The 126,011-nt window shown below is 51.1% G+C and overlaps 20 protein-coding genes and 1 pseudogene across 21 annotated transcripts; 14 read left to right on the top strand and 7 right to left on the bottom strand.

Annotated features, from left to right (window-relative positions):
- The first annotated feature begins 19,577 nt into the window (after positions 1-19,577).
- Positions 19,578-20,337, top strand: LOC128279117 (ensconsin-like). The gene is made up of 2 exons (XM_053017838.1): positions 19,578-19,592; positions 19,657-20,337. The coding sequence occupies exons 1-2, from the start codon at positions 19,578-19,580 to the stop codon at positions 20,335-20,337; spliced, it is 696 nt and encodes a 231-aa protein (XP_052873798.1).
- Positions 20,338-21,626: 1,289 nt separating this feature from the next.
- Positions 21,627-22,166, top strand: LOC128279116 (uncharacterized). Its single transcript, XM_053017837.1, has 2 exons — positions 21,627-21,632; positions 21,693-22,166. Exons 1-2 carry the CDS (start codon positions 21,627-21,629, stop codon positions 22,164-22,166), a joined length of 480 nt encoding a protein of 159 aa, XP_052873797.1.
- Positions 22,167-22,525: 359 nt separating this feature from the next.
- LOC128277561 (pro-resilin-like) lies at positions 22,526-23,389 on the bottom strand. Its single transcript, XM_053016036.1, has 2 exons — positions 23,334-23,389; positions 22,526-23,254 (listed from the first exon to the last, which is right to left on the bottom strand). The coding sequence occupies exons 1-2, from the start codon at positions 23,340-23,342 to the stop codon at positions 22,526-22,528; spliced, it is 738 nt and encodes a 245-aa protein (XP_052871996.1). The 5' UTR covers positions 23,343-23,389.
- A 403-nt stretch (positions 23,390-23,792) lies between these two features.
- On the bottom strand, positions 23,793-25,655 carry LOC128279115 (uncharacterized). The gene is made up of 2 exons (XM_053017835.1): positions 25,647-25,655; positions 23,793-25,571 (listed from the first exon to the last, which is right to left on the bottom strand). The coding sequence occupies exons 1-2, from the start codon at positions 25,653-25,655 to the stop codon at positions 23,793-23,795; spliced, it is 1,788 nt and encodes a 595-aa protein (XP_052873795.1).
- Positions 25,656-28,737: 3,082 nt separating this feature from the next.
- LOC128277560 (bromodomain-containing protein 4A) lies at positions 28,738-42,931 on the top strand. 2 transcript variants are annotated; one of them, XM_053016034.1, is made up of 5 exons: positions 28,738-28,922; positions 32,516-32,626; positions 39,766-39,953; positions 40,022-40,493; positions 42,799-42,931. In XM_053016034.1, exons 2-5 carry the CDS (start codon positions 32,600-32,602, stop codon positions 42,868-42,870), a joined length of 759 nt encoding a protein of 252 aa, XP_052871994.1. In that variant the 5' UTR covers positions 28,738-28,922; positions 32,516-32,599; the 3' UTR covers positions 42,871-42,931. The 2 variants fall into 2 exon arrangements, with proteins under 2 accessions (XP_052871994.1, XP_052871995.1); XM_053016035.1 differs by having other exon boundaries at positions 28,774-28,827.
- A 9,398-nt stretch (positions 42,932-52,329) lies between these two features.
- LOC128279114 (cuticle protein 7-like) lies at positions 52,330-52,883 on the top strand. The gene is made up of 2 exons (XM_053017834.1): positions 52,330-52,615; positions 52,684-52,883. The coding sequence occupies exons 1-2, from the start codon at positions 52,330-52,332 to the stop codon at positions 52,881-52,883; spliced, it is 486 nt and encodes a 161-aa protein (XP_052873794.1).
- Positions 52,884-54,015: 1,132 nt separating this feature from the next.
- LOC128277563 (cuticle protein 7) lies at positions 54,016-62,704 on the top strand. Its single transcript, XM_053016039.1, has 4 exons — positions 54,016-54,415; positions 61,360-61,467; positions 62,125-62,317; positions 62,391-62,704. The coding sequence occupies exons 2-4, from the start codon at positions 61,360-61,362 to the stop codon at positions 62,498-62,500; spliced, it is 411 nt and encodes a 136-aa protein (XP_052871999.1). The 5' UTR covers positions 54,016-54,415; the 3' UTR covers positions 62,501-62,704.
- Positions 62,705-67,950: 5,246 nt separating this feature from the next.
- On the top strand, positions 67,951-68,936 carry LOC128277562 (uncharacterized). The gene is made up of 3 exons (XM_053016037.1): positions 67,951-67,959; positions 68,133-68,631; positions 68,707-68,936. Exons 1-3 carry the CDS (start codon positions 67,951-67,953, stop codon positions 68,934-68,936), a joined length of 738 nt encoding a protein of 245 aa, XP_052871997.1.
- Positions 68,937-70,777: 1,841 nt separating this feature from the next.
- Positions 70,778-71,257, top strand: LOC128277564 (cuticle protein 19-like). Its single transcript, XM_053016040.1, has 3 exons — positions 70,778-70,801; positions 70,865-71,157; positions 71,221-71,257. Exons 1-3 carry the CDS (start codon positions 70,793-70,795, stop codon positions 71,255-71,257), a joined length of 339 nt encoding a protein of 112 aa, XP_052872000.1. The 5' UTR covers positions 70,778-70,792.
- A 1,212-nt stretch (positions 71,258-72,469) lies between these two features.
- Positions 72,470-73,952, bottom strand: LOC128279113 (cuticle protein 8-like). The gene is made up of 2 exons (XM_053017833.1): positions 73,824-73,952; positions 72,470-72,877 (listed from the first exon to the last, which is right to left on the bottom strand). Exons 1-2 carry the CDS (start codon positions 73,950-73,952, stop codon positions 72,470-72,472), a joined length of 537 nt encoding a protein of 178 aa, XP_052873793.1.
- Positions 73,953-74,101: 149 nt separating this feature from the next.
- Positions 74,102-74,547, top strand: LOC128269423 (cuticle protein 19-like). The gene is made up of 2 exons (XM_053006881.1): positions 74,102-74,110; positions 74,194-74,547. Exons 1-2 carry the CDS (start codon positions 74,102-74,104, stop codon positions 74,545-74,547), a joined length of 363 nt encoding a protein of 120 aa, XP_052862841.1.
- Positions 74,548-76,107: 1,560 nt separating this feature from the next.
- LOC128269420 (cuticle protein 19-like) lies at positions 76,108-76,497 on the top strand. The gene has a single exon (XM_053006877.1). It carries the CDS (start codon positions 76,108-76,110, stop codon positions 76,495-76,497), a length of 390 nt encoding a protein of 129 aa, XP_052862837.1.
- A 1,650-nt stretch (positions 76,498-78,147) lies between these two features.
- On the top strand, positions 78,148-78,531 carry LOC128269422 (cuticle protein 19-like). The gene has a single exon (XM_053006880.1). It carries the CDS (start codon positions 78,148-78,150, stop codon positions 78,529-78,531), a length of 384 nt encoding a protein of 127 aa, XP_052862840.1.
- A 1,253-nt stretch (positions 78,532-79,784) lies between these two features.
- On the bottom strand, positions 79,785-80,168 carry LOC128269421 (cuticle protein 19-like). Its single transcript, XM_053006878.1, has one exon. The coding sequence runs from the start codon at positions 80,166-80,168 to the stop codon at positions 79,785-79,787; it is 384 nt and encodes a 127-aa protein (XP_052862838.1).
- Positions 80,169-81,566: 1,398 nt separating this feature from the next.
- LOC128279111 (cuticle protein 19-like) lies at positions 81,567-82,013 on the bottom strand (annotated as a pseudogene).
- A 708-nt stretch (positions 82,014-82,721) lies between these two features.
- LOC128279110 (histidine-rich glycoprotein-like) lies at positions 82,722-85,018 on the top strand. Its single transcript, XM_053017832.1, has 2 exons — positions 82,722-83,087; positions 84,653-85,018. Exons 1-2 carry the CDS (start codon positions 82,722-82,724, stop codon positions 85,016-85,018), a joined length of 732 nt encoding a protein of 243 aa, XP_052873792.1.
- Positions 85,019-85,742: 724 nt separating this feature from the next.
- LOC128269424 (cuticle protein 19-like) lies at positions 85,743-86,170 on the bottom strand. Its single transcript, XM_053006882.1, has 2 exons — positions 86,162-86,170; positions 85,743-86,096 (listed from the first exon to the last, which is right to left on the bottom strand). The coding sequence occupies exons 1-2, from the start codon at positions 86,168-86,170 to the stop codon at positions 85,743-85,745; spliced, it is 363 nt and encodes a 120-aa protein (XP_052862842.1).
- Positions 86,171-87,431: 1,261 nt separating this feature from the next.
- Positions 87,432-87,866, top strand: LOC128279109 (cuticle protein 19-like). Its single transcript, XM_053017831.1, has one exon. The coding sequence runs from the start codon at positions 87,432-87,434 to the stop codon at positions 87,864-87,866; it is 435 nt and encodes a 144-aa protein (XP_052873791.1).
- Positions 87,867-88,137: 271 nt separating this feature from the next.
- Positions 88,138-88,766, bottom strand: LOC128279108 (cuticle protein 19-like). Its single transcript, XM_053017830.1, has 2 exons — positions 88,758-88,766; positions 88,138-88,689 (listed from the first exon to the last, which is right to left on the bottom strand). Exons 1-2 carry the CDS (start codon positions 88,764-88,766, stop codon positions 88,138-88,140), a joined length of 561 nt encoding a protein of 186 aa, XP_052873790.1.
- A 2,366-nt stretch (positions 88,767-91,132) lies between these two features.
- Positions 91,133-91,747, top strand: LOC128279107 (adult-specific cuticular protein ACP-20-like). Its single transcript, XM_053017829.1, has 2 exons — positions 91,133-91,141; positions 91,208-91,747. Exons 1-2 carry the CDS (start codon positions 91,133-91,135, stop codon positions 91,745-91,747), a joined length of 549 nt encoding a protein of 182 aa, XP_052873789.1.
- A 2,133-nt stretch (positions 91,748-93,880) lies between these two features.
- LOC128279106 (uncharacterized) lies at positions 93,881-99,865 on the top strand. Its single transcript, XM_053017828.1, has 3 exons — positions 93,881-93,975; positions 97,469-97,555; positions 98,783-99,865. The coding sequence occupies exons 1-3, from the start codon at positions 93,961-93,963 to the stop codon at positions 99,863-99,865; spliced, it is 1,185 nt and encodes a 394-aa protein (XP_052873788.1). The 5' UTR covers positions 93,881-93,960.
- Positions 99,866-126,011: the final 26,146 nt, after the last annotated feature.

The raw sequence follows: 126,011 nt of genomic DNA, 5'->3' as shown, positions 1-126,011 counted from the left end.
TCGTCGCGCCCATGGAGGGCCCAATGTCAACTCCGATCGGAGCAGGCGTTTTACTTGCTGCGCTTGCGCTTGAGCCTCGCTGGGAGAAGCAATGATAAACTGACTGCCAAAAAGTTCTTGCTCTCTTTGATGATGATGAAGGTAATAAAACCGATCTCAAACCATCCCTCGTAAAGCTTCTATGGTTTCATGCTTATGGCTCGACGGCAACACGGTCATCGGTCGGATAAGCAATAGACATTAAACAACTCGTTTGTCGGCAGCCTTCCGGCCTGTGGCAGGGGACCTAATGTTTGTCGAGAGCTGCTATATAAATTACACTGACCAATGACCTGTTCCGCAATAAATCTTCAACGACTTTAATCCTAGACTTAGTGCCCGTTGAGCACTTCTTGCACTGCTTCCGAGGGGCACACCGTGGTCGCCAATTATGTTGCAACAATACACCCTGGGTCCCTTCGGGATGATCTGCGGAGCACGGAAAGGTCATTTCTGGCCCTGAAGCTGTGGGTCGAATAATTGCGCCCGGAGCAATATCAGGTGTCAGGTTGATAATTTGTTGTCAGTTAGCATGCACCACTGAACGAGGAAGGAGAATTGCATTAGAAATGCACAGGTAGAGTGCCATCTTCTAATCTGAGATGGATCAATTCCGTGGCGCTGTGATGTGACGAATCGGGCGAAGGACAAGCATCGTGTTTGTGGCAAGCAAGATCTGTCCGTTGCATGAAAGAAGAATTCATAATTCATGGCATCGGTTTGAATTGGGGTAAAGACGCTACACATTGCCTTAAATGATTGAGGAACACCAATAACTTCCGACCGAGTCGATCAGCATTTACCATATTTGTGTAGCCTTGATTAGCTCTCGACAAGGATTCAACGCTGCAAGCCGGAAGCTCCCACGACACACGCGATCGTCGATCGGGCCAAGGACACTTCCGACAGGTCAGGATCTGTGTCAATACAATCTCGTTGCATAAACTTTCGAGTATGCCCCCCGGGTGTTGGCTCATACAGTAACACACATCAGCCGGGCTCAACCGATAATCGATAATTATTGGCACTGTCCATCAGCCAACGGGCCACTAGCGTGTCTGTTGGCAGCAAGAAGGCCGATTGGCGTGCAGACCACTACCTACGGGTGTCGGAGATTGTAGAGGTCAACGATGGCCGGTAAATGACAACGAAAGTACTCAACGATCAAGTAGGTCACACGCTAGTACTCACGATGAGACACGATAGTTGCGCCTCCTACTAGAATGTACTTTCGCGATCCACGACGGGGTACTTGTTTCGTTTTTATTAAATCAAGATTACCAGCAGCAGGAAGGCCCAAAAGCAACCGCAACCGCGTCACGGTCCAAACGGCAAATTAAGTCTTTGTGTTTGTGTGCCCAAACTATGTGTGTGAATTTGCCAACATTCAGCAATTGGCCAAACGGGGGGGGGGGGGGGGCTTTGCCAAAAAAACCTGTGCCCGGTGGCCACCGTGAAGGTCGCTACGATCCCGCGGAATCACTATGTTCGGGCCGTGCACACGGGTACGTGTGCACGCCTCCGCAAGGGATGAGAGTGTTGACCAGCCCAAAATTGTCCATCCCAAGCAAAGCACCCATTATTGGCCTATCGGTTCCATCAGGTGGACGCACTTAACGCAAGCAGATCTTTATCCGGACCTTCAGCGACTGTGTCCGCAGGTTCGGCTGCGTAGAGAGAGAGAGAGAGAGAGAGGGAGATAGATAACCACAAAAACATGAAGCGATAAAAAATCGGCCACCTCGAGCCAACACAATCCCGACCGGCCGAGTCACTGATCAGCGAAAAAACGCCTTAACTAGTGACATCTCATTAGCGCCGAACGTGGCTTCGGAGCCTCGATGCAAATTTTGAGGCAGACCACTAGGAGGTTCTCTGTGGCCGTTATGTTGCTAGTACTCGTACAGCTCACAGCAACTTTCGGAGGTTCTTTGTGGGAAAAACCTAGAACTGCAACGAAGCTGCCAATGGCGGATAATGAGAAACACAAACAGTTTCGTTAAGATTAACAGCAATTAAAGCGCAGTATCACCTATTATAGGTTTCCTAGACGGTGAGGGATTACAGAATACTAATCCTTCGGAATAATAGAATAAGGTTATTTTGTTTCTATGGCTACTTAGGTTACTGGAGTTTTCAGGAGCTGACGCTGGTTCATTTTTGCTCTCCATCGCGCGTTGCTCAACACGGCTTTGAAATAAGGTCGTAGTAGGCCCTTCAGGTGCATTTATCGATTGGAGTTTACGGCGGCTCAACGAACTAAAAAAGAGCTGCCAGAAGGTCAACCTATCAACCGAACACGGCACGGTTCAGTCCTTCGTATCGATCCGTCCCAGTTTCGTTAATGGATTTCGATGAAATTAAGCAACATTTTACCGGCGTTTTGCCAGCAGTACCTGCCGTGCCATCTCGAACAATGTTATCACCGCAACGTAACGCAACATACACTTTGTCGGTAAGAAGCGCACCGAAGACTAATCTTTGCTGCGTTGTGCGTTTTCAGCTTTGGCTTCCGATTAGCGCTAAACCGACAGCCATTACCGCGCGATGATGATGACCACGTGTCCACCGATGACACGGAAAGCCGTGCCGCGTGTGAGCTAACCTTCTTATCGTCCGTTTCTCACGCTGAACAACCGAAAAAAAAAACGCCGACGTCTTGCGTCGATGTTGAAGAACCGCCACGGTACTTAATGAGTGCACGGGTGCGTAGGTTTAATGGGCTCCACTTTATGGAACCCCGAAACGACGATCATAAGCAGCGGTTGGACGACGAAAAAAAAACACACACAAGCTCCGGTGCCAGTTCCCTAAAACAAAACCTTTGGCGCCCTTCGCTGGTGACCTTCAGCAGGTGAGCAGGAGGTTAACGTTTTTCATGCTTCATTTTCAGCCGGCTGAACATTGCTCGAGTCCGGCGCATCAAACTCGCCGCCAAAAGTCGAGATACCGATCGTCCGGTAGCGCTGCGTTTATGCTCGCACCGCGTTTGGGAACCGTACAGAATGGCCCTTCTGGCAGAGTGGCCTCTTTTCCATTGTCGATTTATGTGGCATGCGGGTTGGTCCAAATTTCGCCACAAAAGTCGGGTGCGATCGGGCAGCTCATCCCATTTGAATGGCGTTTGGCGTTTTACCCTCCCGTCCGGTCGGTCCGAGCATAATTATTGCAGCACTAAGACCGGCAGCAAGAAGCGCACCAGAAGACGCATGGGTTGGCCGGCGCATATGAAGTGTGAAACCGGGCGCCATTGTTTGTAAATGCTCTCGCTTTGATTGTTCTGCAAAACCGGACCGGTGCGTGGCGTAAAGTGGTTTCGGGGGCGTTATGATTTAGCATATCGGGAGGAATTTGAAACACGTTGGCGCGAGATAATCGAAATTAGTGAATCCGGTCTCGGGTTGCAGGTTGCCAGTTGCTATTTCAGGTCCAAAATTCTCCTCTCAGACCCGTTGGTTCAGGGGCGTGTGCATGTTTGGCATTTTAAATTGTGCGCAGTAGACAACTCGCTCGCTGCTCCAGTTCTCGACCTCGCTCGGCACTGTTGGAGCATCAATTAAGATCCGTGTAGCCCAACACGGCTTCGCCGGTCGCTACAAAAGATCTCCGTTAAAACTCGCGAAAGCATCATAAAACACGCCTTCCATTGGCGTTGAACGCAAATGAATGAAACCCCCCGAACTGGGCGCCTGTATTAGGTTTATCACTATGCAAATGCCCTCGGAAGCCTGCGTCACACGGCCAGCGCAAAAAAGGCACCGGCACATGTTGGGCGACCTTCAAGGCGCATGGCGAATCTTCTGCAGCGGACCCAATTCGGTCCGCCTACCGTAAAAGAAGATGCAAATCACCGACTGAACCTGATCCGGAGATTGGGCGACAGAAGCAAACCAGTTCGATCGGGATCGATCTTAACCTTGGCGAAACCCCGTTCGGCTGGCGAATCGAGTCCCGTTGGCGAAGGCGTCGATCAACACCGATGTGATCCACCGTGATTTTGTTCATTCCCAGATAGGGTGCCCCAATTCTCCTCCCAATTCTGCCTCAGATTGGAATGTTGCCTCAGGATCCACAAAATCAATCAACACCGGCGGCGTTGATCACCTGACGACAGATGCCCGTTCGGGCTATAATCCCTCTAAATAATTATTCGATTATCCAAAGCGGCATTCCGTGATGAAATTTGATTGATGAATGTACCAACCCCGAAGACCGCTTCCGAACGGTCTGGGGGATGGCCCCACTGACGTCCTGTAAGCGAACTCCTTGAAATTAATTTTCCATCTCGTTAGCGTTCGCGGGTTAGTAGCGCCATGCACAAAAGGTGCAGCATCGAACGCAGCGGGGCTGTAATTGATTTAGCATAACGCTTCCAGGCAGCAGTGAAATAAACTCATCAGTTCCGGAACGGCCGCGGCCGAAGAGAACAACAATGTGGCCGGCCAGTAGGTCACGGTTAGTTCTATTAGAGAGGCTGGATGGGTAAAATGGAGAGGTAAAACCCTACGCTGGGGTGGAGAGTAAGCAAAGAAAAAGCTTGATAAAGTAACGCTAACTTGCTACCCGACGGAACCGCTAACTGGTTCACCGTTTCACGGTCCAATGCCATCGATCGTGTAATCGTGCGGACCTGTGGCCAGATGCTGCTGCCTCTGCTGCGAGGACTGAGGACCGCTGGTCAAGTCAGCCAAGTGCAGCTGCAGTTCTTTATGCCCGGTCCGGCTCCCCAGACCGCAGTGGCTCGTAAAGTTCACGACAATGTTGCGCCCGGTGTGACGCTGGTTATGCAAATTTGCGCTAATAAGACGACGCTTGCGCGGAAAAGTGATGGCGCTGAGCGAAGATTCACCGGGTGCACCCATGTACAGAACCGTGACGATGCAGGACTCCCCACGAGAGCCCTAAGGGCGGCGGGCGGGTAAATATTTGCGGTCTCGATGACCGCCTTCAAGTGGATTCTCCCTTTCGAGTGGATGGTAGGCCTCCGCGCGGTCGGTCGTAACTGGACGATGAAGTATCGTGACTCTCGGAGGGCATCGGCTGGTGTTTGATCAGCGACTCCTGTGGCTGGTGATCGATCGGCGTCGATCTTGCTTGGGTGGGTTTGACGCCCAAGATGATGGATCGACGTGCGGGCTTGCTCCTGAGCACCCGACCCCGCCTGTAATGACTTCATTAACTGGTGAACGGTAATTTGGATGTTATGATTCGGTATTCAGTGATGAGGGGACAGCCGACTGAGTCATCGGTCAGTTGTCGAGGCTTAAAAGTCAAGTACGTCACGCTCACTGTCACGCCCAAGTAAGGAGTCGTGGTTATTTTTGGCATTTTGGTATTTTCGCCCGGGCGAGTCAGCTCCCAAAACGGGGGAGAGACCCTCAATCGCCCGGTCGCCCGGTCGCCCGGTTGAAGTGCCGATCGAACCTTGGCATCGGCAGATGCATGCCAATTTATGGGAAAGCCACAACGAAGGATCGTTTTCGGGGTTGAAATAAAAACACACACAACCGCCGTAAAACTGCTGAGCGAATTCGGCAAAGGCAATTAGGATCTCGTTACGAGTAAACGTTCAATTTTTGCTTGCATAAAAGGACTGCGAAGGTCCGAACGGTCGTGATGTATCCGTGCGCTGGGAGGCACCATTTCATTTTCGCTCAGCTCATTTTCAAACGCAACGCCGCAACGGTAAAATGTATTAAAACAAATGTTTCGGTTCCCCCCCCAAAACAAGCCGCACTGGTTCCGTCTTCTTACGCAATGCCTTCTCCCAAAGGGGGTCCCACAGGTTCCTAACGCTCGGCGCCGTGAAGTGGTCTTTGCTTTCGACACGCACGTGCCGTTTGCGGTCATGCTGGCCGCCGGACAGATCGTGCATCGAACTGTAAATAAAAATAAACACAAAGCGTACACAATACACACAGGTTGCAAAGTCTGCGCAATACCGCGTTCCACACCTCTTCGGGGTGGTACTCCAACTTGTGCAAGCGAGACGGGATGCGGTGCATACATTATGCTCCTTCATCTTGCGCTTCATTCGATGCACTATTTGGTGCATCGTTTGACCCTCGGTCGCTGACCGCAACCGAGTGTCTTGTACCGCTAATGTCTTCGAGGGGAGCTCACGCTCCGAGCTTCGTGCGTCAATTCGTCACACGCCGCCGTAGGCAATAAAAACGAATCTTGCACCCACAGGTCATACGGTAGGTCGCCGTCGTCGTCTTACGGAGCGAGCATAAGACGCCGGCTGACACAATTAGCGCTCGGTGCTCGGCGAGGGCTGATGATGGCCCGCGGCGTGTCCCGATCCGCGAATCTGTGGCTTGCATAAAGATTGAGTGCCCCCTCCAAACGGGATGTTCGCTAGGCACGTTCCAGGGGCCTGGCCCCAGGACAGATGTCACCGGTTTAGTTTGGCAAAAAAAAAAACCGACACGGATCAGGCGGACCGCACGTGCGATGGTTAGGGTGCAATTGCCAAACCAAGCAACGATCGCGCGATGAATGCCAAAACATTGCATCTGGCAGCATAATGGACCATACGTGGGAATATTATTCAACTAAGTGTCACAGCAAGCAGCGAAAAGCCTTCTTCGGGGGTTCCGCGAATTCTAACGCTCAGCTTAGTAGGCTACGGAGCAAATTTTATGTGATCTTCATTGCTTCATTATTGTTAAACTGAACATCTATGATCGTCTGGATGGCCATCACACGTCGATCCAAGATTAAGTTGGCAATCAAACTATTACATTTATGAATTAATTTGCATCGCAGAAAGAGATTACAGGTCATAAAATTAACCGCACCCGAGTTCAGGAGTTACCCGCAGCATCGCCGCAGATCCTGCGCCACGAGGTCTGGCTGCCAGCGCGGTTACATCACATATGCAAACGGTGCAGCACGCGCTAGGACGCGCTCCCGCCTCGCGTGTGACATAATCTGCGTTTGTCACCGGCACCGTGCTTTTGCTGCGTTACTTTGCCTTACGGTTGCGGTGACGGTGATATGTGTGTCGTTGGGAAGATGTGTCGGTCGGCCCCATGCCCGTGCGGTAATGCCGGTGGATTCCTGGGCACTGTTTGCCCAGTTTGAGCCCGATGGCTCGGAACTAGGCAACGCCGGTAAGCAGCAGCGGAAGGTGCTAAAAATAATGTTTGCCGTCCGTTGTCCGTTCCGCCGTGTTTATGCTGGCCGGCGTAATCACTGCGTGCCGGCTGAGCAGGGGGCAGCCTTTTTGTAGGTTAATACTCTGCCGCCGCGCGGGCAGCCTAATGGACGTGTTTGGTGTGTGTGCGTGTTTGCGTACCACCCGGCAAGTTGAAGATCACTTCCGGAACACACGCGTCTGGGCACCCGGCGGAGGGCAATTTGTGAAGACGGCGCGTTTGTGACGGCTTGAGATTGACGATTTTCTTGAGCGTTCTCACGTTCGAAGGTCACGATTAATGAGTTGTACACTGCACGGTGGCTGGCGTTTGGAGCACACACTTCAACCCGACCACCAGCACCCCCGATATGCCACCGGCTTTCGAGCTCACGGTCTTGAGCTGATGGCCCATCAGCGAGTGTTGTCACGCGGCGAGTAGTTTACCCTTGTAAAAGTATTAATAAAGAAGCAGATTGGAAACCCGATTTCGTTAATTCGATTGTGGAATTGGAAATAAATCATACCACACCAATCGGCTCGGATCGGATCATCATTCGAGGCAGTTCTGACGGTGTTTCACCTCGGAAAGCTGTCCTCCTTCTGGCCGGGGGTCAAACCCCGGTCGGTCTGATGTTATCGGAGCGGTCGGAACGGAGTTGAGGATTGAGCCTTCGGAAAACAAGTTCCCACCATCGCAACGGAGTTGCCTGATTGACCTCCTGGGTAGAACCGTCTTCCCAGTGGGCCTCACATCATTAGTCAGTGCCGTTCGTCTCGATCGACCATCGACCGATCGACTACGTTCTAGGAACCACCCACATCCGTGCGTACGCGTGGATGTCATTCTCGCGAAACTGCACTATAAAATAGACACCAGGGTGGCCCGGGGCCATCGATTCAATTATATTTATGATGGTGCCATCTGTCCGGACCGGATCTTGGAAGGTTTTGCCAGCGGATTGCTCGTTTCTATTGCGTTATTCGCTCTAAATTGTGAGCGTTTGAAGCCCGAAAAGCCAGTTTTTAATCTAATAAAGGCAGAAAACTTAGTAAAAGCCATAACCATGTCCATGAAATGGTACCTAAATTAAATAAATAAACCTGATATTCCAATTCATTTCATTATCATTATTATCCAATAAACCAATTCATTATGCAGGACTAATTAAAATCTATTGGAAATACTCTATTGAATAGCAATTCCTCTGTTTAAATGAATCAATTTTTTTGCTCAAAACTATTAATGAACGGTTTCCCATACCCATGCCGAGGCTAACGAGCCCCACACACCACACCACACCGCAAATGTCCTTCGCAGGTGATCGTCTTCCATTAAACGTGGCCACCATCACCCGCCGGCGGTAACTTCATTTTTGATTTGCGTGAAATAAAAATCGCTGTTCTGAACTCATTCGTTCGAACTCATCGAACGACCGCAGGCCATTAATGGGCCCGTGGAGGAGGACAGGATGCTCACCCGATTCGACCGACTTTCCGGCGACAGACTATCGATTAGCCGAACGCGAAGCCGCCGCCGACATGCTGCTAGCGTGTCACGCACCGTGACTCGTGACATTACGCGAATTCACTCTGCTTCTTACCAGCCCAGACCGCTCAGACAGTCAGTGAGCTGGCGGTCGATTCTTGAGCCCAATGCCTTTTTTGCACAGCACCACTAAAGTTCAAGAGCAGTCGACGCGTGGTGACCGGGCTTCTACGGGGGCTCCCGATACAGATCTGCCCCCGCTGCGCGTCCAAAATGATGATGATGGAACCCGGCCAGCCCAGGTGGGTGGAAAATTAATCAATCTTCCCGAAGCAGCGACGTGGTGAAAGGGCGACAGACGAACGCAAATCATTAGCAGTCTGCGGATCATTTAATGCTGCAGGCTGCATTTAATAGCCGGCACGGCCTGCTGCATGCGGGATCAGCAGTTTGGGGGCCCGCTTGACGGTTGTTCCGGTCCGGACCGGAAACACGATGCACTGTTCGGGTATCAAGATGCCACAGAGCAGCCAAAGGTTGGTGCCGTGGCCCTCACCGGCCGGAAATGCCAATCGATTAGTCGAAACTGCGGGCCCTCGTCTTGGCGAGTGTTGGTGCCCATCACCCGGCGCACACTACACACGAAACTCATTCGCACAATTGCCGCACCAAATGTCATGGAGCATGATTAATCTTGGCGATCGAATAGATCAGATAGCGAGTGCTGTACGCTCCTCTTAGGGTCGGCTGCTAAGCTTAGCGAAGCAGCTTTTTTTCTGTTCAAACTTCACTTGATCTTCCATTATTCGCACATTCGGTGGACGGGTGGCGGTTTACGGCATCTTGAGGCATGAGTGCGGAATCTTGATGCCTTTTGTGTCAAACAAGGAACGGATGATGTAAAGTGCAGTCGTTTAGGCAAAGATCACCAACGGATTAACTGTAAATGGGGTTTGTAGTCCGCGGATACGGATACGCGGAATGGATGCTTAGCATTTACATTAAGAGCTGTGGGCTTAGCTGAGGCTATTAATCGTGCAAAATTACTGCGCATCTCCAGAACCGCTGATTTGCAAACCAAACTATCGAGCGACAGTGACCTTCGGGCGTAGTGGTACAGAAAATAGGACCTGAGGGTGATCAAAAGCCAAACAAAACTCCAGTACGCCCGCTAATCAGCTGCACAAACGCCAATACGTAACCTTGGGGCTAAAAATTGTGTGTACTTTTTGGGGTGGTACATGATTGAATTTATAATATTGACGGACCGGGTGGAGATGCTAAAGAACCTCATCAATAAATGGCAATTTTTGATTGATTTAGTTCAATGGTACTGAAACCTGTAGCGCCGGTAGCTGAAGGATACGGTTGACTGCGAAACTGTCTTGCCGTCGTCGAACTGCGATGACACGGTCACCGAACGGAACGCCAAAAACCTCGTTTCTGCGTTATCAAACATCAGCGCGTTTGATTTGCATAACCCCTATAGCTTCATCTGGCGTGGCGTTGTTGTGTTAGATAATTTATATTTGTTTTCCAATAGCGCGCGCCAACTGAAAACAGTGGGTTAGTTTCTGGTCGCCAGCTTCTTCAGTTGGCAATCCACCGAGGAGGCGTCACCGAGTGGCTTCGCGTGGCTTGGAAGCAAGCCCTAACCCGGTTTGACCGATCGCACCAAGTTCAGCGCCGTCTTCTAAGAGGCTATAGGGGCGCTAGGCGAACCTACAGCGAGGGCATCTAGCTCCGGCGCTGGAACCGGTCCCCGGCTGGCAAAGGTCTTCTTCCGTCGTGGCCGGGGTCCTGAGCCGCCTGAGCTATTGAAAGGGAATTTATAATTATTCGTGTGTTGGTGGACTTACTCTCCTTGCTTCGGGGGTCGGATTGGTGTCAATGGTGTTTGGCCTCACCGCTGGCTGCCCGCTACCCGGTGGCCTCGCAGTAAGGGAAGGGTTTTAGAAAACCTGCCAAACCAAAAACAACACGAATATCCAATGTCCGAAATACCAAAGCGACGCCCGTCGCATCCCTAGAAAATAAATATTTATTATGGACCGTCGCTGGTTCGAAGCGCTCAAGTCTGCGTGCTGTGGGTAAAACTGTAAAGTTTTATTAATGTAAATGTCATGCCAATGTAAATGTTGGATGAATTTTAACTATATTTACGTTCAACGGAATCCTGGTTCGGTGAATGGCAGTGTCAAGGTTGCGGCATCCTCCAGGAATGCTGCTCGCCACGGGCCGAGCGCCTCGTACAACGAACCGTCATCGCTCGCTCGCTCGCTAATCTATTCCTAGCATTTAATCCTATCGTCCAATTACCGGCCCATCGTTCATCAAACCAATTTGATCGGCTGGCCGTTCATCAATCGATCGGTTGTTAGTTCGATCGTGCCCGAATGAAATATGGCCGACAGATTGCCTACGAAATGGCTTAGCCGGTCTGTAAACGTGTAAAGCCATCACTGCAATGGGAAACAATGTAGCCGAGGATCGTAAAGCTTAATTGTGTTCAATGCTAGGCGCCTCCCTCATCTGCGATAATGACAATCTATTTGTCTTCGAGATTCAGGCACGGTTGTAATCTGCGTCAGATCACCGTTTGGGGCTCCTGTAGTCCGCGAAAATGATTGACTTTCCGGCGATCGGCAGCAGCTGTCATTAAGCTTTTTATCTCTTCCTCCCGGTCGTTATGGTAGGTTGAATTCGCCGTTTATAGGTACTCCTGGTTGGGTTTTCTGCATTTATTTTGAGACTAGAGTGAGTCTCCCTCGGCCACTGTGATGACTTTGGTCTCCCCAAGGGTCAACGGTAGCAGCAACGGTAGACAGCGTTTGATGAGAAGTTTGCCGCGAAGGACGTCCTTTTCTCGAAGTTCGGCTCATCGGTCGCCAGCAGGGAATTTTCCACCATGGACAGATGTCGCCGCAGCGCAGCGCCTCGATTGATGAAATCTTTGTTGGTAGCCCAAACACACAACAGATGTAGACATCGATCAACGCCAAGGGAGCCAACGGAGAAGACGAAAAAAAGTGGACAAAACCAAATTTCGAGCCTCCATGAAAACCGCCATCGTGGCAAGGTGGCCTAGTGGCCAAAAGGCCAACGGGTCAGCCGGTCGACACCGGTCTATCGCGCGGGATACCCAAGCCCAGGAATCTGTTGTCATCAACTCGTTCAACCTTACGGACGTGACGCTAGCACTTAATAACTAACTGCTTCTCGTCCAACGCCAACCAACCCGCTGCCAGATCGCCGCTGTCGCTTCTGGGAGAGTTTCGGGGCCCGCAGCGCACGTGGTTTATCGAGCAAAATCAAATTAAACGTTGCCTCACCTTCGCCAGCGCAGGATCGTAGGTCGATATTTGGTGGAAGGGTTTCGTTTTCTGTCCTCCGGCACCTCGGGGCGCCCGGCAGTCTACGCCAATGCCGGCACAATGATAGGTTTTTGTTGTTTTCCCCACATCTTTGATGGATGAGCTGCAATGGCTGTTGCAGCTACATCATTTCTGTCGCCACGGACATGTCAATTGCAACTGACCTTTCGTTAGAACGTTATGCAGTGTTAGTAGGACCGAATTGCCAAAGACACCAGGATGAGAACGGCCAGGCTTTGTTCGTTTCTCCTCAACAATCCGCACAACTCGGATTAGGCAGCTCTAATCGCCTATCCGCCTCCAGGGGAAGTTAATTAATACGCAATCCCCCTAGGCTACGTGTAGGACTACGGTCATCAGAATTAGTGGCAATCGACGAGTCCAATCCGATGCAACAAAGTGTGGTGATTGTTCGCAGTTTCATTAAATCAGGCGTAACGTATTCTCACCAATTAGTATGAGTGATTCGATCATTCCCACCAAGAAGTCTCCTCTATTGCGGATGTAGTGATCATTCTTGAAATATGTTTTTTCTGTTTTTTCCAAGAAGTTCGGCAAGTTCTTCTCATGTGACTTATGTTTCTCAGCAAAAAAAACGTTCAAAAATAGCAACTAGAGGCTCAGAACGCTGATCAAAAGCCCGGAATAGACGGGCTGGGTTTAAGCAAGGTGAGCTGGCATGGGGACGTTTCTAGCCATCCGAAAATACCCATCTCCTGCCGTTTGACAAAAGCGACCTACCGGCACGGGGAGGTCAAGCCCGTCAAGCCAGCTGACCCTCTTGAACTTGGCCTCATTCATTGTCCATTAGGACTACGGATCGGATCCTTGCCGCGTGCGCCGTGTCCGCATCACATCCGCAACACGCCACTCCGCACGTCAAAGATCAGTCGGTCGATCAATCAGGCCCGTTGGTTGAAGCTACACAACGGGCTAGGAACACCCGTGGAGATGATCACACCGTGCCGTTGCAGGAACCTGAGCAGTTCTCGATCGTACGTGCCTGCGTGCTGGCAAGAATTGATCGGGCCCAGCATCATCAGCATGATCGTCGTCGTCGTCGTGGGGTTAGGTTGATTAATTAAACAAATTACATCATACGTCTCGCGGTATGGCCCACCACGCGAGAAGGTGGTAATGTTTGTCCAGCATCAGCAGCCGCCGTCGCGTCGTACGCGACACGAGAGGACGCGGCTGGCGTGAGCCACTGGTGATCTTTCGCGGAACTTACCGTTGCCGGTCGTATTGGAGTGCCGCCCATTGGAGGATAACGAGGCACGCAAACATTGGTCCGGAATCAAATTACATTGTTTGCCGTGACCGTTCAGAAGCGTTCACGACATCCGGCCCGGGTCGGTCGGGGAAATCCCCAAAAAGGCTGCGGACGAGAATAGAATTCATAGAATATTTCACAAATGGATGTTCAAGCGCACACTCGAGGCTGAAGGTCCGCGAGAATCAATCAGCTGAGCGGATCGGGTATAGCCTTCTGTGAAACGATCGTGACCCGGGATAAGGATGCTTCGAGTCAAAGCTGTTCAGCACCCATTCTGGCTGGACGGCTACACAAGTGAGGGTTAACAATGAATAATGCTCTACTGAATGACGGCTCATCCAAAAACATGCGAACACCTCACACAAAAAACGGTAATAGGTTAGTAAAAATAAACGCGATCCTCGACATCCGACATTCTCGACGTAAAAATAAATGCGAGTCTCTCAAAATAACACGTCTAAAACAATCAACAGCCAGCCAGCCGTGGCCAAGGCGAGCGCCTTGGAGTACGGAGGTCGAAGGTTAGCGAAGCGTCTTTGAACGTTGCACTCGAACACAAAACGCACACGGAACCGGGTTGTCCATAGATTTGTACGAATCAACTCTCGCTCCCGGAAGTGATGCGCTAGAGTTTGTGGGTGCCATTAGCGGTGTTTTCGTGATTGGGTTTGGGATTGTTGGCGGAAACTCTTGACCGTGTCGCGGATGGGTTTGGCTTGTTTGACTATTTTCGGTCACGTTCCTTCCTGCCCGACGATCGGAGGTTGGGGCCTGAAGATGAGTAAAAGAAAACAAAACGATGATATGGAATGCATTTAGAAAACAAAACAAAACAATCAGAATAAAATGAGCACAAAGTGAAAAGTGCGCCACGCGAGCTTTTGCTCAGTTTCGTTGGGAGCTTTGGTGTGCCTCAAATTGCATACCTTCGGGCGTTTAACTGCCGCCTCGAAAAGCGTTGCGCTTCAGCTAATTCATTTCTTCTCGTTTTGGTTTTCATTTGAAATTTTTTAAACCAGTCACGTTCTTTTGAAACGCGTCTTGAATTGAAGAATTTATTTGTAAAAAATGAAGTCTGAAGCCTGGCCGTTTTTGGGTCAGCAGCAGCATGGTAGCTAATTTGACCAGACTTGTAATCAAGACATCCGGTGGTAAACCAGGTGAATAAAGTACACAATCTTGGCAAGAGACTAGAGGACTTGTCCATTTATTAGATCAAAATGGCGTTTTGATAATCAATAAACTGATGTTGCCCAACCACCGGCCAAAACTTTATCCGTTGCATTATGGTTAATATCAACGCTTGCCCGAGGGCAGTTTATCGCTTCAAACTCCTTTTCTATAAACTTACGATCCCGTGTCTCTATAAAGTTACGAATGTGATGCATTTTAATTGAGCTTACCAGCTGCAGCACTACGGGGTGCGGAGTTCTTCATTCGGCAAGTGGCAAGTTGACATTGCGCCATCGGTGGCCGCGTACCCACGAGACCATCCTCGCCCGGTGGCAGGTTGCACGTACGGGGCGACCATAAGTGACACCAATCGATGTTGCCGAAAGTGGCAGCCCGCTCTCTGTCTCCCTCTCTCGGGGTCAGCACTTCCATAAGAGCGCACGGCAGCTGACTGTGCGAAAGTTTGCGGCGTCGGATCGACCCGCCGGATCTCACAGCCTCACAGCGTGGCCGCGGTGAGTAATCGCCGTGTCGCCGTGTTAACGGTGATTTCGGCATCGATTCCGATTCGACCGAGCCATACCGAGTCGTGGGATGGATTCACGTGAAGTTCATCGATAATGTTGACCAAGCAGGGCTGGTCTCCCCGCACGCCCAGCGGAGTGTACATTTCTTTCACCGTTCTTGTGGAGCGTTTGACTTAAAAAGGCCCTAACCAATTTGCTGGGCACCGCACCGGCATGTCCAATTGGTGGATTGAGCCAAGATTGAGCGATCGGACGTGCGTTCGACAACATGGTTGAAGACGGCAGGAAAAAAAACGGTGGACAGAAAAAACCTACAAATACCGCCGCTTGCAACGCTCGGAGTTAAATACCGTTTTATTTCAACTAAACGCTGACGTTCTGAGGCCCCCTGGCCCTAGGGCCAGGGGGTTTAAAGGACAAACGGCCCCGCTCTCCCTTCCGGCAGTTCCGTTCGACTGCGACGTTCGGGTGGCACGTCGTGGGCTCGGGCTGGGTGATTTAGAAACTATCAACACCGGAATGACCTCTCACAATCGGGACCGCAGGGCACCGGGCTTGCTGGCTGGTTGGCTGGCCGCCCGCCGGCCAGTTGTGATTGGACATGATTCATGGTCCGCGCCGACGATCATTACTGTTATTACCGTATTTTTCAATGTATAACGCGCACCCGTGTATAACGCGCACCCATATTTTAAGAGAAAAAAAGTGGAAAAAAAGTTTTTTATTATACATTTTTCAAATATGTGATACCCAACAATTACTCAATGATAATAATGTATTATTCTAAATATTCTAATAATATTCTATATTATTCTACATGTATATTATTCTATATTATTCTATAAATATTCTAAAGTAGACTAAAGATAAAATGCGTATACATTGCAAAAGACATACTAGTATTTTATATTTAGTAATAATCTTCAAACTCAGATTCACTGCTGTCTGACAAATTGATATTCTCTAATTGCTCTTCAATGTACTCCTCATTGTCACTCTCTGAAGAGTCCTCATAAATTGCGACATCTTCAGATCCATCTATAGCGTTGCTGATGCCACATTTATTTAATGAAATGGTAGTAACCGAATGGTACTACCCCAAATTTAGGTAGATATTATATGTAACGATATTGTTTGGATAATTATACTTCTAACAAATGTTTCATTTACTAATTTTTTCAATAATACCATAAAATATGTACCTAGAAGGGCACATTTGTAAGTTTAGAGGAGACAAAATTCTTACTCCGCTTGTATAACGCGCACCCAGATTTTAGAGCTAAAAAAATTGGGAAAATGGTGCGCGTTATACATTGAAAAATACGGTACTCTCTCATAAAGAACGCACGCACGAGCCACGCGACGGCTAGCGATCCGCGGCGGTATGTCACCGTGGTCGGCCGCAGGACACGGCGACGGCACCGCCGCCCCATAGCGCTGGAGCTGGCCGCATCCGGAGGAGTTGCAAGAAAGGTTGCCGGTGGGAAAAAAGGGGTCTACGCCCAGCTACCGAAACCAACAACAACTGCTTCGTTAGCCGGAGGTTAGGGGTTTCGATAGGTCTTCGAATCTCCGCAAAAACCGATTGATTGACGAGCGATCGATCGGTGCCGGACTCGGAGTTGGAGCTAGTTCCCAGCATCGGCCCAGCGGCAGCGGTTTTGTGCAATGGGGGGCCCCATTTCACAAGGGCCTTCCATATGGCTCCCGCTCGGCGATCGGTCCGCCAAGTCCAGCAGCAGTTAAGGAGTGTGCGTGGTGGGCAGCATCGCCGCGAAGATATTCTCACAGGGGCAACGGCGGTTTGGGGAATGCGTGTCGCACCGGGGGACACCCGCTCCGCTCGACTTGTGACGTGTTGAAATGTTTATTTGAAACTAATTGTTCCCTCAACGCGTGGGCCACACATTGGGTGGACATTTGTCAGCTGGTGTGGTGTGACGTGGCGAGCCCGTTCCCATGACGTTCGCCGTGTTGGTGGCGGTCGGTGCACTTTTTGGCCATCAGCTGAGGTGGTCTGAGGTCAACAGGGGCCATTACAACACACGGCATTACAATCGGAAATTATGTGCGAAAAATGGATCGCCTAATTTCATAGCGGTCACTTCGTGCCGGATTTTTGAGCCGATGGACAACTCCCAAAAAGGGGCCCAAAGCACACTGGCCACGCCATGGAAACAATGGGACCTGCCGAATTTGAATTACAACAATCGTTGCTTCCACCGGGGGCTCGTAAAGTATGAAACTGATGCTGTCGTGCTGACTCGAGTGATGGTAATGTCTTCAACTAAATGAAATTCCACCGATGAATGTCCCAGTGGCACCTCATTCCTCGTTGCCGAGATGGCTTTCGGGAGAATTCTAGCACCCAATCAGGGCGCCGAAGGACACGACCGACCGACCGATCAAATAATGTAACGGAACCGCTCGTACCGCAGGTCTAGTCAGCGGCCGGTTTGATTAAGCGCCTGACACTAACGAATGCACCGCACCGAGTCTAATCCTAGAACACACCTCTTCGCAAAGGGTGCACGCAAAGTGCCCTCCGAGGCGCGCGCGCCGGCGAAGCTGAGCCATTTACATATGATTTACCGCTGACCGCTTCCTTAATTATTGGCGTCCGGGCTCCGAACGGTACGCGGACCGCTCCGATACGTTGCCTATAAACGACGCGAGCTTCCCCCGCGGCGTCAGTCAATTGGTTCTGTGGATCCGGCACCGACCATGCTGACCCGCTTTCAGCACCGTGTCCTGCAGCGGTTGGTGCCGATGATGGTGGTTCTGTCGATTGTCGCGTCCACGTCGACGATCTGGACAGGGCTGCGTCCGGGGCAGCAGCAGCCATACGGCACTACGACGAACCCGACTGCAACCGACGTCCGTCACGGTGGCGACCGAAGACTAACGAGGCTTCCGGGCGATCGATGCGAATGTCGATTCACGGACAGCCCAATCACACGGTCGGTGCGCCACGATCCGATCGGTACGCTCTTGAACGCCCCGGGAGTCCAAGCCTTCGTCCGCGATTGATCTTCCTGAGTCCGCCATCCAACATCCGGAGCAACCACGGGCACCGGCAGGTGCATCGAATCGGGATGAAGTGATTGGCCTTCGGAGCGACTTCAATTAATCTCGCGGTGCGTGCGGTACACGCTCACAGCGCCTCACAGCGGTGAATTAGAGAAGTGGGAACCGACGTGAAATGGTTACTTGAATAAAGTTGCGGGGATGACGAGCACCAGCATTCGAGTGTGGCTGGGTGGTCATTAGTGGAAAGGCGAATCCGTGCGGTTGTCTCCTCTTTAATATCAAAGTGTTCAATTTCAATTCTGGGCGCGTTGTCGCAATCGGTCAGACCTCATTAGGGTGCCAGGCAGAGATGCCTCTCACACCGTCGAACCCGCAAATGGCAAAGGTTCGAACTCGCACCCGGTCGGTCCGAAGTCTGTTTTGGAAACGGTCGGCGGAGTCTGTGGCGTTCGGTTAATTGCCTTCTGGATTGCTGCTACTACGGGCAAGAAAGTGGTCCGCTTCAATCGATCGAGCGCTCGGGGTTCGAAAGAGGGACTCCCTATAGATGGCAAGGGGCCACATTACAGCCTACGCGGTCGGTCGCACCGGGTGGTGCTTTTTTTAGATGCTGTTTGCCCTACGACAACGCAAGTGACGCGATAAATTGCACAGCGTCCCGGTTGGAACGGGTATTGATGATGATGACTAAATAAAATGTGAAACATTTAGAACTGCTGATTGAGGCGTAATGAGTGCATCGGATGGCGGTGCTTTACAATGTTGGGATAGCCGGGTTGGTTGGGTTTTACCGTGGCACCGAAAAGCCCTGGCTCTAGATCAACTCATGACCTGTCCCCATTCGGGTGTTTTGGCACCTTCGAAGACCTTGACCGCCGCAACCTCTAGCGATCGTTCAACTCAGTCTGCCAGTGTCAAAGTATGAAACGTAAGAAATTCCCTTCCGACAGCACTCGGAATGGAAGAGCGTAAACCACCGGCGCCACGTTCGGCTCGATTTACCACGAGTCCGTTCACCGGCGGGGGCAAATTGATTGACCCGGATTCGGGCTATCGTCGGGCCCGTAAAAATTAGAAAACTTCTGAACCCACCGAAGCGGTGCGAACCGATGCGAACATAACCGACCGGCCGGTCGATCAGCCGTGTCGGCGAGCGAACAAGCCAATCCTTTCCGGCCGCCGGCCAGTGGATAGAATCTCCACGTAGTGAGCAAGAAATTTGTTTATTAAAAAGCGCCCAACAAAGCGCACCTCGGCGCTGAGACACTGCGCCGGAAGTGGATCTAGGCCGAAAAGGTGCACGGAGTGGCGCGCTACAGACGGTGCGCGTCCGGCATCGGTGCACGCGGATTCAGCGTCCAGTTCAGCGTATAATTCAAGCCTCTATAAAAGTTTGCGCAATTCGCGGCCAGTGCATCAGTTCTTCGAGGAAGCTCGCGCTGTCTGAATCACCTGTGCGCCTGGTTCGCTTTGGGCCCCTGCTGCGGAAGCATCTTGCATTAGTCGCCGCTAGGAAGCCACAGTCATCATGATCGGTGGAAAGGTGAGCAGAGTCGCGGCTCTACAAGCGGCGCTACCTAGTGTACTAATCTGTCCTTGTCGCCTAGTCGTTGTTCTTTGTGGGGCTGCTGATGATCGTCAGCCTCCGCAGCACGATCGCCCAGACGGTGAACTCTACACGGGTAGCCGCCCCGAACGTGACCGATGTGACGACGACACAGATACCACCCCAGGTCGCCACCTCGACGGAGCAATCACTGGCCCGGCGAGTTCTGAGCGCTCTGTGGCTCGAGATTACGAGACGCCGGACCGAGCGGACCCAGCGCCAGCAGGAACGTCGCGAGGAGATACTGCGCGACCTGGACGATCTGGGTGACCGGAAGCGAGAGTTTGAGTTGCGCCGCCAGGAATCGCAACGGGATGCGCAGACCGAACAGGACGCCCGGCGGCAGGAGATGCTATCACGGCGGGCCGGGCGGTTACCTCAGCGCGAACGTGAGCGCTACAATCGGCTGCGCTTGGAGAAGCTGAGCCGGCAGGCGCCGCCACCGGTCGAGGAGAACGAAATCGACGACTCAGTTCCGCTGCTGGATGAGGTGGTCGAACAGCAGGAACTGGGTGGCGGTGGTGGGCAGCGTGTACGGAACTTGCTGCTGATCGAAGAGGGGACCGGTAACGTGAGACTAATCGACTTGGACACCGAAGAAGGCCGAAAGCTGGTGGCCGAGAAGCGGGCTGGCGAAGCGGAGGTCAGCGCGGACACGGCCAGCAAAGCCGCCCAGAACTAGGCGACCATCATTTCTTCTAGCGTAGAGTTTTTGGGCCAAAATTTTTCCGACCTTTTTTATTGTATCCTGTTGTTTGCCATTTCTTAATTTACAAAACGGAAAACATTGAAAAAGTAAACTCCCAACGAGGAGTCCAACTACGTAAACTGCCTTGCTTTGGTTGCGTGCGTTTTTTTATAGTCTAGATGGCTCTTGGTCTTACCTTGACTTTACAGGGTGATCCATCAAGTTTTCAACTATCGATTACTTGGCTTTACAACGTCAGGCTTTATTCTGGAAATTGTAAACATTCAGTAAAAACATTGACGACATTTGGTTTCAACGGCGGACGGCGCTACGTGCCATAAGGAGACAGCCACAATCGATGTTATGTGCGCCATCTTCGCAATCCAAACATTTGACGGATCGCCTTATAATTTCTTGTCAATTGAAAGAGCGTGTTCGAAGGGACGGATCAAGGCTGCCACAGGTCTGGACGACGAGATCGAGATTCGTAGCTCGCCCGAAAAAAAACCGAAAATGAAGCAAGGCCCCAACCTTGCATTGTGGCACCCGAAAGCTTCTTTTGAGGTGCAAATTTCGACACTGACCCACAAACTGGCCACCGCAACCGCCACACCTAGCATGATTGTATTGCGCCCCGATATGCCGGCACGCCATGGGGTCGTTATGCTTCACACGTTGCCCTCCGCGTCCATGTAAATTATGCTGCGTGTACGAATAAATTTCCCTTTCTGTTAGCCGTTTGGTCTGCGCGCTTCCGGTCCGAAGCGGCGGCGGCGGTTACGTTAGGCTACGCGGAGCACGACCAAAGCAGAGCACTTCCTTCGAGTCGCTGGTCGATCGATTGGTTGCCATTTGTTTTGCGTTTTTGGACGGAACACGCGCCGGGCTCATCGGAAGCACCGCCGGTAGTCAAACATCGACACTAAAAGCCCTATTCGACATGCGTAAGTCGGACCGGCGCTCGTGACCGGTTAAGCGGTGATCGGCTGGGAAAAAAACAAACATTACACTCGCCCCGGTGCCGCACGATCGGCGAAGAAATGTAAAGTTGTACATAGCCTTGGCCAGGGTGCTTGGCGTGCGCGATAGAAAGTAGGGCGTCTGCGTGTGCGTTGCGTGTGCTTTCGTTGGATGCTGAGTGCTGTGTGAAGATCCACCTCTCCTGTGTGTGTGGCACAGGTTCTAAGTATAAAAGGTTGGCTAGAATGAACATCATGCTATCAGTATCTACCGACTCTAGCTTCTTATCACAGGGTGCAGACACCAAGCACAGAAATCCCGAAATGAAGGTACTCCAAGTCGTTCGAATCGTAAGACCCAGGCTTACAGTTTACAACTCAAATTTGCAGGACCAAGTGTTTCTGGTGGCGTTGATCTCCCTCTCAGCCGTGCTCTGCTTCTGTTCGGCGAAGGATGCCGATGTGAAAGAGCTGCGGCAGACCGTTTCGTACGATACGAAAATCCTCCACAAAATCCCCGAGAAAACCATTGTCGAGGAGAAGAAGGAAGTGGACCACAAGGCGCTCGTCAAACAGCCCGTCGGAGATCTGCTGCTTCCGAGCTACGAGTTTGCGTACGGTGTGAAGGATCCCGTCAGCGGGGACTACAAGGATCAGTGGGAAACGCGACTCGGCGACCACGTCAAGGGTGGTTATCGGTTCGACGAGCCGGACGGTACGCAACGCGTGGTGGAATACGAGGCGGACGGCAAGCGGGGATTCGAAGCCACGGTTAAGAACGTTGACCGTAAAGACCAGGCGGACGAGCTCAAGCTAGACAAAGTTGCGCACAGCTACAGCTATCTCAAGAGAACTAGGCCGTGAAGTAGAAGAGTTGGTCAGCCCAAGGAAGAGGCCGACGTTGAGTCCGGTGATTGCGAAAGGTGTTTCTGTGCTGAAATATCTCGCGGGCCAATAAAATATGCAAAAGATCGCTAATTTCAGTGTTTTCGGCTAACGTTCGTGAGATAATAACAGCCCACTGGGGCCTATCATTACCCGCCTTGTTAAACTGATGCTCCACTCGATCAAAGTAGGTCCAGCGTGGGCCTTGTTGTTGTTATGACAGTGCACCTTTGATTGGATTTAGATCGGCCTTGAAGTGGTCTAAAAATTGTGCAACGACGAACCAGAGTTAGATCCGTTTCAGTTCTCACCCACCATGGGCCAGTTTTCTTTATTTCCTAGTCGTACTTGTTGAGGCGGGAGTAGCTTTGGGCCACATCCGCATCCGTGTGGCCCCACTTGACCGGCCCACCCCCGTTCCGATCGTCGATACGATCGATCTCTTGCACGATAGCCTCGAACCCATTCTTATCGTCCGCCTCGTACTCCACGATGCGCCGGGTACCGTCCGGCTGATCCAGCGTGTACTTGCCCTTAACGTAATCCCCGACCCGCTTCTCCCACTGTTCCTTTTTGTCGCCCGTCACCGGATCGTACACCCCGTAGGCGAAGTCGTACAGCGGGAAACCGTTGTCGCCCTCACCAATGATTTGATCGGCCAGCTGCGCTTTCTTGCTACCTCGGGACAGTTTGCCCTTCCTGGCCTGGCCCATCTTTCCGCCGCGCCGAAGTGCTTCACGCTCCGGCACGCGACCTTCAGCTCGCCCGATCGCCTCACGAGCTCGTGTCTCACGATCCTCGAGCCAACCGGCTCCGGAGCGATCGCCCTGACGATCGACATAGTCGCCCATCCGTTCGGACCGAGACTCGGCCCCGGTCGGCTGCTGCTCCTGGCCACTGGCGACGGATGTGGTGGCGGCCGGGGACTTTCTCAACACTTCCGCGATCATGTTGGCTCCGTTTTCCCAGCTCATCACCGTTTTTCTGTCCTGCAGCTTTCGGGCGGTCTCCTTAGGCAACGGGGCGGCGGCCCCGATCGACACCAGCGCAATCAAAACAATAAGCACCTTAAAGGGAATTCGGGAATAGAAACGTAATTTTTTAACGTCCGTAAATTGCTTAAGAGGTATCAGGTTAGTGGAGTACTTTGGCCATCTTTTGCTTTTAGCTCGCCGTTGCGGCGATGGATGCGACGATGCCTGGGACTGAGTGATGGCGAACGGAGTGCATTCTTGGTCTTTTATACCACGCAACGCGTAGCGTGACCTGGTTGTAGCTTCCTAGACCAGACGCCGGCCGACCTTTAATACGGTGACTCCGTTGAGCACGCAACCTAACATTCAGTTCAAGAATAACGCACCTGACCCACCGACAAGTACTGGTCTGTCTAGGTCTTGAGTATAGGCGTTACCACTCTTCGGTTCGGAATTGTTCTGAATCGGAAACCGCAAGTAACACACACGGTTCGATTGGGTGTTTCCATAGGTCAACAACGACGATTTATTCGCTCTCATTTTAGGCGCTATTCTTAAACAGAGGTAACAATTGGTGTTTCTAGGACTCCGACATCATACCACCGACACTAGCGATCGTCTGGCGTCTGGCTTAGCTAATCTTTTGGAACTTGACGTAGCTTTGGCCACCGTGAACGCCGTTGGCAGCTTGGTGGATTGGCTTCAGGTCCATCGTTCCTCGCATCGGGCCCATCCGTGGCCGTGCTCCCGCAAACCCGAACACCGGATTATCGACGTACGCCATCGGGCCGATCTCGCGCACCGGTAGCTGTTGCCGAAAGTGGACCCCACTCCAGGCGCCTTCGCTCAGAAGCGGAGCGCGTTCGGCTTTCAGCTTTTCGAGGAACTTTTGAGACTTGTACACGCCCTGGTACGACTTGGATCCACCGTACCCGATCTTGACGACTTTATCCTTACGGCCGGCCTTTCCACCGGCCGGCCCCTTGTTCACCTGCACCTTCGGTTGCTGCTCAGACGGTTTCGCCGGAGTACCCGCGGAGGTGGCCACGCTCTTCCCATTCTCCGCCCGAATGTCGAACGATTTGGTCGCGTCCGGCTCGGCCGTCGGTGCGTCCTGGGACTCGTCCGTGCCCTCCTGCTCTCCGTTGTACTTGACAAAGTCCTCCAGATCGTCCACGGTGATGTCCTTCTTCAGATAGTCCCGGAACAGCAGGTTAAACTCCGGTATCGTCAGGCCACCCTGTCGGCCGGCCAGAATGCGCGTCATCTGTGCAATGTCCAGATTGGCGTCAATCTCTTCGCGTTTTCGCTCGTCAGATCCACGGTCGCCGCTCGAATCCTGGGAGTTTTCCGTGATCGGTCGGATGGAGTTCACGAAGTCACTGAGATCCCCGTTCAGGTGTTCACCGTAGCTGTTGCGCAGTTTACCGCGACCACGCGGCACTTCTGGCGATGCTTCCGACGAAGCCACGGTCGAAGTACCAGGCATCGGACCAACCGTGCTCGTTTCTTCGCCACTCACAAAGTAACCGACGGTGGTGAAGCTACCGCCGCCGGTTCGGATACGTCCATCCTGCAGACGCAGCTCACCGTTGCTCGATTCGAGTTCCACTTGCGGTCCAGCGCTCGGGACACTCTGCTGGCGATCACCCGATGCACCACCTGCCGCAGGCTTCTTGCGAGGAGCTTCGTACTTCAGCAGCAGATAGATCTCTTCACTTTCCTGCACCGCACTGGAGTTGGCGATCGGCTTGAGGAGCTTGCCGGCTGAATTGGCCGACGTCGTCGTCGCTGTTGGGTTCGTTGTCGTTGGTTCGTTCGGAAACAGCACAGGACCCCGTTCGGTGTTCGGTGTGCGTAGCTGCGGCGTTTTGTAGAAGTCCTCGGCACTGATCGGTCGCACGATTGCGATCCGCTCATCGGAGTCGTCGTCGTCGTCGACGTCGGCGTCTCCGTAATGTTCCACCGACTGGTAGGATGTGCTGGGTCCCTGAGCCCTCACCTGACCGTAACCCTGGCTGCTGGTGAAGACACTGTTCTGTAGCGGCACCTCTTCCAGCCCCGGGGTCACGGCCTCAAAGTCGATGCTCTTCGGGCTGGGCTTCGAAGTGGACACTTTGGCACCGAAACTGGGGCGCGTCGGTTGCGCCAGGGTGCTGGAGATCTTTTCACCCTCCCCCTCCACGGTCGCACTTTCACCCGGATAGAACTGTTCCTTGCGCTGGACACTGTCTCTGTTCGGCCCCTCCACCACTTTCGGGCCGGGCGGCTCGCCCTTCCGCAGACCGTTCACATGCCGCTGGTGTACGGCGAACGAACCGTGCTTGATACTAATCTCGTACTCGTCCTTCGTCAGTGCACTTCCGGTCGACACCAGCAGCGTGGCGAAGCACAGTATGACCACCACCAGCTGGAACCAAATGCAGAAAAGGGATTTCTTGAGGTCACTGACGACGTCGCGTTCCCGCAGGCCACTGAAACTCACCTTAAACATTGCGACCGAGTCTCGGATAAGAACGAAAGGACGCGCGCGCGCTTAGCGAACTGTCACACCACACACGGTCTCGCGGCCTCGTACACTCGTGGTTCTACCGTTCGCGGTACCCGCGCCTATCCAACGACTGAGGCCTGCTACTGCTACGGGCACTAAAGGCTATCAGTGGCTGACTGACCACTTTCTTCGCGCCCGCCAACGCTTTTTATAAGCTGCACCTGGCCCGGCCCGGCACGGCCCATTATGTGTGTGCATTACGAGTGTGGATCGCTGTTGAAAGTGGCTCGATCGGACGCCCCTGGTGACGCCGACATCGAACCGACGGTGCGTAATCGAGTAGTACAGAGTAGCCTGGTAGTAGGTACATCCAACCAGGAAGCTCCGGTCGCAACCGAACACACTTGCGGCGCGCCTTGCTCATGGGCGGGAGCCCCGGGGGGGAAAGTAAGGCCCTCGCCCCCAATACCTGCGCCGATTATTGATCGATCGTCGAAACGCAGAGGGTTTGCTGGCTCCACCTCTGGCGATATCCGTTTTGGGCCGTAAGGTGCTTTCGGGCTTCTAGGGATGGCCCAAGCTGGGTAACCCGGGGCTGACTTGCGAATGGCGTGTAGCTGACTCTAATCTGCCTGGCAGTGTGTAAGCTGTCCATCAAGCGGTGTGCGTGTGCGGCCATCGCAAGGCGGCCAACCGTGGCGTCTAGACGAATTAAGCCACAGAAGCCCACCACCCCATTTGGGGGCCCAAAACTGGACTCGCACTGGCGCTGGCGGTTATGTTGCCTTTGGAAGATGTTTTATGCTAAGTTCGTTAACTGACAGGTTTGAGGTTATTTCAAACACTTCACAACTTCAAGCGCAATTCGTCGGATCCTCTCGGCGCACTGTAACAACAACAAACACGGATCACATTATATTGACGAGTCATGTCCCTTGTCGGCGATCATTAGGATCGGCGGATCGGCGAGTGGAATCAATCATCTGCCGCAAGCCCCGCAATCCAAGCGAAGCCCTTGGCCTGGGCCTACTACTCGTGAAGCGGCCGACCTCATTCTGGGCGGCCCTGAAACCGGCCACCGGAGATCTTCCTTATTCACCACCATCGCGGTGACCCGCGGCGTTCCGAACGATGGCCACGGTGTAAATGGAATGATTGTTTTCCAACTTCCAGCATCGAAACGGTGTGAGCGGCGGCGGTAGAGGACTTATGGCGGTGCAAAACTTGTCGCCAATCGATCCTCATCGATCGTACCGCACAAATCGAACTGACGGTGCGCCGGCAGCAGCGTGCCTTTGGCCACGAACTTGACGTTGCTAACGATGGCAACGACAGCCACATATGCACCGCAGCATGCAATTAGCACCGTGGCCATTATGAAGCCTCCATTTTCAGCCACTCGCAGACCGCGCGCGAAGAGTTCGCAGCCGCATATCCTTGGGTTCCCTTAGGCCGCGCGCCACGTTCGGTACAGAACGAATTGAGTCGCCGATGAAGCCTCGAGGCTTCTGACAAAGCACAGGCAGCGACAGCTCAGAACCCTTTCCAAGGTAGCCCACAATTAGTCTGATTAATGAAACCGGACCGACAGGTCGGCCAGGGCTTCGGGATGGTTGCCAGGGAAGAAAGAAATACGGCCTACAGGCCTTCGGTGGCCTTCGGATTGCGGATCAAATCTTCCCGTTGGCCGTTGGTTCCCTGGCCGTCGCATCGATTTGCCAACCGACACTCAACCCGCGTTCAAACAGTCGCCCCCCGGTCGCCTCCGAGAGGTTGACCCAGAAATCCGGCATCTCGGCCGTAGCTCGACCGTAACTCCCTCGGCACGAGACGCCCGGTACCGGTTTGCTTTTCGCTTTTCGCCGCCGGCCCACAAGGTACTCGATTTCATCTTCAAACCAGGGATCCCTTGTAGGCCTCTGCCTCCGGTGAGGAACAGGGTACGAGTAGCGTCGGATCGTGTTCGGTATCAGGGGCCGGAGGGGCGTCTGACGAAAAGTGAATCAAAAATGCCAAACGCTCACCGGCGTGGATCGCACGCCAAGGGACGTTCGTTCACACACATTTCTCGTTTTGGTCGTGAGTGGACGATACCCGGGGCTTTGAAGTTAATGATGATGCTTAACCAACCGACACAGCGACGCCGCGATCGGCTGTGAACAGCTGATTTTACAACCTCCCCGACCGATCGGTCTGGTCGGTCACATATCGAAGTCGTTGCATTTCTCACCCAAACGAAGCAAACATGGCGGTTGGCACTTGGGATTGTCGCGCTGATGATGCTGGTTTCATGCATTAGGGTGACACAATCTATCTACGTTCAGAACGTTCGCCTTGCTCCAATTAATAGGCAAATAAAGGTGGAACACGATCGGAGCGTTGCATAATTGAATTAGAAGATAAGGTGGGTTGAATTTGAATTATACTGGTCGGGAGATAAAATGGAAAACAATTTTAAATCGACCGGTACGCCCTCATCGTCTGATGAGATGGGATCAATCATTAAAACACCGCATCGGCGTGCAGAGTCCTTGAGCTAATTTCGAATGGTTTCTAATACTTGTTCATGAAATGCAAATTTCCAAATTAATTTTCCTTGAATTTATTCAAATTGATCCCTTTGAGCGTTTTCTTTGTGAAAATATTTTCAGCACAGAAGCCCGACAAGCCGTTGCATGCAAGCCACACGTCCGATCGGCACCAGCCGATCCCCACCCACCGTGAGGTCGCGATCGGGTCGCTCATGACCGCAGATCACTAATTCTTCTCACGGTGCGATCTGCTGAGTGCCGTCCGTTCGTCCACAAGAGCGCGCGGCAAATAAACATAAACAAATATGACATAATGCTCCTCGACGTCCCCAGCGATCGCGGTAGTAACCGCGAGTCGATCGCGTACAAACCGATCCCCAGCTGAGCTGATCTCCGGCGTTCTGGCTGAGTGAGTGTAACTTCGTGAGCTGAGCGATCTCACTAGTGTCGCGAGTGTCTCACGCTCGATCGCGATCTCGCCGCTCTCATCTCACCGCGCGGCGAGTTGTCGTCTGTGCCGTCGTCGTCGTCGTGAGTTTCCCGGTGGCCGCGCAGTGGGGATGGCTCTCAGGCGAACCAGAAGCAAAACAGACGGACGCGACAACTAAAGTTTAATACGTTTTAGCTGGCTTTTGAAACTTTTAGTACGATTTTCGTCGTCACCGGGGTTATCACGCGCTTTCGGACACATTCCGGCGTCCTCTCGCGCGCTCGTGTCGGCCGGTTGATAGTGAACGCTGTAAGTTTAGTAGGGTTCGTCGCTGAGCCGCCCGTTGATGTCACTTGTTTCGTTTGTGGTTTTTGGTGCGTTTCGGGCCCAATTTTTATCCTCTTTTGAGCGGTGCGGTTGAAGCATTTTCAACCCAAAAGTGACGTACCTTTTTACCTGTCTACGGTGACGGATAAGTGTGACCAAAGTGTGTCCGACGTGACCATGTGCCTAATGATTGTCGCAAACTAGCGGCGCTAATTTGCAAAGTGCGACAGCGACAGTAGAGAAGAAGGCTAGGAACACTGCCGATGTTTCTGGCGGCGGCGTGCTGCGTGCGTGCTGCCCGCTTCCGCCCGGGGTCGGTATCTACGACGGTGAATCGTAATCACCGAGATTCTCATTAATCATCGGGCTGTACGCAGGCCAAAACAATGGAACATGTTGAATGATGTGTGTGTTCTTGTGCCGTGTGTTCGTTTTGCGGTTTGTGCTTTGCGATAAAGTGGATAAGGCAACGAGACGACTGTCTTCACGAGCCAGCCAGACGATGACAATTGGTTCTACGAGGGGTACGCAGAATGCGCCAGTGCCAGTTCGTGTCGTCGTGCCTCTTACGTGCGGTGCTCCAATATTCGAGGTCGGCCACTAAGAACCAGGAAGATGTGTGCTGCGGCGCAATGCGATAAATTATACATTCCCTCGCCCTCGCGGTCCCGGTGATCCGCGACGACGTCCTCCTGATCCCTGCAAACCGGTTGCTAGGTTGGTGAAGCGACGCGGTCAGCAGGAATCCTACGGCGACATACGACTTTGCAAAACTCCTCCTCGGCAATGCGATGCGCGGAGAAGCTTCAGACACGGACTCTGTGTCTACTGCGGTTACCGCTGTCGGCTAGACCGGTTCACAATCACCGTGGACAGAGGATGTGCAGCCTTGAAACGAAATAATGACCGCCAGCAAGCGTAACGACCAACCAACCCGAAACGAACTGTGCGGCCCCCGGGGAAGACCAGCTCGCCAGAAGATCATGTCGATAGCAAAAAAACGAGAATCTAGAACACTCTCCGAGGCCGTATCTGTTGTAGAGCTGTTCTAAGTGATGGCTCGGAGCCGAGCCGATGTTGGCTATCATCTTGAGTTGTTGTAGTGCCTCGGGTTAAGCGCTCTGCTAAGGGGTTACGTAAACTGTGACGCAAAGCGTGACTCGCGAGATAGAATGATCGCAATTATACAGCGAGACGATCAAGTTCTGATGAGGCTTTCTCAGTTCCGTAGATTTATGCACCTACACGAGCTCGATACTACGTTTTGTCCTACGTTCTGCCACAGATTGATTACTCAACAGACTGTTGAGGGCAAATTTTATGACTTATTTTAATATTTCCTATTTTACCATGCTTAATTTACATATCGAGCACACTAATCGCACGCTGCATTGAACGACTAAACGGGTACATTATCCAATCTATCCGATCAAATTTCGATCATCCTTGGGCGCATCGAAATGCCCGGGCCGGCAACCGGCCCCGGCGCGTGGCGAAAGGCGACGATGGGATCCATTTCAGGCGTACCCGAAGCGACTCGCGTTTCCCCGTTTCCCCGTTTCTGTAATATGAGCCACCTTATCTAATGGCGTATCCAAACTCAATATTGCCCTACTTCCGCCAGCGACCGTTAGATAAACGCTCGAAAAGAATATTAAAATGGATATGCCGACTCCGGCCCATTACGAGCCGCGTTGGCGTACCGAATCCGTTTCCATAATTGACCGCCAATCGCCGATTAGCGCCCCGGGAGTCCTGTTTTGTCACCGATGGGCACGTGGCCCTACTGCCCAACTGACCCGCCTCCCGCGAATTACCCTCGCTCTTATCGTCGCCGACCGATGACATGGGCGCCTCGTGCGTTGGATTGCGGCGCCGGCTGCCCACAAAGTGTTGCGCGCTTCTGCTCCGGAGGCTCCGGAGCTCTTTCCAGGCCTGCAGAGTGGCGGCGCCCTAGGCGTCACTCGAAGACGGTTGCGTTTCGGCCGAACGTTCCGAGCGGGCCCGCCAGCCCGCGTGTGTGTAGGCTTACGTTTGGTTTCCCTTTCAGACCCGGGCCGCTGACGCTGACGCAAGTGTCGTGCCGGGGACGTTGCAGTCGAGTTTTTCCCCCGCCGTATTCCCTGCCGTCCGGGGCCTGCCGTTTATGCAAATCGGTCGCTCCGGAGCGCGGTCGGATCGAATTAAAATTCACGCGCGGTGCCGCACTATCGATAGCGAAAACCCGCCCGGCAGTGGACCCGACAACTCACCCGAATTCGGTGTCAATAATTTACGAGTGTACCGATTTTTCCCTATTTATTGCGTTAACTTGCCCGTTTCGGGCCGACAACGACACACCGAGGCCCGGCCCGAGGATCGGCAGGGTAATTTTGCCGTCAAACAAACCATCAGCGGGGTGTACTCAGCCTGAATGAGAAGTAAACATTCGCGGGTCAACTGCGAGCGCGCGCGCGCGCGCCATTGCCATCCGTCCAATGCCGCCCCGGGTGGCGTGGCCTGTGGGGCCGATGATTGCACAAGTGGTACCGAGCAGAAGGTCCCCCTGGTACTCCCTCCAGCGTGCAGTTGCGACAACAATCGGCAAAGTTCGGTTTTACCAAGCTTCAAACATTTGGAGCTCGGTTTGGTTATTCAAGAAAATAATAAATTAAAATACGCAGATCGCATCCTTACTCACGCCACGAACTTATCAATCCTTGGGCAGCGCCCCGTGGGATGCAATTGATAACACCAGGTCCACCCCCCGGGACCGACCCATGGCGTCTTCGATGGCGGCAACTTTCAGTTTCAATGAAAAACGGTACCTCTTTCACGCGCCGGGTTTCACTCACTATCATGTCGAGAGAGAGAGAGAGAGAGAGAGAGAGAGAGAGAGAGAGATGTCGCGGCACAACCGGCAAAGTTATGGGCGCACCGAGCGTGACCGAGGTTATGGATCGGGCGACCAACACGCATGGGCCACCGGACGGGGAGCATATGCAAAGAACGTGAAAGAAAGCATTGACGACTGGCACACTTTCAACGGCTCCGTTTCCATGCATAATTTATTTCGTGCCGTGCGGGAGAGAAAAATGGGTTTAACCTCGTTCCTCGTCACTTTGGTGACTTCTCGAGCGGATTGTTAAAATTATTACACCTTCCATATCGCGCTCGGGCTGTGGTTGCACGAAACGCTCCTTTCGGGCTGCGTCCGATCCGTCACGTCGTTTATGCCTTGGGGGAGAAAATTAATTTTTGGCAATTGGCAGCTGGCAGCTCCAAAAGGAAGATTAATTTCGTGAGCGAACGGCCGCTTCTAGGAAAAGAAGTCCTTCTGGGAAGAGTTGGCGCGTGATGGCCGTGGTTTCGTGAGGGTATTATGCAAAATGTTGCCTATCGCCATTTATAGGGGGCCCGCCGGTAACAAAGCAGCCCACTGACAATGGCTCGAAATAAATCATAGCAACCATCGGCAGCGCGGTGCACGATTTTGAAAATTGATTGAAGTGACATCAGCCCACAGCATGCAGATGTGTGTGCTTTGAGGTTATGGGTTGAGAGGCAAGCAAATAATAATTTACGATCATTTTCAGGAAGAGAACCAAACCGAGTGAAAATCGAAATTTTTTAGGTGTAACAGTTCAGCACGTCATCCAATCGATATCTTATCTACACAAATGCGGCGGAACAATCAGCTCTGGGTGGTAAGTTTTATTTAAATGGTATTCCCCAACCTTTCAGGTAACAAAGCAGAAAACAAATCTCAATTCAAAATGCAAATCCGCTTACCGTTCTGTGCTGGTGCCATTCATTCGATTCGGTACTCGGTATAAGGTCCTCAATTATAGCAGCCGAGCATGCAAATTGTCAGTTATTGCCCCGTGGCGTGCAGGGCTCACGTCCCAACAACGAGCAGCACGCACGTAATCGTTCGTAATGTAGTTCTATATCGATGAGCTGAGTCAATTGCGTCGAATGCATCGTCGGCGCACGCAAGCCTCATCGATCGCTGGCTGACGCAACGCCAGCCAGGGCATCGACAACGCACCGACCGCGCAAATCTCACGCCGACACACAACATTCCGGAACCGTTTGTTTGGTTTGGTCCCTGGCACCGTCGAGCCCAGCGCTATTATGCTCCAACCCATGTCGGACGGGGGAACTTCCCCAGGCCGATTGCCGATGGGAACTCCCACCGGCGGTAAGCCCTATGATTGCTTCATTAGTCGCATATTTTACCCGCGTCTTGCGTAAAGAGGTTTGTCCTGTTGACGCCTGCCAGCGCTAGGAAGTAGTGACCGCCGGTGGCTAAGCCTTCACCTTCGGCAAGAACTCTTCGGTTTCGCAGGCGCAGACTCTGCAACGTTTGACTACTCTGCGAGAACTTTATTACCCTGACACCAAGAGATGCCCCCCGGCAGTGGGCAGTGTCCGGTCGTCATCGATTTCGTCCTCCAAAACGATGCGCGGCACGTTCTTCCGCATCCGAGCGATCTTCATCTTCAAGGTGATCGAACGGAACGGAACATCTCGCGCGAGTGGAAGCTGCAGGCGCAGGTCTTCGCGAGTTGGATTGGCCGGACGTGGATTGCGATTAATGGATTGCTCATCGAGCAGCGTTTATGGGCCGTTTAAATGGTGCCGCCACGGTGTGTGACCTTGAGCTTGAACTCGTGGTTGTGAACCTCTGGCTGTGACCAGCGACGTGATCGAATCGTGATCGAACGAACCGGCACTCGTGCACGTTTCGTACGGGGCCGCTAATGTCGTGGTGTGCATTCGGTTAATTAACTCGACTCGTTTCGCCCCGTAACACCCCCGGTGGAAGCGGATTACGGTTCTTGTTTAAGAAGCCAGAATCCCGATTTATGGGAAGTCTACTTAAAATACCAAACCGTATAAGGAACGGTGGAAAACTTGCCGGTAGGTTGCCATTTCATTACGCAAATCCGCTCGAAAGTGTAGCCGGTCGATCCGGCTACCCTTAGTCAGTGGTTCAAGCTTGTAACAAAGTTGCTAATTTCATCTCAAACTATTTTATAGCGCTCGGCAACCGCCAAGGTTCGACTTAAAATCCGCCAACACTGCGGACTTTAAATGGTGCCCGAAAGAACTGGGCGACGAAAAGTGTAATCCTTAAGCGAAGGCTAATGCATTCGGTGCGAGGTGTGAACCTTGTTTTGCTGCAGCGCTATGATAATCATTGGGGCAGGTTGGGACGATTCACTCTGACACTTGATTGATAGACTTGATCGTCATCCAGCGCGGGAATGTGCGTTCGTTTAGAAATGTTAGGCGTTTCAACCAACGATCGCTTCGACGTCGTGTGCCTGAGTCGTTTAAAAAGGTCACCCGCACGCCATATTGGGATAAATTATGCGTTCATGATGGCGTAATGGAGTGATTTGCAACTAAAGTGCATTACCTCCGCCTAACGATCCGCAAGTTCGATCAAACATTCGATCCGCACGCAAAAACTCGTGTTCGGGGTTTGATAACTAAATTCGAATGATTTCGGATCGGAATATATAAAAAAATCGCACAATTTAAGCAACGGTGCGGGGTGGCCATTATCGTCCGCGGGCGAGGACGGTCAAAGCTAGCCTGGTGTTAAGAAACATTGATCCCAATTAACACAAAGTGTCACGATCGTCGGCTCGTTAATGGCGGGGTCCATTTGTTGCTAGGATCGCGTGCCAGTACCGGCTACCGAAATCCAATAGACACCGCGAGCAGCGATCGGTAGCTTTGGGCAAGTTTGCGCGACCCTTAGTGAAGCCATTGCCGGTATCCTGAGGCAGTACAACGCCCTGCGAGATTTATGTTGCAATAATTGCCGTCGTTCGGGCGACAGAAACAGTAGCCAAAGGGCGTGTGCTCTGGCGGGCTTGCCGATCCGGCCGGTCTCAGGGGAGGATTTTATGATCTTTTCAGCCGGTGACGGGGCTTCTGTTCTCTGATCGCTGACCGGAAAATGACACTCACGGCCGGGCCCGTTTTGGAACTGATCTCATGGTGTGATGTCAGTTCCTTAACATTTACCGTGATCATAAAAATTATTAATACCGGTGATTAAGATGCTGCGGTGAGTACCTTTAGTTTCGTAGACGGAGAAGTTCATCGAAATGAGTTTAAATAAGCGGGTAATAAACCTTGGAGGGTTTATTCAAGTGCTGTAAATATTTGCTCAACTGTCTCACAGTACGTAAAAAAGTTGTTTTTAAAAGCTTTAACCTATGAGAGCAATTCATTTAATTACTTCCCACAAATAAAGAAGCCGTGCTGCGGCTCCACGTCCGGTGTCTTTCGCCTTGGCAAATTCCGATGTGGAAAATTTAATTAATCAACCTGCACCCAGCATGTACGCAAGCAGTGTCATGCTTCCAGAGGTCTCTTCTCGAGCCTTGAGAGCATGACACATGACTCGTGGCCGCTCTCCAAGCGTCTCACTCGACACCAAACTGAATAAGGTCTCCCCAATGGCACGTGTGCGCAGGGAAACCTAATTCTCGAGCACAGATTCTCGAACGCTTACCATTACGGGACAGTGACTTGTCGGTGGAGTTTGATTGGTTTGATTGGCAACAGCAGCCACGAGACAGCAGCTCCGAGACCCACAAAGGAGTGGATTCATGGTGGCATCGGGCTGCGGTGGCTTGGAGCTACGATAATTTATCGCACATTACAGACCACAGAATGCACAACAATGTCGCTGGGTAAACAATTCATTATACAAGCCCGTGGGCTGAATGGTTAGCAAATCAAGGGATTAATAAAAAGAATGGCTCTAACACAATCGCTGAAGTGGTAATTGAAAGTTGATTGGTTTCTCTATCGATTGCGGTGGCGGTGATGATGATGACGGTGACAGTTTGTGGAACGATGATTTCAAAATTCTTCACTAATGCAAATTTTGTCATCATAGACCTACATTCCTACCGGTGGTGGTGGTGGACAATAAAATGTGTTTATTAGCTACTTGCCATAGACATAAATTGTGGGCTGCAACGTGCATCAGATAACGAGTCACATCATTAGACCCAAACACGTCGATTCCGCGGCAGTGATTCCCGCGGCAGGGTCCCAAAACCCAATCAAACACATGTCGAATCGATTGGCCATTAAATCGTAAAACACTTTCACTAAATGTTTCCCCTCGTTTGGTAGACAAATGCCGGCGGCCGGGAGCACCTTCACCGGTGTTCTATTTTTCTGACGAGGCAACCGAATATAGGGCCGATCATCCTTGTGACGGCGGGCCATACGTTTCTAGGCTGTCACGAGAAAACTGGAGCACCAAACCAATTTCCTAGCCCACATTGGTTTTCAAAAACTAATTGACCGTTACATAATGGCGGGTCTACCTGCCGCCTGCCGGACGTTTCCATCCATGCCATCGGTCCCACGGTGCCACACTTTGCAACGAATATCGCATTACGATCGGGATGGCTGATAAAAATCTGCTTTCCTTTTCATCTATCCCTATCGATACATAAATCGATCCCTTCGTGCGTACATAAATCCCTTTTGCTTCGCGGGCACGCGTACATTCCGAACAAACTACTCCTCTGCGACTATCTGCGAGGCTTGGCCCGGGCGGGCGAGTTATTACCGCGAGAATAAGAAACTTCGGCCAACTCCAAAGGAGCCAGCATAATCAGAGATCCATTAATCAGCCGCACGGGTCCAATGTCCATTTCTCGCCCCCCCCCCGGTTCGGTACACTTATGCTCCCATCGACAGCATTGTGTGTGCGGTTCCCTTTTCACGAACACACAACGGGCGCTCCATAAAAGGAGCATCCCGGTTATGTTATGCGTATGGCTCCCCAAAAGACTCGACCGAAGACCGAAGACTTACTTTTCGTGTCATCCGTTCGCCCGACGAGGCTCGGGAAATCAATCATTGTTGCTCGGACGCCAGGACGTGTTTCGATTACATAAAACCTCTCGCAAGTCATGCAAATCGGAGATCGGTAAACGATACACTCCCCGTACACGGCGGGGCGCGACATCTAATGCCCGTGGGATCGTGTCTTTTCACTCCCCTTTCTGGCTGAGCTGAGGCTGATGTTTCAATTCCTGCCAGCTCCAGGTCTATGGTTGAGGCGTGACCATGCTCTGGCGGACGATTAGCATCGGCGTTTTTTGAACACGCCTACCGGTGGAACATAATAATAAACTACTGTGGCTCTAAATTAGCAGCCCGGTCGGAGTGCGCTCATCTGGCCAATTGATCGATCGACAGGCCTCGATGGAACAATAAAACTGCGTAACCGCGTGTTCGTGAGGGAAACATTTATTGGGCTTTTCATCGGGCATTGGGGATTATTGTTTTTTTTTTTGGTTCTTCTCATCTGCTGTTGCTGCTGCTACTGAGATCGAAGCGACGGCCACTCAGATGGCTCTGAAATCATCACCTTTGCGGGCGCTAGTCAAGATGCTGATGGCTGTAGCTGTAACCATGGCCACCGATGTGCTGATCGACCGACTGGTACCCGGCATGTTCGTACAGCTGCGGATGGGCCACCGGATGGGCAATGTGCTTGACGTGCGCCTCGAACCCTCTGTGAGCGTCGGCCCGGTAGACTACCACCCGCTCGGTACCGTCCGGTTCGTACAGCGAGTAGACACCTTTGACGACGTCCCCATCGCGTTCCTCCCAGTGGCTCTTGTGGTCCCCGGTGTGCGGGTCCTTTACGCCGTACTCGAACTTGTACTTCGGATAGCCGTGGTAATCGTGCTCAAGCCCCACATCATGCTCGAGCCCCTCAAGCTCGACACCAACATCGTGGGACACCTCGTGGGAGCTTGGCCCTTCCTGTTCGGCGGACGCCACCTTGGTCGCCTCCTGTGGCTCTTCACTTTGTTCTGCCGCGGCCAGAACGAGACATAGACACGAGAGCACTATAAACTATTGGGAGATAAGAAAAAGGAGCATCACAGGGCATTAATCATGTCGGGGTCCACAGCACTTATCACTCACTTTGTCCATTGCGATCGCGTTCGCCTACACAACTGCACTCGGATGGAACTGCTGCACTACTGCTTTCTTCGGGGAGGACCCGTTCCGTTTTTATACACTGCACCAGTGGGCCAATAGGAAACATTTCGTGCGTTTCTTCGCTGTGCCATTCCGTTTGTCGGCAATCGTAATATTGATAATGAAATTTGACGTTCCTCAAAGCAACGGTGCAACGTTGCAACCGTGGCCGGCCGCGCGCTGCCGCATGCCAAACCCTTGGGCCAGTAGGTATTCGACTCAAATCCGCTCCAATTTACGTACCGCACAGTCCAGACCAATGGGCAGCCAGGAAGTGCGCCGAGCGCCTGACTGTGATTGGCAATGGCAACATTGTTAAGCCGCAGACTGCGAGCCTCAGTTGGTTGATGTTTCCTAACCTTTTTTAATCATAAAACCAACGGTTAACGGCCACGAGGTCTTAAAGGCACTGAATATCAAAATCTTGTGGAATTTATTCTCGCTTCTGCCGGAGGTGCCGAAGTCTCATCAGCTTCAGAAATGAGGTATAGAAGTTATACCAAAATATTATTGGTCCTTGCCGAAAGGGAGAAAAATCTTCCAGTGTTCATTAAGTTTAATAGGACAACCGTTAAGCTTTCGTTTTATGTGCGAAATACATATCGATAACGAAATGATTACAACTTCCACTCAAAGCACCGATTCATGACAAGATTAAAAGCTAACCACCTCGCATTAGTCGTTAGTTACCCGACCGGTCAGATCCTGGTACTGATTGGAAGCATTATGTCTAGGATTTAAATGCGTCACTCGCGGTATCTCATTAGGGACCCCATCATGTAATAATCCTGCAACCGCACACGCGCCACGCAGCACGCACTTTTCCGTTGCAACTCTACGCGGCTTGCGCAATTGGCTGGCGCAGGTTGGCGCGCGCCGCAAATACGGGCGGTGCACTGTAATTGATAAAACTCGCTCTGCTAGGGCCGGGCCGGGCGATTACCGGGCGATCTTGCTCCTTCCCCTCCATTCCCGCCGCTCGACTTGAGACAATTCGTTAGCAGTGCCATCGGGTGATCCGGTTAGAAAAATATCACTTTCTCCATCAACACCTCGCCGGGCCCGCAGAGGGGACGCAAGCGGGAAATGAATTATTATAGGGTTTTAATAACAACACTTCGGAGCCTTCGGCCCTTAATTGATTGATGACTTATCAGTGGGGCGTATCGCGTTGTCAGTGGGTCAATGGGGCTCCGTTGACATGCTGGGTGTCGTCTAGCTGGCCGCCGGCCGGCTTTATGTAAGTGGCTTCCCGCTCCGGGAGAAAGATAGGGATGCCTGTGATGCCCGATAATCATCATTAAGATATTATCGTATAATTTCTTCATCGATCGACGTCTGCACCGCAGGCCCTTTTTGTGAATGAAACTCTTACCCTTCCCGACGGGTCCGCAAAAATTGAGATGCTTCCAGCCACCGTTGGGGACCGTCCGTTAAGATCCGTGGGATTTCGTCGTCGTTGTTTTTCCTACACCATTTATCTTCGACGTCGCTCGCTTATCCCACTCGCCCCAGAGAACCGTTTGACCGTTGTTTCGCGAAAAGGTTAAAGATAAAAATAGCCCACCGCACCGGCACCGTTGCATCATTTATCATCCGTAGCGGGGGCCCATCCGGGGGTTTTGCGATGCTGCGATCTTGCGGGAAAGCAACCCCCTCACTGTACCGTGGGCAACTTAATTAATATATCGCCCTGATCGGCGGGGACTGACCTCGCAGTGAATAATGCTAAATCGTGCAAAACGGCGTCTGAACGGATCCCAAATTTAATTTCTCCATTTTCTGTGCCCGTCGACACCAGGTAACGACGGTGGTGCTGTTGGTCGCCGCACACGCTGTCGAGGCGATTCGGGTAGATTGGAACACGAACACCGGACCGATAGTGCCCCCGACCAGCACACCCGCCCCGGTGCCACAGCCACCGTTCCGCGATCCGGCCCCGGTGTGGGAAGACCAATCGGATGACATCCCGAACCCGAACGTCTACAGGTGAGTGAACTTCTTTCGGAGGTGTTGCAAACCCAATCTAACGGGCGGTTCTTTCGCCACCCTTGAAGATACATTCTGCCGCCACCATCGCGACCCAAGTACAATGACATCACGCTGGAGCAGCGCAAGCAGCAGCACCAGCAACAATCTGCTCAGGCACCCCAACCGAGCTCGACCATCGCACCGACCACGACCGTAGCGAGCAAGATTATTGACAAGCCACAGCAGCAGCCAGCGAACACGAACAACAACCAGCCACAGCCTCAGCAGCAACACGTTGTCCCGAGTCTGGCGGTTCAGTACGTGCCGAACAAGGGCCTCAAGTACTACGCCGTCGTGCCGCGGCACACGGAAGTGACGTACCCAGGTGCCCAGCCCAAGCCCAGCCTGCTGGCCACCAACGATCTGTACGCCGATCAGCAGCACCAGCAGCAGCCGCGCAGCAAGTACGATAAGTACGATAAGCTCAATGGAAAGTACAACCCGAAGCTGAAGAAGTACAAGGCCTACGAGAAGGTTAAGTACATGCCGTACATTGTGGTGAGTATACCGTATACGGGTCCTAAATCTATTTTCCCCGACCGTGCTCCGAGGTTTGCACCCCGCGACCGCGGGTTCGTGCGCTGTTGTGGCGCACGAGTCTTTTGTTAGCACCGTGGCACCGTGCAGTCTATCACACCGTCGTCAGGGCCAGCGAAGGCTAACGAAGGTTAGCTAATTCTTTCGGGGCGACACGGTGACAATTGAAAGCCATTTACCCAGCCAACCCACGCTCGCGTATCAGTCGCGATTTAATATTCAAAGCCATTTTGTGTGCCGATCTCTGCTCGATCTCTGAACGACACCTTCAATGCAAACTCTCGCAGTACCTTGGGCGGGCGAAAGTCACGAGCGAAAGTGTTCGCTGTTTTTGGTTCGAAACCTCCTGTGTGTCCTGTGTTTGGGCCTTTTTTGGGGAATTCGTTACACCTTTTTGTTCCTGAACACTGACCGATAGGCGTCCACTCCGGGCGCGCAGGAGAAAGCCACGATCGCTGCACACGCTCCAGATGTCGTCGGCCCTCTTATGTGTCGGCCGTGTGTCTAGCGCGACTTATGTCATCGCGACTTCGCCCGCTTCGCGGTCACCCGGCACGGGGGCACCGCAGATCGACCTCGAGTAAGAGGGCGCGTACCAGAAGTAATACATACGCCGGAGCAGCCGCGACAAGGCACTTGCGACAAGTGGCGGCGGCCGGTAATGGCGGCGATTCGTACGGTGCGGCAGGAGAGAGTGGTTCCAGAGGGTTGTTTTTTGCATGACCCGCTTCTGCCACCGGATGCTGCGCCTTTCGGTGTGCGGTGCGCTAATGAACGCGCTCGATAATGACGCTCCCGAAACTCTCTCGTTGTTTTTTTTTTGCTTCGTTGTTCCACCCGAATCGGGTGCTAATTAACATTCTCTAACGACGCCCCAGGCCACCCCCCCCCGCCCAGGAAGGGTGCGATTAGCGTCCGAAGGGCTTTCGTTCGATCGATCGCGTACCAGGACTCGATCGGGCGTGCACCGCCGAGATCCCAATCGACCTGTGACCGGGCCCGGGTGGAGTTCGATTATCAAATTGCCGTTGCATAATTGTCGACACGGTTCGTTGGCGTCGAACGGCCGGTGAAAGACCGGTGCCGGTGGTGGCGGGAATCGATCGGGTTACATAGTCACGTTCGGATTTTAGAATGGGATAAGGGAGCGAGGATCGGTGGTGTGCCGTGAGCGGTAGTTTCGCATCTAGCGCGATAGTGGCCATGGATTGGAAAGTACCCGGTGCCCGGTGCATCGGCAGTGGAAAGCGCGATCGCGAAATTAAGGAAATTGGAAGAAAACAATCGATCCCCGGAGAGAAGCTGGGGGCCGTTCGCAAATGGTGTTGATCAAATAGATCGACCACTCAATCATAATCATTTGGTGGCCACCAGCACCTGGTGATTGAATGCCATAATTATGGGAATCAATTGTCTTCATTGAATAACTACCCTCGGCGGTAAGCTAATTATTTGTTGCTACCCACCAACCGTCCAGTGATATTAACGGGCCCAATTTCTTTAAACCATCGCAACCCAGAAAATGAAGTAACGCAAACCATCTTAACGTTTAATTTTAGTTCTGTCCATACCGTTTAATGACCCGCTCATGCCGAGCATAAATTTGTGCGCCAACGCATTGTAAACATCGTAAATGCTCCGGAGTGCAACTGCAAGCTTTCACCGTACCGGACGCCGGTGACAGAAAAAGAACACCGAACTTAAAGGGCTCGCCTGGTGCGAATGGTGACAAAAAATAATTCTTTCCCCATTAATGAGCACAATTTAACGTCATTACGCAGAGCGATGGTCGTTAATTTTCCCACAAAATTCCTGTCGCACGGCGATAAATACGGTGAACTTTTCTCCAAACCGACGAAAGCCGCCCAATTTGTTGCAACATTTTCGGCCCGAGCACGGTCACCGTCGTCGGGGGGTGCCACCAATTAAGTGCAGAGTCCCAATTTAGGCCGGCTCTCTCGTAGGGCACACAGCAGCCTCGGGCCTCTGGGGGGACAACTGTTTTCACTCCTCTTCTCTTTTGACGGGTTTACGAGCACAACGCGCGGTGCCAAAATGCGCGGCCCGTAAATTGGTTCTCGCAGTCCGTGCGACATGACGTAAGCGCCGTTTCGGGCGGTACAAAAGAAATCATGAAAATCATAAAATCGCATTACCATAAAATATGCTCGCTGGCCACCGTGCACCGTGCGGTGTGCCGGGCCGTGCAAAATGGTGCTTTTAAGACCGGCGTTAATTGTATCTGTTTTTGCTCTTCCATTTGCAGTACTACGACCCGACGAAGCAGCAGTTCTTCTACACGAGCGCGAGCATGATGATGGCAAACAATAATGCGTGATCTTGTGCGTAAGATCGGTCAACCCCACTGTGAACACTGTGTTTCTTTCAAAGTGTGCCCGATGTGCAAAAGACGATGGGCAGCATTTACTACTAAAATTCACCATTAGCGAGGTTCGGTTAGGTTCGTCAAAAGATACACGGAAGTAAGCGACACGCCATGTCACGCAAGCGATGACCCAACGCAAGAGAGAGAGAGTGAAGACGAACCGGAGATCCTACAGTTCCCAGCCCGGCACCTGCCACCGCAGCAGCAGGCCATCATCGGACGGCCGTCCTTCGAGAAGAGTTGTTTCTTTTGTTGTTGCAAATCGATTAAAACACCCGTTTACGAAACGTCCGGAACGTGCGAAAAGAGACAGAAAATGTGTAAATAAATGAAAAATGTTAGTGATAGACGACAAACATGGCTAAGATGGCAGATCGAATGTTGAAAGAAACAAGGGTCAGGGCACTAGTAGTAGTTCGACGATCAAGTACTCTCCTCCGCGGATCGCGGAGTGCAACGATGATGACATAGTACCGTGGAGGATGCGCAATGCCAGGTGCCGCTCATAAACAAGTGCCGTGGCTCAATGACGAAAGCGAAAGGAGCTTTCGATCCGTTCTGGGCCCCGTGGCCCACCACCGTGGCGGACCTGGGCGCTTCGGTTACCCAACGTAAAGTGAACGTACCGTGTGCGTTCTGTTCTTAGCCCGGCTTTGCTCTACATTCACTTTGCGCAGAGAAGAGCTCCGACTGCGGCGCACGTGGGCCCCGCCGGGTGCACCGGAGCAAGATGAGCAATTATAATGCCCCGCGATGCGGCCCTCCGAAGCGGAGATAATTTCCGTTTCCATGCAAAACGAATCAGGTTTTAGAAAGGTGCGGGCCGCGGTCGCGGTTGCGGACACTCCGACTCACATGCAGAGCAGCGGCCGTTAAGATGTCGCTTTCGGCACGATAAGAACGGCACGGCACGGCACGGCGGATGGTAGGAGACCTTGAGACCGGAACCCCGGAACGGCCTCCACATCCATCCGCGTGAGCATAACGAGACGCAATTTATTATCTTAATTGGGACGGCCCATCCGACGGCGAGGTCCGCGCGGCACGCGGACCGACCTTTCGCCCGGATCGGAACCGGCCAAATTGACATTTTCAGACGATTGAACTTTATGCGCGCGCTGGAAAGCGCCAGCCGGATAACTGGAGCACTGGGTCGCGGCGCTGGGTCGACCTTCCGAGCGGCCAGCCAGCCATTAAATGCCATCTTCAAGGTGTACCGGCCGGACCGGGCCCTGTGCCGGCGAGTGAAATTCGAAACAATCCCTCGCCGAGCGCCACTCGCCGGTGCGAACTTCTTCGGGTGGGGCACGCATCCCGATTGCCATTTATCATCCCGAGTATCGCAAGGGGCAAAAGAAAGAGCATCGTGAACATGAACTTTATCGCAGCACGGCGCGGCGTGTCGTGGGGCTTGGCTCGCTGCCTGCCGTTTATGGGCCGCGGTCGCCGCCCCGTTGCACTGCTCGTGATGCGTACCTCGTGGCTTATCGTGTTCGAACACACCGGGCGCATCCTTGGGCGTGTGTCGCGTGAAGGCACGATTCTTTTATTGGGTTTGGATTTCACGAACCAACGTACGGTGCACTTTTGGGCACAGATGGCCTGACAGGTCCGGTTGCGGCCGGAGCCAAATGTCAAACCTTTTTGCTTACTTGTGCCAGCTGCGGAGCTCGCAGTTTTCGACTCTTTATTTGTCCGTACGGACAGGACACTCGGGTCTGTTTCGCACTGTGGCCTGCTACTTCCTGCTTCAGCTTTTAAACGTCATTCGTAGCGTTCGGACGTTCCTTGTTGCGCTCTGTGTTACACTCGTGTTTTTTTTGTGTCTTATCACTGTGCCGTGGCTTGATTCGTGTTTTTCGGTTACCTTGGTATCACTGCCTTGCTGCCTGTTCGTGTTAAGAGTCCTGCGCGCGTCTGTGCTTTGCATTTCGACGTGAATTGTTTGGCGTCATCAGCTGATCGCTGCCTTGTTTTCGTCAATTTGCGCGTCGCTCTGCTCCCGCCACTAATACTACGCATCATATCCGCGCTTCGGCACTGCACTACTACCCGTGCCTGACTATCAACGCGTCGTCGCTCACCACTATCTCACCGCATCATCGATTCGGGAAGTTTGGCTGGTCAACGACACCACTACACACTATCGTTCATCCCATCACTGTGTCGCGTGCCGCATCACCAACACTTCACTGGATATCGATTATCATGGACGGCGTTTGTCGCTCTTGCTCCTTGGCGATTGATGCTTCTAATTGCACCGTGCGTTGCAGTGGTTTTTGTGGCCAGCACTTTCATGGCACTGCAAAGTGCCTTGGAATATCTGCGGCCGCTGCCAAAGAGCTGCTTCGCGGTAAACATCTGTTATGGCTGTGTGTTGGGTGCTCGGGCAATGTGAATGGAAACGACATCCAACGGCTCCTTCGAGATATGCGTGAAAGCATCCTCTCGGATGTGATCGAGCGGATTAAGCCGCTTATCCCATCACCGCCTTCACTCTCGTATGCGTCTGCACTCTCACAGCCACAAACTGCGCCTCAGGTGTCACCATCAGCTTCTACCTCTAACCGCCGGATCGATCGCCAACCGCCTGTTCGCTCCATGCCTCGGACCTCCTACACCACCACCACCAAGACCGCCAGCACCACCATGACCGCCAACACCACCAAGACCACAAAGAGCCATATTGGCACCGCCGCTCCGTTGTCGCCCAGCGTCACGGTGAAAACGGTCCCTGCGGCTCCCGCAAGGTTCTGGATGTATCTATCCCGGCTTGATCCGAGTGTCTCGACCGAGGAGATTGAAGCGCTCTCTAAACGGTCCTTGCATACTGACGACGTTGCGGTATACAAGCTGGCGCCCCGCGACCGAGCGAATTTGTCGTTCGTCTCTTTCAAAGTGGGGGTATCGATGTCGTTGCGGAATGTGGCTATGCAGCCTCAGACGTGGCCTTGTGGTGTTGTCTTCCGCGAGTTTGAAGGTCGCAGTCATCGCCCAATGCCGGATGCATCTCGCAATATTGTGTCCTTGAGCACTCCGGATGCACGCACTGATCCATCTACGCCCCGTTTTTCTACGCCGACATCGGTTGCATCTGATCGCTCCGTACAAATGACCAGAACAAATTGACTCACCGATCGCACTCCAGCTCATGCACCGCTCTTTCCAGTCGCACTACCAGAAAGCCGCACTCGCCGCAAGCCTGAAAGCACTTGCCGTACCAACGTCTGCACTCTTCGGTGCTATTATCAGAATGTGCGCGGCCTGCGCTCTAAGCTGAGTGCCGTCAACCTATCTATCGAGGAGTGCGACTGGGACATCATTTCACTCACCGAAACGTGGTTGGATGCATCTGTGCCTTCCGCTGCTTTCGGTGAATCGTTCGATGTGCATCGCTGCGACCGTTCCCGCGCGTTGACTGGGCGATCACGTGGAGGCGGCGTGGCGCTTGCAGTTCGTCGAGGCATCGATTGCCGTATGGTGGATTCCTCCGGTGAGCGTGCCTACGAGCAGATCTGGATTCGGGTGCAGATGAATCGTCACGCGCTCTATGTTGGAACCATTTATGTGCCTCCCGATCTCAGCCACGACGTTCCCACGCTGCAGCAATTACAACAGGATCTCGCGGGGGCATTACGTCACATGGACCCTTGCGATCACGTTTTGCTACTGGGAGATTTTAACCAGCCTGCGATCGACTGGGACGAACTGGGTGTGCAGAGTGCACCGGCGTCTGGTGCTGCTGCTGTCTTCGTGGATACCGTTAACTTCCACGGACTTCGTCAGCTGAACAAGATTGGCAATATCCTTGGACGTTGCCTTGATCTGGTGTTCGTTGACTCAGAACTCGATCAGCGTATAGTGGTTCACGAGTCGGTAGAGGCCCTCACGCCCGTGGATCGGTTCCATCCAGCGCTGGAGATCTGTATTGTGCTACCCGAATTACCCCGCCAAGCTGCAAGTCTCGAAGCCGAACCGTTGCAGGCTTACTTTGATTTTCGGCGGGCCGATTTCGCTCGACTACATTCCCTCATCATGGCCACGGACTGGTGTCTTCTTCTGTGCTCATCTGATATCAATGTGAACGTAAAGTTGTTCTGCGACACAATGAATGGCTTTTTCCATGATACCGTACCGTTAATGCGCCCCCGACAGAACCCACCGTGGTCTACATTACGATTAGTACATCTAAAGAAGATTAGGGCCAGGCATTACAAACGCTTTAGGCGTCTGCGCTCATCAGTTAATCGTTTGAATTTTTTGAAACACAGTACGCGCTTTAAGGCTTTGAACAAAAAATTGTACGCTAGGTATTTAACGCGCATTCAGAGTTCTATTTCATCCAACCCTAAATATTTCTGGCGTTACGTAGACTCTAAACGTAAGTGTAACCGTTTGCCTGTTTCTATGTACTCTGGTGTTTGTCATTTCACGTCAGCTAGTGACAAATGTGAAGCATTTGCGTCTTTGTTTATGAGTAAGTTTGACAGTACCATCGTTTCCAACGATCAATTGTCTGAGGCTCTGTCACTTGTGCCTGCTGATTCTCTTGACGTTCCTTTACCGACTGTTTCGGAGTTAGCTGTTGTAAATGCCATTAACGATTTGAAACTCTCTTTTAATCCGGGCCCGGATAACATTCCCTCTGTCATTTTCAAGGAGTGTGGTTCGGCGCTGACTGCCCCACTACTGATTTTATTTTCACAATCTTTGTCTACTGGGACTTTTCCATCGATGTGGAAGGAATCGTGGATGATCCCTATTCACAAGAAGGGCAAAAAGGAATGTGTCGAAAATTATAGAGGCATATCCATTCTATGTGCATGCAGCAAACTGTTCGAAATAGTCGTGTCGAGGCACCTGCAGTCCTGCACTAAATCGTATATCTCTGACCAGCAACATGGCTTTGTTCCGCGTAGATCCGTCCAGACAAACCTTCTCAATTTTTTGAATGGTTGCTATTCTAATATTGACAAAGGTCTGCAGGTGGATGCTATTTATACTGACTTCATGGCTGCATTTGACAGAGTCTCACATATTATTGTGTCGTCCAAGCTTGCCAAATTAGGGATGTGCTCGTTGCTTGTGCGCTGGTTCCATTCGTACCTATCTAATCGCGCCATTCGTGTTAGAGTTGAACGGTCCTTGTCTTCTGTGTTCACCAATGTCTCTGGAGTTCCTCAAGGTAGTAATCTGGGACCACTCTTGTTTTTATTATTTATTAATGACCTTTCTTTTCAACTTCCTCCAGAGTGTCATCTAATGTATGCTGACGATCTTAAATTGTTCCTGCCCGTTAGTGCTCTGTCTGATTGTCAGGTACTGCAGGCTATGCTTGATCGTCTCGTATATTGGTGTGTTTGTAACGGCATGTCCCTCAATGTTGGCAAGTGTTATGTCATCTCGTTTACTAAGCGTTCTGTCCCAGTTTTTTTTAACTATACCATTGACTCAGCAGTTGTTCCGCGAGTTGACGTGATTCGTGATTTAGGTGTTACGTTAGATGTGAGGTTAAGTCTGTCTGCTCACTATGCCGATTTGATATGTCGCGCCAACCGCATTTTGGGCTTCGTTATACGTATGTCTTCCGAGTTTCGTGGAGTGACCTGTCTTAAAGTTCTATACTGTTCTCTTGTTCGTCCTATTCTCGAGTACGCTTGCATTGTATGGCACCCCTATCATCAGTGTTGGCGCGACCGCATTGAGTCCATACAACGTAAGTTTACAAGAGCAGCCGTGCACAGGCTGGGTTGGTATGACAACGACAATGTGCCTAACTACAATACTCGTTGTTTGCTGCTCGGGCTTAGGTCGCTTGAACATAGGAGACGGTCAGCTCAGGCTATGTTTGTCTTTAAACTGTTGTGCGGTGCTATTGACGCACCACAACTACTAGCCAAGCTAGACCTCTGTGCTCCTTCTCGTTACCTTAGACGAAGAACTGACATGGAGATAAGAACTGCTCCACGAATTACTGTTGCGGGACACAATGATCCTGTATTGTCTATGTGTCGTACGTATAATCTCTGTTCGTCCATTGTGGATTATAACATGTCTATTCGTCAGTGTCGTAGTGTCCTTGACCTCGCGTCCTTTTAATGTCTGGTTACCGGTTTTTTGTCTTCGTCTTCGCCAGTCGCAGAGTTAGGCTAGCTAGGGCTTTGTTTAGGTTGCTAGATTTTTTTTTCCTTTTGTCAACTAGGCTCAATTGCCCATTGTCAAGTTTTTGCTAATAAATAAATAAATAAATACTACTGAGTTGAGCCCTCGGCATTTCGTTCCGTATGCCGCCTACTGCGATGCGGTGGAAAAAATCAGGAAAAAAACGGTGGCTGCTACTGTTTGGAACTGACTGATTTACAATTCCGTTGATGCCTATTGATTTGTAATATTTTTTGCGTGCTTCAGGGGCTTAGATACAAATTAAAATAATCCCCCCGGCCGGAATCGAGTGACAGGTGACACAGAGCTGCGGTCCCCAGGAGTTTAAGTGCAGAAAGGTAGTATGTGCACGGTTAAGTTAGAGTGCGAGTTAGCAACGACTTGGCCACGGCGGCCTGTTGGAAGTAGCGCGCCCACTAGCCCATTCGGCCGACACCTATGATCAACTGGCGGCCGGCAGCCAATAAATCATCCATAATCACTACAATCGAGCGACAATCGGCACAAATCCCGGCGGGGCTTGCTCTAGCTCGCGTGCGTGCCACCCGTGCCCACTTATCAATCACCGATCACCGATCGGCCTCCGCGCCGGCATCGTTTTGGCCACCCGAAGGTGTAAAACATTGTAGCACCCCATCTGTGTAAACACTGGTCCGCTCGCCTGATCGTCACCGATACTGCACCGGCCAACCCGGCTCAGAAGGGACAAAACGGGGCCCCGTTAGAGTAGCCCGTTATGAGCTCAACGGTATCCGTCGATCAGTCGATCCGAGCCCGACGCTCGACGCTCTCTTTCTCCGTTCTCCACGGGGCAGCCACAGGGAACGGCGTTTTAGAACGGGGCCCCCGTCGTCCTTTTACGGGCCGCCACTAAGGGGGGGCTGAAAAATGGCCAAGTTCTCGACGGTTGATGGGCAGCATATGGCAACTCCTTCGTTCCCCTCGCATATGGCTGGCAGGTGGCAGCGATTTGGCGCTCACCGACACCGAATACATTATGTCAAATCACACCGATCGGGGCGATCCACGCAACGTTCGCTGTCGAAGAGCAAGAAGCTGGGGAAGAAATGCACCAAACGCCAGGGGGGGCTCGCAAGACGCTTGAGTTTGGGACACCGCGACGCCGCGACGATTCGGTTTCAGGGACAGCGCATTCGGAAAAGGTCAGCCAGACCTCGCCAGCCTGGGTGGATTAGGGGATTAATTTACGACACCGGAGCACGCGCCCGGGGCCTGCGCTACGCTTCTTGAGGAAGTGCAGCACTCAGCAGGAAGGGAAAAGCCAGACAACCGTACACTGTTGACAGACAATTCATTTTTGCCACCTCTGCGACACCTGGAAACTGGTTCGCTATTTTCGATCCCGCTGAACCAGTTCCTGACGCTCTAAATGGCAAACTCGTTGATCATGAAACCCGGTCCCGATCGGTAAAGATGCGGCAGCCTTGCTCCTGTTCTGCGTTCTGTGTCGCGGAGCGTTCTTGACTTTCGAAATCGGTGAAAGGAATGCACGGTAAGGATTTTGAGGTCCTCCTGCCTTGAGGACCTTGGGAAGCACGAGGATGTAACCTGTCCCAAAAAAACAACAACGAAACCTGGACAACCTCCGGTACAGAGACCGCATCCTGTTTTTTGCGCGCCAACAGTGTTCGAGGATTGTGTTTTTGTTGCGACACTGCTAAATGCGGCACTCAGTGGGATGGGCGGTTGGCCTTGGCGCACAGTTTGGGATGCAATGGGACGATGCAACACGCGTGACTGACATTTCGACGCAAGGACAGCAACTGTTCTGGATCTGGCGCAGCTGCAGGCGCGGCCGAGGAGCACTGCGAGAGCCAGGAGAGATAAATCGGAATTGATTGCCGTCGGATGAGAAAGGAGTTGAAGGCGAATCGCATAAAGCGATCCGTGAAGAGTCCTTTTGTTTAACGTTTCGTTTTTGACAGAGAGACGAATAGTTTTTGTAATAAAGATAACCTCTGATTGTCTGTTTTGCTATTATTTTCTTGGAAGGCTCTTCACATTTGGCGTCAAACAATGCTATTTTTAATTCCATCCATTTTTGCAATGAAGGGAGCCAAAACATATTGATTGTAAAGAAATAAGAGGTCTGTTCAAAACGTATCGTGACACAAGTATTACAGTTATCTTCGATTGCAGGATCGTAGTGCATCATGAGTTCTTGGCGCAGGGTAGAGCGGTCAATAAGGAATATTACCGGTAAGTTACGAAGCAATCCGTCAGGAACGCCCGGATTTGTGGAAAAACAACTTTACGTTACTTTGATGGATAGATATTTATGAATACCACAATGACAATCTTTCTTAGTGACAATTCTTTTCTGACAATCTGACAATCTTTTCTTTACAGACCACGTATAGAAACGACCACGTAAGTCTCTTCTTGGAATAAACCCTAAACTGCCAGCCTCAATCAGATACAGAATGGCGCGCTTAATCCCCTGCAAACCCTTTGGAACGGACAATTGTTTCAAAACGAAACAATTCCACCATCGTAGAGGTCTTCATTACAGACGACCTCGGAACGTTTGCCCATTACGACTGTCAACACTTCTCTCGCGGGAGGGTGGGGGGCATCCGGACGACCTCATACGTCTGCTAGGACACCGGACAGTTGCCGGTCTATTACCATAGTGCTGCCGCTGCCCCTGGACCGCTGGACGACCATAAAGAGGATGGCCGCTTAACGAGCCTCGCGAGCAGGTCGATTACCGTCAATGTCAATCGTGAAGCTGCTTCCTGCGCCGGACTTATGCTACACTCGGTGCATTACCGGTGCCATTGCAATGCAAATTGCAACGCCGTGTCATGCCCGTCGTGTGTCGACAAAACAATTTTCATGTCCATTTCGTGGAAGCGAAGTTTGCATGGACCCCACAAATAAATGAATGCGCGCATAAGCGCACCGAAAACCAACCAACTGCTCGGTACACGGTAGCCATACTCAAATCTGGCGGCCGGTGACTGAAATCGAGAACAGGGCCTTCGGTGGCATCGAGTGGCAAGTGAAAGCCTGTTGGTTGGTTGGTCAAGTTCAAGAATTGGGGTCGCACCCAACATTCCGATCGGTGGACCGAATCGCGTGCCTTGCCGGCGCTTTCTAGCACCACGCCAACTAGAACTACGCCAAGAACTTTTGCTTCGTTGGTTTTGTTATAAAAACTGCTTGCCGCTTGCACTTGCATCATCAGTTAGCTTGTGGTTTCGGTTCTTCAAACAACGATACGAAATGTGCAAAATCTCCCTACTGTTGGCCGTGCTGGTGGCGTGTGTTCGCGGTGCACGGATCGAGAAGCAGGTGGCGTACGAAACGGTGGTCAAACACGAAGACCCCCACGCCGGCCAGCATCAGTTCGAGCCGGTCGACGCGGGCAAAGCGTTGGCCTACGATCACGAAGAGCGGGCTCAGGATTACTACGCCTACCCAAAGTATCAGTTCGAGTACGGTGTCAAGGATCCGGTAACGGGCGATCACAAGAGCCAGTGGGAGATGCGCGACGGCGACATCGTGAAGGGTAACGTAAACCGTCGGTCGGGTCGGTCGTGCACCGGAAGGTGAAGTAAATCATCCATTATCCTTCAGGATCGTACACGCTCGATGAGCCGGACGGTACGCAGCGCATCGTCGAGTACCGGGCCGACGACGTGAACGGATTTCAGGCGATCGTAAAGAAGATCACGAAGGGTAAACCGGGCCACGGGGAGGAGCAGAAGGCCGGCGATGAAGCGGCATCGGAGGGTAAGGTCGGCCAAAGCTACAGCAAGCTGAAGAAGTTCAGCTGATTCCGGATCGTCCGCCGGATCGTCCCGTCATTGTAAATACGAAATAAAGCGATTCTGTGGCTCGATGCACTGCGCCGGAGTGGATTTTGCGAAACAATCGCCTGTGCAGCCTGTAGTTTGTAATTATCTCGCCAGCCCGCCGGCAATAGATCAGTGAGTAATTTATTCTAAAGCGTGAAAGAAATATCGCGAATGGCGCCGACTGTGTCGCCGGCGATGATTTGCTAAGCGCGAAAGGTTAAGGGCCACACGGGCTCCTACTGGCAAGAAACATTACACATTTTAATATGATTATGTAAAATCACACAAAGTAACGTGGAAGGCAAGTGCTGGTCTCTGACATTCAACCCGCGGCCCGTACGCAGGTGCGCAGCCCCATCCTTGACTTGACGCGGCGCAATTATGCTTGCGCACCTCACCTTTACCCAATAAAAGTGAATCTTTTTTGGGATCTTTGAACCAGCCCAGCTAGGGCAGCTTTCTGCGAACAGAAAACATCTGTTCGTGGGCTGCCCACTGCTACTCCTACTGCTGCTGGGCCGAATGGAAGGTAAAACGATCGATCCGCACAACCCATACCCTTTAGCGGTGAAGTCCTTCGACGACCTCGCGGCTACGTCGGTTCAACTCCACCACCACCGTCGGGTTGATTACTTCATTGTGAGCGCCGCCAGTGAAACGGTGTTGTGCCCCCTCGTCAGCATGTGCCCACCACCCGCCGCCCCGTCAGCCCCGCCGTGCTGTGCTCATCTTCGGGCAGATATTATCTCATATTTTATGTACATCGCACTGAGGTGAGCGTGATGAATAAAAAGGCGCGAGGCGCACTGTGGAGCCTTGCGTGGCCCTGTGGAACTCATTCTGGCCGCCGCGCTGCGCCACGCCGCGCCGCGCCACGCCGCGGGGGAAGCTGATTGCCACTCCAAGCCGGCGCCACGGCTATTAGGCGCGGAACCGCCGTTCACTCACTCCAACGCGCGGTTCGGTTCCTAAGGCCACCACCGTGCGGCTACGGGTCGTCCTATGCGGAGGACCATCACCACCACCACCTCGCGCGCGCTCGCGAGCGTCTCCTGAGCGGGCGCGTCGCGTCGGAAACCTAATTTCCGAGAGTAGTGCCGTTCCAGACGACGGAGCCCTCAGAGTTTCGTCATCCGCGCATCAATCGATCGAGCGATCGATCGTCGCGTACTCCTGCCGCGTTGCCTCATCACGGTTCTCGGTTCGCTCGGTGGCGTTCGGTTCTTTCAGCTGCGGCCACAAGCTGCTGGGCCACAAGCTGGCCACTGACCGGTGGGCGCGCTATCGCAAAACGGTGGACCCCTTGGCGGGTGTCGTACTGTTGAAGAAAAACTCAATTAGTGGCCGCAACCGCGAGGGACGGTTACCCCCGATGCAGTTCTAGTGGCCACCCCCCACCAGGCCGAGGCGAGTCACGTTCCAGTGAACAGAGTGCCCGCCTGATTGCGCGGTGTGTAGTGTGAAGCCGATCCTTTCTCGTCGGTTCCAAAGTTCTTGTCACCAGGCGAAAGGTAAGCGACCAAGCGAATCCGTGTCTGAGGTGCCTGCGAGTCCGTCTGGAAAGCTGCTGTGCCGCATGATTAATCACCCATCGTTTTGATGAGAGACAGAGAGAGAGAGAGAGAGAGAGCGAAAGGTTGCCGATGATGAAGTGATTCGAGCTCGGGTGAGATTGCGAAAATCGGCAAATCAGTCAGCCCAGGCTTAACTCAAGCTGAAGATCGAGAGTCGCGCGATGGGAAAATCCGTCGTTTCCTATCCGCATTTTCATCGCCGGTCATTTGTTGCGAATTTAAAGTGGTTCGCCGGGTGGGGTGACCATCAGATCGTCAGATGATTTTCCCCTTGGCCGCTGGCCGGTGTGAATTCGGTGGAAAATGGTTCGATCGCATAATCAATTAGCGGGAAATCGTGGAGCATCTTGGCTGGTGGTAATGGAAATCACCTCGTTTTAGGGATCATTAATCAGTGAGATAAGCGCCGGGTCCGGGTTGGTTGGACTGGCGAACTAATGGTCCGTGGCGCAATCGGAGGATTACTTTTGTCCGATTTACAATCGGCCGGGGCTGAGAACTGACCGGGCGGGCGAATTTTACCCTTAATCGGTCTCTCGACTCTGATCTGATCGATCCGGTGATGGTGTGTCCGCAATTTGTCCGCTCGGAGCTCGGACCATGAAATCCGGTTGCCATCGAACCGTAAACGGCATCGATCACCCATGACGGCGCACAGTGGGAAGTGTTTCCTGTGATCCCCAAAGAGATCCCCACTGATTGCTATTTTTATTTTATTTTTTTATCGGTGCACCCGATCACGGTGCATCACGGTAGCGCCTGGGTGCCAAGTGGAACGGTGTTTTGCCACCTGGTCAATGTCAGTGCCATCGTGCAACCTTGAAAGGCTCAACACGTCTTCGTTGACACGGCTCACCGAATTACCATTTTCGGAAGTACCATTTAGGGATCTTCTGTGTACTTATTTGGGCTTTTTTGCCGGATTGCGCAAGAGCGTCGTTCCCACCGCTGTCGTGCGATGGCTGCAACAAAGTATACAAAATGGCTACAAAGCATACTAGGCTGCTCATTAAATTCGGAGCCTCGACAAGAAAGGGCGCTGCTACGAGCCTGATTTTTTTTTGTAATATTGGTACACTCTTCAAATGAACGTATGTGAAGTTTCATTTCAATCGGTCACTTAATTTTTTTTTCACAAGCCATTTAGTATCGACATGTCACAGTATGTTTTACAATGGAAAAAATCAAGTATGTGCAATGATTTAATTTTTATTTTTGGAAGGTTTAAAAGCCAAGGAAAATTATGAACGAATATTAAAAGTGTATAAGGACTCTTCACCTTTAATTAGGGGGTTAAAAGAGGGTTGTCTGAGTTTAAACATGGTCGTAGTAGCCTTTAAGACGAACCATGTCAAAAACGTGAAAAAAAGGCACAACACCTCAAATCGTAGAAAAAATACAGGATATCGTTTTCGAAAATCGTCGAACCACTGAAAGAGATTTAATATAAGGCCTAGCCATCTCATTGAGCAGTATAACCAGTATTTTGACTGAAGTTTTGGGTTCTTAACAATTTTTTGCAAAATGGGTGCCGCATTCGCTAAAAATGGAACAATGCGCCCAGTGCAACAAATGGCAAAAATCCATGAGTTAAAGTTCAAATTGTTGGAATATCCACCCTATTCATCAGATTTGGCCCTTAGCGACTTCCATCTGTTTTCAAACCTAAAAAAATCCTGCGCGGAAAGCGGTTTTTATCAAATGATGACGTCATAGCAGCTCTAAGGAATACTGTGACGTGACAAAAATACTGTCGATACTAAAAGGCTTGTAAAAAAAAAAGTAAGTGACCGATTGAAATGAAACTTTCCATACGTTCATTTGGATAGTGTACCAATATGACAAAAAAAAATTACACTCGTAGCAGTTATCGTATCGTAGAGCTCTGTTATCGAGGCTACGAATTTAATGAGCAGCCTAGTACATAATTCATTGCCACAGTACACTAATTTCGTGTGGCTCAACCGCCCGCGAGTTGGGCCAATTAGTGCTCGAAAACCGGTCCGAGTTTTTGGTGCGATATCCTTTTTACTCCTTTTCGACGGCAACTAATCATAGCAGGCGACGCCCTAAGGCCTGGGCCTCGGGGCCCACCGCCACTTATCACCACCGATCGTGTTGGGCTAGATGAGCATTAAATCATGGGTCAGCTCAACTGACCCGCGCAGGTGTTGCCACTCGATCGCAGGCGCAGCCGTGTTTATGGGATGTTAGGATAGTTTACGAGCGTTCCTTTCGGTGTTCTAGTCGGCTCCGGTTGTCTGATGTCATCGTGGCGCTCGGATTGGCAACACGAGGTCGCGTGCGAGGGGTGCGCTTATCAACACCCATGGCTGGGCTGCTGATCCGAATCGAGTTCCCAGTTAGGAGCCCAACCGTAGTACGGGTGGTGAGTGGCCCCCGTCGTCTGCAAGCCCAGTGAGCTGATAAATTGTTAATAACCGAGCCATAAAGGCGAATTTATTGACCGCAAGGTTAGAACGATGATGGTGATGGCGATGGCTGTGGTTACTGGCCAACTACAGCGCCCGTTGGCCATTAGTGGGCACCCCAGATGCCCGACCGAATGGTCGAGTCACGTGCAGGCGATGAAACGCAGCCCGATAGCCCGATATTGATGGCTTCACACGTCGACAGAACCAAATGGGTTGCGGCCGGAAAATGGACTCAACCTAAATCTTCCATATCTCGCCATGATCTCGTATGGGATGTGCCAAGTCTGTGAGATTACCTCCCGGTTTGGGTACTCGAGCGACGGACTCGAGTGTCCCCTTGCTCTGTGTATATCTAAATGATAATCTATCGGTGTCCATTCACGTCGACCAACATGTCTCACGGGCTCCGAAGCGAATGTGCGAATGTTTTGCCACACATCGATGTGATCCTCGTGCTTCGTGCTTCAATTAGTGCCTTAATTTGCATACTAATAAATATCATTTCCCTTTCATCGTGGCGCTAGGTTTATTTATTATTTTACTGTGTGTTGGTAAATGTCGCCACCGCTTAAGGTGGTTTAAAGTGAAGCTCACGAGTCACAGCAGAAACTTTAAGCGCGATTCGACGGTAAACCTCTTTTTAATGTATGCGATTGCGCACAGGGCACCACTTCCTCTGCGCAGAATCATTCTGTTTATTTACTTTTTTGTGTTTTAATGCGATTCCTACCATAAACGTTTGACTAAAGGACAAAATTGTTTATTTCAAATCGAATCGATTCGAAATGCGAAATGTCTCTTCACATCTTCCCAAAGAGTGAAGATCCAAACGAAATTTTCAACCACAGTTACCTATAGGCTTATGGCCTTTTGGCACCGACGAGACCCTGACATCGAGTCGACGTCCTTGATGTCCAAATTAATTACTAATTACGTGCACCATAATATGCTGATCGTCGGTCAAAAGGTTACAGAGATTGTTGTGGCATTATTTCGTCAGAACTACAACTTTTTAGGGAATGCCGACAGCAAATTAGACTGGAAACCCTATTGGTGTCCTTTGGATCCCTAGCAACTTACACAAAGTGTCCCCTTCTTTACTTATTTCAGGAGAATCAATTACTTTTAGCATATCTGGCGGCGTCCGGCGGAGTTTCACTTCACTAACTCATAAAGCAACGCCGTGCGTTTAACGTTAAGAAAACCGTAGCCCAACCATGGGCGATGGCCTTGGTTCACGGTGGCGGTGGGCCAAAGATGATGATGACCACGAACCGATACAAAACGCGCCACGGATGGGCTGGTTCACAGGCGCAGGGCCCACCGGAAAGTAATTAACATTTGAGATCATCGCCTCGGACCGGTCGCTCGGCGAAGCGACGGCTTTTGCTACTTTGAATCGGAATTTAAGGCTAGAGGCGTGAAAAGAGTTCATGAACTCGGTGGCCGGTGGCTGGGCGATGGCTGGGTGACGGTTGCGTATGCTGCCACCCGAAAGGACGCTGACGCGCCCATATAGGTCGGCCCCCTACATAACGGGTGTCTGTGCGATGTTTATCGCGTGAACCTTTTGGCCCCTCTTGGCTCACTCGGATCTCGTGCGGTACGGCACCTGGCCCGGGGCCACCAAGAAGTTCTCCGTGAAATCGGTCGGCGGCGCCAATCGCCCCCGGTCGGTCCGTGGTGATGATGAAACGTTACGATGCCGAAGCCACGCTGAACACCAATCAATGATTGATGGCAAGATAGTGACACTAGCATTACCTCATTGCACGTGTGAATTGGAAAGCCTGGATTTTTATAAAATCATCAGTGCATTGTCGCAGCCAACGCGCGAATGATCGTACGATTGGCAACGTGTTCAGTATCCGACTCTGGGACTCTGAAATTCAATCATTTAATCCGATGCTATCAAAAGTCTTAAAAGTCGTAAGAATTATTTCGGCCTTTGGGCTGCCCTTCCGTCGGACAACTAGTTCCAGCGTAATCCAGAAATCAAGATTCCAAGGTCGCCGCATTTTTGATTGCATAAGTTAATCGCCGATCGTTACGAAGCCCGAAACTGCATGAGCACCCTACGCGGCCCGCGGTTTCCGCAACAACTTCGCACTCCGACCGACCTGCGACACAAGCTGCGTGGCCGTAGAAAATTCAATTTAATTTCTGAAACGGATGTCTCTCGGTTCGTTACTCGGTTTCCCCCCCCCGGTCCAAATATGACTTCCATGCGATCATCGTCAGCGTCAGTGTTTTAAATTTAAAGATTTCTATCTACCACCGTGCGTCACACACGCGCGGCCAAGGGGGTGTGACATTTGCTGCTGCTGCTGCTGCTGTGGTCCTTGACTCGAAAAGCGGCGCAAAATGGGATCGAGGGAATATGGCGCCGAACCAAATCAACGATCGCTCATAAAAATCGGTCCATCATAACCTGATTTGCATAAGAATGAACAATACTGAAAACTGTGGCGGTTCACAATAATGGCCACGGATCTCGGTGGCAGATGGCGATAAATTGAACAAACGCCCGCCCGTATCGGTCTAGCGATCGCATCGCACGCCAAGACCTGCGAGATGTTCCGGTCGGGGACTTCGGGGTCCATCGATCGTTCGGACCAGGTTCATACGAAACACAGTGCCAATAACATGTTGGCCTGGGGACCACCGTCCGCACCGGCGAACGTGACCTTGGACAGCTTATTGTAGTTCGCACATGACAGCAATGGTCACCAAAGCGGCTCACCAATGCCAAGTTCATGAAAACGCCGTGATCGCGATCGCTGGACGACATCTCGCGTGACGAAACCAGCGGGAAAAAAAAAATAAACAAATCGCCACTTGAAGTGATGCCGATGGGGCACCGTTTTAAGATGGGCTGCGGAGAGGCAACCGACCGCTCGTGCCGAACGAAGTAACGAAGACGTTCATCAATGTCAGCGTCGGTCGTCGCTGTCAATGGCCGCACGTTGACACCACCTAACGATGCTCGACTTCCTAACAAGCGCCCGATCCACGTTTCCTTACATTTATAATTGAGGAACACCGAGGAACCCTCCGCGGATTTGGGCTGCGGTTCCAGTATAGCGCATCGTCAGAAGCGACTTTGATCGTGATCTTGAGAGTGCACGAATGGGGTGGATCGCGAACTGTTTGAAAGGATGATTGGTTTCCCGTGGAACGTGAAGATGCCAATCGTGATGATGATCGTGCTGAAGCGCGCGCTTTAGTGGCCGGCGATCGAGGGTAGATCATCGAACCGCGGTGCTGAGTTAAGGTGCTAATAACCACTCTGCCCAAGGCGAGTGACGCATAAATGCATTGTAGTGGAAACAGGGTTGGTTCTGGCGCGTTTCAATTCCGCCTTAATGTTATTATGGGTACAGTAAAACAATAAAATAAGGGTGGCTGCCGAAGTATCGCCGACCCAAAGACAATAACCCTGATTCACGCCACCGTAAGAAGGAACTCACGACTCATTAGCAGCATTCCTGCGGTTCCGGAGGTTTCTTATTGGCAATCGTTTTACTATTAGTTGGGAGAGCTTTAGAAACGATTGCTCCACGATAAATCATCGGAAAGGCTTAAGTTTGATGAATCATTTTCGTGGGGATTTTTCAAACGGCTCCTAGCACTGACGCTCTGAACTTTGTCGAGCGGATCAATCAAAACAAGTTCTTGATGAAATTTCATTTCGTGGAGCCGATTCAAATAGTTTTAATTTCGAAATGTCACATCCATTTACGGTCGGCCCACGCCGATCGAGGAAAGACAACACACAACACAGGACCAGGGCCGATCTGATCCACGGACACCACAATCGGTCGATCGCTGCTCGAAATATGTAGGAGAGTTGCTTCTGGGCAACATTGACAGCCCCTGGCCCGCCAATTACAGTAAAATAGCAATTGTTACGGCTTCCAGCGCCGGGTTCTTCCTTCTCGGATGTCATACGCGACGCGTACGGGGCCGTAAGCAAAATAAGATGTTTATCCAAACCAGCACAAAAAGGACAGCGCTTCACGCGTACGGCGCAAATATCAAGGTCAGGTGCTTAAATTCAGGAGCAAGTGAACGGCAACACCACGCAAACGGCCTCGGGCCGGACGCAAAACAGGCAAAAGGCCCCCACAGTAAAGGTAAATGACACATGAGTCCGACCAGAGGCTTTGAACTTTAACGATACACAAGCGACGAACCGGACGAACGGGACAAGGGAGGGACTCGGCGTGGCATTTCGGCAGGAAGCCTGCCATTTTTCAGCCGCAGATGTTTTATTTGCTTTCGGCTCCACAATCGACAATGGAGAGCGATCGTGGAGTGGAGTGTGCGACACGGTGATAAAAGTATGGGATCCCTGCTCGGTATCCAGAATCTAAAGATCAACAGGAACTGGACACCATCGATCAAATGGCGTAACTACTGTGAAGCCGTTTGTTTTAATTTCAGATGAACCTGTTTCTGGTCGGTGCGGGCCTCATTGGGTCGCTGTTGGTTCTTTCGACCGCCGGCGAACATTTGGTCGAATTCGTATCGAACTATCAGCAGAAAGCCGAGGTAAGTGTAGATAGTAGTGCAACGAATTTTAGTTAACAAGTTTAATGTTGCACTATGGGGTAAGCTATTTTCCTCGTGCTAGCCCCTTGCGGTTGCAACCGACGGCGGACTCGGGCCGGGGCGCTGTTTTCCACTATCATTTGGGCAATAAATCAAACACCGAGGAAAACCGGGTCCCAGCCCATGCTGCTGCCCTGGCCACCGTGGACGGTGCGGTGAACTTTTCAGAAAAAGAATTTACGACACTTAAATTACTTTCAATTAGCGAAAGTGTATCGGTCGGTACTGTCCGTCCGTCGGTACTTCACGGCACGACTCCACGGAGCAGCGCCTGCAGCGTAATGCACCGTTGCACTGAGCAGCAGCATCAGAGACGACCGTGTATGCGGTCAAGAATATGCCCGCGGCCGCGCTGGTTGGCCAATTTGCGTGTTTTGGATTTTTTTCTCGTCTCTATCTCGATCGGCCCGGGCCCGGGTTCGAGTTCAGACCGAGCGCTGCGTGCTGCTGAGCGCTGCAATTATGTTTCAATTAGGAAATTGAGAAGCCTTTTAAAGCAAACCGCATCGCGTGCAGGTTTCTAGTGATTATTTGACGAAAATTGACGTGTATTTAGAAAAATGTCTTTCTGATGCTCGGTGTTTTTCTTCACGGCAGATCGACTACTCCTTCCGGTACTACATCGATCATCCACCGACCGGCGTGTCGTTGGATCACTGGGAGAATCGAAAGGGTGACTACGTTCACGGTGGTTACGGTGTCCTCGAGCCGGGGGGATTCGTCCGAACAGTTCACTACGAGGTCGAGGGCGACAGTGGCTTCCGGACGATCATCAAAACAACGGCCCCCGGTAAGCGATGATCTCAGGGCGACCAACCTTAATGCTCATGTTGTATTTCCATTCCATTTTATTTATGCTACAGGAAGCTCCCAGCAGTACAGTATACACAGTGCGGGGAGGAAGGTGCCACCACCAGCACCGTTATGGTACACGAAGCCAGTGGCGTTTGTGCAAGGAAACCATAAATCGTAGAACCGTACCTTTCTTAAGCAGCTGATACCGCGGAGTCGTTACCCATCGATGCCAGGTTATTTCGTGACCATTGCTAGGTGATAAGATTATTGTTTGTTTGTTTAGGGTGTTGTTAGCCGAATTTTATTAAATGTTTTCGTATAGCATAGTGTTGCGCATAATGAATTGGATTTAGTTGATTTGTGCAGAATGTTGCTAATAAATTATAGATAATCAAACGATGGGGATTGTTTTCCAAATTCATCCAACTGTCGCCCATTTCATGACTAAAGCAGCATCTTTCGTTTCTTAGTTAATCGCATCTCGTACAGTGATGGGTTGAAAATTGGTTGAAGGTCTTCAGGTTCATAGGCACAAGAAAAATAAAACGAAAATATGATCAGCATAATGCCGCAGATCGTCTCATTTAAAAGGATGATTAAATTTAGTTTCAATCATCGCTGGGCAACGTCCACCCGTTCGTGATCAAGCAGAATTAAGTTCAAGGGCAAGCCAATTGCCAATTTTTTACGCAGAGTTCAATCAACCGCCAATCAACGAGGGATGACCGACGAAATAAGGCAAAAGCAAAACGAAACCGATCGATGGCAATAGTCTCCCGAATACTCACGATTGGGGTTTTGTGGAAAATATTGCAGCTTACGATCAATAGCGCCTAAATGTATGTGATTCAAACGGCCTTTGGATTTTATGGAAACAATTGAGAGAATTTATGGCACGATCTTCTGTTGACAGCTTTTGCAAGCTGAGCTTTGAGCTTTGTGGAAGCAAAGCTCAACGAATTAGTATACGAATAAAAGTTAGTATTCGTACGTTTAAATCAAATTTAAACGCGTTCTGGGTCTTAGAACGTTGGCCACGATACTTTGCGGCACTTTAAACAATTTGAAAAATTGCTGCGAATATTCTTGTACTGTAAGTAAAAAGCATTTGGTGAGTTGTTTTTTGTTACAAACAGTCGCGACTGCCAACACAGTGTGCCGCCCGCAGATGGCCACCGGGATCGGGATGGTTATCTCATAATCGATCGCGTATTGTAACGCGAGTATTGGAATGAGCCATTATGCAACCACCCGTTCGATTGGGGTAATCGATGTCGAGCGTCTCCATGCCGTGCCGGTCCGGTTTTATTGTTGTTCATCTTCGGGGAAACAATATGCCAAGCCGAGTGCCGTTTGATCGAAGCAAAACGTTCGAGTCAAGGATCGGCGTCGCGGAGAAAAACTCTCACTCTCATTAGTCACAAACAAGGCAGCATACAACGCGAGTCGCGCAGTGCCATCATCCAGCAACAGGGCCGGGCCGAGAGTCGGTAGTCGAAGCACGCGAGTGTCGGTTCGAGCATAGAGCCACCGCATAATAGCCACGGAGGTGGATGAAACGTGAAGAAAAACGCGCCCCGCGGGGGGTGGATGAATGAAAGGAAAACTAATAGCACCCTCAGCCTCAGCGGCACAGCATCGAATTCAAGTTCAACAAAATTTTCTTCACTTTCAGCAGCTCGTTCAGCCTTTGATGCAATCGGCCCGAAGGCTCCATATTTTTAGTGGAGCATGTGCCCCGCTCAGAAGTGGGTCAGCAGCGTCGTCTGATGCGGGCACAGGTGGGCCGACACAGTAGCCAGGCGGCACACGCCGTCAGGCACACGCTGTGCACGATTATTTCCGCGAATTAAATTAATGCCTGGCTTGTGCAGCCACGACCAGCGGCTAGCGGCAGAGAAACTAGGGCCAAACGACCACGCGAAGACCAAGCGGGTCTACAATGTACATTGGAAAATGAATGAAATGATGAAAATGAAAAATGCATCCTGCATCGAAGCGGGTTACATTTCTACAGAGCATTAGAAAACGTTTCTTGTTTTAGTCTGCTGAAAGGTCTCAAAGTGAGACTCGTGAATAATAATTAAGACAAAATGACGAAACGAAGTTGCCTAATTGGATGTAAAAACTGAGGGTCCATGCGGCTCAGTTTGTCTGCTCGATCGCTCATTTTCCTATTTCTTCCACTTGTGAAAAGCTAAACTTAGCCAACACTGCAGGCTGCAGCTGACTCCAATCTTCGCTGCAGCTGAAAATGTTCAAATACCCGCCCAACATTATGTAAGCACCTAATAAACACTTATTAAAGTGACATCTGTTTAGGGAACCGTCAAAAGCGCCAACCTCACCGGTTCGTGGCCAATAAAGCGATCAATCAGCCTACGACCGATGCAGCAATTAAGGCTTTTTTTACGATTGATCCATAACGCGGAACAGCCCTTGCCCAACGGAGCCGTGGCCAGCGCAGTCCGAACGCCGCTGAGGCAACCTTCGGTCCTTCGGCCCAGCACCGTGGACCGAGCCTCCACGAAACCCCTTTCCCGGGGGTGGTGTCACATGCACGTGCACGTGTATGTAGGTTTGTATGTTTTTCCACCACCCCCTCGCCTCCCAAGCATCGAGGTCCATCGCAGGGAAAATGACATCAAGCCAAGACAAGCCAGCCAGCCAAGCCGAGACGAGTGTGGCCCAGTGGCCATCAAACAAAACCCGCTGCTGCCTCTTTTATTTCGTGCCCATGCCCAACATACGCTGCTGCTGGCGCGGGCGATGTTTTTCCTTCTCTTCTCTTGCGTTACGCTAATCGAGCACGGGCAGTCACTGTACCGAACTGACCCACCTTGCCCACGAGCCGAGCCGTGTTTTCGAAAAAAGAGTACTTCAAGTGCAGTGCCCATTCGCGAATCGGTTGATGTTTTGCGGGGTGCTTTCGCAGCAGTAGGCAGCGATGGCGGAGGCGGCCTTACCCAATGGCGTCAAACTGGCCGCTACTGGGGAATTTGTCAGCGTTATGACCCATTTTTTCACGGTACAACAAAGTCGTACTCCTTGTTTGACACCTTTTACGAGAAACCTCTGTGATCAATCTGTCACCCGGTCCCCGGGTTTCAGGGTGTGGGGTGGGTGATAAGAGATTGGTTTGGTTCTGTTAAACACTATACCGACGCCGACAAACCCCACACGCCATTTTTCAACTGCTCATGCAAATCGCCTGCAATCAGCCACGTAATCGGGTTTTCGTCATCATGTCGCAATTTAGCAGTGCAATCGCTGAGTGTTCTCTGTGCAAAGCCAGTTGAAAACGAATCCTGAAATTATAAAACCTCCTTAAAACAAAAGGAACCCCCCTGAAACGAACTAGAACGTGAACTTGGTGATCGGCTCTCGTTAATGGGTCGTCCTCACATTTGACGAGCGCCTCGTCTTCGACTCTTTCTAGTCGCCTTGAAATTGGAACATCGAAAAATTGCGCTGGTCATGGCGGGCACCAACCAGCCACCCAGCCAAACTTTCATCACTGGCCTTAAAAGACACACAACAAAAAACGAGTGCCGCTCCATTCGTTACAGACCTCGTCGCATGGCGCGAGTCTACGCCGTAGAGGGTCGGGCCTGGGTCTGGACGGTTTTCCATTAGAGATGAAACAGTAGACATTGAACATTCAAGGTAGCAATCAAAGTCAAATCGCAGTCGCCTGCGGTTTTTTCGGCGGCACACCATGCATGCGAAAAAGGCGGGTGTACGTTTCACCACCGGGCCTCCTGGGATCAAAGATGGCGCTGCCCAATAAACGTCAAATGTCGTGTCGTGTTTCGACCACTTTTTTCACACCAAAAGACAAAAATCTGCAAAAGAAAAAACATATTTATGACTGCCAAGTGTGATTTATAAGCTGGGCAATAATTCATTTTTTTACAAATCTTCCTACAGTTGGACACCTGCCGAAATGTTCGAACTCAACGTAGGCCGCATCGCGCATCTTTAGCCCCTAAGCCACTGGAAGCGTCAAGCGTCAACGGTGGTAACGGATGAGAAAGCAACGCTTTATGACACCCGGTCCTGGTGGGCGCCGGTCCGGTCCGACAGCTGCGTTGCGCGACTACATTTCCGGTGCCGTCTGCATCAACAATCGCGCTTGATAATTAATTTATCGGCACCGGCCACGAGATCGGACTTAGGAAGATAAGTCGCGGTGCCGCGTGTGCCAGGCGTGGTCCCTCTGATAAGCTCTGAGCGCGCCGTGCCGCGCTTATGTAACGCGATCGCATTGATCGAATAGATAATCTTGATCCGTTATTAACAAATTGTTACACATTTTTCTTTTCTATGTCGCACGACCGACGCAGGATCGACGCATTCCGTAAATGCGGGCCGACGGTATCGGCTAATGAGGCAACTAAAAAGCGAACCGACACAAGGACATTTGGAAAAGATTCTGCAAATTCCGTGCATATATTTCAAATGAAGCGTAACATACCGGACCGGTCACGTGCCACACTTTATTGGTCGAGTTCCTTCGCGCCACAGGCACGGTCCGCGCACGCAAAGCCTTCCACGAGGGGTTGATGATTGGCGCTGACACCTTCCATTACCGAGTCGTCTCGAGGATAATTGGCACTTCCCACGTGCAGGCGATGGAGCTTAAAGTGCGTCCACGTTCTCATTACCAATGCCTTCGTCTTCACACGTTTTCGGAAAAGTGGAGCAAAAGGCAGCCACTCTGAGGCGGTACCGCAATTTTCGGTGACCCGACCGCAAGTGAACCGACCCGAAGCGGTACATGCTAATGCGCAATATGCGCTTTTCCCCCTGACGAATTCACTTGTGAACTTGGTGCAATATGTGGCCGACAGCGCCATTTTGGGGTTTGTTGAACCGAAAGGAACAATGAAAAACGGGCGGATCAAGCCTAATGGCAGGCTAATTAGCCATTGCACCAGTTCCAGTGTGGTGTGGTGTGCTGGTGCCGGATCATCGTACCGGACACAGAAAAGCTTCTGGCCGCTCGGCGCCACACACACACGGATCGCGGTTCGCTCGGTGGATGGCACGCGTGCGTGAAGGCGGCCTGAAGGTAAACAATAACGCCACGATGTCTTCACGACTCTCACGACGGCCCCCGGTGCCTGGGGGCCGACACACAGACAGACGCGCATAAAAGTGAATCGTTTTAGGGTGGAAATTGGTGGAAAACCAAGCACAAACCGCGCGTTGGTAATCTCTATTGTTGGCGCGATGTTGGCCGCCATTGGCGCGAGAAGGGCCCACGGCATGGGCTCGGGTCGAAGCGAAGCGAGAACCTCGCCACCACTCACACTTCGGCACCGGGGCCGCAATTAATTACTCTGTTTGATGTCCGTTTTACGGTTCTTTGACCGCGTGCGAAGGTGTGCGAAGGGGCGCGGACCGATGTCCTCGAGAACCATGGCGAGGCGAGTGGCCACAAAGGCTACAACGTATAAAACCGTTGCACCGACGGCAGAACACCATCAGACGAGCAGTGTTTGCGGTGCCGAGTGTGCAGATTACAGCAGTTCCGGCCGTCTTCGAGTTTCGTACGCGCCCCGCGCCAAGTGTTTGCAGTGATCCGTGATCGTGTGCCCTGTCCCCTGTCACATCCGTTGCGAAATGTTGCGAGTGAGTTTTATGAGTTGGCGCTCGAGGTGTGCCTTCAGTGTGCAGTTTATCACGAGGACAATATATCTCTTGGTGATGTGGCGTCAAAGTGAAACTGGCAAAATAGAGCCCTCCCCCCCTCAAGAGCTAGCTCTCTAAGCGATATCTTTCTGTGTCTTTTCGTCTGTTGACAGTTTGTGTCCGCCATCGCCATCTTGGCCGTAACGGTCGTCCAGTCCGCTCCGGTGGAACCGGCTCAATATGCGTTCCTCACGAAGCATCATCATGTGCCGGAGCATCATCTCGTCGTCGAACAGGTACACCACGTGCCGGAGCTGAAACTGGCAGCGGAATATCCGGTCGAGCTGCTGGAGGATCATCACGAGTATCAGCACCACCAGACACCGCAGCTGGTGCTGTCGAACGACAAGTATCTCGGAGTGGTTCACGAGCACCACGAGGCTCCGGCCACCAGCTACAGTGAGGGTAACGACTACAGCGGGCTTTACGGTGGCAAGCAGGAGTCGCATCTGTATGACAACTATCAGTATGGCCACAACGAGGGAGGCTACGCGAAAAAGTACGACGAGTACAACGCCTACCCGAAGTACAGCTTCGAGTACGGAGTCGATGATCCGCACACTGGCGATCACAAGAAGCAGTGGGAGTTCCGTGATGGTGATGTTGTGAAAGGTACCTAGCAAAGGATCCTGGTGGTTCTGGTTTCGGAAGCTGTTCCTGTAACCCACTTTTTCATTTCTTCCCCAGGTGGATACATGCTGAAGGAAGCGGACGGAACTACGCGCGTCGTCGAGTACACCTCGGACGATCACAACGGATTCAACGCGGTCGTGAAGAAGTTCGGTCACGCCACCCATCCGGAACCGAAGCAGCACAACGCCTACGGCTACATCGGCAACTATGCCGGAGCGTACGCGACCGGCGATCACTACGGCAAGGGAGCGACGAGCTACACCAAGGTCTGGAAGGAGCACTAAGACCGGAGCGGGACCCGCGGTCCTTTTGCAGCGTCGCCAAAGAGGAGCACCTAGCGGGCAGCGTTGCGCAACCGTTGAGATTAAAAACCGAGTACCGAGACCAGAGCGATCCGCGAACGAGTAGACAAATCCTATTTATTGTGAATGTCGAAACTCTGCCGAACGAAATTGGAATCGGCAGATAGTGCATTGCACATCATTTATGCTTTTTGTTTGTTAAATAAACCTAACTATCTGTGATTGAAACAAATGTTGTTTTTGTTTTCATGCCTCAGACCGTATCCCCGTGAAGTCACTATAAACCGTTGTAAATCAAGGAACCAGAATAACAATACGCAAAAGAGGAGTAAGTGAAAAAGTATGATTATAACGGCGTGCGTCATCACGCCTCTTTTCAATCCCAATTCTCGATTCCCGGTGACGTTTCTGATTGACTTCCCTACTCGCTTCCCGTTGGGTGCATGGCAAAACTCGCACCAGCTGTATTTAGCCCAAATTGCTTGAAAAGTATCCGAGTTTTGACCCCCCTTTGTTAAGTGGGGAAGGATTTCAAACATTCACCAGAACATTTCTCTTTCCCAAAAACTCCCACCCATGGTTTTCCTGACGCTTCCGACGGGAACTGATTTTCTTCGGTGCATGAGTCTTACCTTACTTTTCTCCCCCCATTTCTTTTGGTGGCCAATTTCGATCCAATTCCAGCGGAACGGCTAACGACGGTTTTTGCGGTTTTAAGGAAAACTCAGGAAATTTATTTGGGAAATAAATTCAGGCAGACGGTCCAAGGAGGAACACTACAATGAACAGCTGGCACCCACCAGGCAGCGCCCCGTAAAAATGATCTCCTCCTGCGGTAACCGCATGCTGTTCGTCAACCCGATTTTTTAGGATAATCCGAGAGGCTGCCGGCGATGGCAAACAAGGACATTACCTTGCTTGGCCAGATACCTATTGGACAGCACTGTTTACAAGGAAGGCAGACGAAAACCAACAAAACTTTACAAGGAAGACGAGAAAGAAGGTTTACTCCTGTTTGTCCTACCTTTCAGTATGTTTATCTGTTTCAACGTTTTATTGCAATATTTGATGACATTTTGTTGAAGGTTGCATTCGTTCCTTTGTCTCGATACTCAGTTTTTGTCATTTCAATTATACTTTTTCGTAAAAATACGCTTTTCTAGTGATAAACTCGCTAAATAGAAGGTTTTAGTGGTGTAATTTTAATAGCTCTCTAATAAGGAAGATATTATAATAAGATCTGAGCATAGAACTATGAACTCTTTCATAATGTTAATTTACGTTATTTTCATCTTTTCATCATTAACTCACTTTTCTGATCACGTTTCTTCTTCGGATTTCTTCGGCAAGAGCACCGAGATGTTCATTTTGCACCGATATTAAATTCGTACGTACGGACCTTCAACTTTCTTTGCAATTCAGGGCCGGTGTGATCTATTCTCGTACAATGTTGCGCCGCCACTTGAAGTCGGGCAACCAGTTGAAAGTAAAGAAAGAATGCGTAACGGCAATTTCATCATTCGGTCAGTGCGAGAGCATCGTGCAGGGTAATTACCAAAAGCAACCAAAAATGAAACCGAAAGTGGATCAATATGTCGCGCATCACTTCGGCGCTCAAGTTCAGCCATTACTGGAGCCCCCGCAATTGGAGTAATTAAATGAGATCGAGTGGTGTGTACATGGGGCAAGATGTACGGACACACATCAAAGTCCATCCATCACGATGGGTATAAATATTCAGATTCTTAGACAACCTAACCATCAGTTCATCGGTCGCTTTCGCATCGAAATCATCTCCGCAGTGAAAATTGTAAGACTCTTTAAAAAAACCAACCAAAATGTTCAAGGTAAGTCGGTGCAACTGATGGCGTTCTTTTCGACATTAACGAAATGATCTTTCCCGGCATTAGCTCCTCGCTCTCATCGCCTGCCTGGTGGTCGTTGCCTCTGCTCAGTATCATGTTCCGGAGCATGAGCACAAGGAGCATCACGCCCATCCCAAGTACAAGTTCGAATACGGAGTGAAGGACCCGCACACCGGAGACCACAAGAGCCAGTGGGAAGTCCGGGACGGAGATGTCGTCAAGGGAGCATACACTCTGGAGGAAGCTGACGGAACCCACCGTGTGGTCGAGTACAAGTCGGACAGCCACAACGGTTTCGAGGCCAATGTAAAGAAAGTTGGACACGCTCATCACCCGCAAACCCACGCCAGCCACCCAGTGCATGTTCCGGAACACCACGGAAGCCATCACGGACACGGCGGTGGAGCCAGCTACGTCAACCTTGACAAACACTACTGAATGACGGGATGAATTGCTCAACACAACCAAATGGAAATGTGATACAAACACACAAAACACCTGCAATAAATCAATCAGCAAAAACACAAATCAGCCTCTTTCATTCGATTTCATTACTTTTTTTTATACCAATCTGTTTAATGGTTACTCATGTGTTAATATTTATTCTCCCAGCACAAGTAGAATTATTTGTTTTTTTTTTTTGTAGTCCAAGGGTCTGACGAGAGAAATACATTGTTGTCCCCGGACTGGCGATATACCGTGGGCGCGCAGGATGTGACCCAAAAGATCATGATGATCAGGTTGAAGTCAGGGGAAACCCTGATGGAGAACCGAAACAATTCTGACGTGCAAATCGATTGTCAGAGTAGAGCATAGCGGCCAAAGAACAATCGAACCTTCTAGTGACTAGTTCCCTCCGAAATTTTCCAATCCGCAAATCAAGTGTTTTACTTTTCGTTCACCTTTTCCCGGTTGAACATTTATTGAAGTTCCGCTATAAACCTGACCAGATTTTGACGGGATCTCCAACCATCAGTTTGAAGTTGCGTTTGTCAAGCTGGAGTGTTGAAGATAAGCAAGAACAACAAAATAAACGTTCAAAAGCTCACTCTTTGGTCGCTTTCCGATTTAAAAGGGAGTACTAGATCTTAGCCTAATTAAATTCCATAGATTCTCAAGCTATCGAGTTTTTTAATTTTTGTTTTTTAAAACTAAGTTAAAGTCGAGACATGACATTTTCGCAATGGAAATAATTCAAAAATAGTCTCATTAAAATAGATAGAATAGACGGGAGCTCAGATTGCTTGGTTTGATTGCAGAATATGTCTTTATGTTTGAAACGAAGTAGGCATCACCTATTGCTAAGCAACAGCTTGAGAATAATTCAAATTGCCCGTTACTGGTTTTTCTACTATCTACAATCGAAAAACGTTTGAAAATTTAAATCGTACCTTCTTTTACGGAGTCTAACTCACAACAAGGAAGGCAGAAGGAAAGAAACCACTTCACTTTCGAAAGTATGGACTTAATCATAGTTCCCGTTCGATACCGTTCGATTGCATGCAAGCGACTTTCCGGCGAGGAACATTTGAAGCCCTCAATCTCAATACTCCACAAACACTTCAGCTTCAAATTCAACAACAATTTATTCTTTTGCGTAACATCATAATGTGTTCAAAGTCTTCAATCCGTTCGCTTGTCCGATGTGGCTTAGTAGTGTTTGTCCACGTTGGCGTAGCTGGCGCCGGATCCGTGCCCATGTCCGTGGGACTCTCCGTACACCTGCGGGTGATGAGCATGTCCAACTTTCTTTACATTGGCCTCGAAACCGTTGTGGCTGTCCGACTTGTACTCGACCACACGGTGGGTTCCGTCAGCTTCCTCCAGAGTGTAGGCTCCCTTCACGACATCTCCATCCCGGACTTCCCACTGGCTTTTGTGGTCTCCGGTGTGCGGGTCCTTCACTCCGTACTCGAACTTGTACTTGGGATGGTCGTGGTGCTCCTTGTGCTCCGGAACATGATACTGCGCGGAGGCAACGACCACCAGACAGGCAATCAGGGCGATGATCTGAACCAGAAGGATTTCGTGAGTGAATCGAACGACAACATTGCAATACTTTTACATACCTTGATCATTTTGGGTTGAATGAGGTAGATTGTTTCGAAATCTAGAAGACTTTCCTACGGCTGGAGGTAGACTGATGATCACCAGATGTGCAGATCAACGTATTTATACCCCGATCGCCAGGGACATCTTTTGCGAGCTCATCTTCACGGCGAAACATGCGCAGAACGAAACGTGAGCACCAACGTTGCCAACAGCCTTGTTCTTGAACCGAGTTTTCCACCCGGTCCCCACAGTCCGGTGAATTGCACAAAATGGCACGCATTTCCATTTGAGAGTCACCTATGAGTCACTTTTCACTTTTATCGAGCGCACCTCGATCGAGTTCGATTTCTGTTCGCGTGCTCGAAAGAAATCGCGATCAAAAAGCACAACCCAGGGGCAAATAGATGGCCGAAGCAGTCGAAGCGTATTGACCCATTCTGATAGAATAGGCCCCGGTCGGTCGGTCGGTCGGTCGGGGTTAGCCATTTTCCAATCATCATTTTCCAACACCCCTGCGGGGTGGCTGTGGCTGTTGAGCCAGGGACCAGCCAGCTGGCACCACGCGGAGACACTCGGATTCTCGGCAACGGTGAGAGCTGTCAGATCGAAATGGATCAAACGATAATTGCTGTGGCGGGCCGCCGACGTCAATTGATTTTAATGGAACTTTGAGCAACACACACACGGCTGGCGGCTGACGGCTGTGAGTGACGAGTGTAATTGCGGGCCGCTAGAGAGAAGCAAAAAAAATGGACAAACAAACAAAAACTTCAACCGTCCCCCACTCGTTAACATAACACCCGCGTGTGGTTGCATTTTCCCCCAAACAAACATACGCGCCCCGGTGGCCGGAGCGACCAACCGACGCATAACTCCGGGTTGTTGTCCGAAACTCCGGGTACACCCCCGTGGTGGTTGTGGTGGGTGCGTGTGGAAAATGTGGGCCGCGCACACGATACGCCAGCGTGGCCAGCGAGTTGTCCTCGTGTACCAGAAGTTGGTGCCGACCATCCTCCGAGCCGGCAGTGATGGCACGTAGCGTCCCCACTGCGACGGCGGCGGCACCCGATACTCCCGCCATCGGGGCTATGTTATAACCGATCGAGCGTTATGCTGCACTTTCGGCGGCTCGTATAAATACCCAACCCGGTGCCCCAGTAAGGTATCAGTTACCGGCAAGCCTTCTCATCGTTAGCATTCATCAAGAAGCACAGCCAATTAGCGGCAAACATGTTCAAAGTGAGTGTGAACCCTCCCGGGGGGAGGTTCAACCTGTCAAAGGAGTCCATTAACAACGTCTCCATTATTTCGTTCCCTCTCAGATCCTGGCGGTGATTGCTTGCTTGGCCGTGGCGGCTTCGGCCCAGTTCGGCTACGGAGGCGGCGAGCACGGACTCAGCGGATACGGGCACCACCACGAGGAGCCGAAGGACTACTACGCCTACCCGAAGTACAAGTTCGAGTACGGCGTAAAGGACCCGCACACCGGGGACCACAAGAGCCAGTGGGAAGTCCGGGATGGAGATGTCGTGAAGGGATCGTACTCGCTGCACGAACCGGACGGCACCGAGCGCGTCGTGGAGTACAAATCGGATAAGCACAGTGGATTCGAAGCCGTCGTCAAGAAGGTCGGCCATGCCCACCATCCGCAGGTCTACGGCGGACACCACTACTAGGAGGACACTAGAACCACCAAGCCAGAGAGAGAGAGAGAGAGAGAGAGAGAGAGAGAAACTGTACGAACCAAATATTGGAACCGCAGGAGCATTTGTTTCCTTCCTACGCCTCAATGTGATATGCTATAGAACTCAATGACAGCAATAACAACTGAAATAGAGAAACCAAATCACTGAAAACCTAATCAAAACCCCTATTTTGCGTTTTCTTACTTCGGAGCTTATCGATTTTCGATTTAAGAGACTGATAAAAGATTGTAACATTAAGCCAATGCTTCATCCTGCATGGCTTTAACCCAGTTCCAGCTTCGTCACCTTATATCATTCATCTGAGTCTTTTGTTTCTGAGTTGAGCTAAATTTGTCTTACATTCATTCATGTTTTTATATAACTTTTATCATTTTCGTAAATGAATCGGGTGCACGTGGTTATCACAACGGCAATAAGACTGATAAACGATGCCGACGGCATGATGTGAGTTTTCGATGATCTTTAAAACTAGAGCAGGATCCCACATCCCGCGGATCAATGCGGAGCTGATGACAGCTTATGATTGTCTTTATGTTATATTTTTCCATTGCGATTGACAATCGGCCTCTTTTATGCTCCTTCCTACAATCGGTTAAATATTAACAATACCATGCTGCTCAAGATGTGCAGAAGCTGTCACTCCGGTTCATCGGATTGGCCGTATTGAATAACTCGGTCCACCGTCGAGCTGCAGCGTACATCCTTCCTCGTGCCCGTGTTATGTCACTTCGTGGCTAGTATCGTGCCCCACAACAGCCCGCTAGTCGCCGTATGGCTCTAGTGATGAAGCATCATGCAAGCGAACCAACTTCATCGCTGACCGAATGGCCGACAGAGCCGGCCGCTGGCTGAGCATCATAAACTAAACAACAACATAAAAATCATAACACTTTATCTCGTTTGCGATTTGAGTGAGTATCTTGTCCCAGGTGTGGGCTTACATAAAAAAACAATGCTCTGCGGCGACGGTAACATTGGAAAACAAATCACCGTTTGGCTAAAAGCTCGTTAAATACGGTTGTCATCTTTGGCCCCTGCACTTTGCTCATGCAAGAAAGCGATTGAAGCGTTTCTTCGCTGTGATCGCTGTTAGTTAGCTTCACCTGATCGACACATGAGCTGATGGATCGTTATAACAATAACGTTATTGTTAATACTATTGATGCTGAAGTTGATTATAACAGTAATAGGGCAAAGCTTACACAACTGGTACCATATTTTTTTATTACCAAATTTAGTTTTAGTATAATTGTGACACGAAATCAATAAAGAGGAACATGCAACAGAAGAAATGGAAAATCGATTTCATATTATTTTCATCGTAATTACATGCCTGAACGCTCGAGGAGTGGCGGAAAACAGTATATCCAAGGTCACACAGCGCCAACCTAGAGAGTATGCAACCGAGGCACGCAAACCAGCTGCGTTGAGGTCCGTTGACTATTTAAGCATTCCCCAGCTAGTAACCCGGCACCAGTTGTCCGTTGAACACCCGAGGCAAAGCAGACCAAAGAAAATCCGCCCAAAACCATGATGAAGATCGCGTTCGCCGTTGTTGCCCTGCTGGCTGTGGCTGTCAGTGCCGATTATCACGAGCACCAGGATTACCATTCGCATCCGAGCTACAAATTCGAGTATGGAGTTAAGGACCCGCACACCGGAGATCACAAGAGTCAGTGGGAACATCGGGATGGAGATGTCGTCAAGGGAGCTTATACTCTGGAGGAAGCTGATGGAACCCACCGCGTGGTCGAGTATTCCTCGGACAAGCACAACGGATTCCAGGCTCACGTGAAGCGTGTAGGACACGCTCACCATCCGGAAGTGTACGGTCATCACGAGGGTGGACATTCTTATGGCCACGGCCACGGACACGGTAGCAGCTACGCCAACGGCAATCTGTACCAGCATCACCACTAAGTGTTCACAGATTCAAAGCAAATAAAAACTCGCTCTCAATGTATAAACTTGTTGTGATTTTGATTGGTATTTCAAACTTCATTGGAACTTTAGAATTGTATAAAAATTCAAATGTTTCTGGGGAGCCACACGGTCCGTAACAAAAACATAACATAACAAAATTTGACACTTATGGAACTCAGGCCACATAAGTGAGTAAGTAAACAGGAAGATCGTTCAGGTTTAACATAACGCAATTTATGCTCTATCGCTGTTCTACTACCGTTTGAACACTGCTGGTGGAATTATTTTTCACATAAGCATTGTAAAAAGTGAATCAACTAGGATGTTTTATGTTGTTTTGTGTTCTAAAAGTAAAAAAGTGATCTATTTTCGGGTAATATTCCATAGATATTTAAGTTTACTAAAAATGATAGCATAATAAATTAAGATTACCAAATTCAAACATGTTGGTATAATGAGATTACACATTTAATTTCATGACAAATCAGAAACAGATATGTATATTTCTTTGAGAAAGAGAAACGTTTTTTATGTTGTGTAACCTAAACTTGCATTAACAGTCTATTGCATGTGTTAGGTTGTTTAACAACATGTAAATGTGTTATCAATCATATAAACTGTTCAAACATGTCACACGATTGTCACTGTTGGGATAGAATAAATGTTATGATCGCTTCATACTTTCAATATGTCCTTCTGAGAACGATCAAATTTTTGTCATTCAAAAAGGTACACAACGCGTACTTTAATAAACATAATTTATTTCTTTCTACTTATTTATTTATTTATTGTGATTCATCTTACGGGCCAGCAGGCATAATAGGAAAATATATATAATATAGTACAAATTTCACAAATTAACATTTTTAGACGTCACAGATAAAAATGTAAAATCACAAATCACTCGCAAACGAGACCGACCGAATATACTGACGATACACGCTTACTGATACGTCAAAATCAAAACAGTGATTAAACCTAGTTGACATGCAGTTGATAGGGTTAAACTGACCAAATCTGGTCGCCTGCATTGGCACTGTCAGAAACGAATAGTTCCTTAAAGCTCTCGACAGCGCAGAAATGTTGACTAATGAAAGAAGCACCGGAGAGTCGATGTTGTGATCGATGAGGCAACGAAGCAACATTAGGCGACAGCCCGCCTATCATCGAGCCTCTCCAGGCCAAGGAGGAGACATCGGGTGCGATATGGTGGGAGTTGCCATAGCTCGCACCCTCAATTCCCTATTACCAGCTTCACAATAATTTTTGGGAAAACCCCTTTCTCCAATGAAAGTTTTTATTTTTTTTTCTGCTACGCAAAGTATTAACTGCAAAGTATTTTATCTGAACACCATTAGATACATAAAAAAAACTTTCCACATCATTGCCTTAAAAAATTCCCGCAGAGCGACGACTAATTGAATTAATCATTCAACATATTTTACACTACTTTCATAACTAAACTCACGACAAGGTCGGCACATTGCAAAACATAAATCACTGAAACGGAATCGAAGCTTGCATGTCCACCTCCAAGCGCTGAATGGTATTTAAGCCGGCAAATGCAGCACTACCCCCAACAGTCAACCGTCAGCCACAATTCAATCCACATCGCAGTGTTCCACAAGCCAAAGAAATCCACCCAAAATGATGAAGATCGCGTTCGCCGTCGTTGCCCTGCTGGCTGTGGCTGTCTATGCCGATCATCACGACCATCACGATTATCATTCGCATCCGAGCTACAAATTCGAGTATGGAGTTAAGGATCCGCACACCGGAGACCACAAGAGCCAGTGGGAACACCGGGATGGAGACGTCGTCAAGGGAGCTTACACTCTGGAGGAAGCCGATGGAACCCACCGAGTTGTGGAGTATTCCTCGGATAAGCACAACGGATTCCAGGCTCACGTGAAGCGCGTGGGACACGCTCACCACCCGGAAGTGTACGGTCATCACGAGGGTGGACATTCTCATGGCCACGGACACGGTAGCAGCTACGCCAACGGCAATCTGTATCAGCATCATCATTAAACCAATTTCTGAGAAAATAAAACGTTGCTCGATTCCTCAAGAAACAAATTAAGTTGTTTTACTATTTTCCGCAACTCACAATGAATGTAATAGTATTGTTGGTTTTGATTTTCAGTAGTTTAGCGAATCCTCGATCCCCAACGATCCTGATATTGTTCATTGAAGGGCCATCTTGTTTGAAAAAGATTGTAGATTATCCCATGACGCAAACAGGGCATTTGATGGACTTGCTGCTTCATTACAAAGCATTAATTGTTTATTAAAATTAGTTTTTTTTTCTTTTTTCCTAAATGATCCGCCTCAGCACCCGATGAGCAATGAGGTCCTATAACTATTCAATACTTCATTCGTTTTGCAAAACCTTCATCACGCATCACGCACTGCTAACCTAATTTTTCCCATTCTTTCTTTTCTGTAAACGTTTCTTAAGCATGTGTTAATTCTTTCAACATAAATGGCGGATTTCGAAAAATCATAATCATAACTCAAAAGCATCTCAAATGCTTCACACAATCGCCAGTGGGACCATAAAAAAGCTATCAAATAACGAATTATGTTACATGAGACCACTTACCGATCGCGATTGGAATGACGTTTGCCAATATGTGCCGCTCTCCGACATGAGCCATGGGAAAATGAATGACAAAGAGCAATTTCGGCCACTTCAGGAAATAGTCATGCGTGAACACCGCACGAGCCCCACTTTCAACTGGCCAAGCCCCTCGTGAGTTTGCCTTGAAAATCGTGACAGCGAGTTTTGGGGGTTTCACGAGGGTTCTATGCAATCAGACGGTGGGCCAGTCTCGCTGCAACGTGTTTTTAGTAGATCTTTTGGTTGCCCTTTTATGCGCTTGCATGACACCGTTTCAGATTCACTTGCATAATTGCCCATTCGCGTTTGACTCCAATTCCATGCGCGTTGCGTACAATTACGGCGTGAATTGTAACGCCGCTCAAACGCCTCAAATGCACAAACGAACCGTTTATGCTGGAACCTGCATTTATTTCACACTTGTGAATTAGAGAATTACCCTTTGTCTGGTGAAACATTTCTGAAAACTATCAACCAATTATTGCACTTACAAAAGTTATTAATTTTCGGCATCAGCAAATTTGTGTATATTATATCAAATACACCAGCGCCTAAAGGAGTTTTTAAAATAAGGTAAATCATAGTTTCGCTATTTAACAGTTTTTATTTGACATCTGGTGTGATTGTAGTACCACCATTTCGAAACCGATTAGTGATCAGATTAGTGATGATGCTGATACAGATTGCTGTTGGCGTAGCTGCTACCGTGGCCGTGGCCATGAGAATGTCCACCCTCGTGATGTCCGTACACTTCCGGGTGGTGAGCGTGTCCAACGCGCTTCACATGAGCCTGGAATCCGTTATGCTTGTCCGAGGAATACTCGACCACGCGGTGGGTTCCGTCGGCTTCCTCCAGAGTGTAGGCACCCTTGACGACATCTCCATCCCGATGTTCCCACTGGCTCTTGTGGTCTCCGGTGTGGGGGTCCTTCACGCCATACTCGAATTTGTAGCTCGGATGCGAATGGTAATCGTGGTGCTCGTGATATTCGGCACTGACAGCTACAGCCAGCAGGGCAACGACGGCGAATGCGATCTTCATCATTTTGGCGGATTTCTTTGGCTTGTGGGACACTGCGATGTGGATGGAACTGTGGCTGACGATTGACTGTTGATGGTAGCACCACATTTGCGCGCTTAAATACCTAACCGCTTCGAAGGAGGACATGAAAGTTTGACTGCGTTTGGGTTGGCAAATATTTTGCAAGGGCCGTGTAGGCCCTGAAATGTCTTATGGAAAGCCTTTGCCATATAAAATTGGATTATGTGAGTAATACATCGCATGAAAAAGAATTCACGGCAACAGTTCCTAATATGTTTTACCATTGGGGTAGAGAATGGTTATTGCATATGTTTCTTGTTTTATCCTGTGTAAACGTCGGTTTTACTATTTCGCTAGTGAATAAGTCATTTCTAAATTATAATTTTGTCTCTCAACACAAGGAACTCAATGATCAACACAGCTTTGAAAGTATGTTACCTTGCGCTCAATTAAAGGGATGCTGATAGTTAACCTGCTGATAAGGTTTAAAATGACTAATTAGGTATCGTTGTTGATGAATAAGGTCAATAATTCAAAGTTTTCTACAGACTATAAATAAAGCATTCAGTTAATCATAAAAATAATAATATTTTCATAATATTTTCATTACACACTACAAAAGCATTGTCTATGTTTTAATTGATATCTAGGAAAACTGAGAGAATGATGTACAAAATTAAAAAAAAAACTACAATTATTGATTGCAACATCATTCAATTAAAAAAAGACAACTAATGAAAATAGTATTATGCATCCCAGGAAATAGTAAAATAAATTAAAGAAAAGACTGAGAATTCTTATGGTACTATCACGGTTCAAACATTTACTTGCAATGCGACAAATAACAGTGTCATACTACATATTAAATTAAATTAAGTGTTACAACCTCGATTCATAGCTTCTCCCCTTAATTTTTTTGTCATGTCAAACTCTTCAATTAAAAATGATGTCAAAACGAAATAATGTAAATTTTATTAAAAAAAATAGATCGTGATTCATCATGCCACACACTATTTAAATCTTAATAACACCAATATTTGTCAGTCGATTTTGACAAATCAGTCAGATTCTAAAACATCATTCTATGCCGTTTTAGTTATGGATCGATTTACGGCAAAATAGTGGGTTAAAATTGTAGCACTGTACATTGAAAATGATCGTTCAACTGTGAAAGCTTGTGAAATTTTTGTGACTAGTTTCTGTGGGGCTATTTGAAGAGCAAGGTGGGTCAGCCAACTGAAGACCATTGATCACGCTGTATTTTTGGAGATAACTAGCAATATGTTTGTGGCAAATTATCGACTAATAAATAACAATTGTTGCGATGTGATATTGAAAAAAGCTTAAGGATTGGGAATATTTTGTGATGAGATGAATTTGGCTTTTATTTAGTCTAACTCTTTAATGGTGATGCTGGAACAAATTTCCGTTGGCGTAGCTGCTGGCGTGTCCGTGTCCATGGCCGCCATAGGACTGTCCACCCTCGTGATGACCGTCCACTTCCGGGTGGTGAGCGTGTCCTACACGCTTCACGTGAGCCTGGAATCCATGAAGTTTATCCGACGAGTATTCAACCACTCGCTCGGTTCCGTCAGCCTCATGCAGAGTGTAGGCTCCCTTGACAACGTCTCCATCCCGGTGTTCCCACTGGCTCTTGTGGTCTCCGGTGTGCGGGTCCTTAACGCCATACTCGAATTTGTAGCTCGGATGCGAATGATAGTCGTGGTGATCGTAAGCCATAGCGGCAATGGCAAGACACAGGACGAGGGCGATCTAAACAATTGTAAAACTTTCCTGTTGAAACAATTCTTCAAAACTCCAATCGTCTTACTACCGTACCTTGATCATCTTGGCTGGAGATTGTTTGCTTGTTGTGTTTGCTTGACTGAAACGTTAGCTGCGAACTGATGATTGAACGATACCAATAGTCTACCTTTATAGTCAAATTCGCACCGACCAAGAGACCCCACCCTGAACGGGCAAAGCAGGCAAGTGCAATCAATAATCGTACCTTCACCACCGCGGGGTGATAATTTTTCAAATCAACGTTCATAGCTGCGTTCTGTGCAAAAAGCTCTGCGGTGTCAGCTGCATGTAGATCCGTTGCTGGGGGTTGATTGTTTTGAAACAATTTCCCTCGCAAAAGTAGCCGATACAACTACGCCCGAAAAATGGTAATATGAAGCCCACCGATTCGAGGGAGGTCCGCAAGTGAAATGATACAGCCGTGTGCCGATCGTTGTAGTTGTTTCGCAGTGCTTTATGCTGCACTTTGCAACTGCTGGATGGAAAACCGAAAGTGAGCGTAGAAACGGTTTTCCAAATCCTCACACTAGGGCCTGCACCGAACATGCGATACACGAAGTTGCTTTAATTCTATGCAAGGCTGTGCGTTCACGGTTACGTCACAGTTTCACAGTTCGGTTTTATTAATGGCCCGAAGTGCAATCTGCGGTAGGTATTTAATGCCGGAAAACGTGCTCTTAGCCTCACAGAACGCAACAAGTCTACGTACAGTTCAGTAAGCTACAAACCAAAAACGAAACAAGTTCGATCATGCTGAAGCTCACGTTCGCCGTCGTTGTCCTGTTGGCTGTGGCTGTCAGTGCCGATCATGAGGACTATCATTCGCATCCGAGCTACAAATTCGAGTATGGCGTGAAGGATCACCACACTGGAGACCACAAGAGCCAGTGGGAACACCGGGACGGAGATGTCGTCAAGGGAGCCTACACTCTGGAGGAAGCCGACGGAACCCACCGAGTTGTGGAGTACTCGTCGGACAAGCACAACGGATTCCAGGCTCATGTGAAGCGCGTGGGACACGCTCACCACCCGGAAGTGTACGGACATCACGAGGGTGGACAGTCCTATGGTGGTCATGGCCATGGACACGCCAGCAGCTACGCCAACGGAAATCTTCATTTCCATCATTAAGCGAAGAAAAGTCGAAACTAAGAACGAATGTGAATTAATAAACGCAAACACTACAACCTATTTCCATGAATCCTTATTTTGCGCTTGTTCCGAAATAGACAACTACAATACTTGATTAAAATTTACTACAATCAAAACCATGGCTCAGAATATCAGATGACCAGGATGTAGAACTAGAAAGATTCCGGATTTCATAGCTCACACAATCAGAGATTAAAATAGATTATAGAGATTAGAATAGATAGAATCAGAGATTAAAATAGAGATTATTTTCATTACTTTATGACCGCCCGGGTGTTACGCCGAAAAAGTTTTGGTCAAGGTAATGTGCTCTGTATTAGGTTTATAAATTTGAGAACTTCACAATAAGCTGAATAAAGCTGCATAGATGCATAAAAATGATTCTTAAGGACACACCGAGGCTAATCCGAGATTTTATGGGTAAAATTAGGAATTAACCCCAATCATTTCACCAGCATCGCTTCTCTTATGACTTATGCCAATCCTTTGATCGGATCGGAGAGGTCATTAACCCACCACCCTGTACTTCTCGTGCGATTGTTTTCGTTGAAGCTAGCAAAACATTTTATGGCTGATTTTCCGTCGCGTGGGAAACCGGCCAAGAATGTGTTTTCAATCAATATTTTAGCGCCCAATTTGCACATCGCCCATTCACATCATAAACAGAATTACGCTGCCAAACGATACATTGCATTCTCTCAATCGCCGAAGTTCCATTGGCGGTGGTGGCTGAGGGGCGTAGGCTCCTACACTGAGTGATCGGCAACTGAAAGCACTTAGCGTGACCACCATGACCGCCCGGCAGGTTAACCGGCTGAAGAAACTGCCCCTATCCGGCGCGGGGGGATGGTAGTCACGCGGTAATTTGCGCCCTTGCTTGTTCACATGTTTTGATTTAACGGCTGAGTGGGCTGCAATGCGCTCAATTACACCCAATCGGACTGTGCTCAAGCTGTGGCTCTTCTGACCTGATTTTCGCAAACCGGGAAGCAACTGTTGTTGCAACAGGTGGCCGATCTTGGCGATCTCGTGGACAGCCGATTTTTTCAAGATCATTCCCCAAATAGTTCCTCTTCCGAGGCTCTTTGATTGACTCCCCGAAAGCTGACCCTACACATATGGGGGCCGCGTGTATTCCGAAGCACTCCATTCACGAGGCCCTACCGAAGTGTGGCTCGTGCTCTAATGGCTCACGACATGGCTGCTGCCGTGATCGGTCCACAAAGAAAATTGCAGCAAATTTTACGATTTCGTCACCATCCTCGGGGTGAGCTGCGCTTAGGTTTCCCCGGCCCAGCCTAGCGACACGAAGGGAGAGTTATCAACCGCAAGTCAGTCCGTTTTCGGTCTCAGTGGGTATAAAGTCGCGCACCAGCCAAGAGTTTACCATTAGTACAGAACCGGCGTTCAGCGTGGTCAAGCATCGTAGGAAAACAGCTTACTTACTGCCCCAAAATGTTGAAGGTAAGCTTAGACAGGGAATAATCTTGGCAAGACTCTTAAGTGACATCATTTTAACATTTAACAAGATCGCCTTCATTCTTTGTATGGCCGTTGCTGTGTTCGGCTATGGACACGAGCATCATGATTATCATTCGCATCCGAGCTACAAATTCGAGTATGGAGTTAAGGACCCGCACACCGGAGACCACAAGAGCCAGTGGGAACACCGGGACGGAGATGTCGTCAAGGGATCTTATACTCTGGAGGAAGCCGATGGAACCCACCGAGTTGTGGAGTATTCCTCGGATAAGCATAACGGATTCCAGGCTCATGTGAAGCGTGTAGGACATGCTCACCATCCGGAAGTATACGGTCATCACGAGGGTGGACATTCTTACGGCCATGGCCACGGACACGCCAGCAGCTACGCCAAGCTGAACCAGCACCATTAACCCGGAAGCATTCGATCGCATTATTTTCTCTCTCTAGCTGTGATTCTAACTTTGTAAATAAACTTCATTTCATCTGTTCCTTAATAAAAGAATATTTTCATTTCAAATACGCTGTGCGAACTGTTTTGTATTTAACTGATTATTTTATTTCGTCAAAATCGACCAGAGCCGGGAAAGGTCCTGCGTCAACAGTTTTAGCAGGATCTAATTTCAGACCAGATGTAACAGATCAAGCCGATCAGAGCCGATCGGTGCGTTATCACTAAATACCATTCGTATCACATCGTAGTTCGTGAATCGGAGTCGATTAAAGGGCAAACTATGCAATGTCTCCGGGCATCGTCCATTCTTTTCGATCCACAGCGATTAGCGGCCATTTGAGAGGGAAACGTGCGTTATGTTCGAGCACCTTCCATCAATCTCTCGATCCATTGATTAACCATCTTCTTAGGCCTCATTAACAACTATCCTTATTTTCGCAGTTTTAAATTCGTTCCACTTACTAATAATTAATTAAATCATTTGTTTCGATCGCCTCGATCATTGAACGCTAATAACCGACCAATCTCATATCAATCGATCTTTCCGTCATTATCGTTACGCAATTTAATTACTTGATAAAATGATGAAGTACACAGATCAACCATTTAATGTTGGACGGCGGTTAGAAGCTTTTATTGGAAAATTAGAAGGACCAAGGAACTATGTTTCTGTGCGGTTGGCGTTAGTTATACTTTGAGAGTTTAATGTAGCTATGGCCATAGCCATGCTTGTACGATCCGGAAAAGTCTCCGTGGTGGCCATAGACCTGCGGGTGGTGGGCATGTCCCACGCGCTTCACGTGAGCCTGGAATCCATGAAGTTTATCCGACGAGTATTCAACCACTCGCTCGGTTCCGTCAGCCTCATGCAGAGTGTAGGCTCCCTTGACAACGTCTCCATCCCGGTGTTCCCATTGGCTCTTGTGGTCTCCGGTGTGCGGGTCCTTAACTCCATACTCGAATTTGTAGCTCGGATGCGAATGGTAATCGTCGACGGCGACCGCTACTGCAAGCAGCACAGCAAGTACAACACAAACCTATCGAAGTTAAGAATTGTTTAATAATCTACTTTTAAATGTGCCAAACTTCCCTGCTTACTTACTTTGAACATATTGAACTGAGTCTAACTGTTTGACTACGGTCCTGATTAACGTGGTAATGATGATGTTTAAACGATAAGCATGGACTTCTATACTGACCACCAAAGCAAGTAGAGTACGCTGCGTGCGTGAGTGACATTTCGTGAGCAAACGTGCATAAATTGAACAGACTTCTTAGTGATCAGCGATGCGCGGAGCACGCAACTTGGCCAATGCAATGGCCCAAGAGACACAAGAAACACTTCAGCGTTAGTAGGACGTAGAAATGCGCCTCACATAAACATCACAAGTTATAAAATGCATATGTATGGTAATCGGAATTAAGCACAGCCTGAGTGGCCACCTACGTCAGCGTTGCATCAACATTCCAGAAATATATTTGTAAATTATGAATCGATCTGTTTCAATTTCACACCCAGTTAAGCACGCGTAACACCGTAAGTGACCATGTCAAAGCCAATATTTGCCGATCCGTTGGTGCCTTCCCTGTCTCGCTATGGTGTGCCCTCCAATCCGTTCTCCCTTTCTACCGTTCACCCAACGGTTGTTGGGCTCAATTTTGCTCTCAATATTTCAATGTTTTCATTCATGTTTTTTGAACGGCCTTTCGGACGGCCTTTGGAATGGTCAGCGTTCGGGTGGGGAAAAGATATTCAAGCGAAGCATAAAACACCATAACTCGGCCAACTCGAAAACGTGCACCGAAAAAGACAAACCTCACAACCGCCCGGCCCGCAAGGTCACATTTCATCAAATCGCCCGGGAAATCAGCCTCGGTCAACCTTGAAACCGCGCGCGGCCGCGTCGAAGCATAAGCATTTTCCATTTCGAAGCCGAAGGTGGCCAGCGTGGTTTTCGTGCAGGTCCGAAGTTGCTTGATTTGCGCTGTCGAAAATTTCCACAAAAAAGCGCGCCCCGTTACGCTCAAGCCCAAGAACAACCCGCGTGTCGCACGCCGTGACCAAGCGGAGCTGTCACAAGTGCATGGTGCGAACAAGAAAATTGGAAATCGACTCGACCGATGGCCGCTGATCGGGGTTGTTTTAACACTAATTAGTTAAAGTTGTTTCGGTTAAGAAAAGGGTGGCACGCGAAACGTTCTCGACCGGCCCAACCCGCGGATATAAATACTCAACGCGGCTGGTCAACCCAACATCATTCAGCAGCAACCCACAGCAGAACACAGTTCCACCCAAGCCTACCGAAGAGAAACTCCAAACGAATTCGTAACAATGTTCAAGGTAAGTTTTGTCTAAGATCGTAGAAGTGACCATGACTGAAACGGTTCTGAATCGGTTCAAGATCATCGCTCTGACTGTCGCCTGCCTGGTCGTCGCCGCTTCGGCGCAGTACTGGGGTGGTGCCGGCTACGGATACCAGGCTGATCATGGCCATCACGACTACTACTCCCACCCGAGCTACAAATTCGAGTATGGCGTAAAGGATCACCACACCGGAGACCACAAGAGCCAGTGGGAGCACCGGGATGGGGACGTCGTCAAGGGAGCCTACACTCTGGACGAAGCCGACGGAACCCATCGTGTTGTGGAGTACTCCTCGGACAAGCACCATGGATTCCAGGCTCATGTGAAGCGCGTGGGACACGCTCACCACCCGCAGGTCTACGGCCATCATGGTGGCCACTACGGAGGCGGCTATTCGCACGGTGCCGGATACAGCTACAGCAAGCTGGATCAGCATTTCTAAACGCGTGCCCGTTGCCTGCTAGATGTGATTATCTGAACGTTCCTAAATAAATGCTCTGTTGAATTACCATCTGCTTTGCTTGGAGTAGAGCCACACGAAAGAAACGATGAACTGCAGCGTCTAGAGTTCCCAGAATCACAATCTTTGGTTATATTTTGGAAACCTGTTGGCGCCATCACGCCAACAAACAAACTACAACCCATCTCAGGTACACGCCGTGGTTATTGCAGGAGTTACAGACGACGCTTCGTGGCCCCCGTCTAGCTCCGTCTTAATGGTATCCGCCGTGTCCGTATCCTTGATGCTCCTGGTGGTGATGGTGCACGAGCTGATGCGAATGTTCGTCGTGCGCCTTTTCGTGATGATGATCCACGACCGGTGCCGGCTTCTGCTCCTTGGCCGGAACGTGAGCGTGCTCGATTTTCTTGACCACCGCGTTGAACCCGTGGTGAGGATCGGCCGTGTACTCGACCAGCCGCGAACTACCGTCCGCATCCAGCACGGTGTAGGCACCCTTCACCACGTCCCCGGTGCGCTCCTCCCAGTGCGTCTTGTGGTCGCCCGTGTGCGGGTCCTTTACGCCGTACTCGAACTTGTAGTTGATCGGGGCGTAGAAGTCGTGGAACTGATCGTGCTGCTCCACCTCATGCTTATGGTGGTGCTCCACGGGTTTGGCTTCCTCTTCCTCGGCATGCTGATGGTGCTGATGATGGTGCGGCTGATGGTGGAAGACCTTTCGAGTGACATACTTGGGATTGTAGCCCCGTTCAGAATGAGCATAACCGGCTACTGCAACGGCCACTAGGGCAAACAGAACCACAACCTGAAAGGATGGCGAACGAATGAATATCGACCGTAGAGTCCTGCAGCATCCTTCGTCTTAGTACTTACGCGGAACATTTTTCTCCTTAACGAAAACGGACCCGAATCTGTTGTTGTCTATTGTTCGAGGGCGTTCGATTGAGTGGTACTGATGCACCCGCCTACAACCAGTTTATATACTTCGGAGTGCAACCCCGGGGTTCCGAGCCGGGCACAACACAGAGAGAGAGAGAGAAAGAAAGTTTTCGGAGTGTAGTGTCGTGGAGTGTAGTCGATCGCGGTTCAGATCGCGGTTCGGTTCATAACGGGTTGCGGCGCGCTTCCGCGGCTGGCACGACTCCGAACTCCGAAAGGTTGATCGCCGCTTAGTGGCAGACAATCGTGTTACATAAATCAAAAGACCGAAAAGAAATGGCTGTGTCGCATTGATTCAATCTGATCCCACCGAACACCGCCGCCAGCACGGAGGCTTTCGGTGGTGTAGTTACACTAATTTAATTAGTGCTCAGCAGCAGCAATCGATTTATGACGCGGAACCGATGGCCTACCGAGCGAAAGTAGTACGGGGCACGGCCCAGCCCCGGCCACTCATAATGCGAGCAGTGCAGCGCCATGCAGCGGTGGCTTGCTGTGGGTTTGCTAAAAAATTGGCGTGAGAAATACAAGAAACAGCCGGGACAAAGGCCGGGAGCTCAGCCAGGGCAGCGGACATTTTGCGCACAGGAAATTGGACGAATTCTTCACACCGCGCCAGGACATTAGTAGGGCTATGAAATCTGTTTACCGGAATTCACCACTATGCAAGCAGGATGTTAAAATAGCAAACAGCGCATGGGTAGCGCAGTCAGTGACAATTTACATGACATAAACATAGTTATTGTTGCCGTAGCATTATCGTTCGATTCGTAACATTTACGGGTGGGCAAATAAACAGTAAACCCTACAGTACGGCCGGTGGATGCTTTCCTTTTCATAGCGGACCCTTTAACGGGCCCAACCATTATCCAACGGCGTAAGAAGCTTAGGCACCGATCTGCCGCTAATTGGACATTGGGCACCCGTACGCGCGTTTATAGCCGTTCAAACGATCTGCTAATCCACCCCAAATCCAAGTGAACACTGTTTCACTTTCCTCTGTTGCTGAGGTAATGCCTGCGACTTTTGTTGATCAATCGATGGCGGTGCGTAGCCTGCTTACAGTTTCAACGAAGCTTGGCTACTGAGTTATTAGTGCAAAATAGAAAACTTCTGCCATAATAATAATTAACATAATTAACATTTTTAACATTTTCCTACGATAACTACCTAACGACAGCAAGACGCTACTTTTCGGAAAACAAATCCAACATTGCGTATCGATCTTCTTCTCTGCCTGGCAAAATGCTTCTCTTGCCTAATACCGCCAGACTTCTGGCCATAAAGATCATGCTCGATGAAGTGGTGGCCCAAGGCATACTAGAGTTGTATCGGTCCATCAGTGCTTAGCGCTTACGAAAACCGGTGGCAACGAGTTAACAAACGACCCATTAGAAGTCTGGCTACCCGTTCGATGACAGCATCGATCAGGAACCTCTGATAGATTTTATATCTGGGATTAGAATTAACCGGTTTGCGGATCAAACCGAAACGTAGCTCCGAGGGCTTTTTGCGAGCCAAATAGCTTGGTGGTGATTTTTCGTCATAACTCCTAAAGAAGCGTGGTCTTTGCACGGCATTCAGGTAGTAAGAAAGAATTATGCTGGCCACCACCACGCACGGCCCAAGATAAGCCCCAAAAGCGGCCTTACCGTTGGGGTTTGGGTTTCCCAAGTGTTGGTTCGGTTCGCTTTTGCACAACCTGTTCGACTTCATTCCCAGCGATTGCTCCAGTTTCCCAAAAAAAAAGAGAACAATAATTGCGTACACTTGCATCTGCGGACTGTCGGGTCTCACACGCGTCTCGCCGTGTCCCAAGTCGGCCGACTACGATCACGCACGTTCTCACTCGTTCCACCACGATCGAACCGAGGAAGGTCTGGGAAGAAACTTAGCACCCAAACACAGTACAACCCTTCGTGAGCCACCGGCCTGGGGATGTCGGCATCGACACATGGCACGGTATCAACAATTCCATCGCGATCCGCAACATCTACGCAACCCGGGCGGCAAACGCACTCGATGTTGGCAGTGGGCTGCGTATAGAAATGCCAATTTTCCGCCCTCCATCATGGCGAGGTGTAAACAAATTCGAAAAAAGCGATTCTCACGATGCAAACCGTGTGTGGTATTTGCTCTGTTGTCTGGTGGACACCGGCCCTGGGTGGGGTCGTCCACCTACAAGAACGATATAAATAATAGAGCTCAGCAGTGAGAACGGTATCAGTGCGTCGGTGAACCCTTCCAAGAAACATAGTGCCTTCTTGTAGCCCATAACCAGTGCCAGCATAGTGCCAGCATATTGAACTATGATTGCGGTACGACGTTTACGTGCTGCGTGCGGACTTGGCCCGGTGACATTAATGGTATTCCCTATTTTGTAGCAATCGGCAGTGGTGCTTATGTTGGTGGTAGTGAGCAGTGCATACATTACGGACAACGGCTATAAAATTGTTACCAAACACTCGACACACTACTTCGACCAGGGTACGAATGCGATCGATTCCTACCAACCGGTGTCCGGTATCGGCGGCGGCTACAGTGAGGCCGGGCTCGTTGGTTACAAAACCCAGGCCCAGGATACGGGCTACCCGGAGAACGGATACGATTACCGGGACTACTATACCTATCCGAAGTACAAGTTTAACTACGGTGTGCAGGATGCGCATACCGGTGATCACAAGAGCCAGTGGGAGATCCGCGATGGTGACGTCGTGAAAGGAGCCTACACGCTGTACGACGCAGACGGGACGAAGCGCATCGTGGAGTACTCGTCGGACAAGCACAACGGGTTCCAGGCTCATGTGAAGCGGGTGGGACATGCCCACCACCCGCAGGTGTACAAGACGGAACACGGCATTTCCGGTGGTGGCTACGACGAAGCGGAAGGTTACAGCTACAGCAACATTGACCAGCATCTCTGAGTGGGCATCAAACGCCGTGCCTTTCGAAGCTATATTTATTAACCCGCCGATTTGAACGGAGTGCGAGCACGAAACGGTTGTTGAACGGGTTGCAAAACCGTTTCGCTAGCGCCTAAAAGTATGCTCCAGACTAACAAACTCGCACTCAAGTTGCGCTTTTTGAAGGCGCAAGTAAACGGATAATCAAATTTTAAGTAACGGATTTAAATTATACAAATGTTTCGAAAATATTAAATAATATTTATAATAAGATCGACCAGTGTTTAGGCTCCAGATGCTGTTCTTTTCCCATTAAACGAAGGTAGATTCAAAGGTAAGTACAATCACGGAACAATTAATGCACATTATGATACTGTTTCCATTAAAATCATTACACCATTAATAGCACAATGTTGTGTTTTATTACTTTTCTAATGAAACCAGGCAGCGCCCGACTAGGATTTATGATATACACTTTCTTATCCCGGCCCGATCGTTTGTAGGAAGCAGAGTGACAACCGCCGATAGCCCACTTCATCAACTTGGGTGCTCGAAAGGAAAACGCGTTTTCTCATCACACAGCTGATTAAGCAATTTAATCACTCACCTGGCGTAAGACCAAAGGACTGGGCAAGTCACCGCGCTGGCGCGCACTCGCATCACTGCCCTTTAAATCATTGAACCTTCGAATGGGCCTGGAAAAACTGGTTCCTCCTTTTGCCGGTGCGACAGAACCGTGACAGGACTTTTATCTTTCTTTCTTACCTGGCACATTACGCACAGTTACGCACCCTTTGCGGGGTAGGCGACCGACCGTCCGATCGTCCGATTTTCCCTTTTGTGTTTATGGCGGGCAAGGAATGAGCGGAATTTGGCCCAGACCTAAACCTAGAGTGCCCCACCGAGCACTGGAGTAGAGCAAACCGCTCAGTGGCACGTTTTCCAAAGCCCAAGCTGCTGTTGACTATAACCGTCGAGAGACGTTTCACAGAACCGGGGTTCGTCGCTTTCGTTGAAGTCTTTTGAATGGTCCGCAGATAAACCCATCCGCGAGGGGGCGATTAATTTGTTCGTTTAATCGAATCGTTTCTGCTGCTGCTTGCACACTGCCTGCATCCCGTCCAACCTGGAATGTCCTGCCATCATCGTTAGCGGGCCGCCGCTCCTGTTAATAGGCCCCGTCATTAAGCGGCAAAATAAAACAGAGTTGCACCGGCCAAAGCAAACTAATGTTGAAACGGCGGTGATTTGACATCCTCGAATTATCGACTCGATAGGAGTCTTCTGTTGATTAAAAGCGTGTTGCGCCAACCGAAAGGGAAATTCATCCCGACTTTATGTACGACTTAGCCCGTCGGCGGCGGAGCGAACGGAAACCACCCAGTGCACCCCGTAGTGGAAAGTGTAACCGGGTCGGGTCGGGAAAAGGGAATGGCCGAACCGGTTTTCCACTTTCCATTTCCATCCCGATGGGGTTGGACCGATGCTTGCGCACCGCAAGATCAAGGCAACAATCATGCCAACGGTCCTGGGCCACCATCGATCGGTCGTGTCGATCGTTGCGACTCCGGAGCATCTTTTCGGGTGGGTTAGGAGCTAAACCCGCTAAAGGAAGCGTTAGTCACTGCCCCATCACACAACTTCCCTCCTACTCCGCGCCGCTCTGGCTCTCGCCCCCCAATCTCTCTCTCCCTCTCTCTCTCTGGGCTGGCATTTTCCCACCACACCGGGGCGCACCGTCGTCGGGACCGGTCGCGTGATGTCACTAACGAGTCCGGTCCACGGACAACGGTCGGCGTCGGAGAAAGGCTTTTACTCTGGCGCGATTTGGTGAAGAAAATCTTGGCCTCGGCGCTCGCCGAAGAAGAAAATTCAATGGCGTCGCGGAGGCGATCGCACCGGTGACCGGCGGACCAGCGCGCTCGGTTGTTGCGTACTATATAAACGTGCAAAGAAGATCCACACCTCTTGACTGGTGGAAAGGCTTTCAATCGGAGCAGACGGTCCCCTCAGTGTGACGACGATTGTTTCGAGTGCTGTCGAGTGTGCTTCGTAGTGGCAAGTGTTGTCAAGCAACAACACATTAGAAAGACTGAAAGATAGTGCACTGCAAGCGAATTGTGTCTTGTCTTTGGGACCACAAAGTGACTGAGTGTGAAATTGACTGCAAACTCTCTCGACGACGATAATAACTTCAGAAGAGAATCTGTGGCTGGATAGCTGGGCACGCGAAAATGTTGCCAATCAAGGTGAGTTGTGCCAGTCGGAAACGGTCGCTCGCAAAACGGAGTGAAATGAACGGAGTGCGATTTAAGTGCGATAAGTTCAGCCTCATTTAAAAGGGTCCTCGTTTGGGGAAGCACAATCTGCCGCTAACGTTCGGCGGCACGTTGGTGACGGGTTTTCCCTAACGCATGCTGCTATTGCGGCACCGAATGCCGGCGGTGCCGCCGAGGAAAAACCCAAAGCCCAGCCAGCCAGCCGGGCGAGGTGCAGCTTTGCACCTCGTTTTCATGCTAAATGTGATTTTAATCTTGCATTCGTCAAAAGCGAACCACATTTGCCTGCGGTGAAGGCGCACCAACGGCCGCAGCAACAGTTGCAACCCTACATATCGCACGCTGGGTGGCAGCAGGGAGTTGCTCATTTGCCCGTGGAAACGAGACGCAGCATACATGGGCCGCCATGGCAAAGAGAAAAGATTCTTGCAAAAGGGCCCCGCGAGAGAGCTACCGAATGCGGCCGCCAGATTGCTCGATCGATCGCGAAGGCTATAATTATTCACTTCGCCTCCAAGTGCCACACGGGGTGAGCGCGGCAACGGCGAGAGATCGAATGGCCTAGAATGTTGATAGTGGTGGTCCGGCCACTGCGCTGTGCCAATCATAAAAAGCAAGCATCAATCGGCCAAGTTGCATCCGCGCACCTATAATTAAACTCCTTTTGCGCGGTAGGCGTTCAAAATCACGCGCGCCTTAACAAAATCTTTGACCCGCGAAACGTCAATATTGACCCAAGAATGTAGCCAGAAGCGGAACGGCCGAAACTGACAATCAAATCCGCTTAAAAGGCATTGGACTGCAATTGCGACCATTTAACACCCAATCGCACGTAATCACAGCGATTATTTCGATTGACAGCAGATCAATCAATCGGCGCACGGACTCCCGGGCCAGGCCGGACGACAGAATTTGCCTACCACCAGGGGCCGAGTGAGCACTAACAACGCATTGATTTATGGTTTGCTCTGCAATCGGTCGTTTGCAATCGGTTTCTGCGCGAGCATAATGTTCTGCTCGTGCGAACAGCCCATTCCGGGCCCAACGCACCGCCCCGCGATCCCGCCAATTAGACGCCAGGTCGCGATTAGAAATCCATAAAATTTCATAATGGCGCTAATGAACGAATGATTAAACGCTTCGATGCAACGCGATTACGCACACGCATGCCCATTGCAACTGCAGTTATCAGTTGCAAACCCGGTGGCCAACGGTGGCCGAGAAGAAGATAATCCGCTACCAGCGCTGATTATGTCACCCTCGTGATTCTGTAACAGGTCCGTCGGACGATCGGCGAATCCTGGCGTCACAACCGCTGGGGTCCAATCAGGTTCAGCAGCGGAGAACAAACAGCCCCGGGAGACGGCACGTGACCGAACGTCTCGCTTCCTGCTCGTCTCGTCTGCTCGAATCTCCTCGATTTCACAACACAATTCCCGCGATCGACTGACGTAACACAGCCCGAAACGCCACCAACGCCGCTGTGGCGATAGAGAAATAGAGAAATAATGCCACTTTCGCAGATCTTTCCGGCGCGATACGACGCCCGCAGCCGCAGTGTCAAGTCGGACAGGCATAATGAACAGGCCAGATCCAGGAAGTAAAGGGGGCCCCTGGGCTGCCAGCTGCTGCTGGCCGTTAAAAGCTAGGTTTATGGCATACTCGGCACGTATTGTTCGAGCACGTCTCCGCGGACCGAACCAGGGACAGGTTTCAGTATCCGCTTTTGGCCCACTGGGAAATTCACTATTCGATTCCGTACCAACCAACCAGCATCGGAAGTTTTATCGTTGCTATAAAACCGCACGACAGCGGGCATTTAAAAACACATACACACCCGGTTGAGTCGGCGAAGACGAGCTTCCGGAGCCCAATTAATGGACCACTTTGAAGGGAAAATTAGATTTTAACTGCTAATTATATTATGCCCTCTTTCAAGTAGTTTTAAACTGGCCACCGACCACCGTTCGGGGATGGTATTTACCAAACACGCTTACCCACACCGTTAATTGACCGGTCTCCGGCCCACTCGCAAAATCGCCTCGCGGCTCAGCGGAACCGCCCATTTGCAAAGACAGCATATCCCGTTCCACCTCCTGAGGCACACTCCGTTTTCCCGGTACCGATTTTCGATTTCTTCCGCCCCAAAACGGTCACGACGTCGATGCAGTTAACCGCAACAATCTCGCGGCCGATTGCATCAGACACGCCGAGCAGCCGAGGACGGACCCTCAGATTTATGCATGCAGCTGCAACCTTTGGCAACGTGTTCCGTGCGTTGTATCGTTGCTTCCGATCCGGCCCGTCCGTCCGGGGTGTGCTATTTTGTTTGCCATCGCCAATCGGGCACCACCAATCCGTCCCCCGCGGGGGGAGAGAGAGAAAATTTCACTTTCTTCGAGAATCGCTCCACAATTGCATATGCATCCGATCCGATGCACCAGGGGGTCCGGGTGGCACGCTGCGCTGCGGTGCACTGTTTTTATGAAACTGGTTTTCCGTCACGCGCGACAGCGGGCCAAGGACCCGGGTGCCGGGTGCCGGGACGAGACACCCGGGTGCCGGTTTGTGCATGCAGCCAACGGATTGGAAAGCGGCGCCATAAAGCAGCGCTTGAAACAACATCCGGCGACTCCGAGCGTCAACGGAGCGGACCGCGTTGCGACTGGCCGCCCATCGAGCCGACGATTGTTTGCTAGTCCCCAATGGTACCCCGTATAGCGATGAGTCTCTGGCAATCGCACTTGAACTTACACAAGACACCGCATGTCCCCGCTCGACATGTTGCGGGTTACATAACGCCGAACTAACCTATCTTAGGTGACAACATCGGCCCGACAATGTTAGCCGCGCCGCGACGTGTTTGCAGCCTGAGTCACTCCAAATTCAATCGACCGACCGAAAGGACGATGGGTGGTGTGATTCGTCCTTCACGATCACCGCTGCACCAGAACGGTGTGCCCGCTCCAGAATGGAATGCCTTCTTCGGCCTTCCAAACCAACCGTCGTTCGAGCTGACATAGGTCACCATTTTAGGCGACGGAATCTGAATCGATCGGCCCAAAATCGAGTTGCCATGCAGTGCATGGCCCCGCCTAATACGACCGGAGGCTGCCCCTGTCGGAGGGCCTAAGCGGGACATGAGCATTTTATCACAGCCTCAGACGTTGCTGCCGAATTGAAGATTTATGAACAGCGTGACCTGCCGTTCGAAATTAATAACGCCCCTGCCGGCCGGCCGGCCCGGGCTGGGTGACTGACTTAGATTTTAATTGGCTGGGAAAACGGCCGGGTGATAATAAATCATCAATGAAATTTACTTCCATCATTGCGTCGCCGTTGAGCATTTGAGAGAGTGGCACAGAGTTCGGCTTGCAATGGCCGAACAAATATTGCTCTCGAAGGTCATGAAGTTTATTTGGTATCTGTCACTTATTCCGTTTCGTTTGCTACTCTTTTGCAGCACTTTTTGTTGGGGTTTCTTGTTACCATCGGAATCGGATTGGTGTCCTCCTATAAAGACGCCCTGCATGCCTACGCACCAGAATATGTAAGTAGCAATCGGGGTCAACAGTTTACGTACCAACAGCCTGCGCATTATGGGTTTGATTCTCCATTCTACTAATCACTCAGTTTATTAGTTTATTCTATCTTTCTTCAAACATCCTACGACACTGATCCACATGCCGAGGACCCCGGTCAGCACCCATAAAGTGGACATAATTAACGAGGCCGTCCGCGTCAGCTTTACGCAGGAAATTACTCACCTCGTGGATCCTTGATCGAGAATCGTACTATCCGGCGCCGGCGCCATTTGCATTATCCAGTTAAGACGGTTTCAAGTCCAAACACGAGAAACGAGGCGTCGGAACGTAGAAATTCTGGCGCCAAATCGATAAAGAAAACAAGACCGGGCCACACACGGGCCGGGGCCGATAATTTGCATGACCCGTGGTCGCGGTCGCATGACAGTTGTCTCGTGCAGTCCATATTTATGGTCACTATTTTTAGCACCAGCGGGCGGGCCTTGGGCCATAAACAAATATTAGAGTCAACGCCGGAGAAGTAAATCATCTGAAGGGAAGGTCCAGTCCCACCGAGAATGGTGGTGCACCATGTGGGCTCATTTTTTTTTTTTTGAACCGAATCTACTATAATTGCTCCTGAAAGTGTCATTATCGCCCATTTCCGACACACGGCACGAGGGTCACGACATCGCGGCGAAGAACGAGTATTATAAAATCGCAATAGCAATCGGCGCACGAACAGCGCAAATGTCCGAATCCTGTCCGACGTGCCCTTCTTACGCGAGTGCTATTGGCGGGGCCACCAATCGTGCGTATCGAACGAAACCTTTTATTCGCGCATTAGATTTAACATATTTTTGTAATTAAAAAATTATCATAAACTTCACGCTACAATGTAGCGCGCACCGGCACGAGCCGTAATGATGCTGCCAGGGCGCACCAGGCTCTCAGCGGCTCTCAGGCGGCAGCAAAAAAGGGGCGGTCTGACATGGCGAATTAAATTAGACCACCACGCAGCAGCAGTAGCAGCAGCACCGGAGGCAGCAGCAGCATGGCGGCGACGGCTTCGCGGTTTTCATGTCTCATTTAAATGCATTCCTGCGTGTGATTTGCACGTGATAAATTATGCATGTTTCAGGAGGTGCCAGCCCGACTGCCCGCTTTTCGCGCCAATTCCTTAGCGATGGCCATCGAGACATTATGCTTCGAAACAGTGATCTCACCACTTCCTCTCGGCCTTTCGTTCGCAGGCCCATCCGGCGTACTCGTTCAGCTACGGTGTGAAGGACCTGCACAGTGGCGACGTGAAGTCACAGTGGGAAACGCGCGACGATGGCATCGTCAAGGGCCACTACAGCGTCGTCGAGCCGGACGGCTCGATCCGCGAGGTGGACTATACGGCCGACTCGAAGACGGGCTTCAATGCGGTGGTGAAGACGCACGGACCGAACGCACACCCGGTACAGGACGATCATCATCCGCATCACCACCAGTACTACGATGAGCACCACTCGCAGTCGAAGATCAACCACTTCAGCAAGGGCCAGGACCATCTGATACTGAGCTCCGACCTGCCGCATCACGAGAAGGAGATAGCGGAGATCAGCGAGAAGAAGCGCCCGATCCCGTCGATCCTGGAGCTGAAGCCCCACGTCAACCTCGAGAAGCCGCTGGTCGCCTACAAACACTACGAGCCACCGAGGACGGTCTTCCAGCACCACTACGCGTACGACGAGCCGAAACTGCACGTCACGGCCGATACGGAACACAAGCACTACGCACCTTTGGATCCTTCGTCCTTCTTTTCCGAGCCGCTCGATGACAGCCAGGAGCTGTTCAAGCCGAGCATTCGCATCGAGGAAGTGAAAGCGCCGGACCTGTCGAAGCTGAAGCCCGTCTCACCGGACGTCGACTTTTCCAAGCTATCCGAGAGTGACCTCGGCCCTTACTACACCAAGGACAGTTATCGGCCGTTCGCCCAGTACGCCAACCACGTGTCGCACCCGGTGACGCTGCAGAAGGCCAAAGTGCACACGGTGCACGTGGACAGCCGGCCGAAGAAGAACCTCCTGAAGCCGCTGACCACGCCCGGGCTGAAGAACTTTGCGACGCCCTCGGTGTACAAGTTCTCGGCCCGAGCCGGCCCACCCCCCGGTGGCCGGCCCGACTACTCCAGCTACTTCAAGGCGAAGGCAACGCGCCAGGCCCGCACCGGCCCGATACCGTTCCCGTCGGACGAGCAGAAGCAGGCCTCGCAGCGTATGGTGGCGTCGATGCTGTCGCGGCAGAAAGCTCGCAAGCAGCATCCGATGTACGCCAACAGCTACTACTAGAGAGAGAAAGAGAGAGAGTGGTCGGGCCGTCTGGCCCGGAGAGACAGACAGACAGACACAGTGCAATATATCCCGTGGTGCGTGATAATTTAATTTAACCTAATGCGTAGCTTAACCACGGGCGACGGCAAACTAGCGATGGCGATTAGAATTGATCACTCGAACGTTCGAGTGTCCATTTTGTTTTTACTCCTTCACGAGTTGGTGGCTTATTTAATAAAATGTTAGGTAAAATTGAACACCATCTCTTGGGAACCCTCTGGGAACGGTTCTTCCACGATTACTCGATATTCGATGAGTTGCCGACGGTTACCCATCGAGTCCGGCAACTAGATTGATTGTTGCCGTTTCTGATTAGCCCGCTTCTCATTGCTTCCGTAAACAAATCGCTGTCATCGGCGGACTACTACTAATTGGGACCCAGTAATGCTGCATTTCTCTGCTGTTAGGGCGATTATTGTTGGAGTCACGGTAACATTGCCTTCCATCTAAATTCCTTTGACCAAGGAGTGCAAGATCATGGGCCATTTCAATCATAAAGTTGTGGTCTGCAATTACCAAGCCTCAAGGAACCACGTGGGCCTGGTCTTTCATATCCGGAATCGCATCCGGATCTGTACCCCACGGTAGAACCCCACGCTGCTAGGTCCGTCTTCGGAATGTCTCCACCCATAATTAGACCCGTCGCACTACCGGCCAGGTTTTGCCCTAGGTCCCAACCCAGCTCTACAGATCAATCGATCGATCGATCGAACGACCTTCGAGTGAGGCAACCCACCCACCAGTGGCAGTGCGAGAAATAGTTTCGTGTTGGTCGGACTCGGTGGCCACCAACCTTATAATTAACACGCAACTCCGGCGACACTCCTCCGCTCCGTGACAGGAGCCGGCGTGCCGGGAGTGCGGGCGACGGGCCACAACGCGAACGCACTTTGGCTCGTGAGCGGCACATAAATCATGAATGTTATTGGTCCAGATTGGATTGGGTGTTCCGATTTCGCGCTCGCGATATTATTGGGTTGTTTTTCTTGCCCCGCGTTCTTGCGTCGCCATTTTTTGTGTCACCGTCGATCTCCTTGCATTAAACTTTATATGACACGCCGGGCGCCGGGGGGCACGACGGGGTGCCAGGGTTAGCGTGCCAAGTTATCGGTTGGGGCGTCAGGGAATCGTAAACGAAGCGTAATAACCGTTCCGCCCCCCCCGTTCCGGCGGACGACGGAATTTGCACGACACTGGCTGGCTGGCTGGCCGCCCGGCGCCAAGCTAATCCATCCGCTACGCCGTCTCTGCGTTGTTTTCGTTTCGCCACGGTCATCCGGCGGGCCGGTTGCGTCTGGGGTCTGGGGTCACAAAAAGTGGGTCCACCGAAAGGCGGATCACGGGGTCACGGAAAGCGAACGATCGGTATCCCCGCATGGAGTCTGGAGTCCACACCGTGGGTTATTGACTCACAGTTTTGGACCAAAAACCTGCTCCACTCCCGCAATGGCGCAGGGTCCAATCGAATGTACGCAACCTATTTCTGGAGCATGCTCACGGATTAACGATTAAATTTCACTTTTAAGCTACCGAAGATAATGTTCCGTTTAACGTCTGGACCCCAAGGTTAACGTGACTCTCCGGCCATGATCTTCGATTCCGAGAATCGACCGTTGTGCAACGGGCTTCCCCCTTTTTATCACTGTGGCCAAAGATGTAGTTCCACGAATAAGAGAAAGAAAAAGGGGACACAAAGAATGAGACCCAAGAAACGTGACTCACTCAAGGTGACACGAGACACCCGGCCCCGGTCTCGTTCTCATGCACCCGTTTCTGGACTTCCTTGACGCCTCGGCAGCGAGTAGCTGCGGTGGTGGGTAGTAAACGCACTGATTTCACCGCACCGACACACACGCCGGACCCCAAAAAACGTGTGCCCTCAAGGTTCGGCTCGGATGTCAAAATATGTCGGCTATTCTGCCGATCTGATCGGCTGGCCAGCAAAAAGCTCACCCCGCGAGCCCTGTTTACGCGGGTTCGTTTCCCAAAAAGTGACAACACAATGCCAACGCGGGGCTCCGAGGCCTTTTTGGGGGAACGGTCCCGGCACTAGGGAGAGAGGCAGGCAGACATGCAGACAACCTTGCCGGCAGATTACCGATTCGGGTGACAGTGCGATAGCCCTCTTTCCTTGACATCGCGCACGCAATATGGGGCAGTGGCCGACCAAAAAGGAAGTGAAAGGCGAATAAACGATAACATTTTCGTTATTTTTCCAGAATATTTGGTATTTATGGCAGTTTCCCAGTGTCTTATGACGGAAAACGCGGAAATTTGGAAACTATCAAACATTTGTGGTTCTTCTAGTGTTTCTCGGTAGCGTACGCCATCGACGGTTACGGCGGCTCCTTCTTCATTTTCGAAGCAAAACGGACCGATGATCCCGCCAGACCAACATTCCCACCAAACAGTCACTCGTTGTGGGTGTATTGGCTTCTCTTGCACGACTTTTCCAAGCCCCAAACACGACAGTTCTGCTTATTAACATAACGACCGAGGTGGAAATGAGCTTTTAAAATCTCTTGCTGGTTGAGTTGAAGACTCACCACTTTGGAAATAATGCCATTCGTATATGTCAAAATTTTTACTAAATGTTCAAAATTTCCAGAACGAAGTTCGACGTTTTATAAGTCAGGTAAGTTGGCACTCTAAGAGACGTGAATTGCATCGAATAAGGGGTGCGTAATAAATAATGTTTCAAATTAAAGATTTAACCCAGCCACTTTCTTGATCGGTACACCCATTGGCCTTCAAGTGACGTTAAACTCACATTTAATTATTCACTTTTCGAGCCGGAATCGATGTCTACTGCAGCGGTGTTTAACTGTACTTCGATGGGATCGTGGACTTAAGCCACAGCCGAGACAGCTTACCAGTTTGTCACCAGTTTCATCTCACTCTCTCTCTCTCTCTCTCTCTCTCTCTCTCTCTCTCTCTTGCGTCGACAGTTTTGGATTTGTCAGCAACAAAGTTGCCGGTTGCCGGTTGTAGCCCCGTTGCCTCGGCGAAGGAAATAGAAAGACGCCTAACGAGAAACGGGCGGGCAGCAAGAAACATAATCGCCATCGCCAAGTCCGTCCATTAGATGGTGGTAAGTACCAGTTAGCGTCGGATGATTTACGGGGCCTCGATAGAGATCCGATCGTAGTAAAAAACTAAAACGTATCAGTTGAGCGAGACGCCGGTTTCGGTTTTTGTGTGTCCCCCCCCCCCCTACGGCGTTCCCGCAGGGCGATTAAATTACATTACGAATGGGCAAAAGTAAACCTGCGTGCTGCATCAACCATCTCGTCTGCGACTCGTTCCTGCGGACCCTGGGAAATCATTATCGATCGATCGATCGGCCGGTATCATTAGCTTGGGGTTTTTGTTTCCCACCTTTTTGCCTCCTTCATACGCGATCCAAATCGTGCACGGGACTCCTGAAAACTACGGTACGGTGCAAAGTTTTTCTGCGTGCGTCATGTCCACACTTTTCCACCCCCAGGCTCTCTTTCGCTCACCTGCACAGGGTCCACGTAGACAACCTGGTACCAGTTTCGGTCCGTGGTACCCTTTCACCCCGCGTGTGCGTGCGTGTACCCTGTCCGAGGGCCACTTTGTGGTTCTGGTGCGGTGCGAAACCAACGATCAGCGTCTTGATTTGACATGTTTCTGTCAGGAAAATTGCTACCCCCCGGGGGCGGCGGTGGCGGCGACGGTGGGCCGCAGAAGCCGCACTCGGTGCGTTGCAGTGCGCGGCATGCATCAAACGCAGTGCGAAGTGCAGTGAGATCGGAGATCGCCATCCACCCACCGCGAGGGGCAAACTCCGCCTGGCGGCCAACGAACGACAATGCGCGTCACGTCAGGGCGGCGAAGGACATTCTCGAGCGGATCAATTCTGGTCACGCCGGCATCAACGGTAATAGACACCACCATTGCACGCACGCACGCACGAGATTTTCACCACAATTGGTTTCGGAATGCGCATCGGCCACAAGTCCGCCAAAGTGCCCGGTACAAATTAGTCCGCTGGATGAAACGGGAAAAAATAAATAGAGAAACAGAACAAGGGAGACCGAGAGAGAGAGCACATAAATGAAGCAATTAAAAGAAAATTTAAATCCGATTAACCACGAACCGGCTCGGAGGCTGATAATGCGGCGTGTAACCGCGTCTGCAAACCGTTTGCAACCGAGGAGCGGGTTCCGACGACATTGTGCCATTCTGCACCACGCAATCCCGAGATCTCGCCCGACCGCGAGAGGCCACCGATTCTAGCAGCCAATTAATAATTTATCAGCAAACGCTGCCGCTGCCCGTCGCGGAGCTAAACGGTCGATGGCACTGCTCGTTGGCGGACGAACGTCCGAAAACGTCCATCGGATCGACACGGCGGTGGCGAAATCGGCACCAGAACCGATTCAAATGACGCCAGCCAGCCAGCCAGCCAAAGGGAATCGAAGGCTCGGTCGGTGGAAACGGAGAATTCGAAAGATTTCTGCAATTATTTCAGCGCGGCCGACGTGCGCCTCATTACGCGACCATAATTCGAAACGCATACACGCATCGGACGGACCACAAACGGAAACCGTCAAAACGGAGACATTGCGGACCGGACCGGCCGCGTGACATGTACGGTATTCATTAAACGGCATCTGCAATGCCCCGTGGCTAATTGATTTGCACAAGCGAACGGGACAGACCGCGGTGCTGCGGCTAGAATAAGGATAAAACCGGTCCGGTAAGGAGGTACCGTAGTCTTGGCTGGTCCTGGCCGGGGTCTTCGTTCTCGCGTCGAGTGTCGCGTTCGAATTGGAACCCCTTTCGGGATCTGGTGCTAATCCGAAGAAGAGATTAACAGCTGAACGGGCGTTACACTCTAAGTGGCCATAACAACAAATATTGGTCCTTCGCAACAGTCCCTCCAAGAGTTTAACCGTCCAGCCTACCAGCGACACCATTAGCCCGAAAAGAGGGCTCAAAACACAGTGGAGCCCACTGACTAAGCACTCCTATTAGGCACCGCCGGCCCAATAAACACCTTGAAGCGCCGATCGCGATCGCAAACTCGTGCCAGGGAACCAGGCTCAAGTCAACATCGTTTAACATAAGTATAGTAACAGCGCACAGCACAATGTGCCTTTAGTTTGCGGTCTAAATTATACATTTCGTTCGCACGTTCAACACCTCCACCGGGGCGCGCGCTCGCGCCCGGATGGTATGTTCTCGGGCCGGCCGCACCACCACTTGGGTCGTTGGGACGAAAAAGAAAAAGGAAAAAACAGACCTGTAGCCGTCAGTTTATGAGTTCCCGAGCCGCTCGCCGTCACCGGTCACTCCGGTCCGGCTAACCAATCATTATCCGGTGATCTAAATTGATTTGTTACAATTACAGACGGCACAGCGGCTGGTTACATGTGTAGTGTATTAGCCTGATAACGATCACCGATCGACAGTGACCTGGTGGTGGTGGTGGTGGTGGTGCTGCTGCTGCCGCCGCTGCCAGTGGTGCTGGTGGCGTTCTATTTATTCATGACTGTCGGTGGCATGCACGGCCGGGGTGCCCGCTCTGCATCTCACAATCTGCGTGTCCGTTTTGCGATCACGGCTGCTGCTGCTGCTGCTGCTGGTGGCCACGGCACTTGGTTGGCCCGTGGCTGTGGAGCACCACGCGGTGATGGTGATGCACTTTTACCTACCGCGCCGCCTTAGCATAGTTTATGCGCAGAGTGAGCCGCCCCGAGGGGAGTAGCATAGGTTGGCACCTGTACCAAGCCAAGCGGCCGACTGCGACACTGCTTAGCGATAATCCTTTCTGATCTCTATCTGGACCTTTAATTGCATGGCGAACAAACGCCGCTATCTTCGGTTTCCATCGCCGCAATGGCCGGTCGGCATCTTCAGCTCGGTGCACGGTACACGCATGGTATTATTATCATATTCATACCTGATTCCGTCCAGCCGAGGCCAGCGACGACCAATCGGATTACATCGAGCTGAGGTGACCGCGGTGATGTAAAAGGGTGCTGCCTCCTCTGGAGCTGCGTGCCACACGAACCCGTCATCGGAGCCGCGTCAACCTGGGCGCTATGGGGCGTGTGTGATCCAGGCGCCCGCGCCCGCGATCAGGACCTTCGGTGTCACTTCGATTCAATGCAAATGTGCCTGTGCCCACTGAACGGGGTATGATTTATAGCGCCTCCGAAACACCCGTCCCACAAAGGCGCGAGGCGCTCTGGTTCTGATGGTGACCCCTGGATTTGGTGGTTGCAGAGCGAAAGACACTGCACTGGTCGCTACTTCGCGAAACAATAAAAGAGAAGGTCTCAAAGAGGACTGAACTACTGGGTTGTTTAATAAGTTAATAAGAGGGCGCTGCTACTGGCCTAAATTTGATTTGTTCTGTTGGTACACTCTTCATATGAACGTATGTAAAGTTTCATTTCAATCTGTCACTTCATTCCTTGTTTACCTTGCCATTTAGTATCGGCGTGTCACAGTATTTTTATTTTTGGAAGGTTTAAAAGCAAAGGAAATGTATGAACGAATGTTAGAAGTACGTCAGTATTCTTCGCCTTCAATTAGTACATTAAAACGGTGGTTTCTGAAGTTAAACGTGGTCGTACAAGCCTTGAAAACAATCCTCTTCAAGGACGTCCAAAAACAATAACCACCCCTGAAATCGTAGGGAAAATACAGGATATCGTATTGCAAAATCGTCGACTGAAAGAGATTTAGTAGAAACCCTGGGCATCTCAATGGATAGACTTGGACATTCTCTGCAACATTTAGAGCTTTTTCGAAAGGATGAAGTAAATTTTGTAATGGATGAAACTTGGATCTATCACCATGATCCTAATTTAAAACAAGAGGCTAAGAAGTGGTGTGAACCTGGTGTGTTCAAAAATCCACCAAGAAGGTGGTAAAACAGTAAATTCTTAATGTTATTGTAACCTTTCGGACCAGCTGAAGAAGAAAATTCGTGAAAAAAGACCCGCGTTACAGAAGAGAAAAGTTACTTTTCTTCAGGACAATGAACAATTAATGCAAAGAACATTTTGAAAATAGCTAAAATCCATGAAATAAAATTCGAACTTTTGGAGCTTCAACCGTATTCACCAGACTTGGCCCCTAGCGACTTTCATCTGTTTCCAAACCTAAAAAATCCAAAATACTAAAATATATTTCAAACCATAAAATTGTGACTTTCTTATGGAACCACAAAACTTATCGTACAACCCAGGACACACAGATCAAACCTTTCCTTCGCAGCAGCACGTAGCAGGCTAATTTAAATTCCTAAGCCCCGGTTCTAGGGCACCCGTGATAACCGCCCGTACCGGCGCGGCACAGTGGCTGTTATCGTGGTCACTAGAACACTAGCGGGGAAAACTTGTTGTGAAAACTTGTGGCCCACAAACGCGTGCCGGGGAGAGACCCACTAACGATCTGACACCGATTCTCGTTCCGTCCGTTCGGTGAAACGCACAGTTATGCTATTTAAATTTATCTCCCCACTAATAGGAGGCGACAGTGGCATTCGGCGGCCTAGTGTGCCGCGGTCGCACTTTGCAGTCACCCTGGCGAGACCATTCTCGTCAACGGCGGGGGCCCGGATCCGCTAATCCGCTCTGTCGCGATTAGGCACGCCGATTTCTGCAAGAACTTTGAAGAACTTGTGGCGCCCGGTTTGGACCTGAGTGCCAGGCCCGTCAACTTCTGGCGAGAAATGTAGCAAGATTTTGACGTGAAGGTGTTTCGATAACGGCGCGAAGCGTCGCCATTTTGACAACGGTGGTTCACGAGGCGGCGTGACGCACGGTATTGACATTTAATTGTAATGCCCGCTGCCACAACCCGACGCCCTTTCGGTAGCCAAAATACACTGACACGACCCGGCGCTTATGACCCGTGCGGCTTACGGCACCATTAATCACGGGCTGGCAATTATGTCCGGTGCGTGTCAAAAAATTAACCAATTCATCGCCGTGGAGCCACGTGGACGGAGGTAGCATGTAGCACGTCAAAACAAACAACAACGACGCCGTTGTTTGGCCGACACGAAAGAATTATGATGGCCCCAACAGCACCGGCACCGCGGTGTCGGTGAAAGAAAACCCGTTGCCAGTGGCCGCAGGTGATAAAGTGCCCCGCGGACGGACAGCTAAGTGCGATTTCATGCAAATGCCCGTTCCGATCCCGTGGCCCGGACTCCGGCCAGTCTGGTCGGCTGATAAACGGTTCCATTCAGCGCGTACGCGCGGCCGCACGCGCTAAAGCGGGTTGAGAATGGCGAATAAAAGGGTGATTTGTTCAACATCGACGACGACGCGCGCGCGCGCCTGACAAAGTGTTCTAGGAGCCACGGAGGAGGACATTATAACCTCAACAAATGGGGGTCCGGGGCGCCACGCAACTTATCAAATAGGAGGCGTAGACCAGCGTGATCAGCGCAATCCTTGCGCAAGTCGCTCGCGCTCGATTGGCAAAATAAATAAACCTAAACATATCGGAGTGGCTCGCAGAACGGTTCGCTTTCCCGCCATTGCGCGGTGTCGCGATTCTTTTCCAACGTTTCTGCTCAGATTCCGATCAACAGCCGGCCGAACGTCGAACCGAACCTCTCTCGATCGCACGCAACCATCTAATCTACCGAAGTGGTGGCGCGGTTTGTGAAAGGAACCCAGTTCCAGTTTCGAAGGGTAGCCAGATAAAGATCGGACCTGCAGCCGGCGGCCCATGGGAAACGGCGCGGCCGAGGGCGGTTTTTGGCCAACCAAATGGGCGCCTTTTCTTCGACCGACCCGAGTCTCGGGGAGAGTGACAACTTCTTCGGCCGCGGTGTCCGATTTTGGGCCGCCCGCCCCCGATGTCAAAAACGGTAACGCACTGGCGATTAAATCTGGCGAGCAATTGTACGGGGCGCATGGTTTTCGGACAGAGCGGACACAATTTGGCAAATATGCTAGTGCACGAGGCACGAGTGAATCGGGGCTCGCAATGGCTCGCCGTTAGATAAAGCAAAGGCGAAGGTGTAATATTTCAATTGGCGGCTGCAATGGAACTCCTAATATAGAGTGACTCGGCCAGGCCACAGATAGTGGAGACCTTGTTTTAGCGGAGCGATTAAAACTCCGTTCCGTCGCCAACAGATCAACGAGTGACCTCTTCCACTGCCCAAAGCTGGCTCATTTGCGCCTAACAGAGGGGCCGGGGGCACACATCACGTGACCAGCCACCAGGACCAGTCCGCCTGGCCAGTCTTGGCCGGGTTGACCACCCGCAGCATCACGACTGCGGTCGGTGCGTCGCACGATCAATCAGCGGAACGCGAGTCATATATTTCACCTGCCGCCCGGCGCATAATGGCCTGGGCTGGGCCCACAAGCGAGAGCAGCACCGCAACACCGCAGCACCAACCGACAGTCACGGGAGGCACGGTTACCCAGGAAAACGGTGAACATAAATCAAAAGGGAGTCCATAAGGTCCCACGTCCCCGCTCCGACCGCCCGAATAACCTTGAATTACGGCTGACTGGCTGGCTGGCTGGCTGGCTCTGACCGTTCTGACCGCCCGACCGGTCGGAATGCAAGAGATCGCGAGATCGCAATCGGACTCAGAACCAGAACCACTCGGAGCAACGGACGGTGTGATCTACAAACGCGTGTGACCTCAATTCGTGGGCCCTCAAGCCGTACAGCAAAGCACGTGAATCGAATCGGATGACATTTGGTGGCCCGTTCGTGTGACACTTTTTGGGCTCCGCAATTCGACGGCGAGGGCAATCAGCAATATTTGGGCGTCTGTCAAAGCGCGGATTGCAAGGGCGTGGTGCATCATGAGTTCTTGGCACAGGGTAGAACGGTCAATAAGGAATATTACCTGCAAGTTATGCGCAATTTGCGGGAAGCAATCCGCCGGAAACGCCCGGATTTGTGGAAAAACCATAACGAAGCGCCGGAACAAAATTACAAAAAATGATTTTTAGAAGTGCTTCGAGAATGAGAAATCCGTTGGCACCAGTCTATAATGTCGGATGTGGATTACCTTGAAGGGGACAAAATAGATATTCATGAATACATAAATAATTTTGAAAAAACACAAAAATTGGCGGTATTTCTTTAACAGACCACATACGATGAAGATATACAACGATCCAGTGACAGGATTCGATCGAAGCTCCGTGTATCGGCTGACGGCGGGCAAAGTGGCAGACTTAATCCAGTGTGCCATCCAGCGCTTTCGGTGGTCAGCTGACGTGGTCACCTGAGAAGTGGAGCGTAATCCGGCAAGGCTAGAGCCGGTAGGCCAGTGAGTGAGTGGCTGGACAGCCCGGACTTCACCAACGCGTACCACGGTTGTCCATCATCCGAAGGCGCCAGCCAGCGTCGGACCAATGTCAATAGAAAAGGTCACGTGGTTTGACGCGCCCGTTGAAAGGGCGCAACACGGTAGTATATACCCGCCCGCCCCCTCCACAATCGATTGGCTTCGATTTTGGTCGCAAGAAGGTGGGTGAAGTTATGTCACGACACGAGCCGATAAACAAACCCGATCCGGATCCGGGTGTCTGAGTCATCCGGCCGTCGGTCGGCTGAAACTTTGATGGATTAGTTGTCAAATGTCAGGCCGCCTCATATTGCCCTTTTTCGGCTAACGGCTAATCACGGGCCACTTTCAAACCGTGCTCCTCTCATTAGGCTCGGACTAAATGCAAATACTCAACCAGCGGCGGTGGCCTTGCCCAGGCGAAACACGGTCGGCCGCATGGTTTCGAATTTCGCACAGTCCGAACGGTCGTCCTTCGAAGCCGGAAACCGGTATTCCGCGAAACCGTGACCTTCGCCTGGTGGACCACGGGCAGGTTAATGGCCCAATTCTCTTCCCTGGCCACCTAGAACGAAATGGCCGTCTGACCGGACCGGACTGCTGACCTAGAATCGAACAGGCTCCGATGTTTAGCCTCGCCCGTCCACTCGCCTGCGGGCCCAGGGATTCAGACCCGTTTCGGAACGGCGTCGCGTAGGTGTAATTGACTCCAATGACTCCCGCTCACTTTAGCGCCTCCCCGCTCCCCGGAGGTGACACCTACCGGGAGCGCGCAATTTTCGGTTAATAACACGTGCACTCACGGTAAACGGTTCGGAATTGTGGTGTCCCGCAAAGACAAACGCTTAATCGAGCGACGACGACGACCACGCTTGGCAATTGTTTGTAAATTACGCGGCTTCTGATTAAATGGGGCCGGCCGTGGCTCGTTTGGTGCCCTGCGGCATTTTAGGGCCCCCCCCGGATGGGAGTGGGTCCGTTGTGTTTGCGCTATGCGTTTAGCTATCCGCCCCGCTACGTTCGGCTCGTATCTGTCAAGATTTGGGCCTACAACGTGTCGGGCGTGTCAAAAAGGGCACACCGGGGGGGCGCACACACTTCAGAAAGGGCCGCGTGGTGGCGCACCTCGGGAACAATCGCTTTGTCTTGGGCCTTTGTCGGGGCGCACTGCCGTCGAACCGCGTCGCAAGCAGCTGCCAAAGACGCATTCACCGAGCTCCGACAACCCTCGGTGAAGGTTCGCTCGGTGCGTCCGCCGACTCTGACAGTAACCGGACAGGTGACCGGCACCCAGAGCGGGGACCGGTCCAGCGGGGAGGGGTGCTATGCTGTTTCGATTCGTAAACTTCGATTTAATATTCCTTTTTAATTAAATAAAATTATGTTCTCGCGTGTGTCGCGAGTGCGCGCACCCGCCGAACACGGTGCTCTGCGCGCGGAACGCGTTGGCCTCAGGTGTGCCGCCTCATTCTAGCGATCGCCCCAGCAGCTCGGGCGATCCAAGCTGACCAAGGCTGTTAGCGGGTTGAGGGTGGGTGCTTTGCGGGGCCCTTCGCTCAACTTGAAAGAGTCCAGCGACGCCAGAGTCCGTGCGGGCGACCTCCATCACCTGCCATACATACGACGCGGGTCGACCGACAGAAGGGCCTTTAGAAAACGGATTTCACGCCCAGCTGTTGGCCAGCAGGGCGTCGGAGTCTCACACGGACCCTTTATGACACACCGCGGGGACACCGCGCCACATTTGAGATTGAATACCGATTTTAACCCGTCCACTCGGACTCGTACACCAAATTTAGCGACCAGGTCTGAGGTGTGCTCAGCCGCCCGGGGGCTAAGTGATTCGCCCGTTTCAACACGTAATTAAATGGCACCAAACTGACACCTCACCGTCTCGGCCATCGATTTCGGTGGGTCGACGAAATTGACACTTTATTGCATGTTCCCGGACGTAAGCGATCGCGTGACACGAACGCGCTACAAATTGGGTGCTTAAAAAGGCCGAAAAGATGGGAACATAATCGCATCGCATCGACTCCTTCGCCCCCCGAACGGAGCATAAAACGGGTGTGTAAATTATGCAAATAACAGGCTTCTCAACGCGCGTAGGTTTCAGGCTCACGCCGAACAACTTTATTGGTCGGCCGGGAAAGGAAAAACGCCCCGGAACCGCGTTTAACCGGTGCACCCGATGTTGCAGCTTCCCTGACGCGAATTCCCTGCGCCATGGTTTCGCTTTGCAATATTCAATCACTTGTTTACTTTATTCGTGATGATCGTCATTAACGCACCGGCGCCGTGCAGGTGTCGTGTACCGATCTCACAGCCGAGACAGAGTTGGTCCCAAACCAGCGGTAGCTGTGACCGCCAGTAACTACAACATTTTATCGTTCACATTCGTTGGCAGCGCTGCTTCAATTACATAAGTTATTGAAAATTATGTAGATCATAAAAAGGTGACGTTGAAAAAAACACAAGTGCGACCGTTGGAAGGCCTACGTCACGTCACCATCCCCGGTTACCTCCCGGTCGTTCCGAATCTCTGTGGTCCTTTGAGGGGGTCCACCAGATTTCTTCACATCGATCGATCGGACGGGCACCGGGCCCGGTATCGGTTCTAGGGTGCGTTGTGAAAATCGACCACCGCCGACTAACCGACGACGAAAACTCACGCACTCGCGGTGTACGCGAGATTTAATTTACGGTCCTCGCCGAGCGCTCTCCAGAGACCCTGCCAGCCGGACGGTAGAACCGTTCGGGGTTTTTGCGCAAAACAGTGCAAGCGGCGTGCTAAAATATTTTACGCGGCCGCGCTCGTTAAATGTCAACCATCATTAGCGAGCACGAAGTGGCCACTGCGCCAGTGCGGCTGCATTGGCCACCAAAAGGACCCGCGGGACCCGATGACCGATGATCGATGATCGATGAGAGTCGCCTGTCTTAGGCCAGTGCGTGAGAATGAGCAATTACGGGCCGAGGAATGCTCGAGAATTAGAGCAGGTCTGGGGACCCCCTGGTACTCCGGTCCAGGGGTACCAGGGATCGATTTATGTCGGAGCCGATCTGCGGCACGCACCGATAACAGATCGCCGCGCGAGAGCTTTCAGTGATCGAGTCATCGCCCAGACCTCCTGCAGATCGGGCGAGGCCTCCGTACATCGGTCGGTTGAACTTTACGTTGAAAAAGTGCGCCACCGGGATAGTGAACAACTGTTGTCTGCCCCGGTTAAAGGGGCCCAATTTATATGATCGGGGGTTCTTACTGGCACCCAGATTGACAACCAGGGCTAAGTCGGCAGTCGGCTTGTGGTTCGAAAGATGATCCTTTCGCCAGCTCGCTGGGTATCATTAAATGTCTAAAAATAAACGATAATACGTGATACCGTAAGGCAACTTTCACATTGAAAACCTGCCAACCTTCCTCTTTGCATGGTTCATTCTAAGAATTACAATTAACTCTCACTTTTATGCGTGATGTTTCGCCAACGTGACGTGTTCTGTCATGTTGGTGTGGGCCCCAAAATACGTCATCCGCCCGTGGAAAACCAGTCGTCACCGAATCCCGGGGCCGTTCACCGGGATCCTGCGGTCTTACTCCCGTGAGATCCGGAATCCGGATCCAGAGAGTGACTCGTTCGCCCAACTGTTTTCGACGAAACGCCTTGAACGTCCTTGTTGTTGGCCAACTTGAATGGCTTGCCACTACTGGCACTGCAAACGGTTTGCAGGTTGCGGCGAATAGATGCCCGGCGAAACTGGAAAACCTTCTCCAGCAGAGGCAGCAGAGGCCTACGGACAACTTTCGAACGCACTCTACGCACGCGCGCGCGAAAGAGTCCGAAATTCGATAGCCACCCGGCTCGAGTTGGGCGCGTTGACAGTGCAACTGTTCCGCAACACGGCGCCACGCCGAACGCCATCGTGGTTCATGGTCGCCCTTTTTTTTCTCCTACACCCCACACCGGGCCACACTGTTTCTGTTTCATGCAGCAGCACCAGCAGAGAAATCCACTTTTTGTAGTTAATTCGGTTTTTTGTGATTAACGCCCTTTTTTTCAAGAAACACTCATTTATCTCAATTTCACGATCGAGATGTCCAATTGACAGTAATTTTCCAGTATGCGCTGCGACCGGGAGGGGCAGCCACTCCGCAAGTCCGCGGCGGGGAGCCTACTTCGATGTGAAAAACAATTCGATACGCGTACGCACAATTGGAAACCCACCTGACCGTTGGGCCGCGGCCACAATCGAATGGTGGTGGGACGCTCGATGACATTGAGAGCGTGTGGCCGCGACATACCCGAGCTTAGGTCCGGCTCTGGAATTCTTTTTGCATGATCCGTGTTTTTTTGTCTCCCTATCTCCGGCCAGCCTATTTGTTGCTAGAGGGCCTCTAAGCTGGCCCAACCGGTTATTGCTCCTATAAGCAAAGCGAGCAAAGGATCTAAGGAGGCGGCGGCTCAGTGCTAGCGGCTCTGGTCGAGGCCACAGACTTCCGGCCACATGTCGAGACAGTGCCCGCGCGCGACACCTATTTCATGAGGCGCCAGATGCCAGGCGCCAACTCGGGGACCAACTCGGGGAAACGACCACTAGATGTCCTTCTCGAAGACGTGTCTTGATGCAGTGTCTGCATTCTTCCAAATCTGTCTCAAGCGACCCGCACTGAACGCGCTGAGCTAATAACTGGCCGTCTAATGGCTTCGCTAAACGATTCAACAACCGATACTATGTTTCGATCGGTGTCCTGTTTGGCCGTTAGCTTTTATTGCTCTTGGCAATAAAATGCCCTGCCGTCCGAGGGCACCGCCAAGTCGCTCGGGCCCCGCTGGTTACCTAATATCGCGCCATGGCTGCCCCTTGCAGTTCACAGTTGATGGTGGTCAAATATTTTCTCCCGTGAGTGTGTGAAGTCGCGAAATCTCTGCGGGGCAAATCCCGGTCCGCGGTATTAGGCAATTGCGCGAACATGCGTACGGTGTACGCCGGCCGCACCAAGCCGCACGAGACGAGACGCAAGAGACCACCGGGCCACCTCGCTGGACGGGCAGAATGGCGTCACGCATGTTAATTTCGATGGGAGGCCCCGCCTGGCCCCGCGATACGTGGCACAGTGCGATAAGACACCACGACCGGGTGGCTGCTGCTGCTGCCACTTCTAATTGCCACACGGTCGGGAACCGCTCGCCGGCTGTCTTCGGGTTGAGCCACCCATAAAAAGGCGCACGATCACGGTGCACGTGCACCGTGGCGACGCACAAGATTCTTTCTTGCCGTGGCGTGACTTAATTAATTCATCCGAACCGTTCCGCCCCCAGGCTAGGACCTCTTCGCTGAACCGACCGCTTGAAGCGTGCGCTAATCCTGACAGGATCGGGCCGCGCACGCGCCCCAACGCAGGAAGCGACCTCAGCGCAGCAACGCGATTGCGTCAGAGGTCCCCATTTTCCGCTCGTCATTTTCCCGGTCACTCCGGTTATGGTGCCGTGCTAAACGGCTTCTCCCTTTTTTTTTCGTTTCGGTGAAATGATCCCAAACCGAACCCCATTTGCTGTACCAATAAATCCGTTACCCGTCATCGGCGCGTAATTTTCGCTTCGGTGGCTTTTCTCCGCCCGACGTCCCGCTGCTCCCGACTCGCTTCGCGTGACATGTTCATTTAAGCGGCTTCTGATAGCGACGCACTAAACTTGTTTAGTGTGCCAGGCATGTAAAGTGGAAATTCATAAACCGCGAACGGTGGGTCAGCGTTCCTATCTCTGGAGTGGTTGAAGTCAATAAAAATGCAAGCCTGCAAGTTGCGTAAAAGTGTGCTCTTTTTCCTCGTCAGCCGTTCGTTAGGACCTCATAAAATATGAATGCATCGCACGAGCCATTAAACAGGGGTTTCCCTTTTGTTTGATCCTCTTCTAACAACACTGATTCTTTGACAAAACAGAAAGATACATAAAGCAAAAAAAAATACATAAATAAATAAGGTTAAAAGGAAACCCCTGTAGCTCACCATCGAACGCCCAAGGAGTGACCTTTCGAAAGACCTCAAACGAACCGCCAAAAGACTAGCTGAAGGTCAGCCGTTTTCGGCGATAGAAAAGAATTCCGCGGCGCGCGCGAAAGGAATCGCCTGAACCGCCATCGATCAAACCGTCTTTAGCCCCTAATGAACTATTCTACTGGCCGCACTTTTCATGTACCGCGCGCGCGAGAGCTTGCCGTGGCCACCGACATACGCACCATTCCCTTCCGAGCACTCCAAGCAACTCCCCGCTCCCCGTCGGTGCGGATTATTAATTAGTGTATAAATAATAAATCTAATTTACGATTATTTATTACGCTTTTCCGCGTGGTGCAGCCGCAACGCTCTGACGCTCTGCATACCCAAGTGTCTCGTCGTTTCGTTCACTCGCGCCCGGAATCAGCTAGAACATTGTTACGCTGTGGACCAAGCGCCCCTAGCTAGAGCAGAACTGGTGCGCGATCTTGGGATTCTCCTCGATGGCCACTTGTCATTCAGGGATCATATCGACCACGCCATAAAAAAGGCCAATCGCTCGCTAGGTGTCTTGATGCGGATGTCCAGCGACTTCGAGGACCCCATGTGCTTGAAGGCAGTATACTGCGCCATCCTTCGGCCCACACTTGAGTTTGGCAGCGTCGTGTGGTGCCCCGCGACGGCAGGCGCTTCGGACCGTATTGAGCGCATCCAACGACGATTCACTCGCTTTGCCATACGGAAGTTACCGTGGACCGCCAACGACACGATGCCTGATTACAACGCGAGATGTCTTCTTCTGGGGATCGAGCCTCTGATGCACAGACGGCGTGTGGCCCAGAGCTGCTTCATTGCGGGACTGCTGCTGGGGAAAATCAACGCGCCGAGCCTACTCTCGCAACTGCAGCTCTACGTGCCCTCGAGGGTGCTTCGATCCTCGCAGTTCCTTGCAGTGCGTCGAAGTCGATCTGCGTACGGTGATAATGAACCCCTGTCTAGTGCCATCCGTCGCTTCAACGATGTGTTCGAGTGTTTCGACTTTAATATTACTGTAGCTACGTTTCGTGATCGTATTGGTTATGTGCGTCTTAGTTGAATGCCCTTGAGTGTTAAATTGTCGTCCTCCCTGGGCTCAGTTAGGCTTCATTGCCCGTTGAGCCTCAACTACCAAATAAATAAATAAATAAATAAATAAATAATTAATTACACCATTTGTTAGCCGTGGTGCCGATCGGGTGGCCCACAAACCAGGTGTGTTCGTGTGTGATGCCCTAAAGATGACGGTGAAGGTAGCGGCGGCGGTGGCGGCCGAGTGACCGCAATATCCACCCCACAGCGCAGCGGCTCCAGCGGCTGACCCTCAGAGGGCACGCGGATACGCACCAACCCAACGGGCGGTCACGGTTTTCGCGTGTCCACCCCAACAATGTGTCCCCGACCGGACCGAAAACCCGGACCGAAAGACTTGTCGACACACAAGCGCTCTCTAGGCCCATACTGGTGGTCGTTTATTCATTCAACTCGCGCGCCAATGTTCGGACTAACGCGATAAACGCGCTGCACTAGAAGGGGTATAATTAGAGCCACGCAAGCCAAGCGCAGGCCAGCGGAAACTGAAGGATTTTCCACCCAGTGCCAAGGCCCTGGCGACCCGCAAGATCGGAGATCTGTACCGCTAGTGTGGCCACCCGATCGGTCGTGGACACTCATCGGTGCTCATTCGGGATCAAGTCGTTAACCTGATTTTTGGTTCAGCTGGACCCAGATTCTGGCCCTGCCACCCCTGCGCACACACTGCACGTTTATTGTCATCCGCACGAACCGCGGCGTAATACCTAGTGACAGCCAATTAACCGTTATCGATCCACAGGACCCACTTTCGGATCGCGTACTTCTCACGAAGAACAATCTGTGAAATTGCCATTATGTAAACCGTGGACCAGGACCTGACCCGTCCCCCTTCCTCGGCTCGACGACGTTGACAAATTCGCTCGGGACTCCCACCAATCGCTGGCTAGAATATAGCGCCCGCAGTGATATCCGACCGGGTACGGCAACCCGTTCACGCGGGTGAGCTGCAGGGTTGTGCAACATGTCAAACGGCGTGTACCGGGCATGAAGCATAAATTAGACCGCAACCGACCACTTCTGTTGTTACCTTCGTGGCAAACGGATCGTTTTTTTTATTCTTTCCCTTCCTCCGCTTCTTCGGTTTCCGACTCCGTGTGCGGAAAAAGGTGCCGCCTCCCTCCGCGTTTGTTGTCCGTGTCCGGTGCGAACGAAATCAAAGCGGAGCGCGTGGTTTTCACCGGAGCCCCGGGTTATCTCACCGGACCGCAGCGACAATTACAGGAAAGTGAAGAAGTGAAGTGAAAATAGTGAAGAAAAAGGACATAATCAGGAGTTCTTGGACAGTCTAGTGCCGCCTCCACTTCCGTGTAGTGCGATCGGTGAATCTTTTCAGAGACTTTCTTCGCGACTGGGGATCGCAAAAACTTTTTGGCGCCGACCCTAGTTTAACAAATTTTTCAGAGTGCGGGTGTGTGGTGTGCGTGTGTGCGCGTGTGAATGCTTGGGGGTGCGTGTGTGGCCTTTCTGTAGACTTTCTCGCGACTAGGAATCTCTAGGAACCTTTTCCTGTTGAATGTTCTTTTGTTTTTTTCGCAACAAAAAGAACAAATCTTTTCGTGCATGGTGGAAAATACGGTCTCCTGCAGCATAGCTGCTTGCGAGTGCGAGTGTGTGTGTGTGTGCGTGTGTACGAGAGTGTGTGCATGTGTGTGCGCGTGTAGGTGTGCCTGTTTTGACTCCTTTCACTTTCTTCCGCGGTTTCCTCAGCCGCCAGTCATTACATCACCCCAGACAGTTTGCCCGTCCTTCCGACACAGACACCCTCCTTACGGTTTTTCCAGTTGCCCAAAAGGGAAAAAACAAAACACTCCTTTCGCCTCGCCTTTCAATTCTTTCATTCATAAAACACGGGCGCACAAAACCCTTCCCCCAGCGGTCCGAAGAAAGTGCCGGTTCACCGCAAACGGCTACCATGCCGGCGATACCCAGGTGACCCTTCTCAGCCGTCTGCTACCGACGCTCCGTCGGAAATACCGGTGTACCCGCCGAAAGACCTTTCTTTGTAACCAGCCCGGTGCGGATGTTTTCGTTTTAATCACCCGTATACCCGGCTGAAAAAAGTGTGAATGAACATCGGGCCTGGGCAGTGAATTGAAGGGCTAGCGCCAGCGAAAGTGCCAGCGTAATAAAGTGCCAGTGTAATAAAGTGCCAGGGTACCGCAAACGGCCACCCTACCGATGGTACCCGTCGAGGGACCGACTTCAGCCAGCTCGCCACAGACGCTCCGTCAGGAAATACCAGGAAATACCTGTGTACCCGCCGAGCGACCGTTTTCGAGCCAGCCCGCTGCGGAGGCTTCGTCTCAACACCCGCATAAGGCGTCGTTTGCAACGGCTATCGAAACGTTACAATAAAAGAAGCTAAGTACTCGTTTCCTCCTTTCCTCCTGCCCTTTACATAGTTTTCTTTGAAACTAGTAAACGAATACGGAAATCAGAATAGAACAGAATAGAAAAAAGGATATGTCCCACACTATAACAAAGAAAAATTCAAAACAAATTTGAAATAGAGACAAAGCCCCATTCAAATGGAGTGCACTATTTCCTTGCTTTTTACAAAACTGAACCCGAAAAAAAAACAGAACAAGAGGGTTCTGAGCTTTAGTTGGCAGGAGATAAACTGTAATTTGAAATGGAAATCAATAGCCCCACGCAAATATGGAGTGCGCCATTTCTCTAAATTTTTTATTAGCTGAGACAGGGTACAGCACTTTACCTTGAAATGGACAAAGCCCCACACGTGTGGAGAGCACCATTTCCCTCATACTCGCAAAACAGACAGCCTACTGGACAGACCGTTTGACGGACGGACTGACTGGCAGGAAAACACTAAACTGGACAAATAACAGACACTCAAACTAACAAACGAAAACACAAAAATTTTAAATTACATCTCACTTAACTAGAGTAACTTTTCCTATCCATTTCAACTCAGTTCTGGGGGTTCGATTGAGTTGAATAACTTTAAAGCAAATTAGACTCAACCCACTCGAACATAACCAGCAAAACTTTAAATTGAACTTTCTGAAACTTTTAGAACTAGGTTAGGACTTTTACGTTTCGATCCTCCTTGCCGGTTATAATCTTTATGGGGAACTGGGAAAAATGCCCAGAAATCTACCGAAGAACGACCGAGCATCGGGATCGAACAAAATTTAGACAAGATAAAGAAAGTTCAAATTGAGTTGAAATGAAATGGCTAAAAAAAAAATTAACCAAAAAAAAAAAAAACATATTACATACATTACACACACTACATATTACAACATTGCGAATTAGGTTTTGATGAAGTAGAGTCAAAGTAAGTCAAATCAGATGCTTATCACAAAATCCTAAAATCGTAGCAAAATAGCCCCCCGGAAAAAAAAAAAAAAAAATGTCTATTTTACCACAAAAATCTCTGATTCGACTTAAACTAGACACTACTGGAATCAATTCCAATAGTTTAGTCTATTTATTATCACTATATTATAAACCTATATAAACCTAAATTAAAACATATTATATGAGTTGGATTTGATGAAGTGGAGGCAGAGTAGGGCAAATCAGATATTTTTTTTGTAGTAAAATATCCCTCTGTAGGGAATTCTAATTTTCACCACAAAATATCTGATTCGTATAAAACAAGACCCCACTGGAATCGATCTAAATAGCCTATAAAGATAGAAATAAGCTAGATATAGTAGTAGTTAGGCTAGTATATAAAAGAGATGAATGCCTAGGCCATTGCGGCTCAAAGTCTCTAAAATCAAATAAAACAAACAAACAAACCGCAACCGACCGCACTGAACCCGCACCACCTGTATCAGATTGCTTTCCGATACGTCCGTCGGTTCTTCGCGCACTCGGTCGCACTCCATCTTGGGCTCGCTCGCCCTCCGGCGGAGACTCCTCCGCAGGAGGAGGTGGCAAGTGCGTAGCAGAAATCGGAGAGCCAAACCCAAGGTGACATAGAAACTTGCCCGACGAACCCGCTGCCGGTGTCTGCTCAAATCAGTCCAGGATTGGACGGTAGGTCGTCGATCTCTGTTCGTTGGCCGTTCAAACTTTCCGAGCCGATCGCGGACCGGATCACACCGGAGCGTCCGTCGGCAAGAGCAGTAGTAGTAGCAGGCCCTCCCCCGAGGTTGCACTGGCCACCACCTTCGCAGTGCGCTAATTATTGTGCGCCCGGCTTGGGTCGGGTCGCCAATCGACTTCAGGCGACACGACGGTGCCCAGACTCGGCCGCCTGGGAACGCTGGCTGTCCGCTGGCCGCCGGGGGAATTATCATTATGGGACCACTTTACGTGTCTACTTAATGGAGCAGTAGAAAGAGAATGGCCCACGGCTGCAATGTCACTGCATTTTACCGGCTGGATGAGTCACCCCGGGCCCTCGGCTTCGGTTTCTAGAAGTTGACGTAGGCCGTAGGCCTCGACCAATCAATTGGAAAAGTATTGTCGTTTCGTGTTGTTTTGGGACCCAATCGGAGAAGAACACTGGAGGTGAAAGCCGGCCGGGCCTATGCTCACGGCCCATTAATAAGCGGATTATTGGCACACTGCCGAGCCGAGCTTGGCGGAGGCAATCGCGGCGATCCCTTTTGATCTTTCACCCCTTTCAAGAGGTTGATTCACTGTGGGGCGCGGGTTTAACCATGGCTTAAATCGCTTCAAATGCCTTCAGATCCCGGGTTTTTTTTTCTCGTCACCCTCGTCCAAACCAGAACCAAACCGAGAGCCACCGAAAACTGACCGGTCCAATTACCTCAAGGTGCCGAATCGATTATGTTTGGCGCGTTGAAACTCAATCTCGCCGACGAGATCGGCGATTGAAGCTCGCTTTTTTGTGTATGTCCTGCATGCCCCAAAAAGTGTCACGACAAAAAACCGGAGTGGAAAAATCGATTCCGCATCTCAGGGTCTCTCTCTCTCTCGGGTAGACTGGAAGTCGGGTATCGACTGCCCAAAATCGATTGGACATAATTGAAAATGTCATAATCACCAGGTTGATGCGAAGGCCAGAAGGTGCAACGCGCCACCTTCGCACCCTTAGCCATCGGATCGCCCTGCGGGCGTTTCACACCCCGTTCTGAGGCATCCTCCGGCGTGGGTTCTACCGCCATCATCGCCATCGTAAGTGTCGCGTCCGCGAGGCGCTACTCGGGGCGCGACCAGTCGAAATAATTTCGATAATTGATCGTTTAAACGAGCTCAAAACTAACGTAAAACACACAGGCCCAGCCCAAGTCCAGCCTCCCCCCCCCCGGGGGGCCAAACGTCAACGTTCGAACCGATGCAGGTGGCCGACCGGTGGCTGGTGCCGCGGAAGCGATGTAGGTGTCATGTGGATTCCTCCGCACCCTGGCACCGGCTCGGGCCCCTGCCGGCCACGGAGTGTCCGGTCGCGGTTGCGCAATGCGTGATCACGCACGGGCGATCGGGCGATCGTTGCAGGCGACGCATTTCGCAAAGAAAAGATCGCAAGAGAGTGCGGCCTGCAACGCACAAAGTGGTCCGCACCACGAGAGGGTCGTTGTGCGCAAGGAATGTGCGTCTAGCGCACCGTGCACCGGGCGGCCGTTTCCTCTACACACACACGCTCTCTGTACTCCGGCCCCCAAAAACCCCGAAGGCTTAACCCGACCGGCGTCGCAGCCGCGCAGCAGCCGCACCCAGTGCGCGAACTTGAGCGGCCCGTAGAACCGGACCGACGGAGACGGCCGACGGAGCTGCGGTGCACAGCCCGCGGTGCTCATCGATACGTACTCGAAGCTAATTACCATTACCGAGCGGCAGAAATTGAATCTACTTCATCAGGTTGAGGCTGACGGTCAACGACGGCTCTCGGTGGCTCCCGAATCTTGGGCAACAGAGCCGAAGCCCAGGCTAACACTCGACCGAGAGGCACCTCGCCGAGAGGTACCTGACCTTTGGAGGCTGTTGGGAGTCCGGCGGTCGCCATGCCGGTTCTCGGCTCTCCAGCATCCGGTGCTCCGGTGGTGCTGCGGTCCAAAAAAGGGAATCGTTCTTGTGGCCGCTCCCTTCTAGCCGCGATAAAGCGCGGCGGCCGCCGGTGACCGTGTGCGTGTTCTGTGGCCTCCAGCTGACCACTGCATCTTACTACCCCACGCATCGCGCACGCTGGATGTGGCGTAACCATGAATCTGAAGCTGGAGATGAAAGTGAAAGGCAAAACCGCAGCACCATCAGCGACGCCACCCCAGGAGGACCGAGACCTTTTTTCCAGTCCTACCCTACCCAGTCAGGCCCTATCGACACCGCTGCATTTGATGACGATCGCGCCGACGACCAGCAAGGCTCCCAGGGACCAGCGCACGCACCGACCTAGCACCGTCTCACGCAATGGACGCGAATGGTCACCAAAAAAGAAAACTCCCAAACCCACCCAACTCCGGGGGCCAGCAGCTCAGACATGTGGCCACAGGGTCCACCTTTGAACCGTGGCACGGTGCATGGCAAGGAAAACCCCAACCACCTATCCATCCTTGCCATCCTTGGGGTACATTGTCGTGGGCTGGTGTTGGTGGTTTGTGTGTTTGATGTGCGTTTTATTTGCTCGAATTAGCGTTTTATAACCGGGCCACCAGGGGGCGCCCGGCCGCCGTTATTGGCGCTATAAATCAGTATCAGGGGTCAGCCGGTTGTATAACCGTTGTGGATCAGTGGCAAAACAGCCGAACCGTTTATCGTTCGGTCGCCGAAGAATTGGCATGTCGTGTTCGGCCAATTTATCCACGTCGTAAAACCGCCTACCGTCGCTCCGTTCAATCGGAGTGCAATACATTTGTTCTTGAATGTGAGTCACGAGTTACACATTTTAGGCGGGAGATCGAGATCGCCAAACGGGGACCTACGGAATGGTCAAACAGGTTTGCCGGCGAGTTATTGCCACCAAATAGGATGATCGAGCCTTAAGGGCCGTTTCTTAATTCTTCTACACCCATTAGCACCGGTGACATCAATCAAGCCGAGCCCGGACCCGAAAGGCCCACTTTTCGTCAGCCGTCTTCGACCCGATCGGCCAATTATGTCCCATAAATTAGATGCACACACTTCACATCGGAAGGCTAATCACATTTCATTGCCTCGTCCAACCGACCTAGTGGACATCGATCGCGCGGGATCTTGCGACGGGCTTAACGCGAGCGCAACTCCAATCAACCCTGCTCGTTACACAACTCGGGCTAACCCTGAGCGGAAGTACTCAAAGCTCTTTCCTACACCATTCCGAGTGTGCACCGAAAAGCGAACGTCACATACACAGCCACGGCAAGGTCACCGACCAACCGACGATGATTGCCCATCAACAAGCGGATCGATGTGACAAATCGAGTTCGAGTTCGACTGCACTGGCCCGATTCGCTGGAGGTTGCGTCAGGACGAATGACGGCCACAAACGACCACAGGCTATGCAGGACAGGCCGCTCCTAGAGAGACCACGGAGACCTGTGCTCCAGATTGCTCCAGATCGACTTCTATGGTCATTTTGGGCCCCATTTCTCCACCACAATGTTTGGGGCCCACCCCTCAAAGGCCACCACCATCACCGATCGGGGTCCGTTAGCGCAACAAGCCGCCGTGAAATTAATCAAAGTCCAGCTCACCGGCACGCCCTGGCCCGATGGCGGGCGACAGTTTCGTCCGCCACCGCCTGGACGACATCGACCGAAAACCTGTCTAATTTCATTTTAGGTACCACCGCTGCGCACCATTACTCTGTTGACGCCATTACGCAATCGTGTTCTGGTGTTCGCCGCCACCGCCGCCGCCGCTCGGTTCAGGTCGGCTCGGTGTGCCAGCCAGCAGTTCCCTGGCTGCAGTCCTGCCGAACTTTAAATCACAGCCGACAAATGGGACTCTAACGTCAGGGTCTCAGTGCTGAAGATTGCGACCCAATTCGAGCGCCGGCGGCCCTTACCCTTCGCTAGCTTGCCGGCACGCATCGGCGATCGGCATGTTAATGACCGGTGCGCACCTTAAATGGTGACTCTTTCAAAGGGCCAGCAAGTTGATGGGTTTTTGTTCATGCTGTTTTGGGGCTCGAAACGTTCACCGATCATCGTCGAATCATCGAATGGATCTCGATCATTTCTAGTCGCCAGGTGGGCCCTTGAAACTGCAGGCCTCAGAACCTTCCTTTGCAAGTCTTATTAATTGAAGGAGAGAAGCCACATCTAAAGCCTTCCACAAAAAGGGATCGAGCTGTCGGGCATAATTGTCAAGGGCGGGCGGACAGCATCCCGACGTACCAGCGCATCCTGCCCGTCAGCTTCCACCCTCTCTCGGTGCTCCCCGCTGGCGATGGCGACAGACAGTCACAGATTATGTGACCGCAGAACGCAGAACGAGAGAATGTGCCTGGCCGGTGGTTCGAAATGTGTATCAAACCGAGCGGCAGAGTGGCAGTCTCAAGCCGAGCGATCCCGGGGTGGGGATGATCTGCGCGATCGAATTCGAGCCCCCTCCCCGCGGCCGAAGCCGGAGAGGGAGTTCCGACCGGGCCATGCCGGCCCATCGATTGACCGTTCAACCCCCCTGGACCACCCAGCCACCGGCTGAGAAAAGCTTCCAAAAGCTTCACGTCGTGCTCGATCGAAGGCTTTAGATCGTGCCGATCGTTCGCTCGCTCGCTCGGGTGTGTGCCACCCCGGGTATTGGTG

Source organism: Anopheles cruzii, chromosome 2 (genome assembly GCF_943734635.1).
Source record: "Anopheles cruzii chromosome 2, idAnoCruzAS_RS32_06, whole genome shotgun sequence".
Lineage (NCBI taxonomy): Eukaryota > Metazoa > Arthropoda > Insecta > Diptera > Culicidae > Anopheles > Anopheles cruzii.
Note: the sequence above shows the minus strand (reverse complement) of the source record. Positions and strands in the feature narration are given on the sequence as shown.

Bases quoted from the DNA above. Each gene is read 5' to 3' on its own strand.
- LOC128277560 (XM_053016034.1), top strand. From the start codon at position 32,600: ATGCGGCGGAACAATCAGCTCTGGGTG. The intron at 32,627-39,765 runs GTAAGTTTTATT...CGTCGACACCAG, and splicing joins GGAACAATCAGCTCTGGGTG to GTAACGACGGTGGTGCTGTT. The intron at 40,494-42,798 runs GTGAGTATACCG...TTCCATTTGCAG, and splicing joins AGTACATGCCGTACATTGTG to TACTACGACCCGACGAAGCA.
- LOC128279114 (XM_053017834.1), top strand. From the start codon at position 52,330: ATGTGCAAAATCTCCCTACTGTTGGCCGTGCTGGTGGCGTGTGTTCGC. The intron at 52,616-52,683 runs GTAACGTAAACC...ATTATCCTTCAG, and splicing joins CGACGGCGACATCGTGAAGG to GATCGTACACGCTCGATGAG.
- LOC128277563 (XM_053016039.1), top strand. From the start codon at position 61,360: ATGAACCTGTTTCTGGTCGGTGCGGGCCTCATTGGGTCGCTGTTGGTT. The intron at 61,468-62,124 runs GTAAGTGTAGAT...TCTTCACGGCAG, and splicing joins ACTATCAGCAGAAAGCCGAG to ATCGACTACTCCTTCCGGTA. The intron at 62,318-62,390 runs GTAAGCGATGAT...TTTATGCTACAG, and splicing joins CATCAAAACAACGGCCCCCG to GAAGCTCCCAGCAGTACAGT.
- LOC128277562 (XM_053016037.1), top strand. The intron at 68,632-68,706 runs GTACCTAGCAAA...TTTCTTCCCCAG, and splicing joins TGATGGTGATGTTGTGAAAG to GTGGATACATGCTGAAGGAA.
- LOC128277564 (XM_053016040.1), top strand. The intron at 71,158-71,220 runs AACCCACGCCAG...CGGACACGGCGG, and splicing joins GGACACGCTCATCACCCGCA to TGGAGCCAGCTACGTCAACC.
- LOC128279113 (XM_053017833.1), bottom strand. From the start codon at position 73,952: ATGGCGGGAGTATCGGGTGCCGCCGCCGTCGCAGTGGGGACGCTACGT. The intron at 72,878-73,823 runs GTGCGCGGCCCA...GGTATGTAAAAG, and splicing joins TGGCCACGCTGGCGTATCGT to TATTGCAATGTTGTCGTTCG.
- LOC128269420 (XM_053006877.1), top strand. From the start codon at position 76,108: ATGATGAAGATCGCGTTCGCCGTTGTTGCCCTGCTGGCTGTGGCTGTC.
- LOC128269422 (XM_053006880.1), top strand. From the start codon at position 78,148: ATGATGAAGATCGCGTTCGCCGTCGTTGCCCTGCTGGCTGTGGCTGTC.
- LOC128269421 (XM_053006878.1), bottom strand. From the start codon at position 80,168: ATGATGAAGATCGCATTCGCCGTCGTTGCCCTGCTGGCTGTAGCTGTC.
- LOC128279110 (XM_053017832.1), top strand. From the start codon at position 82,722: ATGCTGAAGCTCACGTTCGCCGTCGTTGTCCTGTTGGCTGTGGCTGTC. The intron at 83,088-84,652 runs CATTTCCATCAT...ACATTTAACAAG, and splicing joins GCTACGCCAACGGAAATCTT to ATCGCCTTCATTCTTTGTAT.
- LOC128279109 (XM_053017831.1), top strand. From the start codon at position 87,432: ATGACTGAAACGGTTCTGAATCGGTTCAAGATCATCGCTCTGACTGTC.
- LOC128279106 (XM_053017828.1), top strand. The intron at 97,556-98,782 runs GTAAGTAGCAAT...TTTCGTTCGCAG, and splicing joins ATGCCTACGCACCAGAATAT to GCCCATCCGGCGTACTCGTT.